This window comes from Dipodomys merriami, unplaced genomic scaffold (assembly GCF_024711535.1).
Source record: "Dipodomys merriami isolate MVZ:Mamm:240054 unplaced genomic scaffold, mDipMer1.0.p SCAF_28, whole genome shotgun sequence".
Taxonomy (NCBI): Eukaryota; Metazoa; Chordata; class Mammalia; order Rodentia; family Heteromyidae; genus Dipodomys; species Dipodomys merriami.
The window spans coordinates 19,223,230-19,345,125 of record NW_027204270.1 but is presented as its reverse complement, the minus strand read 5'-3'; the positions used below and the strand labels follow the sequence as shown (position 1 = coordinate 19,345,125).

The 121,896-nt window shown below is 47.1% G+C and overlaps 2 protein-coding genes across 10 annotated transcripts; one reads left to right on the top strand and one right to left on the bottom strand.

The window, feature by feature from the left end:
* Window positions 1-21,777: 21,777 nt before the first annotated feature.
* On the top strand, window positions 21,778-94,280 carry LOC138838405 (msx2-interacting protein-like). Of its 4 annotated transcripts, XR_011375597.1 has the most exons (16): window positions 21,778-22,597; window positions 34,331-34,651; window positions 39,029-39,505; window positions 71,514-71,674; window positions 72,866-73,066; window positions 75,610-75,761; window positions 77,361-77,486; window positions 77,859-77,972; window positions 79,570-79,683; window positions 82,154-82,254; window positions 82,986-91,092; window positions 91,517-92,014; window positions 92,119-92,313; window positions 92,592-92,750; window positions 93,098-93,925; window positions 94,058-94,280. XR_011375597.1 is itself a non-coding variant. In XM_070037871.1 (15 exons), exons 1-15 carry the CDS (start codon window positions 21,801-21,803, stop codon window positions 93,227-93,229), a joined length of 11,652 nt encoding a protein of 3,883 aa, XP_069893972.1. In that variant the 5' UTR covers window positions 21,778-21,800; the 3' UTR covers window positions 93,230-94,280. The 4 variants fall into 4 exon arrangements, 3 of the variants coding, with proteins under 3 accessions (XP_069893972.1, XP_069893971.1, XP_069893973.1); XM_070037871.1 differs by having other exon boundaries at window positions 71,517-71,674; window positions 93,098-94,280; XM_070037870.1 differs by having other exon boundaries at window positions 93,098-94,280.
* Window positions 94,281-95,861: 1,581 nt separating this feature from the next.
* Zbtb17 (zinc finger and BTB domain containing 17) lies at window positions 95,862-117,667 on the bottom strand. Of its 6 annotated transcripts, none has more exons than XM_070037864.1 (16): window positions 117,551-117,667; window positions 115,848-115,934; window positions 101,314-101,520; window positions 100,469-100,660; window positions 99,374-99,514; window positions 99,084-99,209; window positions 98,579-98,823; window positions 98,366-98,508; window positions 97,988-98,288; window positions 97,711-97,798; window positions 97,344-97,460; window positions 97,144-97,264; window positions 96,923-97,053; window positions 96,531-96,740; window positions 96,328-96,417; window positions 95,862-96,250 (listed from the first exon to the last, which is right to left on the bottom strand). In XM_070037864.1, exons 3-16 carry the CDS (start codon window positions 101,516-101,518, stop codon window positions 95,967-95,969), a joined length of 2,394 nt encoding a protein of 797 aa, XP_069893965.1. In that variant the 5' UTR covers window positions 101,519-101,520; window positions 115,848-115,934; window positions 117,551-117,667; the 3' UTR covers window positions 95,862-95,966. The 6 variants fall into 6 exon arrangements, with proteins under 6 accessions (XP_069893965.1, XP_069893967.1, XP_069893966.1 ...); XM_070037866.1 differs by having other exon boundaries at window positions 100,469-100,657; XM_070037865.1 differs by lacking the exon at window positions 117,551-117,667 and adding an exon at window positions 116,895-116,931.
* Window positions 117,668-121,896: the final 4,229 nt, after the last annotated feature.

Here is a 121,896-nt window from a genome sequence, read left to right as displayed (position 1 = left end):
GGTGTTTGAGGGAAGGGGAGCTATGCTTTGTGGGCATCACCCATGGTTGCTGCTGTTTGCTGAGGATGAGATCACATGGCTTTCTGCAAGCTGTAGAACTGGGCCACGGGACAGACATCCACTCAGATTCTCACGTCAGCTGGCACAGAGATATTTCACTGAGGATGCATAAATCCCCAGGGGCAAAATGATTAGCTCCATCATACACAAGCATACACAGGGGGAAAAAAAATCTAGTGGTTGCTAATTAGAAAAACACATTTTGTACTTCCGGTTTTACAAGGAAAGGGACTGAATTTGCATTACTTGGCACAGCACACATATCCTTGCCCTCCCTAAAGTTGGCATCTGAGATTTTTCTGGGAACTGGGTTTCCTCCCTCCTCCCTAATTAATCCTAAAAGGCCTGGTGCTAGGTAACAGCGGGAATGAGGCTGAAAACCTAATTAAGCATCTCTAGATTGCAACACTTCACAACACATATGGGAACCTCAATGAGTTCCTAATGTCCAATTCCTAAATTTAATCCTAAATTGTTCCGCTGAATCCTCTTAGATGACCTTGGCTAATTATGTAATGTGTTGGTCTCTAGTGATAATGAAAAAAATGTGAAAATGGTGCTAAGAGCCGATTCCTTTCTTGAAGATATGTCTCAGGACCAAACACAGGGCTTCTCTGAGGAATACAACCTCAGCAGAGTGCCATGCACTGGTGGCTTATGCCTATGATCCTAGCTACTCAGAAGGCTGAGATCTGAGGATCACAGTCTGAAGCCAGTACTGACAGGAAAGGCCATGACACTCTGTCTCCAATGAATCACCAAAAATCCAGAAGTAGAGCTGAAGCTCAATTGGTAGAGTGCCAGCGTTCTGCAAAAAAGCTAAGAAACAGCCCTCAGGCACTGAGTTCAAATCCCAGAACTTGCACAAAACAAAAGTTGCTTCTTTGAAAATGAGGGAGGAAGCTGGGCGCTGGTGGCTCACACCTGTAATCCTAGCTACTCAGGAGGCTGAGATCTGAGGATCGCAGTTCAAAGCCAGCCTGGACAGGAAAGACCGAGAGACTCCTATCTCCAATAAACCACTAGAAAACCAAAAGTGGAGCTGTAGCTCAAGTGGTAGAGTGCTAGCCTTGAGCTGAAGAGCTGAGGGACAGCACCCAGGCCCAGAGTTCAAGCCCCATGACCGACAGAAAAAAAAAAAAAAAGAAAAAAAAGAAAATGAGGGAGGATTATAATGGTTAAAAAGGGGGGAAAAATCCAGAGTAATATTTGTATGTTTTCAATTTCCTCAATATAATGGATACCACACTTTTTCACTCTTTGAAAAGAGACATAAAACTTTTTAAATTTTTAAATATTTTTCTTGGATCTCTCAAGGAGGTAGAACTTTCTTGAGACATTCTCCACCTACCAGCAGCAGATTCATCCGAATCAGAAATGTATTTTTTTTCCTTAGCAAGGCAAAATTTTATTTTTGTGCAGAAGTGTGCACCATTGGCAAGCAAGCACACCCAGAAAAGCATTTCAAGTCAGCTTGGGTGGCTCATGCCTGTAATCCTAGCTACTTAGGAGGCTCATATCTGAGGATCATGGTTCAAAAAGCTAGCCTGGGCAAGAAAGTCATGAGACTCTTTTTTTTTTTTTTTGGGTCCAGATGTGGGCCTGGGCGCTGTCCCTCAGCTCTTCAGCTCAAGTCTAGTGCTCTACCACTTGAGCCACAGCGCCACTTCTGGCTTTTTTCTTTTTGCTTATGTGGTGCTGAGGAATTGAGCCCAGGGCCTCAGGTATGCAAGACAAGCACTCTACCACTGAGCCACCTTCCTAGCCCGGAGACTCTTTTTTTTTTTTTGTACATTTTTATTTATTTATTTATTTATTTTTTGGGGGGTCCGGTCGTGTGGCCTGAACTCTGGGCCTGGGCACTGTCCCTCAGCTCTTCAGCTCAAGGCTAGTGCTCTACCACTTGAGCCATAGCGCCACTTCCAGCTTTTTTCTTCTTGCTTATGTGGTGCTAAGGAATCGAACCCAGTGCCTTGAGCATGCAAGGCAAGCTTTCTACCACTGAGCCAACTTCCCAGCCCCGGCCCGGAGACTCTTATCTCCAATTAAGCACTAGAAAATTGGAAGTGGAGCTGTGGCTCAAGTGGTAGAATGCTAGCCATAAGCTAAAGAGCTGAGGGACAGTGCCCAGGCCCAGAGTTCAAGCCCCATGAGTAGCCAAAAAAAAAAAAAAAAAAAAAAACAACCAAAAAACAAAAAGAGTCTTGGCTGGAAATGTAGCTTAGTTTACCTAGCATGTATGAAGTCCTGGGTTCTATTCTTCAGCACCATATAAACAGAAAAAGCCAGAAGTGGCCCTGTGGCTCAAATGGTAGAATGCTAGTCTTGAGCAAAAAGAAGCTCAGAGACAGTACCCAGGCCCTGAGTTCAATCCCCAGGATTGCCCCTTGCCCCCCACCTCCAAAAAAAGTTATCTCATGGACTTTTTTTGCCCAGAATGGCTTTAAACCTTGATCTTAGATCTCAGCCTCCTGAGTAGCTAGGATTACAGGTGTGAGCCTCCATGGCCCAGTGCTCACAGATTTTTTTTAAACTGAAGGTACTTTTTTTTTTGTTTTTTGTTTTTTTTTGTCAGTCGTGGGGCTTGACCTCTGGGCCTGGGCACTGTCCCTCAGCTCTTCAGCTCAATGCTAGTGCTCTACCACTTGAGCCACAGTGCCACTTCTGAGTGGTTTTCTGAGTCGTTTATTGGAGATAGGAGTCTCACGACTTTCCTGTCCTGGCTGGCTTTGAAATGTGATTCTCAGATCTCAGCCTCCTAAGTAACTAGGATTACAGGCCTGAGCTACTGGGCGCCCAGCTATGTACTTGTTTTTCAATATCACAAAGTCTCTGGCATCTTCTCCAATCTCCAATGCTGAACTTTCCTGAAGCTAATTTATTGAAAATGTTTTTAGTTCCCTGGAATCAAGCTTTTTCCCCACCAAGAGCTATTGTGGTCAAGGTCACTGACAACTCTCAACTCCCAGGCAATGACTTAATCTCTCAGCAGCATTCTACATGGGGTCATTGCTTGGCTTTCTTTTTTTTTCTTTTTTGACTCTGAACACCATCCTGGCTGGCCTTTCCTCTTACCAAACCTGTTGCTCCTTCTTGGCTCTTTCGCAAATTCCAGTCTCCTTATGACTTAGTATGACATGCCCCAGGGCTTCCTCAATTCTCTTTCCTTCAATCTCTACTTGGGTGATTCCCATCCCGTTTCTAGGCTTTTTATGTTACCTGTTGGTTGACACATCCCCCAAACACACTCACAGGTACAAAGTCTTGCACAGTACAAGATTGTTAGGTCAAATGAAGGACAATATAAAAGAAGGTACTGGGCGGGACGCCAGTGGCTCACGCCTGTAATCCTAGTTACTCAGGAGGCTGAGATCTGAGGATCAAAGTTCAAAGCCAGACTGGGCAAGAATGTCTGTGAGACTCTTTTTTTTTTTTTTTTTTTTTTGTCGGTCGTGGGGCTTGAACTCTGGGCCTGGGCGCTGTCCCTCAGCTCTTCAGCTCAAGGCGAGCGCTCTACCACTTGAGCTACAGCGCCACTTCCAGTTTTCTGGTGGTTTATTGGAGATAGGAGTCTCACGGTCTCTCCTGCCCGGGCTGGCTTTGAACCGCGATCCTCAGATCTCAGCCTCCTGAGTAGCTAGGATTACAGGCGTGAGCCACCAGCGCCCGGCTTGTCTGTGAGACTCTTATCTCCAATAAACCACCAGAAAACTGGAAGTGGTGCTGTAGCTCAAGTGGTAGAGCGCTAGCTGAGGGACAGCGCTCAGGCCCAGAGTTCAGGCCCATGACAGACGGAAAAAAAAAAAAAAGAAGGCACTGTTGATCTCATCTATGGACACTGTGGCCCAGAGTACAGCCTCACAACCGACTATTATCTCCAATAAACCACTAGAAAACTAGAAGTGGTGCTGTGGCTCAAGTGGTAGAGTGCTCGCCTTGAGCTGAAAAGCTGAGGGACAGCAAAGAGTTCAAGCCCCACGACCGACAAAAAAAAAAAAAAAAAAGAGGGTGAACCCAGTGATTCCAATCTAGAGTCCCTTGTAATCAAAGGAATCTGGATAAAAGTTTTGTAGGGGAATATTAGGACTTAGATCTTCAGTTTGGGCATGTGCTATTGGGATGTTTATGAGATATTCAGATGGGGACAGTTGGAGTACACTCCAAAGTTAGTTCTTTTTTTTTTTTGGGGTCCGGTCATGGGGCCTGAACTCGGCATGGGCGCTGTCCCTCAGCTCTTCAGCTCAAGGCTAGTGCTCTACCACTTGAGCCACAGCGTCACTTCCGGCTTTTTTCTTTTTGCTTAGGTGGTGCTGAGGAATGGAACCCAGGGCCTCTGGCATGCAAGGCATGCGCTCTACCACTGAGCCACCTTCCCAGCCCCTTCAAAGTTAGTTCTAAACATAAATATGTGTGTGTGTGAGAGATGTTAACAGAAAGTTAAAAATCAAAGCTGGCTGCCAGTGGTTCAAGTCTGTAATCCTAGCTACTGAGGAGGCTGAGATCTGAGAATCACAGTTAGAAGCCAGCACAAGCAGGAAAGCCCATGAGTGTCATCTTCAGTTAATCAGCAAAAAGCCAGAAGTGAAATGTACTTTTACCTGACTTAACTTTAACCCCTCTGCACATCATCTTTAACAATTAAAAAAGCCAGAGCTGGGAAAGTGGCTCAGTGGTAGAGTGCTTGCCTTGCATGCATGAGGCCCTGGGTTCGATTCCTCAGCACCACATAAGCAGAAAAAGCTGGAAGTGGCGCTGTGGCTCAAGTGGTAGAGCACTATCCTTGAGCTGAAGAGCTGAGGGACAGCGCCTAGGCCCAGAGTTCAGGCCCCATGACCGGCAAAAAAAAAAAAAAAAAACAATTTAAAAAGCCAGAATTGGGCTGTGGGGATGTGGTAGAGGGGTGTGGCTTAGTGGTAGAGTGCCTGCCTAGCATGCATGAAGCCCTGGGTTAGATTCCTCACTACCACAGAAACAGAAAAAGCCAGAAGTGGCTCTGTGGCTTAAGTGGTAGAGTGCTAGTGCCCAGGCCCTGAGTTCAAGCCCCAAGACTGGCAAAAACAACAAAAAACCTTCATGAGAACATAGTTGTGTCATTCAATCATGCATTCGAAGCAGCAGATTAGCATTCTAAGCAGCAGAAGTAGGATTAGCACATGGTTGATACTCAAAAATAGCTAAATAAATGCCTTAAAATCCTGTTAAAAGTCTTTGATGGCTTATGCAATGAAGCTACATAAACCATGATAGTATAATGATAAATGCTCAGGTTGTGTGTCATCTACCTGGTTGTCAGATGGAATTCTACTGTAGGGGGAGGACCATTTGGACTAAGAACAAACAAACACTGGGTGTCTTAGGAATATCTTTCTTATATAGATGTGTTCCACAAAGCTGCTGGCTGAGAGTATTTTTTCCTTGAACTTCAATGCTTCTGAGCATGGAAGCATTTTACAAGCAACTAAGCTGAATGGTTTGCCTCAAGAGGAAAATTCATTACAGCATGTCAGAGTGCAAACTACTGCCAAAAATATTCTGAAGGACTTCCCATATTACTAAGGTCTGGAAAAGACCTCAACTGCCCCTACCAAGAAGTTACTATTATTGCTATTGTTTTAAATTCCCTCTGAAACCAGAATTTGGCAAGGAAAACTGTCCTTTCCTAAAACAATGAATAGAGAAACCTAGGGTTTCTATTGTTCAAAAGAGAAATACACAAAATCTCACTGAATGCCCCCAAATAAATCTGAAGACATGAACCAAAAGGGGCCCAAGCACATGTGATTTCTATTCTGTATGATCTTTAGAAACTGGGTAACACTAAAGGTTTTGGTTAACACCTACCCTCTTTTAGGAAACACAAATTAATTCTGACACCTCCGTTTTAGAACAAGAAAGAAATCTAAAGGAACAATGAATTGGCTGTTCTGGAATTCACTAGTCCTGTCTGGCTGGACAAACTCAAATGAGATTTAGGACTACATATACAAAGGCCTTTTCACTCCTGATGCAGATCATGAGATTGTGGAGATTCAAAGTCTATTTATTTGAACATGGCTCTCTGAACAAAGTTCACCTGTTCAACAATGTTTGGGCTTTTAGGCTTAGGAAGCTGGAAAATGTTTTGAAGCCAATATTAGGATAGGAGGAGGAGGTTATCCCTGGATTTTTGTTCGCCTATTTGCTTTGCAAATATAAGCAACTGGTCATAAGGGAGGTAGGTGTCAATAGCGCAAAAACCTACTCAAGGAAAATACAAATTGGCACCACTTTTGTGCCCCCCCCAAAAAGGGTGGGCTGGGTGCCAGTGGCTTACCCCTGTAATCCTAGCTACTCAGGAGGCTGAGATCTGAGGATCACGGTTCAAAGCCAGCCCGGGCAGGAAAGTCTGTGAGACTTATCTCCAATAAACCACTAGAAAACAGGAAGTGGCACTGTGGCTCAAGTAGTAGAGCGCTAGCCTTGAGCTGAAGAGTGCAGGGACAGTGCCCAGGCCCAGAGTTCAAGCCCCACAACCGACAAAAAGAAAAAAAAAAAAAAGGCGGGGGAGGTATTTTTTTGTTAAGTGTAATGGTTAGTGTCATGACATAGTTTTTCTTTCTTTCTTTTTTTTTTTTTAAACCTGTCCTAGGCTTGAACTCAGGGTCTGAGTGTTGTCCCTGAGCTTCTGTGCTGAAGGCTAGCATTCTACCACTTGAACCACAGCACCACTTTTGGCTTTTTCTGAATAGTTTATTGAAGATAAAGTATCTCACAGACTTTTCTACCCAGGCTGGCTTTGAACCTAGATTCACAAATCTCAGCTAGATTACAGGGGGAACCCACTGGTGTCCAGCTATCCTGTTTTTTTTTTGGTCAGTTGTGGGGCTTGAACTCAAGAGCTTCGGTGTTGTCCCAAGCCTCTTTTGTGGTCAAGACTAGTGTTCTACCACTTAAGCCACAGTGCCACTTCTGATTTTTTTTTGGGGGGGGGGTCTGGTTGTGGGGCCTGAACTCTGGGCCTGGGCACTGTCCCTCAGCTCTTCAGCTCAAGGCTAGCGCTCTACCACTTGAGCCACAGCGCCACTTCCAGCTTTTTTGCTTATGTGGTGCTGAGGAATCGAACCCAGGGCCTCATGCATGCAAGGCAAGCACTCTACCACTGAGCCACCTTCCTAGCCCCCGGTTCTGATTTTTGAGTGGTTAATCAGAGTAAGAGTCTCATGGGGACTTTTTTGCCTGGGATGGCTTTGAACCATGATCCTCAGATTTCTGCCTCCTGAGTAGCTAAGATTATAGGTGTGAGCCACCAGTGCCTGGCTACATATTTTATTTAAAAAAACAAAACAAAACAAAACTAGGGCTGGGACGGTGGCTCAGTGGTAGAGAGCTTGCCTTGCAATGCATGAGGCCCGGGGTTCGATTCCTCAGCACCACATAAGCAGAAAAAGCCAGAAGTGGCCCTGTGACTCAAGTGGTAGAGCGCTTGCCTTGAGCTGAAGAGCTGAGGGACAGTGCCCAGGCCCAGAGTTCAGTCCCCACAACTGGCGAAAAAAAAAACAAAAAAAAAACAAAACTAGAATTAAACAGACCTATCTAGTCTGTACAAAGAAAATTTATCAACCTCTGAATTTCAAGTCCCAAACTTAGAACATATTCTTCCAGTTATTAAGATAATTTCCCTTTTCAATTGTTTTTAAACTTTATATGTACAGGCAAAAAAGAAATCCGCATTAAAAATACAAGAAATTACTGCGCAAGGAAGTACAGATGATCATTTCAAAAGGCTTATTGAATCTTAAGAACACAGTATAAAAATGTAAAGCACCAAGCAGTGTCCTACTCACAATGGAACTAAAAATAAAATCTGGGATAGAAAATGCTCTTCGCAGCATAGTCTTTCATTTGGCAGCAATCAATCCCGTCGGTTACCTCTCCAACAGTTTTTGACCTTTTCGTCTAATTGTGAGCTTTACCCTCCCATTACTGAAACAGCTAACGAATCCCTGTAATTATACAGGGAGTAAAATTCTCCCAAAAGCCTACTATGGATGACACACCAATAGACTTGAGCCAGGAAGGGCTGGGCTGGCTCCTTCACGAGCACGGCCTGTTGTGAAAGAAGAAACAAAACAACAACAACAAAAAAAACCCTAAACCAAAAAACAAAAAACAAAAAACAAAAAAAACCTTGCACAAAAGGCATGGAGATAAATTTAGCAACATTACTCTCGAATTTCCTGGCTTTGTTGATTCGAGGTCAACATGCTACCATTAAAAAAACACCGAGACTCACATTTAAATATTTCCCCTGAAACCGGAAAAAAAAATAGCTCTTTCAAGATGTGAAATGATGTTGCAAGGCATATTTCATTGTATCCGGTGTTAAACACTTATAAAGGATTTTTTAGAAAGGAATTAAAATGGGAACTGCTGTCAGCAGTCAGGAGAGATCCCAATCTATTGTTCAAGCTTATGGGTCCGATGTAATGGGCTACAAACCTTATCTGAAACTATTTGCGCAGTGCGTGCCGAGAGCCAGCCAATGAACGGCCAGCTCAGCTCACCAGACACTCCACCTTGTGTGTGTGTGTGTGTGTGTGTTTAAAGAAACCAACCACCCAGCTACAAGAGATTTCAGCACCTTTGTTAGGTCAAGCACCGTCTCTACCCAGATGATTATCTTCCACCGGGGATGGGGCGAGACGCCCCGATTTCCGAGGATTTGCAACTGAGTCCCGCACGCGCCCGGGTTCACACGCCGCAGGGTGCGCGCTCGCGCACGCGCACGCAGTGGCGGGGGTGGGGACGGGCCCGGAGGCCCGGGCGGAGAACAAAGGGGCCGCGCCTGGCCCCGCCCCCAGGCTCCGCGTGAAATGGCGGCCGCCGCGCCACAAAATGGCAGCCGGCCCGGCCCCCGGCGCGTGGGGGCGTGGGAGACGCGGGGCGCCCGGGGTCCCTCCCCGCGTCGCCACCGTGGCGCCCCGCTCCTTCCCACGCCCCGAAGCTGCCCTCTCCCAGGGGCGGGCGGAAGGGGCGGCAGCCCTTCTCCGGATCCCACAGCGGCAGACGCGGCAGGTGTGGGGGACGTTAACGCGGGTCCCCAGGGCGGGCGGCCCGGGCTCTCCCGCCGCCCGCTGCGGCCCCCGCGCCCTCCTCCTTGGCGCGAGGGTCCCGAGGAACCCGGCCATGGCTTTGATGGTTGGAGGCCGGGCGGTGTGTGTTGGATTTTTCGTTTTCTTCTCTCCGAACCGCTCCGCTTCCCTGCGATTCCCATCCCCCAAGCTTCCCTTTGGTCTCCTCCTTTCCAGAAACTTCTCAGGGAAACTCAGCAAAAAAGCCGCAGGCTCAGCCTTCGCCGCGTTCCTCCTGACGCATGCGCAGTGAGGCGGGCGGAGGAGCGAGGCGCGCGCAGGGTAGGAGGTAAAGAGTGTGAGAGTGGTGCGGGCGCGCGTGTCCTCCTGCGGGGGCAGTTCGCTCTCACAATGAAGGGAACAGGTTTTCCCCTCCCCCCTCCCCCCCCCCCAGCGGTCCGTCACTGCGCAGGCGCACTGAGGCAATTTCCCTAATCTTTGAGAGAAAGGGGGAGGGGCGGCCCGTGGCGCCTGGGCGGGGGCTCCGCGCGCCTGCGCACTGAGTCCTCCTGACCGCGCCGTTTTTGTGTGTGTTTTTGTTTTGTTTTGTTTCTCGGCGCTCGGCTCGGGTGGCGTCTTCGATTTGTAATGTGTCTGAGCAGCCAGTTTCTCCTGGACTCCTCGTTTACTTTACTCCCGCTGGCGGAAACCGCGGGGGGGGGGGTGTCGAGCTTTCCCTTTGTGCCCTCGGGGCTGAGCCGGGATGGAGTCTTGGCTGGCGCCCCTCCCACTCCGGCCCGCGCCATGTTTGCGCGCCTCGGGATTGGCTTCGGCGTCTGGAGAGTGGTGGGACCTCCTCTACGCTCGCGCAGCAGCCCCCGAGGCCGGGGAGGGGCCGGGCTGGCTCACACCTGGCACTGCCGAGAGTTCTCGTTCACCCAGCCGGGACTAGGGTGGCTTCGATGGGTGCCAGGCCGCGCCCGCCCCAGACAGTGGTCACCGCAGTGACCTGACCGCGTGGGGGGAGTTACGGTCAGGGCTGGCGGGGGAGGGGGTGTCTTGGAGGTAATTATTTTTGTATTATCTCGGGGCTTCAGTTCAACGGGCCTGGTTAAGTGCACAGTGCTTCTCCATTCACACACACACACTTATAAAGCATACGCCGACCCTGTGGTCCTGTAATCTGACCCAGAGTTTGAAATCCGAGGTTTCTCGCCTCCCCGAACCCCCTCCCATCACGCGCACACCGCCCCCCACAATAATTGCCTCGGTGGGCGATGGGTCGGTCCTCGTGGGAGCGACGGCTGTAAGAGGGCTGCGAGTGGGTGAAACCGGCACCCCGGCCGCCGCAGTCCGGGCTCCGAGGTTGCTGGCCGTGCTTGGGCCCCGCAGCCCCTGGGGCCGGGCGAACTGGCCGGCAGGTGCGTGTGCGCCTTGACCGCGGCCGCCGGGCGAGGTCAGCGGCTCGGGGCGGGGCCGCCCTGGGGCCCCGCGGAGGGAGGGAGCTCAGTGTCTCCCCGGTGGGAACGGCGGGGTGGTGCCCAGGCTCTACCCGAACTCTAGTTAAATCTGTCCAGAAGCTGTGGATTTCCACTGTTAAGTCACAGAATTCTGCTACTTAGGCTGTGATTTGAGGCTTGGAAAAGGCCAGGCCCAGTGTTCCTCCGATGGAAGACTCGGGTGTAGATTCGGTCTTGATATACAGCAGGGTTACTAGGTTCTTCCGATCGCTTCCCACAGTGAGGCGAACACCATGAGAAAGGAAAACAGCTTTATAGTTTAAAATAGACATATCGGGCTGGCTCAGTGGTATAGTGCTTGCCTTGCATGCATGAGGCCCTGGGTTCGATTCCTCAGCACCACATAAGCAAAAAGAAAAGAGCCGGAAGTAGCACTGTGGCTTAAGTGGTAGAGCGCTAGCCTTGAGCTGAAGAGCTGAGGGAGAGCACCCAGGCCCAGAGTTCATACAAAGGGCAAAAAATATTCTGGTTTAAAGCGTGTGTGTGTGTGTGTGTGTGTGTGTGTGTGTGTGTGTGTGTGTGTGTGTGTGTGTGTGTGTGTGTGTGTGTGTGTGTCCACACACGCATGCGCACCACTATTGAGGCCTGAACTCAAGGGTCTGAGCACTCACTACTGTCCATTAGCTTTTTCTTTTTTTCTGCTGGTCCTGGGACTTGACCTCAGGGCCTGGGCACTGTCCCTGAGCTTCTCTGTGCTTAAGGGTAGTGCTTTACTATTTGAGCCATAGCACCACTTCCTGCTTTTTCTGAATTTACTGGAGGAAAGAGTTTCATGGACTTTCCTGCCCAGGCTGGCTTTGAACTGTGATCCTCAGATCTCAGTCTTCTTAGTAGCTAGGATTACAGGCTGAGCCACTGGCCCTAGCCTTCAGGTGAGTTTTAGTTTTATTTATTTTTAAAAAATTTCATTGGGGCTGGGAAAGTGGCTCAGTGGTAGAGCGCTTGCCTTGCATGCCTGAGGCCCTGGGTTCGATTCCTCAGCACCACATAAGCAGAAAAAGCTGGAAGTGGTGCTGTGGCTCAAGTGGTAGAGCGCTAGCCTTGAGCTGAAGAGCTGAGGGACAGCTCCCAGGCCCAGAATTCAGGCCCCATGACCGGACCAAAAAAAAAAAAAAAAAACCAAGAAACAAAAAACAAAAAAAATTTTCATTGTTGGGGCTGGAAAGGTGGCTCAGTGGTAGAGTGCTTGCCTTGCATGAATGAGGCACTGGGTTCAATTCCTCAGCACCACATAAGCAGAAAAAGCTGGAAGTGGCACTGTAGCTCAAGTGGTAGAGCACTAGCCTTGAGCTGAAGAGCTGAGGTACAGTGCCCAGGCCCAGAGTTTAGGCCCCACGACTGACCAAAAAAAAAGAAAAAGAAAAAAAATTTCATTGTTGTTATAAAGGTGATATACAGAGTAGTTACGGTTACATAAGTCAGAGAGACTACATTTCTTTTTTTTTTTTTAATTTTCTTTTCTTTTCTTTTTTTTTTTTTTTTGTTGATTGTGGGGCTTGAATTGAGGGCCTGGGTGTTGTCCTGAGCTCCTTTGCTCAAGGCTAGCCTTCTACCACTTAGGCTATAATGCTACTTCCAAGAGTATATTTATTTTTGGACAAAGTCACCCTTTCCCTCACTGTCTCCCAGTCCTCCCACCCCATGCCCACTCACAAGTTGTACAGTTCATTTTCAACAGTGTCTAGTGAGTACCACTACTGTTATTTGTTCACTCTTGTACCTCCATTTCTGTGCCCCCACCTTACCCTCTCAAAGACAGATGAATGAACAAACAAGACAAAAAGAAAACAAAAGAGCAACAGAGGAAAAAAAAAACCTCTTTTCTATTTCCTGGAGTTAATTTCAATAAATATTATTTTATGTGATCAGTTGCACATAAACATTGTGCTTTTGTGTTCTCCTAAGTATATCCTCCTTTGGTCTCACTGTGTTTGAATGCCTAGAGTCCTGTGTAATTTATTATGTCCCAGTGTATTTTTAGATCTATCTTTCCCACATGAGAGAAAACATTTGCCATTTGTTTATTTAGTGCCAGTCCTGGGGCTTGAACTTAGGGCCTTGGTGCTGAGCCTGAGCTTTTGTGCTCAAGGCTAGTTAGTGCTTCACCACTTTAGGCACAGTTTTACTTGATGCTTTTTTGGGTAGTTAATTGAAGATCAGAGTCTCAAGGAGTTTCCTGCTGGGGCTGGCTTCAAACTGCAATCCTCAGATCTCAGTCTCTCCAGTAGCTAGGATTACAGGCATGAACCATGGGTGAATTTTTCAAAAAGTAAAGGTCATGTGCTTGGGTGAGTGTTTAACCTGTGGGTATAAGGAAAATATGCCACCTTTCAATCCAACTACTCTTTTAGCCGTTTACATTGACATCTTTAGCTATGACTCTTTATTGATTCTGACTTTTTAATTAGAAAAAGTATTTCAAGCCAGATGCCAGTGGCTCACACCTGTAATCCTAGCTATTGAGAAAGCTGAGATCTGAGGATCACAGTTCAAAGTTGGCCTAGTCAGAAAAGTCCAAGTCTTATCTCCAGTTAACCAGCAAAAAAGCTAGAACTACTGATGTGGCTCAAGTGGAGAGCACCAGCTACAAGTAGCAAAAGCCAAACAAGGGTGGGTGCCCCTGAATTCAGACCTCAGTACACACACACAGATAACACACATAATCACAAAATATTTAAAATATTTCAAATTACTCTTCAAAGAAAGTTTCCCAGCTGGGAGCTGGTGGCTCATGCCTGTAATCCTAGCTACTCAGGAGGCTGAGATTTGAAGATCATGGTTTGAAGCCAGCCTAGGCAGGGAAATCTGTGAGACTCATCTCTGATTAACCACTTGAAAACTAGAAGTGGTGCTGTAGCTCAAATGGTAAAGTGCTAGCCTTGCGCAAAAGAGCTCAGGGACAATGCCCAGCTCCCAGTTCAAGGCCCATTACTCCCCCACCCCCCCCCAAATAAAATTTCTATTTCCTGCCATATTTTCCAAATACCAACCAGATGGATCCCAGGACATTTGTATTATATAACATTAAAAAAAAAAATTCTGTTTAGGGGCTGGGAATGTGGTAGAGTGCTTGCCTAGCATGCTTGAGGCCCTGGGTTCAATTTCTTTTTTTTTTTTTTTTTTTTAAAGAATTATCGTGATTTTGTTTTTATTCTTTTTTATTTTTATTATTATTTTTTTTTTTGGTCGGCCGTGGGGCTTGAACTCTGGGCCTGGGCGCTGTCTCTCAGTTCTTCAGCTCAAGGCGAGCGCTCTACCACTTGAGCTACAGCGCCACTTCCCCTGGGTTCAATTTCTCAGTACTACATAAACAATAAGTAAAAGAAATGAGAAAACAATATAAAATCTGTCTATATGTTTTCTAGCAAAATATTGAAATTGAATGTGTGTGTGTGTGTGTGTGTGTGTGTGCGCGCGCGCACGTACTGGGTCTTAAACTCAGGGACTAGGTGTTATGTCTTTTTTTTTTTTGTCGGTCGTGGGGCTTGAACTCTGGGCCTGGGTGCTGTCCCTCAGCTCTTCAGCTCAAGGCGAGCGCTCTACCACTTGAGCTACAGCACCACTTCCGGTTTTTCTGGTGGTTTATTTGAGATAGGAGTCTCACGGTCTTTCCTGCCCGGGCTGGCTTTGAACCGAGATCCTCAGATCTCAGCCTCCTAAGTAGCTAGGATTACAGGCGTGAGCCACCAGCGCCCCGCTTAGGTGTTATGTCTTAACTTATGTCTTAACCAGCTCAAGGCTGGTACTCGACCACTTGAGCCACAGTTCCACTTCAGTCTTTTTTTTTTTTTTTTTTGAATTTGGTTAGTCATGGGGCTTGAATACAAGTCTTGGGCATTGTCCCTGAGCTCTTTTGCTCAAGGCTAGAGCTCTACCATTTTGAGCCAGAGCACCACTTGTGGTTTTCTTATGGTTAATTGAAGGTAAGAGTCATGGACTTTCCTTCCCTGGGCTGTCTTTGAACCTCAGTCCTCAGATCACAGCCTCCTGAGTAGCTAGGATTACAGACTGTGTCAGCATTTTGACTGCTGGGATTACAGGAGTTTAGTATCACAACATCTGGCAAAACTTAACTTTTTAAAGACTTAAGGGGAAGGAGGGACTGGAGTGAGGGAACAGAAGACACTGTACTCATTACCTGACTCATGTAATCCCTCTATACATCAACTTTATAAATAATAAATTAAGTTAAAAAAATAAGTTCACTTCAGCAGTTTTTCTCTGGGTTAAGAATGACAGAAGCCTGGTGATGGTGGCTCACAACTGTAATCCCAGCTACTCAGGAGGCTGAGATCTGAGGGCAGGAAAGTCCATGAGATTCATCTCAATTAACCACCAGAAAACTGGAAGTGGTGCTGTGGCTTAAGTGGTAGGGCACTAGCCTTGAGCTGAAAAACTGAGGGACAGTGCCCAGACCCAGAGTTCAAGCCCCATGACCAAAAAAAGAAAAGAATGGCAGAAACTTAGGAAACTGACTTCCTTTAAAAAAATCAGCAATTCTATTTTAATTTATGGAAAACTAAAAATAATATAGAATAAATTACTTAGCTTTCCTGGAGACCTAAATAGTAAAGAAGATGCTTATGAAGTACTAGCTTCCTGAAAGATCACTATTATCCTTTCAACCTTTTGCTGTTCAAGTAACATATGTATAGACAATTTTCCCAGCATGAATTTTCTTTTCTTTTTCTTTTTTTTTTTTTTTTCTTTTTTTTTTGGGTCTGGTCCTGGGGCCTGAACTCTGGGCCTGAGTGCTGTCCCTCAGCTCTTCAGCTCAAGGCTAGTGCTCTACCACTTGAACCACTTCCGGCTTTTTTCTTTTTGCTTATGTGGTGCTGGAGGAATTGAACCCAGGGCCTCAGGCATGCAAGGCAAACACTCTACCACTGAGCCAACTTCCCAGCCCCCCAGCACGTACTTTCAATATTGAATGTAGTAGTAGACTGTTCATTCTCACTATTGGCCCTCAGAGATAATAATACAGTGGCATTTGTCTTATCTTCTATGACTGTTACTGTTATTATTATTAGACAGAATTTCGTTATATAGGCCCAACTGGCCTGGCATTTGCTATGCAGGGTAAGTTGGCCTCAAACTTGAAATCCTCCTGATTCAGCTAGGATTACAGGTGTCCATCACCATATTTAGTTGTTATTTTCTTTTTTTCCTTCATTTAAAAAAATTGCTATTATAGGGGCTGGGAAGGTGGCTCAGTGGTAGAGCTCTTGCCTTGCATGCCTGAGGCCCTGGGTTCAATCCCTCAGCACCACATAAGCAAAAAGAAAAAACCCGAAGTGGCGCTGTGACTCAAGTGGTAGAGCACTAGCCTTGAGCTGAAGAGCTGAAGGACAGTGCCCAGGCCCAGAGTTCAGGCCCCACGACCGGACCCCCCTCCAAAAAAAAAAAAAAGAAAAAAATTGCTATTATAAAGATCATATAAAGAATGGTTTTGCCAGGTGCCAGTGGTTCATGCCTGTAATCGTAGGTACTCAGGAGGCTGAGATCTGAGAATCATGGTTCAAAGCCAGCCCCGGCAGGAAAGTCCATAAGACTCTTATCTCCAATAAACCACTAGAAAACTGGAAGTGGTACTGTAGCTCAGGTGGTAGAGTACCTGCCTTAAGCTGAAGAGCTGTGTGTGTGTGTGTGTGTGTGCACTGGTACTGGGGATTGAACTGAGACTATCCATGCTTGCCTTTTTCTTTCTTACTTTCTTTTTTTTTTTTTTTTTGCCGGTCGTGGGCCTGGGCGCGCGCTGTCCCTCACCTCTTCAGCTCAAGGCTAGTGCTCTACCACTTGAGCCACAGCATCACTTCCAGCTTTTTCTGCTTTTGTGGTGCTGAGGAATCGAACCCAGGGCCTCATAAATGCAAGGCAAGCACTCTACCACTGAGTCACCTTCCCAGCCCCCATGCTTGCCTTTTTCTAGGTGGTCTGCCACTTGAGACACACCTCAGACTCAGGGTTTTTACAGGTTAATTGCAAATGATACTCTTGGATTTGTCTGCCCCAAATAGCTTCAAACGTCAGTCCTCAGATTTCAGCTTTCTGAGTATCTATGATTATAGGGATGAGCCACCGAGGTCAATTTAATTAATATATTTGTTTTTTTTTTTTTTTTTTTTGTCGGTCGTGGGGCTTGAACTCTGGGCCTGGGCGCTGTCCCTCAGCTCTTCAGCTCAAGGCGAGCGCTCTACCACTTGAGCTACAGCGCCACTTCCGGTTTTCTGGTGGTTTATTGGAGATAGGAGTCTCACGGTCTCTCCTGCCCGGGCTGGCTTTGAACCGCGATCCTCAGATCTCAGCCTCCTGAGTAGCTAGGATTACAGGCGTGAGCCACCAGCGCCCGGCAGTTAATTAATATATTTGTATATGCCTTTTTGAAAAAATGTTTATATTTTGTGTATGCTTTCTCATGAAACAGCTGAATTTTAATACCCTTGAACCCAATTTGTAACTGAATTCTTGTAATGTATCTGGTAAATGTTTGTATAAATGGCAATATGAATTTATCTGCTCTAGTGACTAGGTTCACATTCAAAGCATGGATTTAAGGCTCAGATGCTTTCCCCATCTGAGCTTCCATTACGCATGACTGAACTCTTTGAGCATGTCTAGCATGCTAAATACAGCAGCTCCTCACAGTGTGAAAATAAGACTTGATTAAAAGCAAATCTATTTTAGTTCCTTTTGCAAATGGCTCTACTTTAATGTCACCTTCCTGAATTCCCTTTAATATTCAAATGAGGGAATTCTTTTTACCACACATTATAGATAAATCACAACCTCACTTTTCTGTTGCTGCTGTTTTTGAGGTACTGGGGATGAAATCCAAGGCCTTTCACACTAGGAAGCTCTCTGTCGCTGAGCTACAACCCCAGCCCCCACACTTTTTGTTCTTCAATGAGCATCAATTATTAATTGTTAAGATTATAAAAACAAACTCATCAGAGAATAACAGAGTAGGTTGCCTTTCTTCTCTTCCTTTGTTTTTCCTTTCTATTGAAAACATACAGGCATACATACAGGCTTATGCAGAAATTCTGCCCTTGTAAATATTGTAACAAGATTCTAAATGGAGTAAAGCTTTTCCAGTGTTTCTTGATGCATCGCCAACAAAAATGAAAAACTCTCACAAATCAAACACTTGTTGTGGAACTGTGCAAAGGGCATGAACTTATCAGAGTTGTTACCAAGAGCTTTTGCAATAGAAAAGGTCAGGAAAAAAAAAAAAAAGAATTGAGCAAATATCTACTCTGCTTTTTTTCCATAGAGAAACAGCACCAAGGTAACATAGCCCTTATGATAATCTAGGAAAAGTACATTCAAAAAAAATTAGTAGGGGCTGGGAAGGTGGGTCAGTGGTAGAGTGCTTGCCTTGCATGCATGAGGCCCTGAGTTTGATTCCTCAGCACCACATAAGCAAAAAGAAAAAAGCCGGAAGTGGCACTGTGGTTCAAGTGGTAGAGCACTAGCCTTGAGCTGAAGAGCTGAGGGACAGCGCATAGGCCCACAGTTCAGGCCCCACGACCGGACCAAAAAAAAAAAAAAAATTAGAAGCCCGGCGCCCGATGGCTATGCCTTTAATCCTAGCTACTCAGGAGGCTGAGATCTGAGGATTGCGGTTCAAAGTCAGCCGGAGCAGGAAAGTCTGTGAGACTCCTATCTCCAATAAACCACTTGAAAACCGGAAGTGGCACTGTAGCTCAACCGGTAGAGCACTCACCTTGAGCTGAGGAGCTGAGGGACAGTGCCTAAGCCCAGAGTTTAAGCCCCACGACCAAACAACAACAACAAAAAATTATGCTGTAGGGTGTGTATGGTGGTACAAGCAAGTAATCACAATATTTGGGAGGCTAAAGTAAGAATTATTTTTTCCAGATGCCCACCAGTGTTTGATGCCTGTAATCCTAGCTACAGCTAGGCTTCTTAGCCACTTTCAGCTTTTTAGTTACTTGGAGATAAAACTTTTACAGACTTTCCTGCCCAGGCTGGTTCTGAACCTTCATCCTCAGATTTTTGCCTTTTGGGTAGCTAGGATTATAGGTGTGAGCCACCAGTGCCCAGTCTTTTCTGGTTTTCATAGTGATACTTTCCCAGAGTTTTAACTTCTTTCTTTTTAGGCAGATTTTTTACTTGGTAACCCAGCTGGCCTCAAATGTTGGATTCTTCTGCATTAGACTCCTAATTGCTGCAATTATAGATATACACTGACATACTCAGCACCTATCTGGTTTTCAGTGAATAATGTACAATGTATTTTAAAGTGTTCCCTAAATTGTGGGCATTTGTAGTGAAATTGTTTCACAGGAAACACATGTCATTTCAGCATTTTCTAACTGCAGCCACAACATAGTAGTCTATAGTTCATGATGATACACACATTGTATCCTATGGTTTACCATAGCAGTTTGACAGAGAAATGGCCAAATGTAAATAGTCAAATTCCCTTCTTCCCTCCCTCCCTTTTTTGAAGGTGCTAGGACTTTAACTGAGGGTCTGAGCTACATCCCAATTTCCAATCCTACATCTTAATGTAGGTTAGTTTTCTTTCAGTTTTGCTAAGGAATCAATTCTAAATTAATTAATCAATTTATTTTCTGCCAGTCCTGGGGCTTGAACTCAGGGCCAAGCACTGTCCCTGAACTTTTATGCTCAAGGCTAGTGGTCTACTACTTGAGCCACAGCTCCACTTCCAGTTTTTAGGTAGTTAATTGTTGTTTTTGTTTTTTTGGTCCATCATGGGGCTTGAACTCTGGGCTTGGGCCCTGTCCCTGTGCTCTTCAGCTCAAGGTGAGCACTCTACCACTTGAGCTATAGCGCCACTTCCTAGGTGGTTAATTGGAGATAAGAGTCTCATGGACTTTTCTGCAGGAGGTTTGAACCAAAATTCTCAGATCTCAGCCTCCTGAGTAGCTAGGATTACAGGTATGAGCCTGTATATAATTTTTAAGATTCAAAGTTTCTAATCACTTAATGATTATTTTGCATGGAGACAAAAATCTCTTTGGAGGCATATACCATAAGTGAATTCAATTGTGAATGAGTTTCAGTATTGTTGTTTACAAATACTAATAGTACTTTCTTTTTTTCCTGTTTCCAATATTTGTTTTTCTGATTTTTGTCTCTGTCTCTTAGCTTCTGGATGAAAGAATGGCATGTGTTTAAATTCAAGCATGTTTTCAGTCTTTAAAATATTTTTCCTTCCTGTTTCTGCTTCTTATGAAGTTAAAACTTCAAACAATTTAAAAACATGTTCAACCAGGCATGGTGGCTCACACTTGTGCTTACATGTTCTCAGGAGTTGGAAATCCTGGAGGATTGAGGTTTGAGGCCAGGGGGTTATAACTGGGAATGGTGGTGCATACCTGTTATCCCAGTAATGCAGGAAGGAAGTCATAGGTAGGAGAATGGAGTTTTGAGACAAATCTCTGCAAAAGCAAAAACTTGACTCATTACTTGAAATTAACTGGGTTTGGGGCATGACTCAAGTGGTAGAGTGCCTGACTGCCAAGTGCAAGGCCCTGAGTTCAAACTGCAGTACAAAAATAACAACAAGAACAACAAAAATCCACCACCAGCAATGTTTTCTAGTAGAAATTATTGTAGCTTGGCTAGATGTGGTATTGTTAAGGCCTGTAATCCTGATGGGAGGGTTTGGAGGCAAGTCTGGACACTCAAAAAAAAAAAAGTGTAGTTTTATCTTTTTTTTTTTTTTTTTGGCCAGTCTGGGCTTGAATTTAGGGCCTGGGTATTGTCCCTGAGCCTCTTTGTGCTCAAGGCTAGCACGCTACAGCCTGAGCCATAGTGCCACATCATGCTTTTTCTGAATAGTTTATTGTAGGTAAAGAGTCTCATGGACTTTTCTGCCCGGGCTGACTTTGAACCGTCATCCTCAGATCTCAGCCTCCTGAATGGCTAGGATTACAGGTGTAAGACACAGGTGTGAGCCTGGTGCTGGCTTGTAGTTTGTTTTTAAGGGCACTGTGAGACCAGATATTTATGTGTTCTGTACCTCTATACCTTAAGTATTTCTTTATTATTTATGTGTATGAAAAATGTTAAGAAATGGGGGTGATGGTGCACTCCCAGCATTTGGGAGGCTGAGGCAGGTGAATCAAGACCACATTTCAAAAAACAAAAAACACAAACCCACAACAACAACCAAACAAAAACTGAATTGCTGACCGTCCTCATTAACTTGGTTCTTCTCCATTCTGTAGTTGCCTTAACTGTGAATTTTCTTCAAAGTCAAGGCGACAGGTTACTGCAAGCTGGTCATTATAGTAAAGTACAACTGAAGCTTTGTAAATTCCTAGACCTGGGGGGGGGGGGCGGCGGAGGAACAATCCACTCCTGTTAAAAACATAAGACACTAAATTACCCCGTGATTGGCGCAGCAGCCGCCTAACTGTCTCAGTTCAGTTCTGTTCCTTTTATACCGTAAGGATGAGCAAGGATATCTTGGCAAGACGTTTCACAAGGTCCTATATTAGAAAGTTGCTTAATGTTACAAGCCAATGATTCTTGGGAGGGATGGGTTTCCGAGGCGGTGGCTGCCGGGCTGGGCGGTGAGCCGGCAGCCTCGTCCTGACCACTTTCCCAAGCAGGCGGGGAAATCCAAGCGCCCGGAAACTGCCAGGCACTGGCTGCAGGGCGAGCAGGCGCAGGGGTTCCGCCTGGTCGGAGCCGCTTTAACCCACAAACGTGTCGGAACCAGCCCGGTTTTCTTTGTTCTTCCCCAGGCCTGAGCCTTGGGACGCATACCCGGCGGGGCTGCAGGCCGCCCCAGCGTCACGCGGCGCGTGTACGGGAGGACTGAACAACGCGGGAGGGCGGGCGGGCAGGCGGGGGCCTCCCGCAGGGCTGCGCGCCTGCGCACTGCGGCCGGGCGCGCGCGCTCCGCTTCCCGGCTCCGCGTTCCTCCTCCCCCGCCCGGCCCCGCGCGCCTGCGCGCCGCGGCTGGGAGGAACTCGGCGTCCCGGCCGCGAAGGGCGGTCGGACGCGCGCGCGCTCGCGAAGAGGGGGCGGCGGCCAGGCGGCGAGAGGCGGGCCGCGCGCGCCGGTGGGAAGCGTCCGGCCGCCACAGCGCCAGCTCCGTCGTAGTCGCGGCCGCCCGGGTCCCGCTCGCCCCTCCTCCCGCTCCCCCCGCCCGCCGCCGCCCGCGCGCATGCGCCGCCGGAGCGCGAGGGTCGGCTTCGGGTGTGTGGTGGCGGCAGAGCGGAGCTGCGAGGCCCGAGAGTCAGAACCTGGGGGAGAGGGATGGTCTCTGCACGGGGGGGAGCCGGAGGAGCCGCCGCCGCTGCCGACGCCACCGCCGCAGCCGCCGCCGCCGCCGCCCCGGCGCCCGCCTCCCGGCGCTGACGGCCGAGTACGAAGCCGGCGAGGGGGAGTCAGCCACCGCGGCCGCCGGCGCGCCGCCCAGCATGGTGCGGGAAACCAGGCACCTCTGGGTGGGCAACTTACCGGAGAACGTGCGGGAGGAGAAGATCATCGAACATTTCAAACGGTGAGTGACACGCGGCCCGGGGCCGCGCTCGCTCCGCGGGCGCCGCTGCCGCTCCGGCCCGTTGCCGGCCCCTCCCCGTGCGCGGAACTGGCGCGGCGATCCCGGCCGCCGACACCCTCGGGCGGTGCGGCCCCGCCAGGCTGTCCGGACCGTCGTCCCCTTGGCCCGCGTCGCGGCGTCGGGCCTCGGCGGAACCGGCCACCGACCGCCGCCTCCCAGCCTCGGAGGGAGGAGGCCGGCGCCAGCGTCCGCGGAGGAGCGGTGGGCGCCGCGCTCTCGCCGAGCTCGCCCGCGGGGTCGCGTCCTTGTTGTCCGCCGCTCCTTGGTCCGGAGCGGCCGGGCGGGGACCCGAGCACGCCGGACAGCCCGGCTCGACGCCGGGAGCCCCGATCCGCACCACTCCCGCGCCGGAGATGTCAGCCCTGGAGAGCGAGAGTCGTGCGGACGCCGAGGTCCCGGTGGGTAACACAGGGCAGGCGGTCCGGCCCCTGGCTCTGAGCCCGCTCACGGGGCACCCGAGGCAGAAGGCCCTGACCGAGTGGCGGACGCTCCGTCGGGTTTGGGGGTGGGGGACTCGTAGGGACGCACCGGGCCGGGAGTGGGGAGCTCTCGCCCTGCGTCCTCCCCGCACCCCACCCGGGAGCCTGGGGAGGCGGGGGGCTAGCGGAGCGCGGGACCGGTGGACGCGGTGGCCTTTGGAGACTGTGGGCTCCCGGAACACTGGAAAGTGCAAACCTTCCCGGGCGGCCGCTGGCGCCCGCCCCGGGTCCTGGGGCGAGCGGAACGGGCGCAAACGTCGCCCTGGCCACGGGTTACTTTTTTGGTCGTGGCTCGCGCTCGCCGAGCGAGCGGAGGAGGCCTCTGCGCACAGCCCCGCTCCCGGGGCCGGTGTGTCCACACGGGCACGCCAAGAAGGAACGCAGCCGTGCGCTTCTGCCGAGGCTCAAGAAAGATTCCACGTCGGGCTCGCTCTTCAGTTCCCCTCTCTGTCCGGAGAGCGGAGGAAATGATGGAACGTGCTCATTAGTGAGTCAACCAGGGAGGAAAACAGCGGCCTGGCTGAGGACGTGGAGCGCGGAGGCCGCCGGGCGCCTCCGTCCCCCGGGTGGAGAACCATTGCTTCTGTTGGCCGTCGCTGTTACCGAGACCCGGTCTTCGCCACGGAGCGCTCGTGTGCGCGTGCCCGCCCGCGTGTGAACAGGAGCCCGCACCGTGAGGCCATGCCTGACCGGCAGGCCGCCCGCAGGCCCGGGGGAGGGTGGGAGGTCCGCTGCTCCGGGCTCGCCTCGGAGCCGAAGGGGCACCGGGGGACGCCGGGGAGACCGCGGCGAGCCGATGGGAACTTTCCGTCTCGGTGGTGCTCCACCCCTTCCTCCTCCTCCCCTTCCTCCTCCCCCTTCCACCTCGTCAGTGTCTCGGCGGAAAAAAAAAAAAACTCAACAAAAAACACTGGGCTGCGGACGGTGGGAGCGGGAAGCCGCGGGATGTGCGCGCATTCTTCTGCTCGGGGGTGGGCCCGGCCGTCGGTCCGCACCGACGTGCTCGCACGTGCACTGCCGCAACGGGGTTAGGTGGCCGGACGTGTCACTTCGCCGTACGCAGGTTCGCGGGGCTCGGCCTGCCTCTGGCGGCAGCCTGACCCCCTGGCGCGACCAGGGCAGGGGTGAGGACACCGAGCCAGCCCGTTCCGAGCGGAGGGTTGCTGCGGTCCGGCTCGTGTGAATGACTCTAAAATGGCGGCCGGGACCCACTTTATGTGGGAATCGGCGGGGCGGCGCTCGGAATGCGCGGAGGGCGGGCGGGCGGCCGGCCGGCGAGCCGCATCCCGCGGGGAGCCCGAGGATCGCGGGGGCCTAGCTGGCACCTTGCTCTCCACTGCATTTAAAGGCAGACCTTACGTATCGCAGAACAAAAGCTACTCATAAAAGCTACTCATAAAAACAGGTTATTTTAAAACTCAGCAGACGTGTGTCCCTGCAACTCCTTTATCTTAAGAGTGATTTTTTTCTCTTTTAAACGAATATACTTTTATTTGAGTAGGTAGTGCATTTTTAGTGGGTTCAAAGAGCATAGAAAGGTTTACAACCAATAATCTCCCCATCACCCCTGATTCTGTTATCTCTCCCTTTCCCCACAAATAAGCTACTGTAGGTTTCCGCTTTCCTGCCTGTCTTCCCCTATAATAGAAATGTTGTTGCTGGTCCAACTTGGCGCTAAATGGACCAGCCTTTTATCCCCATTGTGGAATTTGCTTTACCAAAAAAAAAAAGTGAGTCTGCTACTGGGAGGAAAATCGAATTGAGTAATTTAAGTGAAAGGGATGTGAGGTAGTTGTATCAGAATGATGGCTCTGCAAAGAAAAATTAATGGTATTCACCTCTGGTGTCTTGTAGAAATCACAATGAGAAAAATCATGCAATACTTAGGTTAAAACTGAAGCTTAAGTGCCTCCTTCTGCCCTTTTCCCTAGCTAATTACAACATTAACTAATAACTGTTTTACAGGATTAAGAGGTGTACACTGGGAATACATTATATAAAACGTTTTCAAGATGAATGTTCTCTTAACAATGATTAGGCTTTTGCAGTATTTGGATTAAAAAGAAGGGGGGGGCAAACTAGACAGCTGACATTTTAAAGGGGGGGGGAAGGTCAGAGTCAATTTTTTGTCCAGTTTATATTTTGATCAGTGTCTTTGTTTGACAATACATTGAGAAGGATGCTGATTTGGCTTTTTCCCCTCAGTGCCAAAGGAAGACCAGAGCCTTAGAATATAATCAGAGTATTAAAAAAATTGGCTATGCCTTTTTACATAATAAAAAAATCTATTGTGTTCATTCTCTCCACAGCTTTCTAAATGCTGAAATAAAAAAAAATTAAAGGAAGACTTTCTGAATCGATTTTTAGTTAACAAAGATTCATTACGGGAGCACAATAAAGAAAGTCCTTTCCTTTGTATGTTAGCTGGATTGAAGGGGGAAGGAAGGAGTTACACAATTGGTTGTTGTCTTTCAGTTGTAAAAGAGAGGTGTGTGCAAAGGCGACACTTTGAATTAGAATGAGCAAATGAATGGAACCCTTTAAAGATTCAAAAATTCCTTTTATGTCTAAATTTCAGATTTTTCTCCCCACCCTCTTTTATGGACCAATCCAATAATATCCAGAGGATGATAGATTGCCCCTCATCAAAATTATTTTCAAAGAATAAAACCCACTTAAAAATGTATTTTGTTCATTTTAGTTGTTTTATCATAATGATTCTCTTGAGTTTAAAGACCTGGGATATACATTAGCATATATTCCAGAATCTTTGTCACATAATACAAAGAAGTTTCCTTGTTCCTTACAGTCAGTAGTTATTTATACCCATCATTAGAATATCATTAGAGACCAGACAGTTTCTATGAAACTGTTTTTAGTTTTGAATATGATTTTGAATATCAGTTCTCAGGCAGGATAGGCTTTTGAATATTTTAAAAAGTTACAAAAATTAGCAAAAATTACACAAAAATTCATTTATCTTGAGCTATATTAACATTAACACAGAATGCTTGAAATGCATTTTTGTCTTCTGAGTGGAATTCCTGTGGCAGACTGAGGGAAAATATACCAGTCATTGCAAAGAATGGTGGCATTTGACACGTAGAAGGTGCTTTTTCCCATTTACCTTTGTTGTAGGTTCTTGTTTGGTTGGGATTGTCTGGAATGCTTATAAGGAGAAGAGACTTGATCTATTGGATGTGTGCGTGCATGCGTGCCTGCGCTGGTCACTAGGGCTTTTCTGGCTAATTGTCTCAGACTTTTCTGCCCAGGCTGGGTTTGAACTGTGATCCTCAGATCTCAGCTTCCTAAGTAGCTAAGTGTGAGCTACCAGCATTCATCCGTACATCCATCCATCCATTTTATTCATTCATTCATTCATTCATTCATTCATTCATTCATTCATTCATTTTGGGTCTGGTCGTGGGGCCTGAACTCTGGGCCTGGGCGCTGTCCCTCAGCTCTTCAGCTCAAGGCTAGCGCTCTACCACTTGAACCACAGCACCACTTCTGGCTTTTTTCTTTTTGCTTATGTGGTGCTGAGGAATCGAACCCAGGGCCTCCTCATGCATGCAAGGCAAGCGCTCTACCACTGAGCCAACTTCCCAGCCCCCATCCATCCATTTTAAATCTACCTAGATGGTGGTAATGTGAGTGAAAGTTATTCTGTATGGGCTTCCAAGTCTCTCATTCCCCTTAGTTTGAAATCTGTAAATTAAAGAGAGTATTTAATTTGGACACAAATGTCTTTTGATATTATTTCTCTCTCCTTATCTGTTTCCTTCTCCTATATCCATCTTTTCCTCATTCTCTTCCTTTCTCCCTTCTCCCTTGAAAAAAAAACAAAGAAAAAAAACCTGAAACCTTGGCTTGTAATTTCCAATCTTTTAAAAAAAAAATCTTCCTTACCTATAAAAGGCTAATTTATTATTCACTTAGTAGCTATTTATGTTTTGAATGAAATTAGCATACTCTTACTATAGAAGCCAAATGTAAATGATTAAAAACCATGCAATTTTGGAGTGCTGTATAGCTGGTGACTAGTGTGGGAGTGTAGTGAAAAGATATCCAGATCCATAAAGTACCCTACTTCGGGGTGTTCATACTACAGTGTCCTTGTCTCAGTCAAGTTGGAACGTGCCAGTGTCTAAAATCACAGTGGAATGATTATAATATCCTTACTTAAATGTAGCGATTTTTGTTTCACATTTAATTACTTGTGATTTTATGTCCAGTATAGAGATGAATTTTATGTTTTACATTTTTTTGAGACAAAATCTTACCTGAAGCCCAGGCTGGCTTCAAACTTGCCATCCTGCTACCTCAGTCTCCATAGTGATAGGATTACAGGTGTGCATTGCCATATCTAGCTCATAGATTTTCACATTTCTAGATAGTATAGTGAGCTAAGTGCTGGCTTACTTTGTAATCTGATTTACTCAGAAGGCTGAGATCTGAAGATTGACATTTGAAGCCAGCCTAGGTGATAGCTCCAAATAATCAAAAAGCTAGATTGGAGTCATGACTCATGTGTAAAGCACCAATTATGAGAGGAAAAAGCTAAGTTAAAGAATGAGGTACCAGTACAAACACAAAGATAAATAAAAGTGAATGTCATAGACGCTTGATGCTTTTATTTAATGCATAAATAAAAGGCATGCTGCGCAACTGTGGCTCATGACAATAATCCTAACTACTCAGGAGGCTAAGATCGGTGGGTTGTGGTTCAAAGCCAGTCCAGGCTGGAAAGTTTATGAGACTTTTATCTCCAATTAACTACAAAAAAGAAAGCTGGAAGTGGAGATGTGGCTCAAGTGGTAGAGGACTAGCTTCTAGCAAAATAACTCAGCACCCAGGCCCAGAGTTTAAGCCCCTGTACCTGCACAACAACAGGCATATAACTCTACTAATTTGTATGTATAATAAATTTTTTTCCTTTTTTTTTTTTTTTTGGGTTCGGTCATGGGGCCTGAACTCTGGGCCTGGGTGCTGTCCCTCAGCTCTTCAGCTCAAGGCTAGCGCTCTACCACTTGAGCCACAGTGCCACTTCTGGCTTTTTTCTTTTTGCTTATATGGTGCTGAGGAATCGAACCCAGGGCCTCAGGCATGCAAGGCAAGCCACCTTCCCACCCCTAATTTTTTTTTTGTCAGTCGTGGGGCTTGACCTCTGGGCCTGGGTGCTGTTCCTACACTCTTCAGCTCAAGGCGAGCACTCTACCACTTGAGCAACAGCACCACTTCTGGTTTTCAAGTGGTTTATTGGAGATAAGAGTCTCACGGACTTTCCTGCCCTGGCTGGCTTTGAACTGCGATCCTTAGATCTCAGCTTCCTGAGTAGCTAGGATTACAGGCATGAGCTACCAGCACCCAGCTTAATTCCTTCCTTCCTTCCTTCCTTCCTTCCTTCCTTCCTTCCTTCCTTCCTTCCTTCCTTCCTTCCTTCCTTCCTTCTTTCCTTCCTTCGTCATGGGGCCTGAACTCAGGGCCTGGGTACTGTCCCTCAGCTCAAGGCTAGCACTCTACCATTTGAGCCACAGTGCCACTTCCGGCTTTTTCTGCTTATGTGGTGCTGAGGAATCAAACCCAGGGCCTCATGCATGCAAGGCAAGCACTCTACCAGTGAGCTACCTTCCCAGCCCCATGTATACTAATTTCTGTGTACTCCCTCTCTCCCTCTCCTTCTTTCCCTCCCCTCCCTCCCCCTCTGTCCCTCTGTCTTGTTTGTTTCCATCTCAGCCATCCTGAGTAGTTAGGTTTACAGATGTGAGCCATTGGCAATTAGCTCATTAAGTTTTCTGTTACCAGTCCTGGGGCTTGAACTCTGGGCCTGGGCACTGTCCCTGAGCTCCTTTTGTTCAAGGCTAGCACTCTACACCTTGAGCCACAATGCTACTTCTAGCCTTTTCTGTTTATGTGGTACTGAGGAATTGAACCCAGGACTTCATGCATACTAGGCAAGCACTCTATCACTAAGCCACAATCCCAGCTCCACCTCTGGCTTTTTCTGCGATTAATTAGAGATCAGAGTCTCATGGACTTTCCTGCCCTAGAGAGCTGGCTTCAAACTGTGATCCTCAGATCTCAGCTTCCTGAGTAGCTAGGATTACAGGTATGAGCCACTAGTGCCCAGCTTCATCACTAAGTTTTTATTTTAGGCATTACAAAGGTTATTTTGTATTTTTGTCCTTTGAAATGCCCTGCTTCTTCTAGAAAAAAATTTAGAAAAAAAATTTCTAGGTACTCAGTTTGGCTGTTTTTGCAGAGTTGAGTTCTAATCTTCCCGTTTCCATGTTTGTAAATATCTTCTCAGTGAAATCCTGACTCCCATTATTCATGATACATTTACTTCATTGCTCAGTCAATTGTGTGCCCCTTGGAACTAGTATCCCAACTGCTTTGCCTCCCACTCCTCTGCTACCTCTGGGGACATTGTCTCAATAGCTTCTGCATGGCTTCCCCTTCTTCTGTTCTTCCATGGAAACTAATGTGGGGAGGGGACCAACAAGGAAAGTAAAGGGAGGTGGGAGTGAGACTGTGTGTGTGTGTGTGTGTGTGTGTGTGTGTGTGTGTGTGTGTGTGTGTATGTATGTATGTATGTATGTATGTATGTATGTATGTATGTATATGTATGTGTGGTGCTAGGGATCAAACTCAACATGTTGTGCATGTCCCCAACCCATCAGATGTGGGAGTTAACTGGCTATGAGGGATTAGTTGCAAAACTTGAATGTGCTATTTTCATTAGTGAGGTGTAGTTCTGTTGTTTTGTTTCTAGAATGACTCAGGGAGGATTGTTGTCTTTAGTAGGAGAACTTATGTGCAAATGAAGTATGTGGCAATTCACACTATTGCTTATTAGTAGGTCAGTTGCAAAAGCTGGATTAAAATTGCTATTGCATTCCTATTGATAACCCAGACAATGAAGGTTGCTTGCAGGCTTTTCTGAAAAGGCGCACTGAGGAATTCACTGGGGTTTTAACATACTAATGGTTCCTGCTGTGTCCCCTTCCCCCTTTCTGGGGCATACCAGTGATTTTCAGGTTTGTTTGGCAGTTTTCTCCTGCCAGTACTGGGCTTGAACTTCTCCTGCCAGTCCTGGGCTTGAACTCAGGGCCAGACTATCATTTGAGCCACCTCCACTTCTGGCTTTTTGGTGGTTAATTGGAGTTGAGTCTCATAAACTTTATTGCCCCAGCTCCTCTTCAGATCTCAGTCTACTGAGTAGTGTACATTGGTAATTCTTAAATAAGTTTCTTATGGGGGGGGGCGGTTAATGAAACAGTATTAGAGTCTGGGTGAGATGGAGAACCTTTTCATCTATGGGTTATTGAAAATTGTAAATAAATTTCCTGAGGCTTCTGTTTTGTTCCTAGTATATATCAAGGGCTTAGAACGTCATCTTTTAAAGCCATGTAATTAATAACTGTTAAAATCACAACTGTAGTCTTTTCTCATAGCCTCATTTCCCACTTCCCACTTTGCTCTCAAATGTAAAATCTGAAATCATTGATATACTGAAATCACATTCTTCAGGGAACTGTTTTTCTTTTTTTCCCCCAGCCCTGGGGCTTGAACTCAGAGCCTGGGCACTGTCCCTGAGCTGCTTTCACCCAAGGCTAGCACTCTACACCTTGAGCCACAATGTCACTTCTAGCCTTTTTTGTTCATGTGGTACTGAGGAATTGAACCCAGGACTTCATGCATGTTAGGCAAGCATGCTACCATTAAGCCACAATCCCAGCCCTCTTCAGGGAGCTTCTAAGGACTTTAATACTTACTTTAAATATTGTCAAATGTTGTAAGGAGAGCAAACATTATTTTAGGCAGATTTTTATTATAAATTTAGGAGATATAGTCACTTTTTTGTTGATTGTGGGGCTTGAACTCTGGGTTTGGGTGCTGTCTCTGTGCTCTTCAGTTCAAGGTGAGTGGTCTACTACTTGAGCCACAGCATCATTTCCAGTGTTCTAGTGGTTTATTGGAGATAAGAGTCTTACGGACTTTCTTCCCCGTGCTGGCTTTGAACCATGATTTCAGACTCCTGAGTAGCTAGGATTACATGCTTGAGCTACCAGTGCCGGGCTAGTCATCCTTCTTTATCCAACCAACTATGGATAGAAAGTATTTGGGAAAAATTCCATCTGCAGTGAACATATACAAGTACTTTGCTTTAAAAAAATTTTTTTTTTTTTGGTTCTTGGAATCCAGGTCTGCTTGGATTCTGCTAAGCCTGTGTTCTTTTAGTAAGGTGTAACCCCAGGCTCCGACCCCAGTGCAACAGCTATATGCATTATAATAGATATTCTAAGTATTTAGAGATGGTTTAAGGTACTTGAAAAAGCTACACCGGAAGCTGAGGCAGGAAGTTTGATAGGAGGGTAGGCTAGTCTGGGAAATAGAATGAGACAGCTTTATAAAAAGGGAAGAGGGGACTGGGAAGGTGGCTCAGTGGTAGAGTGCTTACCTCCTCCCATGCATGAGGCCCTCGATTTGATTCCTCAGCACCACATAAGCAGAAAAAGCAGGAAGTGGCTCTGTGGCTCAAGTGGTAGGGCGCTAGCCTTGAGCTGAAGAGCTGAGGGACCCTGAGTTCAGCCCCCACGACCGACCAAAAAAAAAAAAAGGGAAGAGGCTGGAAATATAGTTTAGTGGAACAACACTTTTCTAGCACGTCCAAGCTCCTGGGTTTCTTGACTAGTACCACCATAAAGAAAAAGTATATGGGAAGATGTTCATGTAGTATATATATAAATACTTTGCCTGTCTATCTATAAACTTACCTACCTGTTGGTGTTTGAACAGGACCTTACACTTTCTTAGCTTGCTGCTTGGCTGGCACTCTATGTTCTGAACCACACCTTTAGTCTTACTTTTCTATTTTATATGAAAAACTTGAGTATCTGCCTTTTTTTTTTTTTTTTCTTTTTCATTTGTGTGTTGGTCCTGGGGCTTGAACTCTGGGCCTGGGCGCTGTCCCTGAGCTCTTCAGCTCAAGGCCAGTGCTCTAGCACTTGAACCACAGTGCCACTTTCGGTTTTCTTTTCTTTCTTTCTTTTTTTTTTGTCAGCCGTGGGGCTTGACCTCAGAGCTTTTGGGCACTATCCCTCAGCTCTTCAGCTCAAGGCGAGCGCTCTACCGCTTGAGCCACAGCGCCACTTCTGGTTTTCTAGTGCTTTAATGGAGATTATGTCTCATGGACTTTCCTGCCCAAGCTGGCTTTGAATCGTGATCCTCGGATCTCAGCCTCCTGAGCAGCTAGGATTTACAGGTGTGAGCCACCGGCACCCGGCTCCACTTGGCTCCACTTCAGGTTTTCTTAGTGGTTTATTGTAGATAAGAGTTTGCCAGATTTTTCTACCTGGGCTAGCTTTGAACCATGATCCTCAGATCTCAGCCTCCTGAGTAGCTGGGATTATAGATGTGAGCCACTAGGCCCGGCCAGCTTTATATTCTTATTTAAGAAAAACTTGCATTTTATTCTTAAAAATTACAAATGGGGTGGCTGGAAAAGTGGCTCAGGGTAGAGTGCTTGCCTTGCATGCATGAGGCGCTGGGTTTGATTCCTTAGCACCACATAGTGAGCAGAAAAGCCGGAAGTGGTCCTGTGGCTCAAGTGGTATGATCCTCAGATCTCAGCTTCCTGAGTAGGATAACAGATGTTAGCCACTGCTACTTGGCTCCAGCCCAAGATTTTAAAATTACTCTATTTTAGGTTTAATAACCTATTTTTAGAGTGTAAAAATTGCTTAACAATTGCTTAAAAAATAGTCATGCTTGAGTTATCCTCCCAGTCTTCCTAAAACTTGGAGATAAAGATTCTCTAGCTTTGGGCTGGGAAGGTGGCTCAGAGGTAGAGTATTTGCCTTACAAGCATGAGGCCCTGGGTTTGATTCCTCAACACCACATAAACAGAAAAAGCCGGAAGTGGCGCTGTGTCTCAATTGGTAGAGCAGTAGCCTTGAACTGAAGAGCTTAGGGACAGTACCTAGGCCCAGAGTTCAGAACCATTGACCGACAAAAAAAAAAAAGTCTCTAGCTTTGTCTGTGTGGGCTGCTTTGAACTATAATCCTCTGATTTCAGCCTCTCCTATAGCTAAGTAATTGGCCCTCAGCCTTTTTGAGATTCATTTCAGATAAGTGTTACAGAAAGGTCAAGGAGGGGCTGCAAGGTGGCTCAGTGGTAGAGTGCTTTCCTTGAATGCATGAGGTCCTGGGTTTGATTCCTCAGCACCACATAAGCAGAAAAAGCCGGAAGTGGGGCTGAGGCTCAAGTGGTAGAGCGCTAGTCTACAGTTGAAGAGCTGAGGGACAGCGCCCAGGCCTGGAGTTCAGGCCCCACAACTGACAAAAAAAAAAAAAAGGTTAAGGATAGTTTAGTAAATATTATGTTTAGGAAGTTAATGGGGCGCCAGTGGCTCATGCCTATAATCCTATGTATAATTCTAGTGATCTCAGGATCGCAGTTTGAAGCCAGCCTGGCCAGGAAAGTCCGAGAGACTTTTTTTTTTTTTTTTCTTTTGTGGTTGGGGGCTTGAACTCTGGGCCTGAACACTGTCCATCAGTTCTTCAGCTCAAGCCTAGCCACCTACCACTTGAGCCACCACACCACTTCTGGTTTTCTGAGTGGTTTATTGGAGCTAAGAGTCTCATGGAGTTTCCTGCCTGGGCTGGCTTTGAAATGTGATCCTCAGATCTCAGTCTCCTGAGCAGCTAGGATTAAAGGCGGGAGCCACGGATGCCCAGTTTCTTCCCCCGCCCCCTCCCCCTCCCCCCCAGCTAGGCTCTACCACTGAGCCACCTTTCCAGCCCCCCCTCCCCCCCAGAGTCTTTTATCTCCAACTAACCACCAAAAAGAAATGGAGCTGTGAGTCAAATGGTAAAAAACTAGCCTTGAAGCCTGGTGCTGGTAGCTCATGCCTGTAATCCTAACTACTTAGGAGGCTGAGATCTGAGGATAAAAAAGTCCGGAAGACTCTACCAATTAGACTCTACCAATTAACCACCAGACAAACTGTAAGTGATTTTGTGACTCAAAGTGGTAAAGTACTAGCCGTGAAGGAACAGCTTCCAGACACTGAGTTCAAGCCCCACAGCCACCAAAAAACAAAAACAAAAACGCAAAAAAACCCCAGAACTAGCCTTGAGCAAAGAAAGCCCAAGGAGAATGCCCAGGCCCTGAATTTAAGCCTGTGGACCCCCCCTCCAAAAGGAGAGTAATATAATACTGGGGTGCAAATATTTCTTCCAAAGGAAAATGGAAAACATACTTGTTAATAAGAACTATTTAAAGGGCTGGGAAGGTGGCTCAGTGGTAGAGCGCTTGCCTTGCATGCTCAAGGCCCTGGGTTCGATTCCTCAGCACCACATAAGCAAAAAGAAAAAAGCCGGAAGTGGCGCTGTGGCTCAAGTGGTAGAGCGCTAGCCTTGAGCTGAAGAGCTGAGGGACAGTGCCCAGGCCCAGAGTTCAGGCCCCACGACTGGAAAAAAAAAAAAAAAAAAAAAAAAAGAACTATTTAAAAAGTCATGTTGTAACCTTTCTCCCATATTTATATATAATATAAATTTTCTAAGAAATATTTTAAAAACATTTTGGAAAACAATTGATATGCAATAATAATATGTAGTAATAATGTTGACTTTATTTTTTTCCAGCTATGGCCGTGTGGAAAGTGTCAAAATTCTCCCCAAGAGGGGCTCTGAAGGAGGAGTGGCCGCCTTTGTGGATTTTGTGGACATTAAAAGTGCACAGAAAGCTCACAACTCAGTCAACAAAATGGGAGATAGAGACCTCCGCACGGATTACAATGAACCAGGCACTATTCCAAGTGCTGCTCGGGGATTGGATGATACAGTTTCCATAGCATCTCGTAGTAGAGAGGTTTCTGGGTTCAGAGGAGGTGGTGGAGGGCCTGCTTATGGCCCCCCACCATCACTTCATGCACGAGAAGGACGTTATGAGCGGAGACTTGATGGGTAAGTTCCAAGGTTTCTGTAGGCAGGTGTCTTGTATTTGATGTGGTGAGAACCAGAAACTCATATCTAGGGGCCCCAGATGGATTTAAAGTTTTGGGCATTCTCAATGTTTCCTATTTTGGGTTGGAAACAGAAGTGCTTTCTGTCCCAGTGGCTGGTGTCTTACGGAATCCTAGAGGATTATTTTCTTCAGTGGATTGGATTATCTACTCCTGAACTATAACATGATGGAAGATTTCCTGTGGCAGTATCATTTTTGGAGTTATTTGTCTTCTAGAATTAATTACTCCTTTTGGATATCAAGGCCTTCTGTGGATATATATATACCTTCTACCTGATGGAGCTATTTGGCTACAGGTTTCCTGGTCCTGCTATTTGGAATATTTCTGGAATATTAGAGCTGACAGATCCTTTTAGAAGTCAATACCTGCTTCTTGGTTTTCACTACATGAAGTCTACAAATTGGATTGTCGCGAAATAATCTAGCAGACCATAATGATTCAGCATTTGGATTCTACAAACAATACTTTAACATGGAAATATGTACTTGGATGAGGAAGAGCAAAGGCAGTGTTTGAGTTTTCCAATTTGGATCTACCCGAGTTCTGTGTTGGAATTATATTTCTTGGCTGAATGGGGGAAAGTTGAGACGATGGACATTCATTAATGCTGGAATATAGCTACTTTTTCCTACATGCTGGAATGTATGGGATGTCATGCTCTCAAGACTCCAATTAGCCCAGGGAAAGAGGATTACTATGTCATTCTTAAGCAAGTTGGGTCCAGAGAACTTTAGTATTGAACGCATGGTGATTATCAGTTGTGGATACAGCTGTTAAAACTGACTGGGTTGGATGGCTACAAAGGCAAACAATTGGCGAGCACTCATACTTTCTTCATCTGTTGGAATTTTAAAGGATATTTCCTTTTCTTGCCAGCTGCCTGATCAATACTTAGGGCTGGATATTTATGAATGTGGATCAATTTATAATGTCTACTATCTCAAGAAAGAAGTCTGGGGGTTTGAGAGTTACAGTTTGTTTGGGACTACTTGCTTCCAGTGGAATTATTTTGTCTGGTCACTAAGATTTTTTTTTTCTTGTGGTTCATCTAAATATCATTTTGACACCCTTGCCCATTAAGAAGGTGGATTACCCCTGTAAGAGGGGCCAAAATTGGGGAAGTTATGTTCACAATTCTCTCCCTAGATTTAATTGGGATTATAGGTCGTGTTTCCACAGTTGGAAAAGGTTGGTATGTCCTGACCTGTGTATTTAGTCCCTCTCCTAACCTAAGTCGAACTCTCTTTCCCCACTAACTCTAGAAATGTTTAGTACTAATAGATGAGTCAAAGAATAGCCATTAGATTCAGCTATACTAGCTCTTGTGCCTGCCTTCTGTACCTTCCTAATGGATAAGAATGTTGCATATTTACAGAATATTAGTAGTAGCAGTAATTCTAGAGCTTTTGCCTTTTTTTTGCTTTTGTTATACCATTAATAATGGCTTTCACTGATTAAACATTTCATAGGGTACTAAATGAATTATTTATGAAGTTTTCTCCTAAGTTTCAAAGGAAACCTTGTTAGACATTGAAGTATCCAAATTTCAGAATTATAGCAAAGAGTGAAGGAGAAAATCATTTGGGTATGATTTTTTTTTTTTAGGGGGTAGAGGGTTAGGTCAGTTGTTTGTTACAATAGCAGTAGAAAAAAAGAAAAATAGCCTAGTAAAGTGGGATTGTGGTGTAGTAAAGTGATGGGTGAAAAGAAATGTTACAGATTTCCCATTCTTGGAGAAGACTGGGAAAATAGTATTGCATTTTACAGAATTTTTCCATATACCTTTTGTTGGAGAGATTTAAATTCTTTATCCCAATTTCTTTTTAAAAGTGTTTTTCTTTTTTAGGGGTGGTATTGAGATTTGAAGCCCAGGCTTCATGCTTGCTAGACTCGTGCTCTCCTGTCTTGAGCTGCAGCTCCAGATCTTTTTGCTCTGGTTATTTTTGAGATAGAGTCTTGCCCAAACCTGTAACCTGGAACATGAGCCTACTATTTATGCTTCCTTTCATAGCAGAGGTTACAAATTTGTACCACCATGGCCTACCTTTTCTGTTGAGGTGGAATCTTACAAACTCTTCTTGCTAGGGCTGACCTGGAGCCTTTCTTCATGCATCTGGGATGACAGGTGTGAGCCACTGGCTTGATTCCCTTAATTCTTTTCTATAGAAGATTTATACAAGATGAAGTTGAATAAAAAAAAATCCAAGTGATTTATTTGTCTTTTAAGAAATCAGCTGGGTGCTGGTATCTTACTCCTGTAATCCTAGCTACTCAGGAGACTGAGATCTGAGGATTGGGGTTCAAAGCCAGCCTGGGCAGGAAACTCCATGAGACTCTTATCTCCAATTAAAAACCAGAAAACTGGAAGTGGCGGTGTGACTCAAGTTATAGAGTGTGCCTTGAGCTGAACAGCTACAGTGCCCAGGCCCAGAGTTCAAGCCCCATGACTGACCAAAAAAAAATAAAAAAATGCATGAACTGAATTCCAGTTCTGTGTAAAAATGGAGAACTTACAGTTTCTTATATAAATAGAATTAGTTTTTAACATTAGCACATAATTGCAAATGTTATTATAATGGAATAGTTTTTATTCTCCAAGATTGGTGGCCATTGATAGCCTAGTAAAAAAATTCTGAAGGATTGGGCATATGGCTCAGCAGTGGAGCGCTTGCCTAGCATGTGCGAGAGGGCCTGGGTTGGATCCCCAGCACTGGGAAGGTAGGATGTTGAGGGGTACTAATAAGTTAAATCATTGCTAAAAACTGTAGAGTTAATTTTTATCATATTAAGTATCTATATTAACATGTTGAATCATGACATTATAGATGGTTTAAAAATTACAAGGATAGCACAAGAAGATAACTTTTACTCTTAGGTCAATTTGCATAGAATAACACATAATAGCCAGTATTTTTTATCTCATGTGTTCTTAAGATTTTGTTTTTATTATTAAACATTATTTAGGCAATTTAAGCAGTCCAGTAATTAAGAAAAAATTAATCAAAGCAGTCTCAGCTGGGGATGCTGTGGCAGAAGTGCAAATTCAAGGCAGCTTAGGTTACAGAGCACAGCCCTGTCTCAAAACAAAACAAAGCCAGGTATTGGTGGCTCACATCTGTAATCCTAGCTGCTCAGGAGGCGGAGATCTGAGGATCAGTGTTCAAAGACAGCCCAGCCAGGAAACTCCATGAAACTCTTATCTCCAGTTAATCACCAGAAAACTGGAAGTGATTCTGTGGCTCAAGTGGTAGAGTGTTCACCTTGAACTGAAGAGCACCCAGGCTCAGAGTTCAAGCCCCATCACCACAAAATAAAACAAAAGTTACTGAAAGCTAGGCACCCTTGGCTCACACTTTGTAACCCTAGCTTCTCAAGAGGTGGAGATCTGAGAATTGTAGTTCAAAGCCAGCCCAGCTAGGAAAGCCCATTTGAGACTGTTCTCTACAATTAACCACCAAAAGCTGGAAGTGAAGCTGTGGTTTAACTGATAGAGGCTAGTTTTGAGCTTAAAAGGTCATGAACAGTAGATGCTCCTTGAGTTAAAGCCCCAGGAGTAGTGTGTGTGTGTGTGTGCGTGTGTGTGCGTGTGCGTGTGCGTGCGTGTATGTGTGCGTGCACGTGTGTGCGTGTGCGTGTGTGCGCGCGCGTGTGTGTGCTTGTACGTGTTTGCACACAGAAATGACTGAGGAAAAAGGAAAAAGTTGAACTTACAAATTTTTTATGGTTTTCTTTTGACATTTCTTTTATCTGTAGAATGTGCATTGCATCCAGCTTTCATGTCTTTTGTCTAAATGTAGTGTGCAAATATGGCTGAAAATATTTGCAAGTAAATACAGGTTCTATTTAGATAAGTATAAAAAACTTCTATTTTAAAAAAGATGGTATAGCTGGATATGGTTGTGCATGTCAGTATTTATAGTACTTTGGAGGCTGAGGAAGTAGGATCATGAGTTTATGGCCAGCCTGGACTACATAGCAAGAATCTGATATGAGAGAGAGAAAGAGAGAGATTTTGTTGTGTGCATATGTGTGTGTTTGTGTGTACAAGCCAGAAAATCTGTAATAAACATCTGAGCTGCAGAACATCACTCATGAAAGCCTGATATACAAGTAAAATAATGACCACTCAGCTATGAAAATAATTTTGGGGGTGAAGTATAAAATGTTAAGCTTGTTAGTATTTGCTTACTAAGGTTAATGCTGTTTAGAAAATAACTAGGTGCAAAGACAATTCTGAAGTGAATGTTTGCATGACTTGCTTTTAGTTTTACTTGCTCTATTCTGATTAAATATTTTTTCCCCCTCCTAAATGCAGGGCTTCAGATAACAGGGAGCGTGCTTATGAACATAGTGCCTATGGACACCATGAACGGGGGACGGGAGCATTTGATCGGACAAGACATTACGATCAGGATTACTATAGAGATCCTCGAGAGCGGACTTTACAACATGGGCTCTATTATACATCTCGGAGTCGAAGTCCAAACCGTTTTGATGCTCATGACCCCCGATATGAACCTAGGGCTCGGGAGCAGTTTACACTGCCCAGTGTGGTACACAGGGATATCTACAGGGATGATTTGACCCGGGAGGTACGAGGCAGAAGGCCAGAGCGGAATTACCAGCACAGCAGGAGTCGCTCACCACATTCATCCCAGTCTAGAAATCAGTCTCCTCAGAGACTGGCTAGCCAAGCGTCTAGACCCACCAGGTCCCCTAGCGGCAGCGGCTCTAGGAGTAGATCGTCTAGTAGTGACTCAATCAGCAGCAGCAGTAGTACCAGCAGTGACAGGTAGGTTTTTTTTCCTTATGTTCTAACAGATATACATTCTCAAATTCTCAGTGATCTGTGGTAATGGTTTTTAACAGTTATTATTTTTTTTAAAGTTGTTTTTAAAAAAGTAATCTTGGGATATATATGTATATTGGATAAAAAAAAACCTGAATAGCACTCAGCCAAGTAATTTGCAAATGCTGTTTCATCTTCTGTCGGGCAGGGAACCCCTTTTTTTTTTTTTTTTTGAAAAGGGCCACTGGGATATTTATTTATGATACCATTGGATATTTATGACATCATTTTGGACCATTCAAAATTGTCAATCCTGGCATACAGGCTCTGGGCAGCTGTGGAGAAACATGTATGTCTAACACATCATATACTAAGTGATTTCACAGGCCTTAATTCAACCTTTGGGCCAGACATTCCTTATCCTTAAGATGATAAACATTAAAATTGCCAAAAAGAAGAAAATGGTGACTTCAGCTGTGTGAGACAGATCTTTTTTTGTTTTGGTTGATCGTGGGGCTTGAACTCCGGGCCTGGGTGCTGTCTCTGAGCTCTTCAGCTCAAGGCCAGCACTCTACTACTTGAGCCACAGCACCACTTTCTGGTAGTGATAGAGTCTCATGGAGTTTCCTGCCCCGGCTGGCTTTAAACCACGGTCCTCAGCCTCCTAAGTAGCTAGGATTAGGATTATAAGCAGGAGCCACTGGTGCCTGGCTATGAGACATACTTAAACTGTTGAAGTTGTTAATTTTTTTTTTAGGTGTGTACTACCAATTTACTATTTTGGTTGAACATTGTAAAAGCTGTTTGGTTAAGTGTGTGTTGGTGAAATGTATTGTGGACACATTATCAGTGACTAAATGAATTTAGGTCATGTTTTAACAGGTATGGCAGCCAAATTTATAAATGCAAGTGGAAGATTTTCTTTAATTGCAAGTTGTGATGGCTGAGTCAACTTTTACTAGCTGGGAATTGTTTTTTTTTTTTAACAGGATTCTTCAGTTTATTAGGATTCTTTTTTAAAATTTTTATTGTGAAAATACTGTACAGAGGGGTTACAATTACATGGGCAAGGTAGTGAGTACATTTTTTATCAAGCATTGTAGCCTCCTCCTTTGTTTACCCTTCCCATCCCTTCCCAGCCTCCCCCCACCCCCCCACTCAAACCTTCCCCCCCACCCCCCCACCAAAGTTGTAAAGTTCTGGGAATTGTTTTTTAAACCCAGGAGTGTTCTAAAGATAAAAAATGAGAGAGTAATCATAAGGAAGAGACTACTTTTACTAACCTTGGGACAGTTTACTTATGTTCTTTTTTTTTTTTTGCCGGTTGTGGGTCTGAACTCTGGGCCTGGGTGCTGTCCCTCAGCTCTTCAGCTCAAGGCTAGCGCTCTACCACTTGAGCCACAGTGCCACTTGCGGCTTTTTCTGCATATGTGGTGCTGAGGAATTGAACCCAGGGCCTCATGCATGCAAGGCAAGCACTCTACTACTGAGCTACCTTCCCAGCCCTACTTACGTTCTTTGTGGCTTCATTTTCCCATCTTTTTTTTGGATCAGTGTGGGGCTTGAACTTAGAGACTGGGTGCTGTTCCTGAGCTTTTTTTTTTTTTTTTTTTGCTTAAGGCCAGCATTCTACCACTTTGAGGCACAGGGCCACTGCCAGCCTTTTCTGAGTAGTTTATTGGAGATAAGAGGCTCATGGAGCCTGTAATCCTAGCTACTCAGGAGGCTGAGATCTGAGGTTCGCTGTTCAAAGCCAGCCCGGGCAGGAACATCCATGAGACTCTTATCTCCAATAAACCACTAGAAAACCGGAAGTGATGCTGTGGCTCAGGTGGTAGAGCACTCACCTTGAACTGAAGAGCACAGGGACAGTGCCCAGGCCCAGAGTTCAAGCCCCATGACTGACAAAAAAAAAAGAGGCTCATGGATTTTCCTGCCCAAGCTGGCTTTGAACCACAATCCTCAGATCTTGGCCTATTGAGTAGCTAGGATTATAGGTGTGAGCTGCTGATGCCCTGGGAAAAGATCACGTCTTTTTTTTTTCTTTTTTCTCCTGTCAGTCCTGGGGTTTGAACTCAGGGTTTGGGCACTGTCCCTGAGCTCTTTTTGCTAAAGGTTAGTGCTCTACCACTTTGAGCCATAGCTCTGCTACTGGTTTGGGAGTAGTTAATTTAATTGGAGGTAAGAGTCTCACGGGCACTTTTCTGCCCAGGCTGGCTTCAAACCTTGATCTTTGGATCTCAGCCTCCTGAGTGGCTAGGATTACAGGTGTGAGCCACCAATACCTAGCTGACCAGCCTTATTTTATAAAATTGTTGTGAAGATTAAAATGAATCCTGAAAGTAAAGGTGCTTGTATTGATATCCAGTACATATTAAATAAATATTGCCCCTAATAATAAGTAACTATTATTCCTTACATGTTGCTTACACTCAGATGCTTATAATCTTTGGGCTTATCTATTTCCCTTTTTATTTATTTATTTATTTATTTATTTATTTATTTATTTATTTATTTATTTATTTATTTATTTATTTTATTTGTGAACATACTGTACAGAGGGGTTACAATTACATGGGCAGGATAATGCATACATTTCTTACCAAGCATTGCAGCCTCCTCCTTTGTTTACCCTTAACATCCCTTCCCAGCCTCCCCCCTTCTCCCCCACCCAATCCTCCCCCCCCCACACTGACGTTGTAAAGCTCATTTTTGACATGACAACTTGTACTTCTCATTGTTGCAACAGGTCCACCTTAATCTTTAAATGACTTGTTTTTCCCCATCTCCTCCACAAGTTATACTGACATCAAATATAGTGAAAGCGGGGGTTATACTGTGGGGGAGGGACATACAAAGCAACAAAGAAATAATCTTATAAATGCGTTAGAAACACATGCATGAAAGAAAAAAAAAACATTAAAATACATATCTAAGGGTTCATTTTCCTAACATCACATTCTATTTTCCTTTACTGTTTTTTTTTTTTTTTTTGGTCGGTCGTGGGGCTTGAACTCTGGGCCTGGGCACTGTCCCTCAGCTCTTCAGCTCAAGGCGAGCGCTCTACCACTTGAGCTACAGCGCCACTTCCGGTTTTCTGGTGGTTTATTGGAGATAGGAGTCTCGCGGTCTTTCCTGCCCGGGTTGGCTTTGAACCGCGATCCTCAGATCTCAGCCTCCTGAGTAGCTAGGATTACAGGCGTGAGCCACCAGCGCCCGGCTCCTTTACTGTTGATACTCAGTAGTCTTCAAATCCCAGATGCCCTAGTTTTAAATTTAGGTGATAGTGTTTTAAATTAACATGGTACACCTGCTTTGACCTGATTAAAAAGAACTAGATTATTTTCCTTTAAGTATTGCCTTCCTACTTTTAAGAAAATCAAATAATTATGTACTTCAATGGTTTTTTTTTTCTTTCTAAATTTTATAATTTAAAAGGAAACTTTTTTTTTCTCTCTCCACTCTTCCCTTGCTGGAAACATTTTTTTTTTTAAGCTCTTCTTGCTTAGATATAATTCAAATATTTGGGACCCCCCCCCCCCCCCCCCCCCCGTCAGTCCTGGCCTTGAACTCTCTGGGCCTGGGTGCTTGCTGTCCTTAAGCTCCTTTTGCTTAAGGATAGTACTCTGCCACTTGAGCTACAGCAATCCTCACATCTCAGCTTTCTGAGTAGCTCGGATTATAGGTGTGAGCCACCAGCTCCTGGCTAGGAATTTTTGAATACTAAAATGAGACAACTGGGCTGGAAAGGTGGCTCAGTGGTAGAGCGCTTGCCTTGCATGCCTGAGGCCCTGGGTTCGATTCCTTAGCACCACATAAGAAAAACGCCAGAAGTGGCGCTGTGGCTCAAGTGGTAGAGCACTAGCCTTGAGCTGAAGAGCTGAGGGACAGCGCCCAGGCCCAGAGTTCAGGCCCCACGACTGGACCAAAAAAAATAAAATAAAAAAAAAAATAAAATGAGACAACTGACTGGGAATGTGGCTTAGTGATACAGTGCTTGCCTAGCATGCATGAATCCCTGGGATCGATTGTTTAGTACCACACAAACAGAAAAAGCCAGAAATGGTGTGGTAGAGTGCTAGTCTTGAGCAAAAGAAGCTCAGGGACAGCGCAGAGGCCCTGAGTACAAGCCCCAGGACTGGCAAAAAAACCAAAATGAGACAAGTACTGAGGCTCTGGCACCAGTTTTGCTGCTCTGTAACATGAAGACCCTTAATTTCTTGGTTTCATCTGCTATACTGTCTGGTTAAAGGATTGAACTTCATTTAAATTTTATAAACCATTATAAAATGCTGTGTGTTTCACTTTTTCCTGCATAGAACTGTCTAAAATGCTCAGATTTTAGTCATTTTACTCAAACTTTACTCATGAAGGGACTGCTACTGCATTCTATTGGATTAAAACTTATTGAAAACAATAGCTTATAATAGTAGAGTTGAAGCCAGAGAAGAATTAATGATACTAAGCCTCGAAGATTTTGTACTTTGGAGGAGTTATGAATTATAGACTCAGAAATTTAAACCCAGAGATGAACTGATGCATTTGATGGTGCTAATCCATGTTTATATAAATAAAAGCAAGTCTATGCTTCTGAACATTTTCACTTTTTGCAGTTAACTGCTAGAAAGGCAGGATATATCAAGAAAATGTAACAGAGGACTAAATCATAATAAAAAAGTTGATGAGCCGGGCCCTGGTGGCTCATGCCTGTAATCCTAGCTACTCAGGAGGCTGAGAGCTGAGGATCGCGGTTCAAAGCCAGCCCGGACAGGAGAGACCGTGAGACTCCTATCTCCAATAAACCACCAGAAAACCGGAAGTGGCGCTGTAGCTCAAGTGGTAGAGTGCTCGCCTTGAGCTGAAGAGCTGAGGGACAGCACCCAGGCCCAGAGTTCAAGCCCCACAACCGACCAAAAAAAAAAAAAAAAGCTGATGACTGCAAAGGCTTGATTTACTTTTAAGTTATGGTATGGTAGCTTGGTTTATTTATACAATGAATAGGTAACCTTGACATTTAGAAGGCCTCTGATCAGCTGACAAGTTTAATTTGCCTGTACAGTGTTTCATATTTAAGTTATCATCAATACTTAAAACTTGTAGTTGCCGGAGCCAGTGGCTCTCTCCTTTAATCCTAGTTACTCAGGAGGCTTGGATCTGAGGATCATGGTTCAAAGCCAGCCGAGGCAGCAAAGTCCATGAAACTTTTTTGTTGTTGTTGGTCATGGGGCTTGAACTCAACCTGGGCCCTGTACCTGAGCTTTTTTGCTCAAGGGTAACACACTTTGAGCGATAGCTCCACTTCCAGTTTTTGAGTATTTAATTGGAGATTAGAATCTCATGGGGACTTTTCTGCCCGAGCTGGCTCTGAACTGTGATCCTCATATCTCAGCCTCTAAGTGGTAGGATTATTGACAAGAGCACCTGTGCCCGCCACAAAACTCTTTTATCTTCAGTTAATTACAAAAGGTGAAAGTGGAACTGTGTGGCTCAAGTGGTAGAGTGTTAGCCTTGGACAAAAAAAAAGGCTCAGGAACAGTGCCTAGACCCTGAGTTTAAGCCCTAGGATTGGCACAACAAAACAAAATGAAAACAAACAAAAACCAAAACAAAACCCTGAAGTTTTATTTAAAAGGCCAAATTTGGGATCCTTGTGTGTTTCTTCTCTTTGTTTGCATTGTTGTACTGTAACTGACAAGAAGGTAAGTGTTCTAAAATATACTGACTTGGGCTTAAAGGAAGAACCATCATTCCTTTTCTTTCTCCTGAGTCTGCAGAGATTATTCTTTCTGTTTGTGTTCAGTCTCTTTTCACAAGTTAGAGTTCACTAGATTATTGGAATTTTTTGGGGGTCAACTGGGGGGCTTGAACTCGGGGTGTGGGTGCTGTCCCTGAGATTTTTCAGTCTAGGCTAGTGTTCTACCACTTTGAGCCACAGTGCCACTTGTGGTTTTCTGGTCGTTAATTGGAGATAAGAGTCTCACAGACTTTCCTGCCAGGGCTGGCTATGAACTGAAGTTTGCTTTTTATTTTATTTTTTTATTTTTTCGTTACCTGAACCTTTTTCATTAGCTCATTGATTTCCTTCTAGTTTTACTTGTGACAAGGGTTACATAATGGCACTTTTGTATCTATATATAGAATGGTGGGAGAGCAGAAAGAGAATTATTTGGACTCCTGGGGGAGATCTGAGACTCTGAGGATGTATAGGACTTGAGAAGGTTTTTATTTCAGAGGGGTAATATTGTGGGCAAAAGCAACAACATAGAAGTAGGTAGAAGAATGTTTTGAGACCAGCAGGTAATTTAGAATAGTTTATGCTAATGATTTAGGATTTTATTCTTTACACAGAGATTTAGAATGGTCATAGCTGTTGAAGTCTGTCCTTCAGAAAGGCAACTTGTAGAGTTGGTGTTCAATGATAGAATACTTTGTCAAACCTGTGAGACCCTGGGTTTGATCCAGCAAACTCTGGAGGACAACTTGGATTGCCAAGAGTGCCTATTTGAGGTGGGTGGGACACATTGTGTTGGGTAAGTTTATGCTGGCTTTTTGGCTTTTAGCACTGTCCTGAATTTGACAGACTAGTAGTATAGTTCCTTTCTCAGAGTACTTGCCCAAAATCTACTGAAAGACTTAGATAATACTTAATAAACTGAAGGATAAAGCTGAATTGGTGCACATTTGGCCATTAAATAGAGATAGAAGCCGGACGCTGGTGGCTCACGCCTGTAATCCTAGCTACTCAGGAGGCTGAGATCTGAGGATCTTGGTTCAAAGCCAGCCCCGGCAGGAGAGACCGTGAGACTCCTATCTCCAATAAACCACCAGAAAACCGGAAGTGGCGCTGTAGCTCAAGTGGTAGGGCGCTCGCCTTGAGCTGAAGAGCTGAGGGACAGCGCCCAGGCCCAGAGTTCAAGCCCCATGACCGACCAAAAAAAAAAAAAAAATAGAGATAGAAGCAAGGGTGCCTAAGTACCCTGGTTTTTAGAGCCTATTTCGTGTCCCTGGTTTCATTCTTTTCATCTGATGCCTCTTTTCCTCTACAGTTATATTGAATGCAGAGTGCAATACCTTGAAATGTTATATAAACTCAGAATGTTCAATTTCCTTTTGGAAGAAATAAGCTCTTTTTTGTAATTTTCAAACTTTTACCATAGCAGAATTGTAACAGTTCTAAAATCTCATTAAAGTTGCTTAAAATTAATACTAGTCTGCTGGACAAAATATATCTAGGTTTCTTTTCTGTATCCATGACTGAAGAATTAACAGCCCTTCATCCTCTTAATTGTTGCTGCTTTGATGCAGTGCTTATCAAATGAGTAAACATGGATTAATGGTAGTCTAGTTGTGAAGTCCTTATAAATGACACACCTCCCATGTCTGCACAAGTATTCACAGAATTTAAGTGGTGAGAGAGAACTGGGGCTTCATGACAAACTTTCCTATGCACTGCTTTTGTGTTGCTGTAGGTCTCTCTTAATTAGTCAATTTTCCTTTCAAAAGTATACTGTAGGCTGGGTGCTGGTGGCTCATGTCTGTAATCCTTACTACTCAAGAGGCTGTGATCTGAGGAGTGCTGTTCGAAGCCAGACTGGAAAGTCTGTGAGACTCTCATCTTTAATTAACCACAGAAAAAGCCAGAAGTGGTACTGTGGCTCAAGTAGTAGAGTAGCCTTGAGCAAAAGGAGCTCAGGAATGGCACGTAGGCCCCCGAGTTCAAGCCCAGAAAAAGCCAGAAGTGGTACTGTGGCTCAAGTAGTAGAGTAGCCTTGAGCGAAAGGAGCTCAGGAACGGCACGTAGGCCCCCGAATTCAAGCCCAGAACCGGTCAAAAAAAGAAAAGAAAAGAAAAAAGGTAATTGGGCAGGTTGGGGGATCCCTGAATTTGGAATTGTAAAACACTATATATCTTTTCTCTAACCTGTAACTAATTATGAAATTAGGAAACAAACAGTATGTGGCCATGGCTGGCCTATAATTCTATCTATTCAAGATGCTGAGTTGTTTTTTTTTTTTTTGGGGGGGGGTCTGTTGTGGGGCTTGATCTCTGGGCCTGGGTGATGTCCCTCAGCTCTTCAGCTAAAGGCTAGTGCTCTACCACTTGAGCCACAGTGCCACTTCCAGTTTTCTGGTGGTTTATTGGAGATAAGTGTTTCATGGTCATTCCTGCTCTGGCTGACTCTGAACCGTGATCCTCAGATCTCAGTCTCCTGAGTAGCTAGGATTACAGGTGTGAGCCACCAGTGCCCAGCCCTCAACTCTTCATAGCTCAAGGCTAGTGCCCTTGCACTTTGAGCCAGAGTGCCACTTCTGGTTTTCTAATGGTTGGTTGGTGATAAGAATCTTAAGGACTTTCTTGCCCTGGCTGGCTTTGAACTGTGATTCTCAGGTCTGTGCCTCCTGAGTAGCTAGGATTACATGTGTGAGCCACTAGCACCCAGCTAATTTCCTTCTTATTCTTATTTTACTTTATGCATTAGAAACATTATTCTCAAAACTGTTGCCACATCTTCACCAGATTGCTAGAAAAGGTTCCTGTCACCTTTGTAGCTGGTTAGCTACAGATTCTGTAGCCTAAAGTTTATTGAATGAGTGCTGGAAAATGATGGAAGAGTGATAGGTAGCCAAGATCATCTTGGTCTCACTCCTCTCCTCTAGCAGTTTATTTCTCTTAAATCTCCTTGTAAGCTAAAATTTACTTTAGTTTACATTTGACCATTCATTTAATAAATCTCCCCGCCCCTTGTCCTGTTTTTTGCTGGTCCTCCTGAGGTTTGAGCTCAGGGCCTGGTGCTGTCCTTGAGCCCCTAGCTCTCTACCACTTGAGCCACAATGCCACTTCCTACTTTTTCTGAGTAGTTTATTGGAGGTAAGAGTCTCATAACTTTCCTATCTGGGCTGGCTTTGAACCACAATTCTCAGATCTCAGCTTCCTGAATAGCTAAGATTACAGGTGTGAGCCACCAATGCATGGCTTAAATGCCCTTTTTGTATACCAGGCTTATGAAATAAGATTGATCAGTACAGGTTGGAGGGAGCTCCCTAAGTAGAGCCAGTTTTTTTTTTTTTAATTTTTTGACATTACTATTATTTTTTGGCCAGTCCTGGGGCTTGAATTCAGGGCCTGGGCACTGTCCCTGAGCTTCTTTTGCTCAAGGCTAGCACTCTACCACTTGAGCCACAGCACCATTTCTGTCTTTTTCTATTTATATGGCACTGAGGAATTGAACCCAGGGCTTCATGCATGCTAGGCAAGCACTCTACCACTAAGCCACATTCCCAGTCTAGATATTTACATGTTTTTTTTTGGTCGGTTATGAGGCTTGAACTCAGCCTGGGCGCTGTCCCTCAGCTCTTCAGCTCAAGGCGAGCGCTCTACCACTTGAGCTACAGTGCCACTTCCAGTTTTCTAGTAGTTTATTGGAGATAGGAGTCTCACGGTCTTTCATGCCCGGGCTGGCTTTGAACCGCGATCCTCAGATCTCAGCCTCCTGAGTAGCTAGGATTACAGGCGTGAGCAACCGGCGCCTGGCTCCTCTTTGTCTTTCTTCTTCCTCCTCCTCCTTATTCCTCCTCCTCTTCTTTTATTTATTTTTTGGAAGAAGAAAGTAGTCCAGGCTGGCCTTGAACTCTCAATCTTCCTGCCTCAATCTCAGCAGGCTGAGTTTACAGGCATGTGCTTCTATATCTAGCCAGATGCTTTGCTATGTTAAGATGGAATTCATTATTGATGTATTACCATTCCATTAGAACAATCTAATTTTTGAAGCTTAGGTGGTAGCACCTGCCTATCAAGTGCAAGGCTCTGAATTGAAACTGCAGAACCACTCACCCTTGCCAAAAATAAAGGAATATTCCTTTTATTGAAACAAGTTAAAATATTTTTACTTCTGGTGGTATTATTTGCAGTGTATATACTTTAAGCCTTATAACAACCAATTTAAAAATCTTTTAGCTGAATATGGTTAAACTGTATACTTACTTATAGTAATTAGAATATTGACCGAGTTCTAGGATTTTTTGTTAGCTTGTTTTTTCTTCTTTCTCTCTCTCTCTCCCTCTCTCTCTCCCCCATTCCCCTTTCTCCCCCTCCGCCTTTCTCCCCCTTTCTCTCCCTTTCTCCTTTTCTCCCTTTCTTTCCCTGCACTCCCTGCACTCCTCAGCTCAAGGTGAGTGCTCTACCACTTGAGCTACAGCACCACTTCCGGTTTTCTAGTGGTTTATTGGAAATAAGAGTCTCAACAGACTTTCCTGCCCGGGCTGGCTTTGAACCATGATCCTCAGATCTCAGCCTCTTGAGTAGCTAGGATTATAGGCGTGAGCCTACAGCGCCTGGCTCCCTTACTCTCTCCCTTTCTTTCTCTCTTTCTTCTCCCACCCCCTTTTTTTTTGATTGGTCATGGGGCCTGAACTCTGGACCTAGGCGCTGTTCCTCAGCTCTTCAGCTCAAGGCTAGCACTCTACCACTTGAGCCACAGTGCCACTTCTGGCTTTTTCTGCTTATGTGGTGCTGAGGAATCAAACCCAGGGCCTCATGCATGCAAGGCAAGCACTCTACCACTGAGCCAACTTCCAGCCCTCCTTGAGCTCTTTTGCTTGAGGCTAGCGCCCTACCACTTTGAGCCACAGCACCACTTCCGGTTTTCTGGTGGTTAATTGGAGATAATAGTCTCATGAACTTTCCTGCCTAGGCTGACTTTGATCCTCAGATCCTCAGATCTCAGCCTCCTGGGTAGCTAGGGTTACATGTATGAGCCACCAGTGCTTAGCCAATTAATAGTTTTATTGACTGTGTAATTAGTGTTTTTTTCTAAAATAGTGCTAAATTCTTTTAAACATGATTTTAGAGGGAAAGTTGTTGGAGAAGAGATATTCTGGAGCAGCCAGAATATCTGTGATTGAAAACCAGTAGGTCTTGACTGCCCTAAAATGACTCTCCAAAATCAAGATTTGGTCTTTCCTGCATGATGCAATTTTAGAGCACAGAACAAGCTTTGGAGAATCCATTAAGAGGAAAATTTCTGATACATCAGTAGCAATCTGCAGGGGTCACCTAAGAGTTCTGTTGTGAAAATATTCCTTTTAAGTTTATTAGTTTTGTTACTACTCAACAAGCTACCCACAACCTTGTCTTTTGAGGTCATATTAGCTAGCCAAACCTTGCTTGTGCTAAATATGGAAAATGGAAAAATGTGTGCTTACTAATTGCTTTGGTGGACATAGGTCTATACTAAACAGGTTGGTTTCCTCTCTGCTTTTTCAGAATGTTGTTGAATACAGAATTTTGTAAGCTTAAAAAATTATTATTGTAGGTATGTTTGTCAGGGCCCACTTGGTGTGACTATATCTTTCAGGCTGACCCATATTTGCTCTGCTGTTAGAGAACTGAGAACTAGGTAGATGAAAATGGCAAGGAGAATCTCAGTGGGCATGTTAGTGCCCGAGTGTTGTAGAGAAGCTGAGAATTGCTTGTGATTTGAACCAGCCTAAACTGGAACCATCCAGTTTTGAGTTGGCTGCTGGCCACCTCCCAGAGGCTTCCTCATGTTTTTTTTTTTTTTTTTTTTTTTTTGCCAGGGATTGTCTGACTGTGCTCAACCTTGAGGAAGAGGGCCACTTCAGGGCTAGAGGGCTGTGGGGCTGGAGGGCAGGGCTGCCTCTGTGCCAGCTGTCTGGGTATGCTGTGGGAGGGAATGGAAGCTGCTGGGAACTGTGATTTTCACTGCTCTGTTCATCTATTAACCCTTTCTTTAACGTTAACTTTCTCTCTTCTGCCCCTTAAAAACTAAGGCTTGAAAATTTGTTTCTGCCCTGGCTCTGCTTTGCTATAGCACTGCAAGTCAAAGTATTTATTACTGAAGTTCCTAGGAACTTTGCTTTTAGTTAGGTTAGTTGTCTCTCCCCCTCCTTTCTGCTTGGGTTGTGCTATAGCTTGTTTTCTTTGTTAGGCTGAAGGAATGAAATTAGGTTGAGGGATAAAGCTATAACTTGATATTTTGTGGGTTTAGTCCTTATGTAAAATTTAATATTGCTTCAAAGATTAACATTAATACATTAATTCAAAAAATTAAAGTTCTAAAGAATGAGTCTTTTTTAAGTTAAAAAAAAAAGTTTATTGCTGGGCGCCAGTAGCTCACACCTGTAATCCTAGCTACTCAGGAGGCTGAGCTCTGAGGATCACAGTTCAAAGCCAGCCCAGGCAGGAAAGTCAGTGAGACTCTTATCTCCAATTAACCACCAGAAAACAAGAAGTGGTGCTATGGCTCAAGTGGTAGAGTGCTCACCTTCAGCTGAATTGCTAAGGGACAGTGCCCAGGCCCAGAGTTCAAGCCCCACAACCAACCAAAACAAAGTTTATTAGAAGAGAAATAGGATAATTTTAAAAATTCCAATCTAAATTGTATTATTTTACTTGGAAACAAAATATACATCATTTAAAAAAGCAGTATTATGCATAAGTGGCAAATTTTTAATACTCTGATTACTTTATAAAGTTTCTCTGAGGAATAAGGGAGTAGATGACTAAGCATGGCCTAATTTCTTATGAGAGTCACCATAACATTACCAAGACACATTATAGCCAAGCTACAAATAAAGGAACACATTTGTTTTTGTCATGTTGGGTGTCAGGTTTGGGCTGTATAGAAAATTCATGTGTCCAAAGCTTTGCGCTCATGTTCGGGAGTGAGATTGAAACCTGTATCAGGTATTTTTACTCAATCTTGTTCTGTTACCCCTTCTGGGTTGTGTTCACTTAGAACCTTTCTATGTTAATTTCAGAAACCCCAGTACAATTTTCTTGCATAAACTTTTATGAAGTAAGGAAAATGACATTGTCATTTAAAAAGGAACACTAATGTTTTCAGAAAATTAGAACTAGCCAAGATTTTTTGTGCATAATCTTTTTTTTTTTTTTTGGGTCCGGTCGTGGGGCCTGAACTCTGGGCCTGGGCACAGTCCCTCAGCTCTTCAGCTCAAGGCTAGTGCTCTACCACTTGAGCCACAGCACCACTTCCGGCTTTTTTCTTTTTTCTTATGTGATGCTGAGGAATCGAACCCAGGGCCTCATGCATGCAAGGCAAGCACTCTACCACTGAGCCACCTTCCCAGCCCATTGTGCATAATCTTTTAAATCTGTACTTTAAAATATAAACTGAACTGGGTGCAGTGGTTCATGCCTATAATCCCAGAGTTCAAGCCCCATGATTGACCCCCCCAAAAAAAAATTATATATAAACTGATTGGTATTACCTACAAAAAACTATTATACTTGCTTAGTAAATGATATATCAGGTAAGTTTACTTCTGACAGTAGGAAATTATTTTTCTAAAATACCTTTAATTTTTTTTTAATGGCAAACTAAACTCTCCAGATAGAAAGAATATTAAGTAAAATAGCTCTTAAAAATTATTTGGGCCTGGTCCCAGCAGGTCTACTGAATAAATCTACCCCTTACCTGAAAAAAAAAAAAATTATTTGGAGCTAATAGTGTTGGTGGCTTACACCTGTAATCCTAGCTACTCAAGAGGCTGAAATCTGAAGATAGCAGTTTGAAACCAGCCCGGGGAGAAAAGTCCTGGTGAGACACTTATCTCCAATTAACCACTCATAAGCTGGAAGTTGGGCTGGGAATGTGGCTTAGTGGTACATTGTTTGCCTAGCACGTATGAAGCCCAGGGTTCGATTCTTCAATACTACATAAACAGAAAAAGCCTGAAGTGGCTCAAGGATAGAGCCCTAGCTTTGAGCAAAAGAAGCTTAGGGAGAGTACCCAGATTCTGAGTTCAAACCCAGGACTGAAAAAACAAAACAAAAACCCAAGCCTGGAAGTGGCGCTGTGGCTCAAAGAACTATAGAGCATTAGGCTTGCGCACAAAGAGGTGCAGGGACCATGCCCTGCCCTGAGTTCAAGCCTCAGGACTGGCAAAAAAAAAGGGTAGAGTACTAACTAGCCTTGAGCACCAAGAGACTCAAGGACAGTACCTGGGCCCTGAGTTCAAGCCCCACAACTGACCACCCCCTCCTCCAATTAATTTGCAATCCAGGCACTTGGGTTCATGCCTGCAGTCTTAGTTACTCGGGAGGCTAAGATCTGAGGACTGTGGTTCCAAGGCAGCCTAGGTATAAAAGTCTTAGTTATTTAGGAGGCTAAGGTCTGAGGACTGTGGTTCCTAGGCAGCCTGGCCACAAAAGTCTGAGATTTTTTTTTTTTTTTTGATCGGTCGTGGGGCTTGAACTCTGGGCCTGGGCGCTGTCCCTCAGCTCTTCAGCTCAAGGCGAGCGCTCTACCACTTGAGCCACAGTGCCACTTCCGGTTTTCTGGTGGTTTATTGGAGATAGGAGTCTCATGGTCTCTCCTGCCCGGGCTGGCTTTGAACCATGATCCTCAGATCTCAGCCTCCTGAGTAGCTAGGATTACAGGTGTGAGCCACCAGCTCCCGGCTTAAGTCTGAGATTCTTATCTCCAATTAATCAGCAGAGAGACAGAAGTGGAGTTGTATAGCTTAAATGGTAGAACACTAGTCTTGAGCAAAATACTCAGGGACAGTCCAGGCCCTGAGTTCAGACCGCAGGACTGGCACACACAAAAAAACTTTTGCAAAGTAGTTTTCTCCTAAAAATCTCACTCATACTATGAATTTTTCTTTAGCATAGAAAACATGATTATAGGGGTCTGGGAAAGTGGCTCAGTTGTAAGAGTGCTTGCCTTGCATGCATAAGGCCCTGGGTTAGATTCCACAGCACCACATAAACAGAAAAAGCCATAAGTGGTGCTATAGCTCAAGTGGTATAGTGCTAGCCTTGAGCTGAAGAGCTGAGGGACAGCGATCAGGCCCAGAGTTCAAGCCTCACGACCAATTACCCTCCCCCCCCCCCAAAAAAAAAGGAAAAAAGAAAACATGATTAGAAATATGTGTTAAGGGCTAGAGCCATGAGTATTTGCTTAATGCAAGACCCCTGAGTTCAAACCCTAGTACTCCTTCCCCTCCCCCCAAAAAAAATGTTTGCTGAGGGCTGGGAACGTGGCTCAGTGGTAGAGCGCTTGCCTTGCATGCATGAGGCCCTGGGTTCAATTCCACAGCACCACATAAGAAAAAAGCCGGAAGTGGCGCTGTGGCTCAAGTGGTAGAGTGCTAGCCTTGAGCTGAAGAGCTGAGAGACAGCGCCCAGGCCCAGAGTTCAGGCCCCACGACTGAACCCCCCAAAAAAACAAAAAAAATAGATCTGGTTTCCTTAATAATTGTTTTGCTTTCTGTTAATACTATTAAATTTTAAAAAAATGGCAGTGGCAAATACCCTGGAGCTAAAATTACTTTCTCCCTTTTCTCTTTTCTCCTGCCCTCCTCTCCTACCCTTCCAACTCTTTTTTATTTTTTGTGAATGTCCTAGTGCTCTACCACTTGTGCCACTTCTGGCTTTTTTTTTTTTTTTTTTTTTTCTTTTGTGGTTGTGGGGCTTGAATTTTGTGCCTGAGCGCTGTCCCTCAGCTCTTCAATTCAAGGCTAGTGCTCTACCACTTGAGCCACAATGCCACTTCTGATTTTCTGAGTGGTTTATTGGAGATGAGTCTCACAGACTTTCCTGCCCCAGCTGGTTTTGAACCTTTATCCTCAGATCTCAGCCTCCTTAGTAGCTAGGATTACAGGCGTGAGCCACTTGTGACCGGTGACTTCCAGCTCTTTTGATGGTTAATTGGAGATCAGAGTCCCATGGGCTTTCCTGCTCATCGGCTATGAACTCCAGTCCTCAGATCTCAGCTTCCTGAGTAGCTAGGATTATGATCTGAGACTGCTGCTCTGCTTTTTACTTTTTTTTTTTTTTTTTGCCAGTCCTGGGGCACTGTCCCTGAGCTTCTTTTGCTCAAGGCTACCACTCTACCACTTGAGCCACAACACTACTTCCAGCTTTTTCTTTTTATGTGATACTGAGGAATTGAACCCAGGGCCTCATGCATGCAAGGCAAGCACTCTACCACTGAGCCACCTTCCCAACTCCTGCTTTTTACTTTTGAGGGTGGTGTCTTTCTTGGGTCTTGAGCTCAGGGCCTTGGCACTGTTCCTGAGCCTGCCTCCTACCCCATCTCAAGGCTAGTGCTTTATCACTAGTGCCACAGCTCCACTTTTTAAAATGGTTAATTGGAGATAAGAATCTCATAGAATTTCTTGCTTGGTCTAGCTGTAACCCATGATCCTCAAATCTCAGCCTCCTGAGTAGCTAGGATTTCAAGCATGAACCACCAGCACCCGGCTAGATGCTCTTTTTTTTGAAATAGTAATTCCCCTCTACATTTCTTCCTTCCTTTCCTTTCCTCCCTTCTTGCCCCCTCTCTTTTTCTCTCTTTTCTCTCTTTCTTTTTCCTTTTCTTTTTTAATTGTAAAATACTGTGTAGGGAGGTTACAATTACATGGGCAAGATAATGAGTACATTTCTTATCAAGCATTGTTGCCTCCCCCTGTGTTTCCCCTTCCCATCCCTTTCCATCCCCCCCCCTTTCTCTTTCTTTCTCTTTCTCCCTTTCTTTCAATTCTTTCTTTCTTTCTTTCTTTCTTTCTTTCTTTCTTTCTTTCTTTCTTTCTTTCTCTCTCTCTCTCTCTCTCTCTCTCTCTCTCTCTCTCTCTCTCTCTCTCTCTCTCCCTCCCTCCCTCCCTCCTTCCTTCCGTCCTTCCTTCCTTCTGCACCCCCTTTTTGTTTTTGCTGTGTTGCAGTGGAGAAGCTCAAGCCTAGGGTATTCTAGTGTGTCAGCAGGCAGTCTACCATCCAGCTATATTCTCAGGGTCTTGGTATGTAGCTCAGGCTGACCTGATCTTTGAGATCCCTGTGGTACCAGGATTGTAGATACAGACCACCATGCTGGGTGGGGTGTGTGTGGAGGAGGAGAGAACTTTAATGTGAAAGTTATTTTAAAGTAATAGCTAATATTTTCATAAGAGTTTTAAAATGTGTCTGTTAACATACGGTGGAGTTTTTAGAAAACAAAGTTAATAGACATGGGTTATTCCTAGACATGGTATATATACATAAATATGTATGTATGTATGTGCGTATGTGTTTGTATATAAAACTAGGATAGTTGTGTGATGGTTGCAGGAGTAGGGGAAGGACAGACACCTTTTGAATGTGCTGTGTGATGGTGCTTGGAGCCATTTTGGACTGTAGCTCTGTTTTATCACAGAAAGAATGGCAGGGAAGTTGTTTGCTGTGACTAGAGTTTGCTATGGGCTAGAGTTTCTTAATGAGTAATTTTTAGGTCTTTAAAAAACAAACCTGTGCCCCAAAGGTAGATGGCTTAGGCTACCTTGTGGGTAGGTACCTTTCAAATCTCTTGATTAGAAATGGAAAATGGCAATCTTTTCTCTCATTTTAGATGGGTTATGAGATGTGATTAGCAACAAAATTAAATTGGAAAAGGACAAAAACTGCAAAGTATATTTACTTACGAGTTTGATAAAGGCTACATGAATTGTATTATGTTGGAATTCCATTTGGGTACCTGTGCTATCTTGGTTTATACTTTTTGAAGCATTTTAGTTGCTTACAGAAGAAATATACCTGATTTTTACATAGTGTGCAAGAGAAGGAGCAAGTCTCACATGTTGTAATCGACAGTAAATTTCTTTTAATCTGTCTCTAGAATCCTTGGGATGCTCTAATACACTACCATGAAAGAAGGTTTTCTTGTTTTTCATGGTTGATGGGTTTTGCTTTGAATTGAGTAGCAGGTTTTCTGAATCTTAAGGGGCTGTCAGCCATAGGCCATGGTTCTTTGGAATTTAAACAAAGTATTTTAGGACCAAGGATTGTTTTGAAAAGTGGTAATGCCTAGGAAAATAATTTTCTACTTTACCTAGTTTGAAGTTTGTGCTTACCACAGTTTTTTTTTTTTTTTTTTGGTCGGTCGTGGGGCTTGAACTCTGGGCCTGGGCGCTGTCCCTCAGCTCTTCAGCTCAAGGCGAGCGCTCTACCACTTGAGCTACAGCGCCACTTCCGGTTTTCTGGTGGTTTTATTGGAGATAGGAGTCTGGCGGTCTCTCCTGCCCGGGCTAGCTTTGAACCGTGATCCTCAGATCTCAGCCTCCTGAGTAGCTAGGATTACAGGCGTGAGCCACCAGCGCCCGGCCTTACCACAGTTTTTATGTCAGAATCTGACCATAGTTGATCTTACATATTCTTCTTTCCTCTTCCTCTTCCTATTCCTCTTCCTCCTCCTCTTTCTCCTCCTTTTCTTCCTTTTTCTTTTCCTTTTGTTGGTTGTGGGGCCTGCACGCTGTCCCTGAGCCTCTTTTTGACCGAGGCTAGCACTCTACCACTTGAACCACAGTGCCACTCCTGGTTTTTGAGTGGTTTGTTGGCGATAAAGAGTCTGTCTCATGGGGACTTTTCTGCCTGGGATGGCTTTGAACTGTGATCCTCAGATCTCAGCCTCTTGAGTAGCAACAATTATAGGTGTGAGCCACCAGCATCTGGCTTGTATATAATTCTTAAAGCTAGCAATGGAATTTTAGTGCCCAGTAAAAAATACCTTTTTGAAAATGTCATGTGATTCATAGTACTAGATTAACAAAGCATAGCCTTTCCATTTTTTGCAGTTATTAGAATAGTTTATTCTGAAACTACTAAATTGTGCCCTCTTTCCCTCCCTTCTTCCCCCTACCCCCTCCCACCCACCCTCCCTCATTTTTTCTATGAGTGTGGATTCTAGGGCTTGAACTCTGGCTCTTGCTTGTGGTTTTTGCTCAAGGCCACCTCTCTACACTTGAGCTACATCTCTAGCTCCTTCATCCTCCTCTTTGCTGGTAACTGAGCCTTGAACTTAGGACTTCCCACTCACTTGACTTTGTTGCTCCACTGGTGCTCTTCCACTGAATCATACTTTTTGCTGGTGAATTGGATTTGGAGTCTCACTAGACTTTCCTGCCTAGGCTAGTGTTGAACTGTAATCCTCATCTATCAGCCTCCTGAGTAGGATTACAGGCATGAGCCACTATACTCAGCAGATTTTTTTTTTGTTTTTTGGTAGTATGGGGGTTTAAACTGAGAGCCTTCTGCTTTCTAAGTTCTACCACTTGAGCCACACACCCAACCACATCAGAAATTCATTCCTTTGTTGAATAATATTCCTTATCATTATCATCACTTATTATTATTATTTTGGCCTTTACTTTATTCTTACTATTTTAGCCAGGCACAGGTGGCTCTTTACAGGTGGCTCACCTGTAATCCTGTCTATTCAGGACGATCTGAGGATACTAGTTCAAAGCCAGCCCAGGCAGGGAAAATCCATGAAATGGAGCTGTGGCTCAAGATCACTAGCTTTGAGGGGAAAAAAAGCCAATAAAGCATAGGGAACTATTTATACTTTCTGGTATCATCATGCTCACTCTCCCCCCCTCCCCCCTTAAGATTGTGGGGTCTTAAGAGCAATTTTTCTCCAAGACTGTTTTAGAATTCTATCTTTCCAGTCTCAGGTGTCCAAAGCTCCTTTCCCCCCAATCTGGGTAGTTAGGTATGTGCTACCACACATAGCTTTTTGTCTTTTTTTTTTTTAATCAGTCATGGGGCTTAAACTGTGGGCCTGGGCGCTGTCCCTCAGCTCTTCAGCTAGCACTCTACCACTTGAGCTACAGCACTTCAGGTTTTCTGGTGTTTAATTGGAGATAGGAGTCTCACTGACTTTTCTGCCTGGGCTTTGAACTGCCATGTTCAGATCTCAGCCTCCTGCTGTAGCTGGAATTAAGGTGTGAACCACTGGCCCCCAGATTTTTGTACAGGTCTGGAGGACTTGAGCTCAAGGCCTAGGCACTGTCCCTGAGCTTTGTCCCTCAATGCCAGTATACTGCCGGTTAAGCCACAGGTCTACTTCCAGCATTTTGCTAGTCAGTTCGAAATAGTCTCACAGACTTTCCTGCCTAGGGGCTTTAAACTCCAGTCTTCAGATCTCAGCCTACTGAGTAGCTAGGATTTACAGGTATGAGCCACTGGTGCCTGACAAGAGATTACTTTTTAAGAGGGTATTGTGTGGCCCACCTGGCCTGGAAGTGCCAGAGCTCTTTCTTTGAGTGCTGGGTCATAGGTGTAGGTCACCATACCCTGCCCATCTCCTTAATCATTGCTGAGGTTGAACAGCTTTTCCTTTTCTTTTTTTGTCGTTGGTCGTGGGGCTTGAACTCTGGGCCTGGGCTCTGACCCTCAGCTCTTCAGCTCAAGGCAAGCATTCTACCACTTGAACCACCGCACCACTTCAATTTTCTGGTGGTTTACTGGAGGTAAGAGTTCACGGACTTTCCTGCCTGGGCTGGCTTTGAACCATGATCCTCAGATCTCAGCCTCCTGAATAGCTAGTATTACAGGTGTGAGCCACTGGTACACGGCGCTTTTCATTTTCTTTTTGGGCATTTATTTATCTCTAGAAATGTGTCTTTGGCTCATGTTTTATCTATGTATTTATTTGCTGGTCTTGGGGCTTGAACTCTGAGTCTGGGCACTTTTTCTTACCTTCTTTTGCACAAGGCTAATGCTTCACTGCTTGAGTCACAGTGCTACTTCCATTTTTTTCTGTGTAGTTTATTGGAGGTAAAAGTCTCCTGGACTTTACTGCCAACCCCACTCACACTCCTTGTTTTGGAATCACAATCCTCAGATCTCAGCCTTGTGAGTAGCTAGGATTACAGACGTGAGCCATCAGCACCTAGTTTGTTGTTGTTACATCATTATTTTTTAGGTAAATTTAACATGTCTCAGAAGGCCTAGGAAGGTGGCTCAGTGCTTGCCTTGTATGCATGAGGCTCTGGGTTCAATTCCTCAGCACCATATAAACAGAAAAAGCTGGAAATGAGGGCTGGGAAGGTGGCTCAGTGGTAGAGTGCTTGCCTTGCATGCCTGAGGCCCTGGGTTCGATTCCTCAGCACCACATAAGCAGAAAAAGCTGGAAGTGGTGCTGTGGCTCAGGTGGTAGAGCACTAGCCTTGAGCTGAAGGGCTGAGGGACAGTGTCCAGGCCCAGAGTTCAGGCACCATGACTGGCAAAAAGTAAAATAAAAAAAAAAACTTTCAAAATGTTTTTGTCTGCTAATACTTGGAATTTGTTATACACAGGATAAAGAACACAAACATTAAAAAAAAAAAACAACCCTTGTAGTTAGAAAAAAACTTAAAAAACTTGTATGTGGTTTAAAGATATAGCAGTTGGTTAGCACGTATATGGACCTGGTTTTATTTCCTTGCATCACAACAGAAGAGGGGGAACTATTTACATTTTACCTTTTATTTATTTATTTATTTTTTGGTCCAGTCGTGGGGCCTGAACTCTGGGCCTGGGCGCTGTCCCTCAGCTCTTCAGCTCAAGGCTAGCGCTCTACCACTTGAGCCAGAGCGCCACTTTCGGCTTTTTTCTTTTTTTGCTTATGTGGTGCTGAGGAATCAAACCCAGGGCCTCGAGCATGCAAGGCAAGCGCTCTACTACTGAGCCACCTTCCCAGCCCTACATTTTACCTTTTAATTCCAAATTCAAATGATGCCAGTTTGTTTTAGATCTCAGCCTCTTTAATCTAACTCTAGAAGTTGACATCTTCCTGGTCCCACCAGTAAGCTTACTTCATTTTTGTCTTAAAGTAGTTTTACAAAGGGGTTTGAATTTACCATGTCAGTTTGAGTACAATGCATCTTTTTTTTTTTTTTCCTGTTGGCCCTGGGGCTTGAACTTGGGGCCTGACTGCTGCCACTGAGCTCTTTGTTTGTTTCCCTCCCCTCCCCTCCCCTCCCTGCCCCTCCTCTCCACGCCCCTCCCCTCCCCTCTTTTTGGTCGGTGGGAGGGGCCTGAACTCAGGGCCTGGGCACTGTCCCTCAGCTCTTCAGCTCAAGGCTAGCGCTCTACCACTTGAGCCACAGCACCACTTCTGGCTTTTCTGAGTATTTGGTGCTGAGGAATTGAACCCAGGGCCTCATGAATGCAAGGCAAGTAATCTATCACTGAGCTGCCTTCCCAGCCACCTGAGCTCTTTTTGTTTAAAGTTAGTGCTCCACCACTTTTAGTTATAGTGCCACTTCCAGTTTTCTGGTGATTAATTGGAGATAAGTCTCATGGACTTTCCTGGTGGGGCTGGCTTCAAACCACAGTCCTCAGATCTAAGCCTCCCTGAGTAGCTAGGATTATAGGCATTAGCCATTGGCACCTGGCTTAATAATTTTAAGTATAATTTTATTGTTATTAAGGTATACAGAAGTGATACCATTTCATTTTAGTAATTTTTATGAAATAGTTAACCTAGAATTCTAGGCACAAGAGCAAATCCAGTGGTTCCCTATGTCCAGTTTGGTCATAGCTCCAGCCATACCAAATGAAGAGCTCAGTAATGTTTGGGTAGAGGAAGTTTATCAAACTACACAGCCTTGGGAAGAAAGTACTTTAACCCATTTGCAACCATCTTCAGGGTACAGACATAAGGTCCCCCCCCTTTGGTAGTACTGGTTCATGGCCTTTAACTCTGGACCTGGGTGCTTTCCTGAGGTTTTTTGCTCAAGGTTAGTGCTCTACCACTTTAGTCAGAGCTCTACTTCAAGCTTTTTCTGGTACTTAATTGGAGATAAGAGTCTCAAGGACTTACCTGTGGGACTGGCTTTAAACCGTGGTCCTCAGATCTCAGCCTCCTGAGTAGCACTAGGATTACTGGCTTGAGCCACCAGCACCTGGCCACACATAAGCTTTTGATTTACTAGAAAAAGGATTAGTGGCTGGGCATGAAAGCTATGCATTGTTATAGTCCCATTCACTGTGAGACCTGATTGATCATTACCTGTTATGGTTTTGGGAGAGGTTCCTGTATCTCATGTACCACTTTATCAGAGTAGTCTGGTCAGGATAAGCAAACCATTGTTGAGTGGTGTGATATCTGTCCCTGAGGCTCTGCTTTTTCCCTTTTGGACCATCCATCCTTATAAATACATTATTGATCATTGCTGTACTTCTGGGATTTCAAGGTGGTTTGCCATTCAAGGTGAATGGCTTATAGCACAGACATCCAAAAATGGAGGCAAAGATGCCTGTCCTTTCTCCTACTTTTAGTTAATGCCTAGGCTCAACTAAGGAGTCAGTGCTAATCAGAAAAAGCAACATAAGTATCTGTTATAACTATCCATTAATACCAAGAAAAGAAAAATTCTGTATTTGGATTACTGTGTGAAATTCACATTGACTTTCAAAAGAAGAGAAAGCAAAGCAATTCTGTTTGCCTGGGTTTCTCAACTATAGACACTGCTCACCTTTGAGACCAGAGAATTCTTTGTTGTGAGGACTGTCCTTTGTACTACAGGACATTAGACAAAATTCCTGGCTTCTCAAATACTAGATACTTACAAAATGCAGGCAACAACAGTTCTATTCCCAATGGGGTAGAGGATTTATAAATGAAATAAAATAGCCATCCAGACCCTGGTCTTTGTTAGACATTTTAATACCAGTGTGGCGCGGCCCACTCCCCCCCCCCCCCCCCCCCCCATTGCTTGGTCTACCTGCTGGTCTATATTAACAGCCTAAAGCCTTTTTGTCAATCAGGTCATTACTTTTTTTTTTTTTTTTTGGTCGGTCTGTCGTGGGGCTTGAACTCGGGACTTGGGCACTATCCCTGCACTCTTCACCTGAAGGCGAGCACTCTACCGCTTGAGCCATAGCACCACTTCTGGTTTTGTAGTGGTTTATTGGAGATAAGAGTCTCACAGACATTTTTTTTTTTTGGGTGGGGGGGTCCGGTCGTGGGGCCTGAACTCTGGGCCTGGGCACTGTCCCTCAGCTCTTCAGCTCAATGCTAGTGCTCTACCACTTGAGTCACAAGCCACTTTGGCGTTTTTCTTTTTGCTTATGTGGTGCTGAGGAATCAAACCCAGGGCCTCATGCATGCAAGGCAAGCGCTCTACCACTGAGCCACCTTCCCAGCCCTCTCACGGACTTGCTGCCCGGGCTGGCTTTGAATTGTGACCCTCAGATCTCAGCCTCCTGAGTAGCTAGGATTACAGGTGTGAGCCACCGGCGCCTGACTTAGGTCATACTTTTTTATGCCAGTCCTGGGGTTTGAATTCAGGGCCTAGGCACTGTTCCTGAGCTTTATTGCTCAAAGCTAGTGCTCTTACCACTTGACCTACTGGACTTTTTTGGAGGTTAATTGGAGATAAGAGTCTCATGGGCTTTCTTGCCCCCAGGCTGGATTTGAACTACTAGATCTCAGCCTCCTGAGTACCTAGGCGTGAGCCACGTCACCTGACTCAATCAGGTTATTGATGGGACTTAAAAAATTACTAATATCCTGCTGGGCGCTGGTGGCTCATGTCTGTAATCCTAGCTACTCAGGAGGCTGAGATCTGAGGATCGTGGTTCAAAGCCAGCCCAGGCAGGAGAGACCATGAGACTCTTATCTCCAATAAACCACCAGAAAACCAGAAGTGGCACTGTAGCTCAAGTTGTAGAGCGTTTGCCTTGAGCTGAAGAGCTGAGGGACAGTGTCCAGGCCCAGAGTTCAAGCCCCACGACAGACCAAAAAAAAAAAAAAAATTACTAATATCCTATGTTCTGTTTGCTACCAAGATTTTGGGGGGAGAGTATAGTGTTACTGGAGATTGAATCAAAGTCCTTGAGTATACATTTGATTCAGTGCATACCAGCATTCTATCACTGATCTGTAGCTCCATCTCAAGAATATGTATGTATCCTTGCTTGGTGCTGGTGGCTCATGCCTGTAATCCTAGTTATTGAGGAGGCTGAGGATGGAGGTTTGAAGCCAGTTTGGGCAAGAAAGTCTGTGAGACTCTTACCTCCAACAAACTACTCAGAAAAAGCCAGAAGTGGCACTGTGGTTCAAGTAGTAGAGCCCTAGCCTTGAGCACAAAGAGGCTCAGGGACAGTGCCTTGGCCCTGAGTTCAAGCCCTATGATCATTCCTCCTCAAAAAAAAAAAAATGTAAATATATCTTGAGCTTCCTGTCCTGACCTTGGGGAGTGGGAGGAAGGGCATTTGTAATCCTAGCACTTGAAAGGCTTCTACAGGAGGATCAGAAATTAAAGTGCAGCCTGGGCTGATAAGGGGAGGCACTGACACACACACACACACACACACACACACACACACACACACACACACACACACACACACACACACACACACACACACACACACACACACACACACACACACACACACACACACACACACACACACACACACACACACACACACACACACACACACACACACACACACACACACACACACTCTCTCTCTCTCTCTCTCTCTCTCTCTCTCTCTCTCTCTCTCTCTCTCCCTCTCCACACTCTCTCTCTCTCTCTCTCTCTCCACACACACACTCTCTCTCTCTCTCTCTCTCTCTCTCTCTCTCTCTCTCTCTCTCTCTCTCTCTCGTACACACACAAATCTGGTTGCTTTCATATTTGTTAATGAAAATCTTAGTCTTAGTAGTCATAATTGTAAGTTATTATTCTTAGCCAGGCACTGGTGGCTCACGGATGTGAGCCTAGCTACTCAGGAGGCTGAGATTTGAGGGTCTGAAAATAGCAGTTTGAAGCTAGCTGGCGCAGGAAAGTCTTTGAGACTCTTTGTTGTTATTGTTGTTGTTGGTCATGGGGCTTGAACTCTGGACCTGGGCACTGTCCCAGAGCTCTTCAGCTCTAGGTGAGCACTCAACCACTTCCAGCGCCACTTCCAGTTTTCTGGTGGTTAATTGGAGATAAAAGTCTCACAGACTTTGCTTTCCCTGGCTGGCTTTGAACCACTATCCTCAGATCTCAGCCTCCTGAGTAGAATTACAAGTGTTAGCCACTCGTGCCTGGCCTGAGATTCTTACCAATTAATCACCAAAAAGCTAGAAGTGGAGCTGTGGCTAAGTGCTAGCTTGAGCCAAAAAGCTCAGGGACCTGGCCCCGAGTTCAAGCCCCAGGACCAGCACACACAAAAAGTTATTCTTTTTTTTTTTTTTTTGTCGGTCGTGGGGCTTGAACTCTTGAGCCACAGCGCCACTTCCGGTTTTCTGGTAGTTTATTGGAGATAGGAGTCTCACGGTCTCTCCTGCCAGGGCTGGCTTTGAACCATGATCCTCAGATCTCAGCCTCCTGAGTAGCTAGGATTACAGGCGTGAGCCACCAGCACCCAGCAAGTTATTCTTCTAAGTAAATGTAAGAAATAATTTATCATTGTCCTATGAAATATATCTAGAAGTGTAACTAGATAATTTTTTTTTTTTTGTCGGCCGTGGGGCTTGAACTCTGGGCCTGGGCGCTGTCCCTCAGCTCTTCAGCTCAAGGCGAGCGCTCTACCACTTGAGCTACAGCGCCACTTCCGGTTTTCTGGTGGTTTATTGGAGATAGGAGTCTCACGGTCTCTCCTGCCCGGGCTGGCTTAGAACCGCGATCCTCAGATCTCAGCCTCCTGAGTAGCTAGGATTACAGGCGTGAGCCACCAGCGCCCGGCGTAACTAGATAATTTTTGTTTTGTTTTTTTCTGCTCTACCACTTGAGCCACAGCTCTACTTTGTATTACTCTCTCCTTGATAGGGCTTTCTGCACTTCCCAGGTTGGTCTCATGTGATCCCCATTTGTGATCCCCAGTGTCAACCTCTGTAGCAGCTGGGACTACAGGCAGACCAACTCCATGTGGCATAGAGTTTCTTTAAATTATGTTTCTTATAAAGTCCTTATCATTTAAAACCAACTCTTACTGGACATAGGTGGCTTAATGCCTGTATTCTTAGCTTCTTAGAAGCCTGAGATCTGAGGATCAGTTTAAAGAGCCTGGGCAGGAAAGTCCTTGAGACTTTTTTTTTTTTTTTTTTTTTTTTTGGGTCCGGTTGTAGGGCCTGAACTCTGGGCCTGGGCGCTGTCCCTTAGCTCTTGAGCTCAAGGTTAGTGCTCTACCACTTGAGCCACAGCACTACTTCCGGCTTTTTTCTTTTTTCTTATGTGGTGCTGAGGAATCGAACCCAGGGCCTCATGCATGCAAGGCAAGTGCTCTACCACTGAGCCACCTTCCCAGCCCCGTTGAGACTTTTAAAAAAATTTTTATTTATTTTTTATTGTGAAAATACTGTACAGAGGGGTTACAATTACATGGGCAAGATAGTGAGTACATTTCTTATTAAGCATTGTAGCCTCCTCTTTTGTTTCCCCTTCCCATCCCTTCCCAGCCTCTAACACCCCCCCCCCCAGACTTTTTTTTTTATTTCGTTGGTCATAAGCTTGAACTCAGGGCCTGAGTACTAGCCTTGAGTTCTGTTCAAGGCTAATGCTCTGCCCCTTGGAGCCACAGTGCCACTTACAGTTTTCAGGTGGTCTCATGGACTCAGATCTCAGCTTCCTAATAAGCGAGGATTAGGATTACAGGAGTGAGCTACTGGCACCCGGCTCTTGTGGCTTTGCTCATGCTAGTCAGGCAGTCTTCTACTAAGCTACATTCTTCAGTCCCTAGAAAGTTACCTTTTGGGGTTTGTACTCAGGTCCTTGTATTGGTACTTGCTAGTTAGGCCTGTCTACTACTGGAGCTGTCTATGACTGTCTACTATTGACTCAAGGTTTTTTATTTGCCTTACATTCATAGCTACTTAGCTCTTACTCCAAGTCTGTGTGTATGTGTGAGTGTATGCCTGCGTGCAGGTTCTGGGGCTTGTACCTAGGGCTGGGCGGTGCCCCTGAGCTTGAATCACTGCTCCACTTCTAGCTTTTTGGTGGTTAATTGGAGATAACAGTCTCATAGACTTTGATGCCTAGACTGGGTTTTGAATTATCTCAGCTTCCTTAGTAGCTGTGAGCTGCTGGAACCTAACTTTTTTTTTTTTTGGTCGGTCATGGGCCTTGAACTCTGGACCTGAGCGCTGTCCCTTAGCTCTTCAGCTTCAGCTCAAGACTAGCGCTTTACCACTTGAGCTACAGCACCACTTCTGGTTTTCTGGTGTTTTGGTTTTTTTTTTTTTTTTTTTTTTTTTTTGGGGGTCCGGTCATGGGGCCTGAACTCTGGGCCTGGGCGCTGTCCCTCAGCTCTTCAGCTCAAGGCTAGCACTCTGCCACTTGAGCAACAGCGCCACTTCTGGCTTTTTTCTTTTTGCTTATATGTGGTGCTGAGGAATCGAACCCAGGGCCTCAGGCAGGCAAGGCAAGTGCTCTACCACTGAGCCACCTTCCTAGCCCCTTTTCTGGTGGTTTATTAGAGATAAGAGTTTCAAGGACTTTCCTGCCCAGGCTGGCTTTGAACTGTGATCCTCAGATCTCAGCCTCCTGAGTAGCTAGGACTACACATGTGAGCCACTGGCAACTGGCTAGAACCTGACTTTTATCTCAAGTCTTTGTTTCCTTTGTTGGGTTGAGGATATAGCTAGAGCACTTGCCTAGCCTGCCTGAGGTTCTGGGTTAGATCCTCAGCACCAGAAAACAAAAGCAAAACAAAGTCAGCTTTAATTGTAGTTTAATTCCTTCCTTTTGGTTCTCTCTAACATAGCTTTATTTCCCTACATTTCAAAATGTAGAAAGTGAGTTTTTGTTGTTGTTGTTGTTGGTTGTGGTACTTGAACTGGGCCTGGGGGCGCTGTCCCTCAGCTCTTCAGTTCTAGGTGAGCACTCTACCACTTAATCCACAGCACCACTTCCAGTTTTCTGAGTGGTTTATTGGAGATAAGAGTCTCACAGAGTTTCCTGCCCAGGCTGGCCTTGAACCATGAACTAGGATTACAAGCAGAAAGTGAACTTTTTGGCAGTAACCTCGTAAAGTTTGCATCTTTAACATACGAGGGCTAAATTAATATGGGGGTAAATTCCTAGTTTTCTAAAAATAGCTTTAGTTTTATGTAAGAAAGAAACCACAGTATTTGTCTTTAATTTTTGAAAGAAAAACAAATAGCATCAGAGTTCTGTCCACTAAGACATGACTGATTTATCTGGATGTTTTAGTGGTTGTCTTGGATATGAAATTTGTAGTCTTAGTACAAATGACAAAAACTACCATGGGCCATTTCCTCTAGCTCATGTGGGTAAGATAGATTATTCCTGAGAGTTACTTGCTTGAGACAAGAGCTTGCCATCCTAGGGAGGAAAGTATGAAGCAACATTTCATAAAGATAGCAGTACCTGCTGTTAATCTGCTTGAAAATACTGTAAATAAACTAAAAATTGTAATAGTCTTGTACAGCCAGTACTAAGCAGAGAATTTTGTGTTTCTCACAGTTCTTAGATATATTAGACAAGATAAAAATGTATCCCTCTCAAGTTGGACTCTGGTGGCTCATGCCTGTAATCCTAGCTCCTCAGGAGGCTGAGGATCATGGTTTGAAGCCTTGGCAGGAAAGTCCCTAAGATTATTATTTTTAATTAACTACCAAAAACCTGGAAGTGGAGCTGTGGCTCAAGTGGTAGAGTGTTAGCCTTGAACAACAACAAAAACAAGCCTGAGTTCAAGCCCTAGGATCGGCGCGCACATATACACACACACAAACACACACACTCCCTCTTTTAATTTGGTTTTGTAGATAACCATTTATTCCCCCCCCCCCTTTTTTTTTTTGGTCAGTTGTGGGGCCTGAACTGTGGCCTGGGTGCCAGTTCTTCAGCTCAAGGCTAGCGCTCTACCACTTGAGCCACCGTCTCAGCTTTTTTTTTTTTAAAAACAGGCATAAGTCACACAGTGCACAGCTCTCAAGTCAATTATGTACTTTTTCATTAGAGCTTCAAACACTTAGAAACAAAATTACCTGAAAAATTATTTTGGGTATTTTATTTCCTAAAAATTAATTTACCAATGAGGTAGTCATCGTCGTCGTTGTGGTCGCTCTCCTCCTCCTCCTCCTCCTTTTCCTCTTCCTCTTCCTCCTTCTCTTCTTTCTCTTTCTTTCTCTTTCTCTTTCTCTTTCTCTTTTTCTTTTTCTCTTCCTCGCTGAACATCCTTAATGTGAGGGGGGTCAAGCATAAAATCCTAGCTACTTAGAAGGCTGGGATCAGGGAACAGTACGTAGTTTGAGGCTAGCCTGGCCATAAAAATAAAGCAAAAAGGGGTGAGGTGTGACTTATGTGGTAGAGTACTTGCTTAGCAAGCATAAGGCCCTGAGTTCAAACTTCATGCTGACAAAAAATAATTAGAAAAATCCAAAATTAGAAATGTTCAAAACATATGAAACTTTCTGAGCTTCAACATCACACTACTCTTATACTACTATAAAACTTTCATATGTAAAATTCATAAAAATACTGTACACAGTTACATGAATGTTAAGATACATATGAAATGTAAATGAATTTAAATGTTCAGACTGAAGTCCCATTCCAGAGATATCACATGAAAATCCTAGTGTTTCTGCTCGTAAGCATTTCAAATAAAGGGCCATTCAGGCTGGAGTAAGAACAGTGTCAATAATATTTTGAGTGCTTGGTGTATTCAAAACCCTATGGTAGTTGGGTGCCAGTGGCTTACATCTGTAATCTAGCTACTAAAGAGGCTGAGATCTGAGGACTACGGTTTAAACCCAGCCTGAGAGCAGGAAAGTCCTTGAGACTTTCCCCCCCTTCCCCCAGTCCTGGGGCTTGAACTCAGGGCCTGAGCACTGTCCCTGAGCCTCTTTTGATCAAGGCTAGCACTCTACCACTTGAGCAACCGCACCAATTCCAGCTTTTCCTGTTTATATGGGACTGAGGAATCGAACCCAGGGATTGATGCATGTTAGGCAAGCATTCTACCACTAAGCCACATTCCCAGTTCTCCCTGAGACTCTTATCTCCAATAAGCCACCAGAAAACTGGAAGTGGCACTGTGGCTCAAGTGGTAGAGCACTCGCCTTGAGCTGAAGACCTGAGGGACAGCCCCCAGGCTCAGAGTTCAAACCCCACAACTATATTTAGCCCTGTGGGATCAATACTGTTTTTATTATTTCTGTTTTACATCTGGGGCTGAGCCAAGATTTAAAACTAGATCTCTGGGGCTGGAGAGTTGGCTCAATGGTAGAGTGATTGCCTCGCATGCATGAGGCCCTGAGTTTGATTCCTCAATACCACATAAGCAGAAAAAAGCCTAAGTGGCCTGTGGCTCAAGTAAGTGGTAGGGCCCTAGCCTTGAGCTAAAGAGATGAGGGACAGTGTCCAGGCCCAGAGTTCAGCCCCCCCCCCTGACAAAAATAAATAAACAAAAAAAAACCCAGATCTCTGGATCTAGGTTTATAGCCATTGTTTTCTATTATTATCCTGTGAATTACATTCACTAATTTTCTCTCCATGTCTTTCTGTTGTATATCTCTTACATGTGTGCACACATATGTACACATACACATGTATACATTGAGATAGGATCCTGCCATGTAGCCCAAACTGGACTTGTTGGTCTTGAATATGTGCGTTCTCTTGCTGTTCAAGACCAGACCTCAGCTCTCACTGGGTCTTACTTCATTTGGAGAAAAAGTAGTCACTTTACTCATGGAAAACAATATTTGAGCCAGATGCCTCTGGCTCATGTCAGTAATCCTAGCTACTCAGGAGTCTGAGATCTGAGGATCACAGTTTAAAGCCAATCTCAGCAGAAAAGTCCATGAGATTCTTATCTCTAATGAAATACTCAGAAAAAGCAAGAAATGGCACTGTGGCTAGAGCACAAGTCTTGAGTACAAAGAGGCTCAGAGACAGTGCCCAGGCCCTGAATTCAAGCTCCAGGACCAGCCAAAAAACAAAACAAAAAACAATACTTGTCTTTTGGATGACATATGTTGTTGAGGAGAGAGAGAGAGAGAGCGAGAACGAGAGTGAGCGCACTCTGATTTCAGCATTTTTTTTCACTTACAGCTATGTTCTATTACTTCAGCATTCTCAGGCCAGTGTTTACTGTTGTACCACCTCTGAAGATTGAAAATGATAGGTGGAGTCAATGAAATCTCAGTCTTAAAGTTGTCTGTTAATTGCTGCTATTACTAACTTTAAGAAGTTTTCTATGTTACTCATTTTACTGTTCATTTTTGTACTCAAATTTGTGGGGTTTTGTTTTTGCCCATGTGTAGCAGTGATTCCAGCAGCAGTTCAAGTGATGACTCTCCAGCCCGATCCGTTCAGTCGGCAGCAGTCCCTGCACCCACTTCCCAGTTGCTTTCATCTCTCGAAAAAGATGAACCTCGTAAAAGTTTTGGGATCAAAGTTCAGAATCTGCCAGTACGCTCTACAGGTAAAATTTTATGTGACTTACACTCTTTTAGCTGCTATTGAGGAATGAGATAGACTTGTGTACACTATACAGTAAAAACAAGCATTCCTTTTGTGTCTTGTTAACATTTAAGATTGTTTAAGTGATGGGCTGGGAATGTGGAATAGTGGAAAGTGCTTGTCTAGCATGTATGAAACCCTGGGTTCAATTCCTCAGTACCACATAAACAGAAAAAGCCAGAAGTGGTGCTGTGGCTCAAGTGGTAGAATGCTAGAACAAAAGAAGTTTAGGGACAAGCCAGGTGCCCATGGCTTACGCCTATAATCCTAGCTACTCAGGAGGCTGAGATTGAGGATGATTCAAAGCCAGCCTGGGCAGGAAAGTCTGTGAGACTCTTATCTCTAATAAATCACTTGAAAATCGAAAGTGGCCCTGTAGCTCAAGTGGTAGAGTGCTCGCCTTGAGCTGAAGAGCCCAGGAACAACGCCCAAACCCAGAGTTCAAGCCACACAAACCACCCAAAAAAAAAAAAAAAGCTTAGCGACAGTGCCCAGTCCCTGACCTGAGTTCAAGCCCCAGGACTGGCAAAAAAGGGAAAAAACAAGTGATTATTATAAATGTAGTTTAATTTCTAGTTCGTTATCCTTGGACTATGTATGGAAATTGCATGGTAAATGGAATTTTGTGCATAATGTGTACATATACATACTTCCATATACCTACATATTAGATATGTAAACATGTTATTTACAAGTGTGTGGTATGATAGATGACATATAAAGAAAGCATGGATTGCTGGTGGCTGATGGCTCACACCTGTAATTTAGTCACTTTGGAAGCTATCAGCCCAGAAGTAATGTTTTAACAAAACTTAGAACAAATATCAAGGGAGAGTTGGGTGCTGATGGCTCTTGCTAATTCAAGCTATTCATTCAGGAGGCTGAGATCTGAGGATGGTGGTTTGAAGGTAGCCCAGGCAGGAAAGTTTGTGAGACTCTTATCTTTAATAAACTACTCTGAAAAAGCCAGAAGTAGTGCTGTGGCTCAACTGGTAGAACACGAGGCTTGACCAAAAAGGAGCTCAGGGACAGTGTTCAGGCCCAGAGTTCAAGCTCCAGGAATGCCAGAAACCAAACACCAGGCCAGAGATTTAGTTGCATATTTATTGAGTTGTATTACACTGGAAAAACTAACTTGTCTTTGGAAATTTAGATACAAGCCTTAAAGATGGCCTTTTCCATGAATTTAAGAAGTTTGGCAAGGTGACTTCAGTACAGATACATGGAACTTCAGAAGAGAGGTATGGACTGGTATTCTTTCGGCAGCAAGAGGACCAAGAAAAAGCACTAACTGCATCAAAAGGAAAGCTTTTCTTTGGAATGCAGATTGAAGTAACCGCATGGATAGGGCCAGGTAAGAGACAAGTTGAATTCCAATTACAATTTTTGTCTGCTTATGAGAGTATAGCGTTTTTATCCTGAGTATAGACACTTTGCTAGCTCTACTCATTGACATAATTCTATATCTTTGTTTTTAAAGAGTAGTATATTTATTGTTCACTTTAAAACATTATTGCGTTGGATGGGAAGGGTAGTAATTTTTCTGTTTCTATAATAGAAAAATGCTGATCTTTGTGAGTCTAAAGGTGGTACTTTAGAGGCTGGGAAGGTGGCTTAGTGGTTGAGTGCTTGCCTCCCATGCATGAGGCCCTGGGTTCCATTCCTCAGCACCACATAAGCAGAAAAAGCGGGAAGTGGTACTGTCTTTCTAGTGGTAGAGCGCTAGCCTTGAGTTGAAGAGCTGAGGGACAGCGCCCAGGCCCAGAATCCAGGCTCCATGACCACCACCACCAACAAAAAGGTGATACTTAAGACCATTTTTGGAAGCAGCTTCCTAGAAGGGTTGAATTTGTTTTATTTAGAATGACAGTAGAATCACCTTGAGTTAGGAAGCAGGTTACAGGCTAATCTGTTGTGAGGGATTCATTAGATAATTTTATTTCCATTATTACCAGCACAGATTGGATCCATTATTCTAGGTGATAGACCAGAAATATATTTCCAATACAGTTGGATCTATTAATGTAGGTGACACCGATATTTCTAGATGATCTTAAAATATGAGTAACAGAAGCTGGATTAAGTCTTACAGATAGTGCCCATTGAGTATTTTAAGGAATATTTTACTAGCTTGAAGCTGTAAGACTTAATATAAGAAGTCTCAGACTTCTTGTTTAAAAATGGACTCTGACCCTATATGAGCTAATGAAGTCAAAATTCAAAACATCCATTTGAGAGTATCTGATTTAAAGTGACATGTAAGTAAATTAATACAGATATTAAAATTCTGAAGTTACCTTGTGAATCTGATACAACACTTTTTCTTTTTTCTTTTCTTTATTTTTCTTTTTCTTTCTTTCTTTTTTTTTTTTTTTTTTTTCTTTTTGGTGCCGGTCCTGGGACTTGAACTTGGGGCCTGTTAGTTGTCTCTGAGCTCTTTTGAACTCAAGGCTACCCACAGGTACACTTCTGGCTTCAAACTCAGGCAGAATAGTTCATGAGACTCCTTCTTGCTTGATTATCACCACAGGTGTGATTAAAAAAAAACAAAACAAAAAACAAAACCATACCTACCTGGACAGAAATTGATACCCTTATCTCAAAAATGACCAGTAGAGCTGGGTACTGGTGGCTCATGCTTGTATTTCTAGCAACTCAGGAGGCTGAGATCTGTGAATCCCTGGTTCAAAGCCAACTGGGGCAGGAAAAGTCTGTGAGACTCTTATCGTCAGTTAACCAGTAAAAAGTCGGAAGTAGAACTGTGGCTTGAATGATAAGAGTGCTAGCCTTGGCATGAGAGTTGCTCAGGAATAGCACTCAGGTACAGAACCAGCACGCACACATAAAATAATTGGTAGAAAAAAGGGCTGGAGGCATGACTCAGTGGTTGAATTACTCCCTACTAAGTATGAGGCCCTGAGTTCAAACTCCAGTATTGCAAAATAAATAAATCAGTCAAAAATCAATAAAACTAAATGGGTAAGTATCATTTTCAGGCTGGGGTGTGGTTTAAATAGATACAGTGTTTCTCTAGGAAATGAAAGGCCTTGAGTTCAAGTTTAACACATTGAAATGTTATTCAATTTCAAGTTTATTTTCTTTAAAAAATTTTTAATTAGCATATATTAGTTATACAAGGGGGCTTTCATTATGACATACATACCTACAATCAATATGGAACCTGAGTATTGAACTCAGGGCCTCATGCTTGCTAGGCAAGTATGTTACCATTTGAGCCACCCTCAGACCCTTAAGTCCATTTTCTATGTTGAAATCTAGTAGGTTTCTTCAGCCTTTGTTTTCCTATTTCTCAGTTAATAAGGAAGCCATTGTGCTAATGGTGTTTACAGTTTTTCAGTTTGTGGGAGTGTTTGTTTAATCCCATTCTTTCTGAGCTCATGTTTTTGTTTTTTGGTCCGGTCGTGGGGCCTGAACTCTGGGCCTGGGCGCTGTCCCTCAGCTCTTCAGCTCAAGGCTAGCACTCTACCACTTGAGCCACAATGCCACTTCTGCTTTTTTCTTCTTATGTGGTGCTAAGGAATCGAACCCAGGGCCTCAAGCATGCAAGGCAAGCGCTCTACCACTGAGCCACCTTCCCAGCCCCTCACTTACTCTCTGAATCCAAGTTAGTGTGCTTGTGTGCTCTCTCTCACTTGTTCTCTCTCCCTCCGCCCCTCCCTCTCTTTCTCTCTCCCGCTCCCTCTCTCCTCTTCTATCTTCTATCTACTCTAGACAAGGTCTTGCAGTGTAGCCTAGGCTGACCTTTTGGCCTTGGGTACTGGGATTATAGTTGTGTGTACCATCACACCTGGTATGAGTTTGTAAGCAGATTTTACATATACGTAAGTATACCTTGCAGTTTCCTTCTCTGTTTACTCTTCCCCATGCCACTTGCAGAAACAGAAAGTGAAAATGAATTTCGCCCTTTGGATGAAAGGATAGATGAGTTTCACCCCAAAGCAACAAGGACTTTGTTCATTGGCAACCTTGAGAAGACCACCACGTACCATGACCTTCGCAACATCTTCCAGCGCTTTGGAGAAATTGTGGTATGTTGCTCTGATAACACAATTCTAGGTCTTTTTCATGAAATATAAAGCATAGGAAAGACATTTATTGCTGTAATAAATATTTTTCTCATTTGCTTTTTTTTGGTGCCAGTCCTGAAACTGACCCTGGGCTTTCCACACTCTGCTTGAGTGAAAAATGCCAAGGACTGGCGCTCAGGCCTTGAGTTCAAGCCTTAGGATGTACATATGTGTGTACATGTACACATATACACACACGAACACATGCATGCTACTGCTTGGGTAGTGTCCCTGAGCTGCTGCTGCTGCTGCTTTGTTGTTGTTGTCTGGTGAGGAAGCTGTCGCTGAGCTCTTTTGCTCAAGGCTAGTGTCCTACCACTGCTCACGCTTGCAGTTTTTGAGTGTTTACTTGGAGATAAGAGTCTCATGGATTTTTTTTTTTTTTTCCCTGCCTGGGCTGGCTTTGAACTGTGATTCTCAGCTCTCAGCCTCTTGAGTAGCTAGGATTATAGGTTCATGAGCCATCTGTGCCCGGCTAAGATTTCATGTTTTAACCCATGTTTTAAAAACATTTCTTATTTCTTTATTGGTAACATTTTTCTCAGTATGTCTTAAAAGGTCTTAATTCCTAAAGGGATTTTTTTTTTTTTTTGCCTGTTCAGGAGCTTGTACTCAGTGCCTTGACACTATCCCTGAGTTTGTACTCAGGGCTGGGCGTTATCCCTGTTTGCCCAAGACTAGCACTGTACCACTTGAGCCACAGCTTCAGGCTAGTACTCTTCCATCACTGACTTCTAGCTTTTTTAGTAGATTATTGGAGATAAGATTCTCACAGACTTTCCCATCTGGGGTGATTTGAACCATGATCCTTAGATCTCAGCTTCCTGAGTAGCTAGCATTATAGGAGTGAGCCAGTGGCACTCAGCTCCTAATAAAGGTTTCTGAAGGGAATTATTAGGATTTTTACTAATTGACTATGACTAATTTTCTTTTCCTTCCTTCCTTCCTTCCTTCCTTCCTTCCTTCCTTCCTTCCTTCCTTCCTTCCTTCCTTCCTTCCTTCCTTCCTTCCTTCCTTCCTTCCTTCCTTGCTTTCCTCCTCCTCCTCCTCCTCCTCCTTCCTTTTTTTTTTTTTTTTTTTTTGTCGGTCGTGGGGCTTGAACTCTGGGCCTGGGCACTGTCCCTGCACTCTTCAGCTCCAGGCGAGCACTCTACCACTTGAGCCACAGCACCGCTTCTGGTTTTCTAGTGGTTTATTGGAGATAAGAGTCTCATGGACTTTTCTGCCCGGGCTGGCTTTGAACCATGATCCTCATATCTCAGCCTCCTGAGTAGCTAGGATTACAGGTGTGAGCCACTGGTGCCTGGCTTGACTCTCTTTCTTAATTACCATAAATTCTCTAATTCTGGTATCATAGATTTAAGCTTGTAATTTTGAGTTGTAGTGCAGTTGCTCTTCTGCAGAAAGCTTTAGGTGGGATGGGTTTCATGGTTTGTGAACTAAGTGGTTATGGGGAACATAACTCTTTGGAGAAATAGGTACTCTGTATAGACGAGTTATTCTGGTTTTTTTCTTGTTAGCTTATTACTAAGTGATATTGATGCACTTTTTTTTTTAAAGGATATTGATATTAAGAAAGTAAATGGAGTACCTCAGTATGCATTCTTGCAATACTGTGATATCGCCAGTGTTTGCAAAGCTATTAAGAAGATGGATGGAGAATACCTTGGAAATAATCGCCTCAAGGTAAATGTATTTTTATGGTGCTGTTAAGATTTGCTTTGTTTTTAAGATCTGGAGATTTTGTGCCTTATCTGAATTTTTAAGGGTTAATAGTTTTAGATAACCACAAAGGAGATGCACTTCCTTGCATTTCATACCATCAGACTAGTGCGACTGATACATACTTAGGCAGGCAGGTGGCACTCTTGTTTCGTTTTAGTCAGGTTGTTCTCACTTAAGATGTTGATTTGGGGAGTTTAGGGTGTGGCTCAGTAAAATATGTGAGGCTCTGGGTACACACACACAGAGCTCAGTAGTACTGTGCACATTGGTAATTGATAAGATAGTTGAATAGTAATTGTAAGTCTACTAATAGATTTCTCTTTTTATATTCAGCTGGGTTTTGGAAAGAGCATGCCTACAAACTGTGTATGGCTAGATGGGCTTTCTTCAAATGTGTCAGATCAGTATTTAACACGACATTTCTGCCGATATGGGCCTGTGGTGAAGGTAGGTGGGGGGGGGGCTGTCATGTGGTCCTTATTTGCTCTGACTCCCTTGGTGTTCTTTCCTTTCAGTCACAGTTTCTAGTGCTGCCTTTTTCCTTCCATTTAGTAACTTGTGTCATATTTTGTCCATTCAGGCATTTGTGTCTGAGACTGGATTTAGAAAAGTATTTTGAAGGGCTGGAAGTACTCCTCTTTGATAGTGTTTGCCTAGCATGCACAAAACCTTGAGTTCAGTCCACAGCACTGTAGAAAGGAAACCGGAGGCGGGAAAGGAGGAAACTGTTTTGAACTAGCTGAGACTTTTGAAATTTATGAAACTGTTCCAAAGTTAAATAAAATGTTTTTTAGAGTTGTGTCCCCTATGTCTCCCCCCCCCCCCCCCCCAACTAGGTGGTGTCATTTGAGCTTTTTTGCTCTACCACTTGAGCTTCAGCTCCACAGCTGGTGTTGTTTTGGTAGTTAATTGGAGATAATGAGTCTTATGGACCCAATTGCCTAAGCTGACTTGGAATGGCAATCCTCATATCTCAGCCTTCTGAGTAACTAGGATTACAGGCATGAGTCACTCGCACCCATCTACATACTTACCTTCCCTCCCTCTCTCCCTCTCTCCCTCTCCCTCTCCCTCTCTCCCTCTCCCTCTCTCCCTCTCCCTCTCCCTCTCTCTCTCTCTCTCTCTCTCTCTCTCTCTCCCCCCCTCTTCCTTCCTTCCTTCCTTCCTTCCTTCTTTCCTTCCTTCCTTCCTTCCTTCCTTCCTTCCTTCCTTCCTTCCTTCCTTCCTTCCTTCCTTCCTTCCTTTTTTTCTTTTTTCTTTTTCTGTCAGTTGTGGGGCCTGAACTCTGCGCTTGGGCGCTGTCCCTCAGCTCTTCAGCTCAAAGCGAGCGCTCTACCACTTGGGCCATTTCTGGTAGTAGTTTATTGGAGATAAGAGTCTCACAGACTTTCCTGCCCAGGCTGGCTTTGAACCACAATCCTCAGATCTCAGCCTCTTGAGTAGCTAGGATTACAGGTGTGAGCCACTGGCACATGGCTTTTTTTTTTTTTTTTTTTTTAAGTGAAAAGTAGAAAATAGTCCAGTGGTAATGGCATGTCTATAATCCTAGCTACTGAGGACACTGAGGTCTGAAGATCCCTGTTCTAAGTCAGTCTGGGCTTACAGATCTGTGTGTCTCTTACCTCTTATCTCCAGTTATAACCAGCAATACAAATGGAGGCTCAAGTTAAATGTGTCTTAAGTGGTAGAGAACAGCCTTGGGAGAAAAAGCTAAACAAGAATGCAAAGGTCTTGAGTCAATCCTCCCAGTGTAAGCACATACAAGGAAGAAAAGAAAAGCAATTTACTTAAAGTATAATAGTCAATATGGAAATCAAAGTAAAATATAGGAAAAAATAAAGGTATAACATAGCTCAAGTCACGATATTCATGATTTGATGTGGTCACATTTTATTGTGTGTTTCATCAGGAAAAGCCTGGAAATGTGTTGGGCAAAATGTACATAATGAATTTTCTTGGCAGCATTCTTGGGACTTAGTGTATCATTGGGGCTGACACTAAGCCCAGTGGATGAGGATCTTTACTGGTTTTTGTTTTTTTACAGGTGGTATTTGACCGCTTAAAAGGCATGGCCCTGGTTCTCTACAATGAGATTGAGTATGCACAAGCAGCTGTAAAAGAGACCAAGGGGAGGAAAATCGGTGGGAATAAGATTAAGGTGTGCAGAATGATTTTAAGTAAATGCAAACAAAATTATCTTCAAACCTCACTCCATTAATAACTGGAATTTGTAGGCTGTCAGTGAAGAATGATTTATAGAACATGACTTACATGTCCTTGGTTTTAGGAGGATATTGAGGTTTTTGTGTTTGGCAATAGGCACAGGTACTTTTCATAATGTTCTCTAGTTCAAACAAGCATCTTCTCCCTCCCTTGGATACCTGACTTAGTGCAAGCCCACCTATAGGTTCTATCTCTGAGTATCTGCACACCTAGGGTATGGCGTCAGTGGTCAGCTTCTCTAAGGACCTGTCTTCCTCTTTACGTCTCAAGAGTGGGAAGACATTATAAGCACTATATGCTTAGTTTGTTTTGCTTACATGATAGTTAAGGTTGGAGGGAATCCATACTCTTTTTTTTTTTTTGGTCCGGTCGTGGGGCCTGAACTCTGGGCCTGGGTGATGTCCCTCAGCTCTTCCGCTCAAGGCTAGCACTCTACCACTTGAGCAACAGCGTCACTTCTGGTTTTTTCTTTTTGCTTATGTGGTACTGAGGAATCGAACCCAGGGCCTCATGCATGCAAGGCAAGTGCTCTACCACTGAGCCACCTTCCCAGCCCCATGGAATCAATACTCTTAATAATTGATAGTTAGATTGAAATAAAATGGTAAAGATACTGTTAGATAAATAGGTACCATATGCTTTAGTGACTGAGGTCTGCCTGTTTGAATAAAGTTTAAACGTTCTCCCTTTTTCTCTTGGAATTGTTCTCTCAATTTTGTATATATGTATTTGTCAGTCGTGGGCCTTGAACTCTGGGCCTGAGCGCTGTCCCTCAGCTCTTCAGCTCAAGGCTAGCGCTCTACCACTTGAGCTACAGCTCCACTTCCAGTTTTCTGGTGGTTTATTGGAGATAAAAGTTTCACAGACTTTTCCTTTTCCTGCCTGGACTGGCTTTGAGCAGAGATCCTCAGATCTCAGCTTCCTGAGTAGCTAGGATTACAGGTGTGAGCCACCAGTGCCCGGCTTCATTTTTTTTTTTTTTTTTGTTGGTCGCGGGGCTTGAACTCTGGGCTTGGGCTCTGTCCCTGCGCTCTTCAGCTCAAGGTGAGCGCTCTACCTCTTGAGCTACAGCGCCACTTCTCCCGGCTTCAATTTTGTGATAATAAAGATCACTTGACTTAATGGATGCAGTTATTTAATTGCCTATCAAGAATCCTGACATTTGGGGCTGCGAAGTTGGCTCAGTGGTAGAGCGCTTGCCTTGCATGCCTGAGGCCCTGGGTTCGATTCCTCAGCACCACATAAGCAAAAAGAAAAAAAGCCGGAAGTGGCGCTGTGGCTCAAGTGGTAGAGCACTAATCTTGAGCTGAAGAGCTGAGAGACAGCGCCCAGGCCCAGAGTTCAGGCCCCACGACCGGACCCAAAAAAAAAAAAAAAAAAAAAAAAAAGAATCCTGACATTTGTTTCCGTTTTCCATTTTACTTTTTATTTTCTTTCTTTTTGTGCCCATTCTGGGGCATGAATTCAGGGTGATGTCCCTGAGGTTTTTTTGTTTGTTTGTTTGTTTGTTTGTTTTGTTTTGTTTTTTTCCCTCAAGGCTAGCACTCTGCTGCTTGAGTGACAGCTTCGTTTCTGGCTTTTTGCTGGTTGATTGGAGATAACAGTCTTAGAGACTTTCCTGCCCAGCTGGCTTTGAACCTCTACCTTCAGATTTCAGTCTCCTTAATAGCTAGGATTACAGGTGTGAGTTACTAGTGTTCAATATTTTTTTAAAGTAGTACTGGGGTTTGAACTCAAGACCTGGAGCTTGCAAGGCTGGTTCTCTACCACCTGAGCCATGCCTGTACCCTTCTGTTTTTTGTTATTTATTTTTATTACTACTAATTTCTTTTTGAGAAAAGATTAAAAAAAATTAAAAAGGCCAGTGCTAGTGGCTCATGCCTATAATCCTAGCTACTCAGAAGTCTAAGATCTGAAGGTCTGCAGTTTGAAGCCAGCCCATCAGGAAAGTCTGTGAGACTCTTAACTTCCAATAAACTACTAATTGAGCTGTGGCTGAAGTGGTAGAGCACTAACCTTGAGCAGAAAAGCTCAGGAACAATACCCAAGCCCTGAGTTCAAACCAAGGACCAGCACCAAAAAAAAAAATTTAATTAAAATAAAAAGCCAACTCTGGCCTTGAACTTATTATTCTCCTGTTCCAGCCTCCAGAAAGCTGATGTTACTTGACCTTTCCAGTCTTTGGATGGTGCTCTTAAATTACATTTGTCAGGATTTCTGTACAATTTGAAACATTTCAAGTTAACAAAATTTAGTTTCTGTTAGTGTTTCATTTGAAGTAAATTGCTGTTTTCTGAGTTCAACAGGGATATAATGTGAAAAATTTTCAAGTTTGATAATACTTTTTCATAATTAAAATCTGAAATTTAGGTTACCTATTTCTTTCTTTCTTTTTTTTTTTTGAGGTTGATTTTGCGAATCGGGAAAGTCAGCTGGCATTTTATCACTGCATGGAGAAGTCAGGCCAAGATATCAGAGACTTTTATGAAATGTTAACAGAAAGAAGGTATTGTTACTTCATTGTGTATTAATTGTTTCCAGTACTGGGAATCAACCCAGTGCCTTGTGCATGCTAGACTAGCACTGTACCTATAAGCTACATCCCCAGCCTAAGAAGATAATAAATTTTAAACACAGGTATAATTTTGTGAATGCAGTTTTCATGTGGCTTACAAGGGTGTTAGGATACTGTTTTGATTTCTCATTGAATTCTCCTATAACTTGAAAGTGTTACTGTTTTGTCAGAGTTAGGTTCCATTAATTTCCAGGACAATTCAGTGGTTCTTTTATTTATCCCTGTCCATTGGCCTTTAGCTCCTAAAGCGAGGAGGGTAAAATTTGTTAGGGCAGTGTCACTATACAGGGGCTTAAACTCAAGTCTGTCTGGAGTTCTACCACACATCTACTTCTGGCCTTTTGCCAGAATTGGGGATAAGGAGTGTTGTGGAATTTTCTGTCCTGACTAGTTTTGAATTGTGATCACACATCTCACCCTCCTGAGTAGCTATGATTACAGGTATGAACCACTGGCACTCAACTTTCTATTTCAATTGTTGAGATTTAATTTCCAAAATTCTTTATAAAAATGGACTAGCCAAACTTCAGTGCTCAGAGCTACATGGGGTTAGGAGCGGAGAGCTGGTACAGTTTAACAAGTGATTAATTGACACCAGAGTTTAAAACATAGAACTCTCTGATCTCAAACATCTAACGTTAGGTATAATCTCTTTTTGGCAGAGAGGAACGAAGGGGATCCTATGACTATAACCAAGATCGGACGTATTACGAGAGTGTTCGGACTCCAGGTACATATCCCGAGGACTCCCGGAGGGACTACCCAGCCCGAGGAAGAGAATTTTATTCAGAGTGGGAAACATACCAAGGAGACTACTATGAGTCCCGCTACTACGATGATCCTCGAGAATACAGGGATTACAGAAGCGATCCCTATGAACAGGACATTCGGGAATATAGTTACAGGCAAAGAGAACGAGAGAGAGAGCGTGAAAGATTTGACTCTGAGCGGGACAGAGACCATGAGAGAAGGCCCATTGAGCGAAGTCAGAGTCCTGTGCACTTGCGACATCCACAGAGTCCTGGAGTATCTCCCTCGCAGTCAGAGAGGTTGCCGAGTGACTCAGAGAGGAGGCTGTATAGCCGGTCCTCAGAGCGGAGTGGCAGCTGCAGCTCACTCTCCCCCCCACGGTACGATAAACTGGACAAGTCTCGTTTGGAGCGCTATACAAAAAATGAAAAGACAGATAAAGAGCGAATTTTCGATGCTGAGAGAATGGAAAGAGAGAGGCGCTTAACACGGAAGGAGAAAGTGGAAAAGGACAAACCTGACAAACAGAGACGAAAAGGAAAACTTCATTCCCCTAGTTCTCAGTCTTCAGAAACTGACCAGGAGAATGAGCGCGAACAGAGCCCTGAGAAGTCAAGGAGTTCTAGTAAACTGAGCAGAGAGAAAACTGACAAAGAAGGAGTGGGGAAAAACCGCCTGGAGCTAATGCCTTGTGTGGTTTTGACTCGAGTAAAAGAGAAAGAAGGGAAGGTCATTGACCACACTCCACTGGAAAAGCTGAAAGCCAGGCTTGATACCGACTCCGCCAAGTCTTCTGTTCTGGAACAGAAAGTTCAGGCCTCCCAGACAGAGCCTGCAAAATCTGACTCTAAAGCAGAACCTGCTAGAGGAAAAGTGGTGAGGGAAAAGGTGCTTAGCCACATGGAGGTAGCAGATAAGGAAGGCAGGCCTAAGCCCAGGAAGCCTCTCAGGCCAGAGCAGACCCCTGAGGGTCTGAGTGCTGTGGACCTGGAGAAGCTGGAAGCCAGGAAAAGGCGATTTGCAGATTCCAGTTTGAAAGCAGAAAGGCAAAAACCAGAAGTCAAGAAAAGCAGTCCTGACATGGAAGATGCTCGTGTACTTTTAAAAAAGCAAGCTGACTTGTCATCGAGAGATGTCATCCTGCTGCGGGAGGGGGAGTCTGAAAGGAAGCCTGGGCGAAAAGAAATTCTTAAAAGAGAATCTAAAAAAATCAAACTGGACAGACTTAACACCGCTCCCAGCCCTAAAGACTGTCAGGAGCTTGCTAGTATCTCTGTTGGGTCTGGCTCAAGGCCCAGCTCAGACCTGCAAGCAAGACTGGGAGAACCAGGGGGTGAATCTGTGGAAAATCAAGAATCTCAGTCAAAAAAAGCCACCCCCTCCAAACCACAGCTCAAACAGCTGCAGCTCTCAGATGATCAGGGACCGGAGAGAGAGGATGGCAGGAAAAACTGTTGCAGTCTTCGTGAAGAAACATCTGAACGCAAACCAGGCCAAGAGAAACCACATGTGGTAAATACTGAAGAAAAAATTGGCATTGACATTGATCACACACAGAGTTACCGCAAACAAATGGAGCAGAGTCGTAGAAAACAGCAGATGGAAATGGAAATGGCCAAGTCTGAAAAGTTCGGCAGTCCTAAAAAAGACATTGACGAATATGAAAAGCGTAGCCTTGTTCACGAGGTGGGCAAACCCCCTCAGGATGTCACCGATGACTCACCCCCCAGCAAAAAGAAAAGGATGGATCATGTTGATTTTGATATATGCACCAAAAGAGAGAGGAATTACAGAAGTTCACGCCAAGTCAGTGAGGATTCTGAAAGGACTGGCTGTTCTCCCAGCCTCCGCCATAGTTCCTTCCATGAAGATGATGACCCCCTCGGCTCTCCTAGGCCTACAGCAGTAAAAGGGTCTCCTAAAGCAGATGAAAAAGGTCTCCCCTATTCTAATGTAACAGTGAGAGAAGAGTCCTTAAAATTTAATCCTTATGACTCTAGCCGGAGAGAACAGATGGCAGACATGGCCAGAATAAAGCTGTCTGTCTTGAATTCTGAAGATGAGTTAAATCGTTGGGACTCTCAAATGAAACAAGAAGCCAGCAGATTTGATGTGAGTTTTCCAAACAGCATCATTAAGAGAGATAGCCTACGGAAGAGATGTGTGCGTGATCTGGAGCCTGGGGAGGTGCCTTCTGATTCGGACGAAGATGGCGAGCACAAATCCCACTCGCCCCGCGCTGCTGCAGTGTATGAGAATTCCCGGTTGTCTTTTTTATTGAGAGACAGAGAAGACAAACCACGTGATCGGGAAGAAAGACTTTCTGGTTCTTTAGAAAGGAACAAGTTTTATTCTTTTGCACTGGATAAGACAATCACGCCAGACACTAAAGCTTTGCTTGAACGAGCGAAATCTCTCTCTTCATCCCGAGAAGAAAATTGGTCTTTTCTGGACTGGGATTCCCGATTTGCTAATTTTCGAAACAACAAAGATAAAGAAAAGGTTGACTCTGCTCCAAGGCCTATTCCATCTTGGTACATGAAAAAGAAAAAGATCAGGACTGACTCAGAAGGGAAAATGGATGATAAAAAAGATGATCATAAGGAGGAGGAGCAGGAAAGACAGGAACTGTTTGCCTCTCGTTTTTTACACAGCTCCATCTTTGAACAGGACTCCAAGCGGCTGCAGCATCTAGAGAGGAAGGATGAAGACTCTGACCTCCCTCCTGGGAGGTCCTATGGGAGGCAGGTATCTGACGGACCACACACCACAAGCGAGTCAGTTCAGGAGCCGGTCGTTCTCTTCCACAGCAAATTCATGGAGCTCACAAGAATGCAACAGAAAGAAAAAGAGAAAGACCAAAAACCCAAAGAGGTTGAGAAGCAGGACAATACAGAGAACCATCCCAAGACCCCAGAATCTGCTGTGGAGAACAAAGAGTCGGAGCTGAAAACCCTACTCCCAGCCAGGCTTCCCAGTGTCCCAGCTGTAACTGCAGAAACAGCATCATCCATGCCCGAGAAGACCAGTGAGCGGGTAGCCGAGGCATCTCCAGTGCCTCTGGAAGAGAAGCCTGTGGAGCCAGCTGCTGTTCCCGAAGAGATAAAACCAGGAGCTGAGCTGGCACCTGTTTCTGGGGAACAGCTCGAACAAGTAGATGTGCCCCCACGAGCAGACAGTGGCCACGAGGCTCCCGTGGCACCTCTCACTGTGGAAGATACCTCACCTATGGACCCCCCGCCAAGTATGGACGCCAAGCCTCCCACTCCAGGGCCCTCACTTTCCCAGGTGGAAAGCAATATGGATCCAGAGCCTGAGAGTCCCCAACTGCCTTCCAAACCGAGCCAGAAGACTGAGGACGCTGAAGAGCCGAAAGCAGAAAGGCTAGACATAGCTTCGAGCATTGACCCTGGAATCAATCAGAAGGCTGAAGTTGCTCCTGAGGCTCAGCCTCAAGCTTCTGAGGATGCAGAGATTGATCCTCCCATTGCTGCAAAAGATAAGAAGCCAAACAAAAGTAAGCGCTCCAAGACGCCAGTTCAGGCAACTGCAGCAAGCATCGTGGAGAAGCCAGTCACGAGGAAGAGTGAGAGGATTGACCGGGAAAAGCTAAAACGGTCCAGTTCTCCGCGGGGAGAAGCACAGAAGCTTCTAGAACTGAAGATGGAGGCAGAGAAGATTACAAGGACTGCTTCTAAACACTCTTCTGGAGACACGGAGCACCCTGAACCAAGTCTTCCAGTCAGCCGAACGAGGCGTCGGAATGTCAGGAGTGTTTATGCAACTATGAGTGACCACGAAAGCCGCTCTCCAGCCAAAGAGCCCACAGAGCAGCTGAGAGTGACCAGGAAGAGATTAGAGAGAGAGCTTCAGGAGGCTGCGGTAGTTCCCGCCACCCCTCGGAGAGGACGGCCTCCAAAAACACGCCGGCGAGCCGAAGAGGATGATGAAGCTGAGACTAAAGAGCCTGCAGAAACACCCAGACCAGCTGAGGGGTGGAGGTCCCCGCGGGCTCAGAAAGCAGCTGGTGGCCATCAAGGGAAAAGGGGGAGAAATGAGCCTAAAGTTGAAGCAGAGCGAGCAGAGGCTGCTGCTGAGGCGCGGCACCAGGTAAACGTGAAAGAGGGCAACACCAGATCCAAGGGGGATAAAGAGGAAGCAGGAAGTGACCCGAAACGAGACAGAAAGGAAATGGTCACCAACAAACATGTGCCTGACTTTGAAGCCATGGAAAAAAGGCCAGTCCCAGAAAAAAACTCCAAATCAAAGAGAGGAAGATCTCGAAACGCACGCGGTGCGGTGGACAGAGCTGCGCATCTGAGAAGTGTGGCAGTGGCCGCCAGTCCCAGTGTGGCCCTTGCAGGGGGGCCAGGGCAGGCAGTGGACAGGGAAGCTGGGATTGTGGCAGTCTCCCCAGAGAAAAGCGAGAGTCCCCAAAAGGAGAGTCGTTCCTCATCCCAGTTGAAAACCACTCCAGTGGATCCCGACAGGGAATCGGGGAGAGAGGATCTGTCTGCCCCCCGGCTGTCTGCAGAGGTGGCTCAGTTGGCCAAGCAGATGGAGCTGGAACGGATGGAGTTGGAGCGGGCTGTGGAGAATATCGCAAAGCTTGCTGACACGGCCCCCCGTGGTACTTATAAGGCAGCAGCTGTGGGAGCTGTGGGTCCTACTACGGAGGACAGGGACAAACCCGCCCCTCAGGCCAGTGAAACAGAACTGGCTGCGGCCATTGGTTCCATCATCAGTGACATCAGTGACTCCCCTGCCCCGCCCCCTTTCCCTGCGGACTCTCAGACAGATCTGCAGTCCCCAGGGGAAGCCACAGAGCCTGAGACCCACCAGGCCGTGTCTGGAATCGTAGAGGCTGCTTTGGAGTCTTCTAGACCTGCAGTCAGTGCCCCTGTCCCCTCAGCAGGTGCCAAGGAGGCTGGGGGAGATGGCAGTGACACCTCTCGCCTGCCCCGGCAGGCCAGAGGGTCCAGAGAAGGAGCAGTCGCTCTTGTCCGCAAAGACAAAGGGCGCCAAAAGACTACAAGGTCCCGCCGTAGACGAAATACAAACAAGAAGGCCAGCGCTGCAGCCGAGCCTCCCAGCGCTGCAGCCGACCCCCCTGCCACCGTAGAGACAGAGACTGACCAGGCTCAGGGCGAGAGCCCCACTGTGAATGAGGAGACCACGATCCAACCCCCAGACTCACCGCAGGAAGACACACAGGCTGAAAAGCCCCAAACTACCCCTCCTCAGGCCTGTGCTTCTGACCCGACCAAGACTCCACCCACAGAGGGTTTGCCTGAAGACAGCAATGCTGAAGAGAAGACGCCCCCCAAAGTACCCACATCCCCGGCCCTCCCCTCCCTGTCCCAGCCAGCGCTGGCTGATGACGAGGCCCAGGCCAGGTTCAAGGTACATTCAATCATTGAAAGTGACCCTGTGACCCCACCCAGTGATTCGAGCCTACCCCTGCCCATACTTCCTTCTGTGACTGTAGCTAAGCTTGCTGCCCCTGTCCCCTCCGGGGCTGTCCCACACCAGAGCCCCCCAACGAAGCTAACAGAGTGGATCACCAGGCAGGAGGAGCCGCGGCCTCAGTCCACCCCGTCTCCAGCTCTTCCCCCAGACACAAAGGCCTCTGATGTGGATACCAGCTCCAGTACGCTGAGGAAGATCCTTATGGACCCTAAATACGTGTCTGCCACAGGCATCACGTCCACCAGCGTCACCACAGCTATCCCGGAGCCTGTGAGCGCCGCCCCTGCGCTGCACACGGCACTGCCCCCTCCAGTGGAAGCGAAGAAGCCTCCCGTAGAAGAAAGCCCCGTGGTTCCAGCCACGCAAGCCGCCGACACGCAGGCCTTGCAGCTCCCCGTGACCTCGGACAAGGAGAAGGTGGCTCCAGTCATCGCCCCCAAAATCACATCTGTGATTAGCCGGATGCCTGTCAGCATTGATTTGGAGAACTCACAGAAGATAACTTTGGCAAAACCAGCACCTCAGACCCTGACAGGCCTGGTGAGTGCCCTGACGGGCCTGGTCAATGTCTCCCTGGTCCCTGTGAACGCCCTCAAGGGCCCTGTGAAGGGCTCGGTGGCCACGCTGAAGGGGCTGGTGAGCACCCCTGCGGGGCCCGTGAATGTCCTCAAGGGGCCCGTGAACGTCCTCACCGGGCCTGTGAACGTCCTCACCACGCCGGTGAATGCCACGGTGGGCACGGTGAACACTGCCGCGGGGGCAGCGACAGTCACAGCCGCCACGGTTGCCTCCGGGGGCGTGACTGCCGCAACGGGCACGACCACTGTGACCACCGTGACGACCATGACAGGCGCCGCCGCCGCCGCCGCCGCCGCCCCGGTGGCGAAAAGCAAGCAGAGGTCAGGCAGCAGCGAGAACAACCGCTTCCACCCCGGGGCCATGTCTGTGATCGATGACCGGCCCGCAGACACGGGCTCCGGGCCGGGGCTGCGTGTGAACACTTCGGAAGGGGTTGTGTTGCTCAGTTACTCCGGGCAGAAGACTGAGGGCCCACAGAGAATCAGCGCCAAGATCAGCCAGATCCCTGCAGCCAGTGCCGTGGATATCGAATTCCAGCAGTCCGTGTCCAAGTCCCAGGCGAAGGCCGATTGTGTCACACCTTCGCAGCCCACGCCCAAAGGCCCTCAGGCCCCTTCTGGCTTTGCCAACGTGGCCACCCATTCCACCCTGGTGTTGACGGCGCAGACCTACAACGCGTCCCCTGTCATTTCATCCGTGAAGGCCGACCGTCCGACCCTGGAGAAGCCCGAGCCCATTCACCTCTCTGTGTCCACGCCCGTTACCCAGGGTGGCACAGTGAAGGTTCTCACGCAGGGCATCAACACGTCCCCGGTGCTGGTGCACAACCAGCTGGTCCTCACCCCAAGCATAGTCACCGCCAACAAGAAGCTCGCTGACCCCGTCACTCTCAAGATAGAGACCAAGGTCCTTCAGCCAGCTAACCTGGGCTCCACACTCGCCCCCCACCATCCCCCAGCTCTGCCCAGCAAGCTCCCGACGGAAGTGAACCATGTCACCTCAGGACCTAGCACCCCGGCAGAGCGGGCGGTCTCCCACTTGGCAGCCACCAAGCCAGAGGCCCACTCTCCTCGACCCAGCGGGCCCACGCCGTCCTTCCCGAGGGCAGGCCACCCCAGCAGCACCGCGTCCACCGCGCTCTCCACCAACGCCACGGTCATGCTGGCTGCAGGAATCCCCGTGCCTCAGTTTATCTCCAGTATCCACCCTGAGCAGTCCGTCATCATGCCACCCCACAGTATCACCCAGACTGTGTCCCTTGGCCACTTGTCCCAGGGCGAGGTGAGAATGAACACACCCACATTGCCTAGCATCACCTACAGCATCCGCCCAGAGACCCTTCACCCTCCTCGGGCCCCCCTGCAGCCCCAGCAGATAGAGGTCAGGGCCCCGCCCCGGGCTGGCACACCCCAGCCGGCCCCTGCCAGCGTTCCCGCCCTGACCTCCCAACACCCGCCTGAGGAGGAGGTGCACTACCTCCCCGTCGCCCGAGCCGCAGCCCCCGTGCAGTCCGAGGTGCTGGTCATGCAGTCTGAGTACCGCCTGCACCCATACACCGTGCCCCGCGACGTGAGGATCATGGTGCACCCACATGTGACTGCGGTCAGCGAGCAGCCCAGGGCCACCGAGGGTGTGGTGAAGGTGCCCCCTGCCAGCAAGGCCCCCCAGCAGCCAGCCAAGGAAGCTGCCAAGACATCAGATGCCAAAGCAGCCCCGGCCCCCACCTCAGCTCCTCATGGCGAGGCCCGCATCCTCACCGTCACCCCCAGCAACCAGCTCCAGGGGCTGCCTCTCACCCCACCGGTGGTTGTGACCCATGGGGTGCAGATCGTGCACTCCAGCGGAGAGCTCTTCCAAGAATACCGGTATGGCGACATCCGCACCTACCACGCTCCAGCCCAGCTCTCTCACACCCAGTTTCCCGTGGCCTCCTCCATCGGCCTGCCCTCCCGGACCAAGACTCCGGCCCAGGTGAGCAAGGCAGTCTCAACTTTCTCTGTGCGTGCACTCGGGCATCCCCCATGGCATTGAGGTGGAGATAACAGGAAGTCAAGATGGTGGGCGAGGTGCGGGCGAGCCACACAGGCCCTCCAAAGGGGCTTCCTATCCGCAGTGGTGGTCGCGTGTGAGAGGGTCAGATCGTGACAGAGCGAGCTTTGGCTGTGGGGAGGAGCTTCGTGGGAGTGCCTGGCCCAGTGGATCCTGCCTGTGGAGTCAAGAGGGAGGTAGTAGGCAAGCAGCTGGCCAGAAGCCACGCTGCTGGCTCATGCTCGCTCCCTCCCGGGCACACAGAGGAGCCTTTTCCCGGGTCCCGGGGGGGGGGGGTTCTTGGTTGGGTTGGTGGCAGGGCTTGGTGGCTGACACTGACTGTCCCTCTCTGCCTTCCCACCTCTAGGGACCCCCGGAAGGTGAGCCCTTGCAATCCATACCTTCCGCACAGCCTGCCTCACCCATGTCATCAGCACAGCCTGTCCCGCCTCTGCCCTCCTGCCAGCCCGCGCCACTCAGCCAGCCTGGCCAGCCACCCAGCAGCAAGAAGCCGCAGGTCTCCCAGGAGGCAAAGGGGACCCAGACTGGAGGAGCAGAGCAGCCTCGCCTCCCGGCTGTCCCTGCAAGCAGGCCTTCAGAGCCCCATGCTCAGCTTCAGCGGGCACAGGCAGAAACAGGCCCGGCGTCTCACCCTTCCCCTGTGTCTGTCACCATGAAGCCTGACCTCCCGGCCCTGCCCCCTCAGGCTGCCCCAAAGCAGCCGTTGTTTATCCCCACAACTTCAGGCCCCAGCACCCCACCAGGACTGGCTCTGCCGCACACTGAAACCCAGCCAGCCCCTAACCAAGATTCTTCTCCGCACCTGACTTCCCAGAGACCTGTGGACATGGTCCAGCTTCTGAAGGTAAGTGTGGCCGCCGCTGCCCTGCCACCCTTAGTTTGCAGCCTGGGTCCGGCGCTGTCCAGTGTGGCCACCGGCTCACTTGTGCACTCTTTTCCCTTGAGCAGAAGTATCCCATTGTGTGGCAGGGCTTGCTGGCCCTCAAGAACGACACAGCTGCTGTGCAGCTCCACTTTGTCTCTGGCAACAACGTCCTGGCCCATCGCTCGCTGCCCCTCTCCGAAGGAGGCCCCCCGCTGAGGATTGCCCAGAGGATGCGGCTGGAGGCATCACAGCTAGAAGGGGTTGCTCGAAGGATGACAGTAAGGCGCCGGGCCCCAGGGAAACACTGCTCCCTTCCCCCCCCACTGCCACCCTGTCTCCTGACATTCTCCAAGTGGATAGTAACAGACATGTCTCTACCGTGGGGGTGGGGGTGCGGGTGGGATACGTGGAGACGCCAAGCAAGGCCATTTGCTTTGAGCAATTAGGTGAGCTTATGACACCATATCCTAGATGAAGGGTGCGGCGGACTTGACACTGGGTTGGACATGTGCTCCTGTTTGGCTAGGAGACCCCTGACCACTGGCCTCTGTCCCAGGTGGAGACAGATTACTGTCTACTGCTAGCACTGCCCTGTGGTCGTGACCAAGAGGACGTGGTGAGCCAGACAGAGTCCCTCAAGGCTGCCTTCATCACCTACCTGCAAGCCAAGCAGGCAGCAGGGATCATCAACGTTCCCAACCCTGGCTCCAATCAGGTTGGTCCTCTGGGCCTGTGGCCCCTCACCCCAGGTGTGTGTTCAGAGGGAGGGGTGGTCTTGGCCTGCCAGGCTAAGCTCTCAGGAGGCGAGGGAGGGGCCTGTGCCTGAGAGAAGCCAGCGAACTGACAGGACTGTCCTGAGCTTGCTGCGGAAGTGATAGCTGGACCAGGTGCCTGGGAGTAAGATGGCAGGCACTGGCTGGGTTCCGCCTGTGGGGGTGATCCAGGGTGGGCAGCTGGTCTGGCTTGCCCTGGTGCTCTGCCTCTCTAGGACTTGTCAGAACCACCTGGAGTTGGGGAGGGTGATGTGAAGGCCAGGAGTCCCACTCCTTTCTCCTTCTCCAGCCTGCTTACGTGCTGCAGATCTTCCCACCATGTGAGTTCTCTGAGAGTCACCTGTCCCGCCTGGCTCCTGACCTCCTTGCCAGCATCTCCAACATCTCCCCCCACCTGATGATTGTCATCGCTTCCGTGTGAGGCATCGAGTGGTCATCACCCGAGGTATCTTCCCGAGGCCCTGCTGCAGAAATTGCACCCAACACCGGACAGGACAGCCCAGCAGGCGAGGGGAAGCTGCTGATGGGGACAGACTGCTGCCCGACGCCAGCTTCCTGCACTCGCCCACCACTCAGCTCCAAGGGACAGACCTCTGGGCGGAGGTGCTGCTACTTTGTATGTTTACACGACACTTTCACCCAGGACAGACCACCGATGGATGGACAGACTTGCAGACTCCTAGGGGCTGGGTTTCTGTCTCCTCTTTTGGGAGAAAAGGAACAGAGCAATGGAACGAATTTTTTTTTTTTTTTTGTTTTTTGTTTTTTGTTTTGGGCTTTTTGGGTTTTTTTTGGTTTTTTTTTTTAAGAAACAAGAGAACTGCCTTTGCACTAAATTAGTGACTTGGATTTTTTTGCACAGTGAAGATAGGCTGTGACACTGGACACTTGGTGTACATGAACACACATCACGGACTTTTAATGCTGGAACCTTGGGGGTCAAGGAACATTTCATTGGGATTTTTTTGCCCCACCTCCTCCCCTCCCTGCTCATTGGATGTGTTACCTTTCCTAATTCTCCTGCCGCCACCACCTTTGACTCACGAGGATGTACAGTTTACAATCAAACGAGCAAACAGAAGGATTTCCTTTCTTGGTGGGACATGCAGAACTTGGGGTGTGTATATATAAATATATAATATATATAAATATATATAATACTGACTTAAAAATCAATTTCCCCGACATACATTTTTTTTAATCTGTGCCAAAAATGTGTTTTCAAAGAAAATCTTATTTTCATACTCAGACTTTGTACCGTCACTCATTGTCTCAGTGCGCTTCGCCGCAGCCCGGGTCTTCCTGCCACGTGGAAGTGTCTGTCACCCAGCATCTGTACAGGACCGGCCAGTCCCTCCTCCTGCGACCCGGACCGCCCCCAGACCTCCTAACACTATTAATTTATGAAACTGTTTTCCTCAGCGCAGTTTTGTTTTGTGTGTCCATTGGATTACAAACTTTATTAAAAAATACAAAACACCTCAAGTGTGAATGAGTGTGATCCTGGCCGGAGTGGGAACAGCAGGGTCCCTGGCTTAAAATAGAAACATAGCCCTCACCCAGCTTTGCTTTTTGTGTGTGTGTGTGTGTGTGTGTCAGTCGTGGGGCTTGAACTCTGGGCCTGGACGCTGTCCCTCAGCTCTGCCACTTGAGTTACAGTGCCACTTCTGGTTTTCTGGTGGTTTATTAGAGATAGGAATCTCACAGTCTTTCCTGCCCGGGCTGGCTTTGAACCGTGATCCTCAGATCTCAGCCTCCTGAGTAGCTAGGATTACAGGCGTGAGCCACTGGCACCCGGCTTCAGCTTTGCTTTCTTTGCCCTGCCCCAAGTCTGTAAACAGGGGCCTCCTCCCCAAAGAGCATTTTACCAATACACGAGGATTTTGTCATGAGTGCTGAACTCAGGAAATATTTTTCATTGTAGCAGCGTGGGTACCGGTGACATTTCTGTCCTTGCTGGTCCCCAGGCAATGTGGAAGGCACTTCAGGCAGGTCTCGATACAGAAACACATGCACATACCCAGCAAACTCGGAGCCTAAGGGTTCCCTTCCTTTGTCTGCTAGTAGGGTGCCAGTGGTTCCCATGTAGACAGGAGGGTGGAGGGGGCTCGCTCTAGGTTCCCTTGCAGTTCAGTTGTGAAACCAGGATTCAGGAACATCTTCACTACGCTTAGCGGGGCAAAAACAGGCCTGCACACTTTTACCTGTGAAAGAAGGGTCCCAGCTGCTAGGACAAGCTGTGGGGAGGAGGTAGAGGCAGGAACTCCAGGCTTGGAGGGAAGGGGGGGGGTCGGGGAACAGCCTTGCTTACTATGAACCCACCAAAAACTCCACTTTGCTCCTTTGGTCCCTCCAGGGACAGCCTGGTGATGGGTTCAGAACCCACCAGGGCAAATAAATGCTTCTAAAAGACTACTGGCAGCACCTGAGCTGGCGGCTCATGTCTGTAATCTCATCTACTTAAGAGGCTGACAGGTGAAGGCAGTGGTTCTAAGCCAGGCTGGGTAGAAAAGTCTTGTGAGACTCTTGTCCAATTAACCACTGAAAAGCTCTTGGGGTAGAGCATTAGCCTTGAATGAAAAAGCTAAGGGAGCTTGTGAGGCCCTGAGTTCAAGTCCCATTTTGGGCACATGTATGTACACTTGCACGCGCACACACACGGCATTGGCTTGGCCTCTGCTCCAGCAGGGTGGCTGGTGAACTAAGCACAAAGCTGCAACACTGCTCCGGGTGGCGTGTTGGGGTTGGGCCTGGCATAAACCCAGAAGTGGCCAAAGAGGGTAAAGCCACTGAGACCTTGGGGCTGGGTTCTTGGGGCAGCCAGCAGGGAGGGGTGCAGGTTACAACACTGCTGAGGAGAGCACAGGCTTGGGGTACTGGGACCAGGTTCTTCCCACACCCCAACCTGGGCCACATTTGGATTCCAGGGCCCCAGTCCCATTCTGCAGGAGGAACAGACAGCAGGGCTTCCCTAGATCGGCACCAGGGTGGTGCAGTCCTTCCGTGGCTCCAGCAGGCAACCCTCCCACCCCCCACAGGACCTAAAAGCAGCATTAGAAAATAATCAAATTTATTCTCTAGGGAAGGGGGGAGGGGCACCCATCTCAGTTCGAGGGGGCCATCCATCCTTAAATAAACTCAGGAGAAGGGCTACCGGCTCACTCAGCAGGTGGTGGGCATTCAGAAGCTGCAGGTGGGGTCTCTGCCAGTGCGGGCTGGCCCTCGGCCCCATCCCGAGGGCGGAAGACCAGGTCCCCAGCCTGCAACACCTGCCCGGCCGGCCAGGTGCTGCCTGGCCCGTACTGCTGGTAGAAGTCCGCATCGGTCTGGAACATGACCAGTGCCTGGGCCGTGTGGATCCGAACATGCTGAGCCAGGCTGTTGGCATCCAGAAATTTGTCCCCACAGGAGTCACAGGCATAGAGGATGTGGGTGTTGGGGTCTGTGGAGGCGAGGCTGCAGTAAGTGTGGGAAAGGCTCTGGGTCCACCAGCGTCCGCTCCCCGGGTGCCCTCCTCACCTTCCTCCTGCACTTGCTTCACCGCCTTGCTGATCTCCGCTTTAAGAACTTCCGTCTCGTCAGCCGTCACCGCGGCCCCCACTGGCACCACTGAGGGCAGAGTCAGCAGGGCCTGAGGCAGCAGCCACAGGCAGGCACGCCCACCCGCCCACCGCTGCACCTGCGGTCCGCCGCCCCGGCCCCCTCCTGCCAGCAGCCCGCACCTGTGAGCTGAGTGACCGCGGTTGCGGCCAGTGCCTCCGTGGCCAGCGTGACCATGTCATCCACAGTGACCACGCTGACCTCGCCACCCTCTTCTGGCTCCAGGATTTTGATGCCCGCCTTGCCCTGGTGCACCGTCTTCACGTGGGAGCGCAGGTTGTCCACGCGGTTGAACCCTCGGCCGCACTTGTCACAGAGGTAAGGCTTCTCTCCTGCCTCGGGGAGGGGCATTGGGGGGGCTGTGGGAGGCCTCTAACCTGCACAGCCCCAGCGCCCCAGCTTTCCCGCAAGACACCAGGGCAGCCAGATGCTCCTGAAGCTCAGAGGCCCTGGCTGGTCTGAATCCAACTGCTCCCAAGGGTCCTGTGATGAAGGGCCAGCACCTAATGCTCACCAGTGTGGATGATGATGTGCTTGGACAGGTCTCCCACGTTCACAAAGGCCTTGCTGCACACGCTGCATTTGTGCGGGCGGATGTTGTCATGATGCCGGATGTGATTGGCCAACTGGCTGGACTGGACAAATCTGCAAGACAAGGGTTCACGCTGGTTGGCCTAGTGGGGAGCAGGGCCTGGGCCCCTGGCGCCAGGGTTAGGGGAGCAGGGTAGGGAGCACCTCTTGCCGCAGCGCTCGCAGACGTAGGGCTTCTCCCCTGTGTGCTGACGCACGTGGGCAATGAGAGAGCTGGCCTGGGTGAAGGCTTTGCCACAGATGACGCACTGGCACGGCTTCTCTCCTGGGGAGGAGCAGGGGAGTGCGTTGGCACCCGCCTCTGCCCCTCTTGCTCGCTCCCCCCCTTGTCTCTGGCCACCCACCCGTGTGGATCCGGACATGCCGCTGCAGCGCGCCGGGGTCTGCGAACTGCCGCTGGCAGTGGATGCACACATACGGCTTCTCCCCGCTGTGGATCCGCAGGTGCCGCTTGAGGTTCCCTGTGGCCAGGCGAGAATGAGGGTGTGGTGGGGGCGAGGGCGTGGCAAGGGTGGTGAGAACTCGGTGAGGGCTGGCTGGGGGAGAGGGAGGGCGTGGTGGGGGAGAATGAGTGTCTGTACAGGTGTGTAGAGGGAAGGATGTGGTGGGGGCGGGGCGTGGAGAGAACGATGAGCAGACCAGAGCGAGGTAAGGTGAGGGTGGAGGCGTGGGGCTCGCGCAGGTAGGGCGAGGGGTAGGAGCGGGCCCTACCTGAGGTGGTGAACTGCTTCCCGCACTCCCGGCACTTGAGGGGCCCGTCAGCGATGTGGATCTTCAGGTGTGCCTTAAGGTTCCCCACCTGCGCCAGGTAGGGGCTCAGAAGGCCCCACGGAGCGTGGCCTAGGACTCCCGGCCCCTCCCACCGATGATGCCAATCGGGAATGGGGCCGGGCGCCACCTCTGCCCAGGACCACCCGCGGCCCTCCCCGCTCGCTGCCGAGGCCTGGCCTGCAGGCCTCGGGGAGGCACGGACGCGCGCACCCCGCACCTGGTTGAACTTCTTGTCGCAGTGCGGGCACTTGTGCTCCTTGTCCGTGTCGTGCGTTTCCAGGTGGCGCATCTTGGACGTGGGGTCGGAGAAGGAGCGGCCGCAGTAGTCGCACTGGTACGGCTTCTCCCCGCTGTGCACCAGCTGGTGGCGCTTGAGGTTGCCGGACGTGGTGAAGAGCTTGCCGCAGTCGCCGCAGCGGTAGCGGGCCTCGCCCGAGTGCCGCTTCTTGTGCAGGTTCAGCAGGCTGATGAGCCGGTAGCTCTTGCCGCACTCCTCGCAGCCGTAGGGCTTCAGGGGGCTGCGGGGACGAGGGCGGCAGGGGCTTGCGGGTGCGCGGCGGCAGGGGGGCCCGGGGCGGGGCCGGCGCCGGCCTACCTGTGCGTCTTCTCGTGCGCCTTGCAGGCGGCGGGGTCCGAGAAGGCCTTGCTGCACTCGCGGCACGAGAAGGGCTTCTCGCCGGTGTGGATGCGGATGTGCCGCTTGAAGTTGCCGGTGTGCGTGAACTCCTTCCCGCAGTCCTGCGGGGCGAGGGCGCGTGAGGGGTGGCGGGGCCCCGGGGGAGGGGGCGCCGCCCACCCCGGCCCGCACCTCGCACTTGTGGATGACGGAGCCGTAGGCCTTGGACTCCGTGCGGTCCCCGTAGGTGCCCGAGCGCAGGCTCCGGGGCTCGGCGCCCAGCTCCTGCCCCGAGTCCGTGCCCGCCGAGCCCTCGGTGTCCTCCGGGCCCTCGCCGTTCTCCAGCGGCGGCCGCGCTCCCTGCAGCTGCACCGCGCCGGGCGCGGGCCCCTCCTCCGCGCGCTCTTCCCCTTTGCTGGCCGGCTCCACCTCCATTTCTACAAGACAGGGGCACAGCACCCCTGGGGCCGGCCCGGCCTGCGGCTCCTCTCCCAGCAGGGAGACCAGGGACACCCCTGCTTGGGGCCGGCCGGGGCTGGGCACAGGACTCCCTCGGTGGGTGCACAGCACGGGGCTGTGCAGGAACCCGGCCCCGGGGTTTAACCTCGACACTGAATTCAAGACTGACGCCTACTGAGGCCGGGGGCAGCGCTGCGTGGGCCGGTGGAGGGGGGGGGGCTGGCCAGGAAGGGGGCACCTTGCTCGGAGCTCTCCGACAAGGCGGCCTCAGCTTCTGCGGCCGCCATGCTGCTCGTGGGGCCGGGCTTGAGCTCCACAGGACGGGGTCCCCGGGGGACATCAGCCTTCTCCGTCTGCTCCGCACCTGGAGGGGCACCAGACGCTGCATGGACCCGGTGTCCAGCTAGTGCACACCGCACAACAAATGCTGGCTCTGTCGGTGGCTGTGAATTGCTAAGTGGAGGGGCCCATGCCACCTCCTGCCCTGCGGGCCCTCCTTCCCAGGCCTGACCTCCTGGCACAACTCACCGCTGGCTGCACTCTTGGCCTGGCCACCCCGCTCCTCTTTGGGCTCCCTGCCTAGGCCTGTGGGCACACTGCTCCTCGCTTGGTCCAGCCTGCTCAGTGCAGCAGCTGCAGCTTTCTCCTCTTTGGCTCTCTTATCTGCTCCTGGAGATGGAACAGGACAGACCTGCCATTGCCCATCACGCCCACTGCCTGGGGGGGATGGGATATATGTGTGGGGTGGCCCAGAACCTGCTAGCTCTTCTGGGTCCTCCTGGGCCTACAGCTAAGAAGTGGTTTGTTTTGTTTCCATGCCCACTGTAGCTGGCCCTGGGAATTCAGCCATGGCAGCTCATGCTTCTGTGGGGCTGAAGAGCAGCCGGGGACAGAGACAGACTCACAGGGGCCACAGGGGCACTGACAGGGGTCAGGGCCTGGAAGGGAGGCCATGGTCCTCTGAAGGGGCACTGGTGTAGCCACACAGGCATCTGAGGGCATTCCTCAGATGTCAAGGGGAGGAAGGAAGCTCGGGGAAGACAGTCTGGGAGGGTTTAGGAGTGAGTCCTGCCACGTGCTCTGGCAGTGACTCAGGCATGGCTCCCATCTTCTGCTGCCCGGAGTTGGAAAAGGGGCAGGGCCAAGGACTCTTCCAAATTGTGACTGTGGCATTCTTCACTATCACCCCAAGGCAAAGACAGGGCAGGAAACTAAGACCCAGGGAGGTGACCTGGAGGCATCAAAAGCCAGGTTTCAGACTGAGCTCAGCTCAAGTGGTAGAGGGCCTGCCAGGCTAGCAAGCACAAGACCCTGAGTTCAAACCCCAGCACTGCAAAAATATGCAAATAAGGGGCTGGGAAGGTGGCTCAGTGGTAAAGCGCTTGCCTTGCATGCCTGAGGCCCTGGGTTCGATTCCTCAGCACCACATAACCAAAAGAAAAAAACCGGAAGTGGCGCTGTGGCTCAAGTGGTAGAGCGCTAGCCTTGAGCTGAAGAGCTGAGGGACAGCGCCCAGACCCAGAGTTCAGGCCCCACGACCCGACCCCCCCCCAAAAAAATGCAAATAACTAGGAAGCTAGGTTCCTGGGCCACCTCTCAGGAACAGCCTGCCAGTAATTTTACCTTCCATGGCTGAAGACTCTGCATTTTCCCCAGGGCTGCTGGCTGGCTCGGCGAGTGACTTGAGTGCATGGCAGGCTGTGATGATGTCCTGCATCTGGAGGAAGCTGGCCACGGCCAGCACATCATCCACATTTTCTGGGCTCAGGCTCAGCTTGGCTGTGTACATGAACTCCAGAACCTGACCCAAGCCTGCTGAGGACAGCATGGCCGTCACAGACCCACCTCAGGGGCCCTCCGCTCAATGGCAGGGTCAAAGGGTTCTAGAAAGCTGAGCGGCAGGCTTCCACCAGTGTTGCTAACTCCCCCCAGCCATACCACCTGTCCCCCCTTCCCACCTTAGCAACCCAACACTGCACTTCACTGGACAATGCTCCAACCCACCACCAGCTTCCTCAAACTCTGCCACCACCTCTAGTTGACCTTCTCACAGTGTTTCTCATCATTCTAGGTTGGAGCCCCGATCCAGGACCAGAGTTGCCAGGTCAGCCCCAGCCCAGGCTGCCCTGTCATAGCCACCTATCACCACTCCTGGTTAGCCCGCAATAGTGGCTCCAGGGCTGCTAACTGGGCCAGCCCATTCTGTCTTCCTGATGAGACTTGTGCCCTGTTAGCTGTGGCCTAGAGCTTACCATGAGCCCAGCTGCCAGTTCTCCTCTTACCACTCCATTCCCAGTTAAACCAAAAGATGGCAGGAACTTGGTACCCACAGGCTCAGAGCCTGAGGCTTGTGTGCGAGGCCTGGGACACCTGTAGGCCTGCAGATGCTGCCCCCGGAGGGCCTTGCACATCCCAGGCCGGCCACAGCTTCTGGCCTCCACAATTTTTCCCTGGCCCCGACGGGGTACCTGCCGCGTTACTGATGTCTAGGTGTACCACGTCCTTCTGGTCCACGAAGAGCATCTTGAAGTACTCGCTGCAGGCTGCCAGCACTGCTTTGTGGGCCTTAAAGTCAACACCATCCACCACGAAGGTGCAGTCACACAGAAGCCCCAGCTGCCGCTGCTGGTTCAGCTGCTCCAGGACATACTGGCTGTGCTGAGGGAAGTCCATGGCTGTAAGAGCCACAGCGCCTCTATGAGCATGGGACAGGCACCTGCTGACCCATCTGCTAACCCCAGTCCCCAGGTGACACACACAGGGGAAGGGGGGAAGAATGAAACAAAGGAGGGGCATTTCCACCAACGGAGGGCAGAGAACTACCAATAGCTGCAGCAAGCCAACATGAAACAATGGCTCTTAGAATCCTTGGGTTACTGAACAGAGGAAGTTCCCCAAATCAAAAAGTACTGAGGAAGCTAGGTGCCAGTGTCTCACACCTGTACTCCTAGCCACTCAGGAGGCTGAGATCTGAGGATCATGGTTTGAAGGCAATCTGGGCAGGAAAATCTCTAAGACTCATCGCCAGTTAATTACCATAAAGCTGGAAATAGAACTGTGACTTAAGTGGTAAAACATTAGCTTTGAGCAAAAAACTCAGGGACAGTGTCCAGGCCCTGAGTTCAAGCCTCAGGATGAGTACACACGTACACATACACGTACACGTACACACACACATGCACACACATACATACTGAGGGACCAACATAACAATAGCCACTATTGTATCTTGCCAGGTACTGTGATGTTAAAGAATCAAAAGAGCAAAGAGACAAACACCATATAATCTTTTTTTTGGGGGGTCAGTCATGGGGCTTGAACTCTGGGCATGGGTGCTGTCTCTGACCTCTTCAAGGCTAGCACTCTACACTTGAGCCACAGAGCCACTTCTGGTTTTTCTGGTGGTTAATTGCAGATAAGAGTCTCACGGACTTTCCTGGCTGGGCTGGCTTAGAACTGTGATCCTCAGATCTCAGCCTTCTGAGTAGCTAGGATTACAGGCATAAGCCACTGGTGCCCAACTTTACCATATAATCTTAACCATAAAGGGCAAATGTAACACTGGATACACTTAGCTTTCAGATGACCTATTTTGCTTGTTTTTCTCATTCTTTCATGGACAAGTGACAGATCTGTTCAGGAAGGTGTCAATGTGGCTCTTGGATCACCAGATCATTCTGAACAGTCCCTGACCCATGGCTCCCATGGCCCGTGCAAATTCCTGTGTCCAAAGAAAGCAAGACCATGCGATAAGGATTTTTTTTTTTTTTTTGTCAGTCATGGGGCTTGAACTCTGGGCCTGGGTGCTGTCCCTGAGCTCTTCAGCTCAAGGCAAGTGCTCTACCACTAGAGCCACAGCACCACTTCCGGTTTTCTGGTGGTGTATTGGAAATAAGAGTCTCATGGAGTTTCCTGCCCAGGCTGGCTTTGAACCGCAATCCTCAGATCTCAGCCTCCTGAGCAGCTAGGATTACAGGCGTGAGCCCCCTCCCCTCCCCCGGCTGAGATAAGGATCTTTCTCTCAGGGGCTCAGGGAATGACATAAAGCTGGGGAATGTTCTGTCTCCAGAAACTTCTGATCTGGTGAATCTGCCAGGAGGCACAGCAACTCCAATCCTGATCCCAAGAGCTACTGGCCTGGCAGTTTCTCTGCCAAGCTCCTCACCTAAGGCCTGGACATCCCAAACTGTTGAGCATGCTCAGAAGAGTCCCCATGCTGAATTAGGAGCTATAGAGACCATGACCATAAGTATCTAGAGCAGCAGTCCTGCCCACACAGCACCTCTGCAGTCTGTCTCAAGCTAGGCAGGAAACAAGTTCCTTTCCTTCTAGAAAGAATCAACTCTGGAATGTTTCAAAATAAAAGCCAGTACCCACTGCCTGAGAACACACCACCAAGCAGAGGGGCAGCTATGGCACCTGAACCAGGGTCTGTGCAGTAGTGGGGCTTCTCTACCAGTGGCTCCTGGCCAGGTGTGAACCTCTCCTCTGCAGACAGCTCTGCCACAGCTGCCCTGGGCTGCTCCTGGACAGGGGAGAGGGACACTGTAGGATGTTCTGTCACAGGTGGCTGCAGCCCAGGCTGCTCCAGCTCCATCAGCTGGCCAGGATGAGTTACTGGCCTGTGCCCAAAGCCACTGTGAGTGTATGGCTAGCTAGGGTGAGCGGGTGGGAGTCAGGCCCTCATGTCAGCACAGGCCAGCTCTGCAGGATGTCCAGGCCTTCTCCTTGTGGTGGACTTTTCAAAAGTGGAGGTCGACACCAGTAATTTTAGCACTTGGAAAGTAGAAGAAGGAGAGCTTGAAACCTCTGTCTAACCACCCCCTCCCAAGATGGGAACCACCAAGACACCCAGCCCTGTTGGCACGGTCCTCTGTGCCCAGTAGCTGTTCCATCTTATTTAGTTATTGCAGTGCTAGAGATTAAATCCAGGGCCTCATGAATGCTAGCTAAGCATTCAATCATTGAGCTATCTCCTCAGCTCTACTACTTGTAAAAATCAAGTTCTCTCCATTAGATAAACTCAGCCCCTTCTGACACTCTACATTCTGATAATTATCCTCTAGTGGATAGTGCCCACCCTGCCTTGGGAGCCTCCACCTCCTACGCAATCCTGCCGACTCAGAGCTGGAAGAAACGTTTTCAGTTGTCTGCAGCTTTTATAAAAAGAAGGTTCCCTCCCTCCCTCCCTTCTTTCTTTCTTGTTTGGTATTTTTTAGACGGGTCTTGCTATTTAGGGCCAAGTGACTTCAAACTCAAGATGATCCTGCCCTCACTTCCTCAGGGTTGGAATTGTTAGTGTGTACAACCACACCTGGTTCCAGAGGCTCATGAAGATCATTGAGAGTAAAATAAGAGCTTCCCTTTTGAAAGGCAAAACTGGAACACGAGGTACATAAGCATAGCCGAGCATTTTCCACTTCCCCCAGGCTGAAGTTAGTGTGTTGCCCTGTCTTCCTACCAGTGTAGTAAGCGCACTGTCAGGAGGAAGTACTTCTAAGTCTCCCTTGCAGGTATTATAAACCCAAGAATCAATTCTGTGTGTTTGGGGGAGAGGGCAGGTGGGTGGTAATACTAGTACTAGGGCTTGTGCTCTTGCTTGGCTTTTCTTTCCCACTCAAGGCTGGCACTCCACTCGAGCCACACTGCCACTTCCGTCTTTTTGGTGGTTCATCAGAGATAAAGAGACTCTTGGGTTTATCTGCTCAAGATGGCTTTAAACCATGGCCCTCAGATCTCAGCCTTCTGAGTAGCTAGGACTATAGGCATGAGCCACCAGTGCCCAGCAGGACTCTATTCTTGAGTAGTTACAGATCAAGAGGTAGGGATCTTGGTGGGTTTTTTTTGCCAGTCATGGGGCCTGAACTCTGGGCCTGGGCGCTGTCCCTCAGCTCTTCAACTCAAGGCTAGCACTCTACCACTTGAGCCACAGTACCACATCGGGCCTTTTCTGCTTATGTGGTGCTGAGGAATCGAACCCAGGGCCTCATGCATGCAAGGCAAGCACTCTACCACTGAATTCACCTTCCCAGCCCCAGATCTTGGTCTTTTTGAGTATGACTAACTTGATGTCAAAATATTCCCTTGATCCTTATAAAATGATAGCTTTACTTGTGATTTTTTTTGGGGGGGGGGTCCAGTTGTGGGGCGTGAACTCTGGGCCTGGGCACTGTCCCTCAGCTCTTCAGCTCAAGGCTAGTGCTCTACCACTTGAGCCACAGCACCACTTCCAGCTTTTTTTTCTTTTTGCTTATGTGGTGCTGAGGAATCGAACCCAGGGCCTCATGCATGCAAGGCAAGCACTCTACCACTGAGCCACCTTCCCAGCCCTTTACTTGTGATATTTAATTGAGCAAATAATAGACAAAAGTCACTCAGAAATGAATTTCTGTTCTATTAATCACACCATCTGTATATGCTATATATGCTATATTTGAATGTCTGTGCATTCCACAACTCATGTGGAAATTTAATTGCCAATGTAACAATATGAAGAGACAGGACCTTGCTGGGTATGAGGTACATGCCTGTTATCCCAGTACTCAGGAACCTAAGTCAGGAGGATCACAAGTTCAAGGCTAGCTTGGACTACATAGGAAGACATTGCCCCAAAAAGTGGTGGGGGTGGGAGAGGGGAAGAGGTGGGAACCTGCAAAGGATTAGCTCTTGCACATAGCAGGATGGGAGAGGGCTCCTGAAAGAAAGATAGAGTTCAGTACCCCATGCTGTCTTGCTCTTCTGATTTCTGTCATACAGGGACATGACATAAAGTCCCTCACTGGATGCCAACACTTTGATGTTGAATCTACCAGCCTCCAGAATTATGAGGAATTATTTTTCTTTATAAATTACCCACTTTATGGTATTCTGTTATAGCAACACACACACACAAAAACAGGCCGAACCCCCCCCCCCCAAACCTCAGAACAATATGCATTTGAGAAATGATTCCATGCACATATGTGGGAAATTTCCCAGGTACAGAGAAGAACAGCAGGGTGACACAGCTACACAAGTTATTGTACTGCCCTCTGTAGTTCCACAGCCCATAAATTATCAAGTACAAAGACCAGCGATTTCACAAGCAGCTAATGAGTGCCTCCATGTGTGTGTCTGAGGTACTGCATCGGAGCTGGGAGCTGGGAAAAGACAGGTCTTAAATCAATATAATAAATGTTGTCAGGTATTAAGTACTGTGGAAGCAGAGGTGAGGCTATTTAATAATCAAAGAAAGGAATATGCGGAGAACTTCTCTGAGGAGGTTGCCTTAAGCAAGACCTGAATGAAGTGCCAGAGTGAGCCATGACACTATTAAGCCCAGGGACCATTATGGACACAAAAAGAGCCTGCCCTTGGCAGTCTAACCTTGGCCGAGGGGTGGGTATGTTGGAGAGGGATAGGTAGGCAGGCAGGCAGGAAGAGGAGCTGAAGCTGGTTATAGCAGAGGCTGAGCTTTCTCAGGGCCTGAGTGACACTGTTTTGGCGTTTCTTCTGAATGCCTTGGCTCTGAGAGTTGAGAATGGAACAGAGAACTTTCAAAGGGCCCTTGCAGTGTAAGAGAGACTGCCAAGGACAAGAGCAGACAGCAAACGGGCCACTGCAGAGGGGATTAAGGGGTACAGTGGCCACACCTTGGTGGCAAATGCAGCGCTCAGATTAGGGAGATGGTTTGGCTGGTCAAGAAGCCAAGGACCCTGCTCAAAGTTCTGGCCTGAGAAGCTGGCCTGGGGGTGGCGCTGCACCCCAGAGGAGGAGTAATGGGGGAGGGGGGACTATGTGGGGATCTTTCAGGGAACAAGGAGCTCTGTTCAGGGCAGCTAAGGCTGAGATGGTGATTAAGGGTATGGATAACTGGACGAAGAAAAGAGAGTCCACAGTGGACAGAAAGTGCTGCTCCAATACTGGCAGAGTGGAACTAGAACCTTCTCTATCACAAGTTTGAGATCATACCATTAACAAAAGGGGAAGTGAGCCAGAGGCTCCAGATTGAGTTCCTGAGGCAGCGTAGTGGTGGCTCAAAGCCTGAGGAGGGAAGTGGGAGAAGGATCTCGTGTTAGGGGAGAGAGATAACTGAGGGGCAAGTGCCACCCAGAAGGACATAGGCACCTGCCATGTCTAAACACATGTGAGCATGTTAGGGGAGGGGTGGAAGGAAGAAAAAGGAAAAAATACTCAAGCAAAGGCAGGAAGGACAGTGAAACAGGAAGGCGTGGGCTGTGGAGGAGTGCACAGTGCAGGCTGGGGACCGGTGAAGCCAGGTGAGAGCAGCTGCAGTGTGGAGGAAGACTGAGGAAAATAGCTAGGGGTCAAAGGTGGAGACCAAGTTAACAAGCATGCTGGGAAGTCTCACGGCAAATAGACCCTTGGGACATGAAAAGTGGAACAATGCCACCCTGCTGGCACTGGGAGGGTTTAGCTGGTATCCACAATCCAATGTACCTTGTCGTTATTGTTTATACATTTCAAGACAAAGTCTCACAATGTCAGCTGGATTCAAATCTGTACTGCTCTTGCCTTGGCTGCCTGAGAACTGGGATCACATTATGTGCTACTACTACCCCTAGATCCCATCACACTTTTCTGGGTCCCTGAGCAACTTGATCAAGGACCCTGCTATGAAATACCATAACATTCTTGAAGGTTTTGAGTGTGTCTTCGAGGGTGTTCAGAGTCTCCTAGCATACACTGGCTGTGCAGGACCACAGTGCAGCTGAGGCACAGAGCTGACTCACTTTGGGAGCAGACACCCACATCTTTGGGGCATAAGAAAGTCATAATGGGACTTCCCCCAAGAGGATGAGGGCAGAGAGGATGGGCACAATTCTCAATGATTTCCTGTTCATTACTTGTAAATATTCTCCATTAAAAAATTAAAACAGAGCCGGGCGCTGGTGGCTCACGCCTGTAATCCTAGCTACTCAGGAGGCTGAGATCTGAGGATCGCGGTTCAAAGCCAGCCCGGGCAGGAGAGACCGTGAGACTCCTATCTCCAATAAACCACCAGAAAACTGGAAGTGGCGCTGTAGCTCAAGTGGTAGAGCGCTCGCCTTGAGCTGAAGAGCTGAGGGACAGCGCCCAGGCCCAGAGTTCAAGCCCCACGACCGACAAAAAAAAAAAAAAATTAAAACAGAGGAACCAAAGAGAGGGAGGGAGGGGAGAAGGAGGGAGAAAGGGAAGGAAGGAGGGAGAGAAAGAGAACCAACAGAGTCAGAGATCCAAATCCTTATTTCTATTCATATCTATCTGCCATAAAACCTTTAACACATTTTCAAAAGACCTAGTGAGTAAAAATTTCTTAACAGGAAAAGGTTTTCCTGAGAGAAAACAATGGTAATCTGGTCAGAGAATGTGTCATGCAAGGAAAGTCTATGAGCAGAAATCCCTTACAAGGACTTCCCCAGAGTAACAGGTAGTACTCTCCTGGTAGGCACAGAAATGCTGGAGTCCACTGCCCTCCACAGATAACTCTGGGACCAGCCATAGCCTCCAGGCCCAGAACCCAGCAGAGCTAACTGAGGATCAAGGACAGGGGTGCGCAGATCTCTGACCTGGTAGGTTTCTCCAGCATAAAGCTGCCATAAACCTGTGCATGTAACCCTTTGTTAGCTATAATATGTCTGGAGAAAAGGGAGAAAAGGGGCCCTGCCACCCAACCTCATCCAACTGATCCTCTGAACAGAGATGCACAGCTGGGCACCAGTGGCTTATGCCTGTAGTCCTAGCTAATTAGGAGGCTGACATCTAAAGATGGAGATTTGAAGTTAGCCAGAGCAATAAAGTCTGCAAGACTCTTATCTCCTTCCAATTAACCAGCAAAAAGCCAGAAGTGCAGCTACAGCTCAAGTGGTAGAATGTTAACCTTGAGCAAAAAAGCTCAGGGACAGCACCCAGGCCCTAAGTTCAAGCCCCAAGACTGGCACACACATGCACGCACATAAACATAAACACATACATACACAACCCCACATAGGTAAAGATGTAAAAAAAAAAAAAAAAACCTCACCAACAACCTAGCATCCCATCAGATGGTTTCAACCAGCTAGAAAAGTCAGGAAAAGACCAGTGCTCACTCCACTTCTGGTAATACAGTTCAAAGCCTGGGTGCTTAACAATGCCAGGTGCCTTGGCCTCCTTTCTACAAAGGAGCAGAAAGGCTTCACTGAGAAAGAGACAGGTGTTACACTCCCACAAAGCTAGTGACAGGGCATGCAATCCCAAAGCAGAACTAGTTGTTCCAAGTCTCTCCTGAAGACTGAGAATCCAGGCTGAAGGCCAGTGGCTCACACCTGTTACCCCAGAGGCCAAGACAGATCTAGCACTGCACGGAGGAGGGAGAAAGCTTCCCTGAGAGCTGTAACCATGAGCTGGCCCCCAGATGCACTCTGGCCCAGATCAATTGATTACCTTCAGGCAGATGCAATGTGACCCAGAAGGAAAGCATGAGTGACAAGAAGGAATGAGGAGTGAGGGAAGTAAGGAAACCCAAACACACATGGAGCCAATGATGCTTTGGAAAACTTCTCAAAGAACTAAAATACACATCTGCAGATTCAAAGCAAAGGAGGGAGTGAAGATTTAAAGGATGTAACCCAAGCCTGCGAGCCTAGTGCTCAGGAGGATAAGGGTGAGTTCCAGACCAGCCTGGGCTCAACAGTGAGACCCTGTCTCAAAAACATTGAATGTTTCACAGTCTTTCACTGTTGGATTGTATGGTGTAAAGACAATCATTAAAACTGCCCTTTTGGGACTAGGAGTATGGCTTAGTGGTAGAGTGCTTGCCTAGCACGCATAAAGTCCTATGTTTGATTCCTCAGTACTACATAAACAGAAAAAGCCCCGAAGTGGCCCTGTGGCTCAAGTAGCCTTGAGCAAAAGAAGCTCAGGGAAAGTGCCCAAGACTGAAAAAAAAATTCAGAGCAATTCTAATAAACATCTCAACAGTACTTATGGCATTTTATAAGTATGCTCTAAAAAGGAGACAGGTGGGCTGGGGGTAGAACTCAAGTGACAGAACGCTTGCCTAGCATGTGAGGGGCCATGTATTTGATACCCAGTATTGCAATTAATTAAGTGATCAATCAATTGATAAAATGAACATGAATGAACAAAAAGGGAGGCAAAGCCTTACCAGACAAGAGCTATTAGGAAAACTGTATTAATGAAGTCACCATGGCACTGACACAAAGACACAAATAGGCTCACAGCTGTAAACCCTTGATACTGATGGTTGCTGGTTAGGTGACAGATCAGATCCATGTGAAGAGATATTGGTGGGATTTTTTGTTGGTTGTTTTGATCATTGGTACAAACCATTTTTTAAAAATATTTGGCCAGCCCTGGGGCTTGAACTTGGGGCCTGGGTGCTATCCCCTCTCTGTGCTCAAGGCTGGCGCTCTACCCCTTACTTGAGTCACAGCACCACTACTGGCTTTTTCTGAGTAGTTTACTGGAGATAAGAGTCACATATATGTGACTCTTATCTCCAATAGAGTCAAGAGTCACATGCCCCAGCTGGCTTAGAACTGAACCTTGATCCTCAGATCTCAGCCTCCTGAGTAGCTGGGATTATAGGTGTAAACCACCAGCACCTGGCTTTTTTTTAAAAAAGAAAAAAAGAAATCAGTCCTTTATCTTACACCATACATAAAATAATTATGAATGGATTAAAAGATTTGAGGTAAAAGATAAAATAAGAAAATGTTCACAAGACAATATACATATACATATAGGGAAGAAGTTCTGAACTTCTTTTGCTCAAGACTAGCACTCTACTCTTTGAGCCACAGCACCACTTCCAGCTTTTTTCTGTTTATATGGTGCTGAGGAACCAAACCCAGGGCTTCATGTATGCTAGGCAAGCAATCTACCACTGAGACACCTTCCCAGCTCTGGGAAGAAGTTCTTAAGGTGCCACCTATAAAATAAAAATAATTGATAAATTAAATTAAAATTTAGATTTCCTGGGGCTGGGAATGTGGCCTAAAGTGGTGCTGTGGCTCAAGTGATAGAGTGCTAGCCTTGAGCAAAAGAAGCTCAGAGACAGCGCCCAGGCCGAGTCCAAGCCCCATGACAGGCACAAAAAAATTTAGAATTCCTGGAGGGTGGGGGAGGAGGGTACAGAAATTGACCGAAAAAGTGCAACACCAGTGCTCATTGGACAGTGATGAAAGTGAACTATATAACTCATGGGTGGAGGAACTGGGAGAGAGTGAGGGAAGGGAAGACATTATATAAAAGGAAATATACTCATAACCTGACTCATAACCTGACTCATATAACTGTAATCCCTCTGTATATCATCTTTAAAATAACAATACACTTTTTAAAAAAACGATAATTTCTTTTAAAGCCTAAAACCCTAAAGGAAAATAGACCAAAAGTTGGAAATAAATAGTTGCCATATATTCTGTACAAAAGTCAGTCTCCAAAATAAAAAACCAACAAAAGCCTAGTGTCAGTGGCTCACACCTGTAACCCTAGCTACTCAGAATGCTGAGATCTGAGCATTGTGATTTAAAGCCAGCCCGGGCAGGAAAGTCCAGGAGACTTTTATCCTCATTCAACCACCTAAACGCCAGAAGTAGAGCTGTAACTCAAGTGGTAGAGTGATAGCCTTGACGAAAAAAAGAAAAGCTCAAGGTCAGGGCCCAGGCCCTGAGTTCAAGCCCCACAAAAAACAAAAATGAGTTAAAACAACAACAACAACCAAGATAAGCTACTCTCATCAATGCAGTAAAAATTTTAATAACTTTTCAGTATGTGACACAGACAGAATTGTTTGTTGGCTGATGTATAATCTCTTGAAACAATGTGCATTTGGTCAGATACCCTGTGACTCAGTTCACCCCAGGTATGTACCCTGAAACCACATATGCACCCCAGTATGGCAGCACAGTCTGTAAACAATCCAAATGGCCACCAAGATGATAGGGACATTTCCATCAGTGAAAATGAAGCAGATGTGGACTAGCTCAAGAACAAAAGCAAAAAAATCGAAGTCACTACAGAACACAGTATTACATTTATATTAAGTTCAAAAACTACAGCCAGAGCTGGACACAGGTGGCTTAGGCCTTATAATCTCAGTTACTCCGAAAGCTGAGATACGAGGATCACTGTTGAAAGCCAGCCCAGACAGGAAGATCCATGAGACTTATCTCCAATTAACCAGCAAAAAGCTGGAAGTGGAGGTGTGGCTCAAGTGGTAAAGCATCAGCCTTGATTAAGGAGAAACATCAAGGCCTCTAGTTCAAACAACAGTTCAAACACACACACACAAAGTGTACAAAGTAAAAGACACATAGTTTAGCAACACAGCTGTAGCAAAACTACTCCAAGGAAAGAAAGAGAAGGACAGGTGAAGGAAAGCTCATGATGTCAGGGTGATGGATGGCCTGCAGGTCAGGGTAGCATTTTTATAAGCTGGGTGGTGGGGAGATGGGGGGCATGTCTGCTTGTTCTTCCTTCTGAAGATTATTCTGCATGGAAACTGGAGAGCAAGGGCAGCTTATGGAGCAACAGGGGACTGGAAAGGCCTACTGCAGTGTCCTCTCTGCTCTCTGCCTTCTGAGCTAGTGAGACCCAGCTCCCCCCAGGCTGGGCAGTAAGCCTGGAGCAGAGCCTTCACCTAGGACAGAACAATGACCCTTACTGACAGTTCTAGCACAGGAAGTAGACTCTAACCCCAGACCTTTCAGGACTAGAAGCTGGCATATGCCCAATGTGACCATGAGCCCCCCAGGACAGCTTTTTGGCCTGTCTCCCTGTCTGCTGGATTCCCACGGCTGGGCCTCTGTCCCTGTTGTGATCTGGATGGAAAAAGAGATTCCCAACTCTCACCTTGCACTTTGCTGCTTCCTTACTAAGCTTGAGAACCACGTTTGTCTCCCATGCAGAACAAGAGTAAGCCCTGGTTTTTCCCATGTCAAGACCGACAGGATCGAGGTCAGCTTTAATGGCCCTGGGATGGTTAAGCTTGCTACAGACACTCACTGGGATCGTGCCAAGCACATGCTGACATGCCACACACACACAAGCCCCGTATGCTCAGATCACTACATACCAACAGTTTTACTCTTGGGTTGATCGCTACAATTTTCAGAACAATGTGTCTGTGTCAAAACACACCTAGACCTTTAGGTTTTAAGGGTTGGAGCTCCCTGCTGTGAGGAACAACACCCAACACCAGGTCACCTTGACACACAAAGTTTGAGGAAAAAAAGAAAAGGTCAGGGTCAGTGCCCAAGCCCTGAGTTCAAGCCCCAAGACTGGCACAAAAAACAAAAACAAAAACACAAAAAAACCCGAATATGAGTTACTCTCATCAGTACAGTGAAAATTTAACAACTGTTTTCAGTATGTGACACAGACAGAACTGTTTGTTGGTTGAAGTATAAACTGAAGATTCTCTAACTGTTTGGAACGGGCCACCTGGTCTTTTCCAAGCGCCCAGAACTACTGCAGCATCAGCTGGTCAGGCTCCCAGGTGGCCTCACACTCTTAGCCTTGATGGTGTTTCTGCATGGCATGTGGTTATCTATGTGGCTAGGAGCACCTTGTTCCTGGGACCCAATCTTTTTTTTTTTTTTTGTCGGTCGTGGGGCTTGAACTCTGGGCCTAGGCGCTGTCCCTCAGCTCTTCAGCTCAAGGCGAGCGCTCTACCACTTGAGCTACAGCATCACTTCCGGTTTTTTTCTGGTGGCTTATTGGAGATAGGAGTTTCACGGTCTTTCCTGCCCAAGCTGGCTTTGAACCGAGATCCTCAGATCTCAGCCTCCTGAGTAGCTAGGATTACAGGCGTGAGCCACCAGCGCCTGGCTTCTGGGACCCAATCTTATGCAGGACTGTGCTCCTGACAAAGCCTCGTGTGACACACAGCAGACACAGTCCACACTGCATGTATGAACAAGCCTGAGCCCTCTAATCCAAGCATTGTAAACCTGCTAAAAGCCACAGCAGCCTGACATGCAGAGATAGAAGCCTGGCCGTGAGAAGCGGGTGACACTGAGTGAGTGAATCTGTATGTCCATCCGTCCATCCATATTCCCTCCCTCCCTTACCAGTTCAGTGGACTTCCCGTCAGGTCCAGCCCACCTCAGTGATCCCATCTCTCAGCTGGTTTTTCTTCCAGCACTGAAGAGACATGACTCATTTTCTGGGTACATACCAGAGGCAATAACTAGCTTATGTTTGGTGACCACGCAATACAAAAATATGTCTCTTTAAACTTTCAAACCTTAAAAGGAATGAGCATGTACTCCCTACTATCTTTCCCTTTTTTGCCACATGGAATTCATACATGATGGCAGGACCTGGAACAGCCATCTTGGACCGTGAAATAGATGCCTGGGTTTGAGCAAGAGCCATGTGATTAAAGAAGTACTGTTTCCAGCTAGGCCTCATGGTAAAGTGACCTGCTTTACCAGTATTGGACTGTATACTTCTACACTGTTAGAGGAGGGTGAATAAAACTACTATTTTATTTCAGCTATAATATTTGTGACTGCTTATTGGAGCATTTTATTTAATTTATTTGCAGTTCTGGGGATCACACCGAGGGCCTTGTACAAGAGCTCTACTACTGAACCATGGCTTGTGCCTGTAATCTTGCCTACCGAGGAGACTGAGATCTGAGAATTGAGGTTCAAAGCCAGACCTGGCTGGTTCTTATCTCCAATTAACCAACAAAGAACTGGAAGTGAAACTGTGGCTCATGCAGTAGAGCACCAGACCAGAGCAAAAAAAGCTAAGTGGAGTGTCAGACCCTTAGTTCAAACCCAAGTACAGGTATATGTACATGTGTACACACACACACACGTACACACGCACGTACACACGCACGCACGTACACACACACACACACACACACACACACACACACACACACACACACACACACACACACGAGTTCTTTCACGGAGCTATACCCCATCCTGGTTAGAGCATTTTATTTATTTTTGTCAGTTATGGGGCTTGAACTCAGGGGCCTGGGTGCTGTCCCTGAGGTTTTAAGTGCTCAAGGCTAGTGCTCTACCACTTTAAGCTACAGCTCCACTTCTGGTTATCTGGGATGAGTCTCACTAAGAATCTGATAGACTTTCTTGTCTGGGTTGGTTTTGAACTATGATCCTAAGATCTGAGCATCCTGATACCTAGGATTTTAAGCCTGAACCCCTAGCCCCCAGCTGGTTAGAGCATTTCAGATTGCACCAAACAAAGAGATGTGAGCAGGCACAGTAAATAATCCACTGTGTGGGGAGGAGGTAGAAGTAGTACCAAGTAGTATCAACAATCTCCCAATCTAATTGTAATGAGGACGTCATTAGTGATTCTCCCTCCCCCCTGACCCCTCTACCCCCAACCCCCAGTCCTGGAGCTTGAACTCAGGGCTGGGGCATTGTCCCAGAGCATCTTTTCTGCTCAAGGCTTTGTACTCTACACTTATGGCTTTTTCTGTGTATGTGGTACTGAGGAATCGAACCCAGGGCTTCATGCATGCCAGGCAAGCACTCTACCACTAAGCCACATTCCAAGCCCGTCATTAGTGATTTTAAAGAAAAAGCTAACTTGAACTTGAAAGGATTATTTGAGGCTGGGTGTGATATCCCAAGCCTATAATCCTTTCCACTCCAGAGGCATAGACAGGAGGTCGGCCCAGGCAAACTTTAGTGACACCTATCTCAAAAAGAAGCCAAGCATGGTGGTGTATGCCTGTACTTCTAGCTACTTGGGAAGTAGAGGTAGGACTATGGCTGGAGGCCAGCCTGGGCAAAGTTAGAGAGTCTCTCTGAAAAAACAAACTAAAATGCAGAAGGGCTAGGACTCAAGTGTCAGAGTGCTTTTTAACTAGTGTGACTTAGTTCAATCCTCAATACTGAAAAAGAGGGTGGAAGAAGACAAGTGAGGGGAGGAGGAGGAGAAGAAAAGGTTACTGGAATGCTACTGAGTCTAGAGGATGACAAAACTCACTTCAATGTTCCACTCTTAAGTGTTACAGACATACCTCAGACTTCCAAATCGCCCGGGCTATTCTTCTCTGACAGTTTGTCTGCAGAAACTCCAGCTTGGCTCCCTTCCTCCAGCTCATTACCTGAATCAAAGATACCCAAGTAAAAACTCTGGTGAGAACTTTGCAAGGGTCCTGCTTGCTTCCTAAGAGCTTTTTCATTCACAGGCAAATGCAGAGTATCTGGCATAGAGTCTGGCACAAAGTTAAATGCTCAATACATGCTAGACTGGATTATCATTGGCCTGCTGCATGACAACTTGCCACACAGGGGATACAAGGAGAAAAACTCAGTCTCAGTCCCAACACTGGAACTCAAGCCTGATGAAGGACAAGGCACAATGTCGATCAGCAAAAATCACAAAGCTGAACTAGCCTGGTGCTGGTGGCTCACACTCATAATCCTAGCTACTCTGGAGGCTGAGATCTGAGGATTGAGGTTCCAAACCAGCCTGGGCAGGAAAGTCTGTGAGCCTCTTATGTCCAATTAACCACCAGAAAACTGGAAGTGGAGCTGTGGCTCTAAGTGGTAGAACACTAACCTGGAGCAAAACTAGCTCAGGGACAAGCAGAGTTCAAGCCCCACAAAGAGATGACCAAAAAAAAAAGTCCCACTGACTTTCTTGCTCTGGCTTGTAGCCTCAATTCTCAGATTTCAGCTTCTTCAGTAAGTAGGATTACAGGCATGAGCCACCTGCATCCAGCTAAGCATTCTTTAGGTATCAGTCTTCTAGGGAAGAGAAGTCTCTGCATTCACCTAGAGATTGAGCGAGATCTATCTAGTTTGTGTTTCCAGAGCCTGGACAGTCCATTTAGCCCAGTGGGGACCTTTATGTCTCCTGCCCTGGGTGGTAGTGGTGGTATTGATCATTTAAGTTGGCAACAGTACACAGCCTTCTCTAGGCAGCCCTAAGTGTTGTGGGCATTTTCCACCTATGACCTCAGTTTATCCTCAACCCTCTCAGGAGGCAGATTTGTTATCATCTGCGCTGTTTTTGCGGGGGGTGGGAGGGGGAGCGGTACTGGAGTTTGAAATCTGGTTACCATGCTTGCTTGGCCGGGGCTCTACTGCTTGAGCCACACCTCCGGTCCTAAGGGTCCCGAGTCGCGAGCGAGCGAGCGGGCTAGCGTGGAGTGCTGGCTTGGAGACGGGGCAGGGAGGCGGGAAGCGGGCTCGCTCTGACCCCGGCACCGCGCCGGCCTCACTTCTTCCCCGCCGCGGCACCGAGCAGGACCCGCGGCGACAAGAGCGAGCGAATGAATGAAGCACCGCACCCGGGAGCCGCGCCGCACCTCCGGGGCCCGGGCGGCCCGCGCCCGCCCCGCGGCGCCCCCGGCGGCCCGGCCCGGCGCCCCCTCGCGGCGGCGGAGCGCCCACCCGCCGCGGCGCGCGGGGTCAGGGGGCGGTGACAGCCCGCGGCGGGGGCGGAGGGGCGGCCCGCCGAGGTGTCACCGGCCCGGGAGGCGACGCGAGCGCCCCGCGCCGCGCCGAGGGCCCGGCCCCGCCGCCCGCTCCCGGCCCGGCCGCCCCGCCGCCGCCCGGCCGGCCCGCGGCGCCCCCGGGCCCCGGTTCCGGTCCCGTTCCACCTCCCTCCCCTCCCCCACACAACCGTCCACGGCGTCCCGTCGCGCCCCATCCTCCGGCGCCTCAGTCCCGGCCCCCGCGACTCCGCCGGACCGCGGAGCTGGCCGACCCTCACCTGCCATGTCCCGAACCCGGCCGCAGAGGAAGGTGCATCAGGGCCGCGAGAAGGCCGGCGACAGCACTTCAGAGCAGACAAAGGGCGCCGCCATGTTAGAGTCGGGCGGAACCGACCTCGCCGGCTTCCCAGCTGCGACTTCCGGCGCATGCGCAGAGCTCGCGCCCGGCGTGCCACAGCAGATTGGCGCATGCGCTTGGCTATCCAAAAGTTCAACCTTCTAGGCTGGGGGCGTGGCCCAAGTGGTGGAGCGCCTACCCAGGGAGAGCGTGGTCCTGAGTTCAAACCGCAGACCCGCCAAAGAGGGGGAAAGTTCTACAATTCAGTACTTCTATTCTTAGAATTGTCCCGTTATAATCCCGCCTCGGTTTCCTGTCCCAACTAGAACAGTAACTGCTTCCACGTGTTTGTTCAATGCTTACCATGGCCTGGCCCAGCCCGAGTTCATTGCGTACTTGGTCATATTTACACCAATCGTTAAATAATCTTTACCCTAGAGTGTGTGTGTGTGCGTGTGCGTGTGCGTGTGTGTGTCCGTGTGCGTGTGTGTTGGTCCTGGGGCTTGAACTCAGGGCCTGGGCACTCTTCTATAGCTTTATTCCACTCAAGACTGGTGCTTTACCCCCTGAGCCAAACTCCACTACTGAATTTTTGGTGGTTCTGGAGATAAGAGTCTCTTGGGTTTGTCCACCTGAGCTAGCTTGGAACCAAGATCCTCAGGTCCTCAGTAGCTAAAATTCCAGGTGGGAGCACCACACCTGGCTTTGAAGATCTTTTTTGGAGTCAACGATTTCACTGCATTTCTGATTCTATTATTCTTTCTCCATTCCTGGAATTCTTCTAGAAACAAGAACTTGCCTCATCAGCTAGGCTTATATGCTTACCTAGAAATTCAGTTCATTGAGGGAAAATAAGGCAAAGTTGTTTTGTTTTTTTAAAATAACTTTCTCAGTCTTCACCGTGAAAGAATGAATTTGTTGGGATAAAGTTCCCATATCAAATCACTCATTTTTTTTTTTCCAGTGCCAGTCCTGGGCCTTGAACTCAGGACCCTGGGTACTGTCCTTTAGCTTTTTTGCTCAAGGTGCTCTACCACTTGGGCTATGGGCTCCACTTCCAGCTTTTTGGTCTTTAATTGGAGATAAGAATCTCAGACTTTCCTGCCTGGGCTGGAAACCTTACTTGGAACCGCAGTCCTCTATCCTCATATCTCAGCCTCCTGAGTACCTAGGATTATAGATATGAGCTACTGGGGTCCCAGAATCCTTTCTGGCAGTTTTAAGGACATCTATTGTCTCCCTTTTCCAGCTTCTAGCAGCATTTGCTTTGTCTTGCCTCTCTGTGATAGTTTGATGTTTGGGTTTTGGTCATGATACCCTAAAGGTTAAAGCTCTTAACCTTTTGGCTTTGATTCTGAGCACAGGTTAGAAATCAGTTCAGAGCAGTCTTTTGCTATAATATTAAGAACAAGTTAGGCCTCAGAAATAAAGAATCTCTCTCTCTCTCTCTCTCTCTCTCTCTCTCTCTCTCTCTCTCTCTCTCTCTCTGAACCTTTTTCCTGCCCTTTTTTTTCTCTCTAAGGCAGGCTGTAGACGCTACAATTCTCCTCTAAAGTGAGCCATACAAATTAAGAGCATATCTTAGACTTTTCCCCTATCTTTCTGCCTTAGACATGACCATAATTTTCTTCTTTTTCTTTTGTGTGCTGGGGATGGACCCCAGGGCCCTGTGAGGTTTAGGCCAGCTGTCCATATGGAGCTACACCCCTGCTCTGACAGCAGATCAAACACTGCCCCAGGTGAGGCCCTTCCCTGAACTTGTTACTGGTATCCAGTAGGAAGGAATGCTGTCTAGACAGGCTTTGCTGGATTGTTCTGCTGACCCAGATCACACTCATATTGTACAGTCACATTTTCCCCTGGCTATCGATGCTATGTGTGAAGACTCCATAAAACCCCAAAAGGATGGCCCAGAAAGCTATGGAAAGCACATGGCACTGGCACGGGAGCTCCTCAACTCCCCGTGGGCCTCCCTGTTCCTCTCTTTACCTGTATCCATGTAACATCCTTTATACTAAACCAGAAAACTTGTCTTTCCCTGAGTACATTAGTTGAACCCAAGGAGAGGTATGGGAGCCCTAATTGATGCTGGTTGTTCAGAACTGCAGATAAAACCAATGAGCACTTTCCACTGGCATCTGGGGGTGAGGGTGGGGAGGGGCGTGCTGGGGACTGAGCCTTCCACCCATGGGTCTACAGCAACCCACAGGGAAGAATTGGAACTGAACCCAATGGTGGGTGGGGTTTGTCCAAAGTGCCACAGTGACCTGTTTTGTTGTCACAGCAATGCAGACCAGCACAGATCAAGACCACTTTTCAGAGAGGATAAAGTTTATTGCTAAGGACCCAACCAGGATAGTGCCAGAAAGAAGTTCAGATACCGAGGAAGGGGAAAACCTGGGTGTAACCCTGGGTTATACACAAAATAGGCATTAATCAAATATACAAAAAGTCAGGCAGAAGACATCAACTTGTGAAAGGTAGGCAATCCCTTTCTAATTGTGCAGAAATTATGCCATCCTGTCACTGTCCCTTCTGAATTGTTATTTAGAATGATGCCTTGTGGAGTTCCTACTATCCATTCAGATGGCCCCGCCTAGGCCACCCAACTCGCATTCCACATTCCCACCTGGCCACTTTTTGGCAACTGATGGGGGTTGGGGGGTGGGAGCCCAGGATGCTACCTTCCAGCAACTGGGTGCGGTAATGTGCCTTTGCCTAGAGAGGTCACTGTCTACTTCATTGTGACAACAGAGATGGAGAAATGGAGTTTGACTTTGGCTTTTGCCTCTGTGACAGAATCTCCAAAGCTAACTAACAATGGCAGGGTGAATCCTCACTTCTGGTCTTTCTGGCTCCCCCACCCCACCCCCATGCCCCCATACTTGGCCTTGTCTTTTTTGCTCACTATAGATACACAGCCCCTAGACATTGTTGAGATGAGGCCAGTAAGTTGTAAGCAGAAAGCCCGATGGCCAGAATTATCTTTGAAATAGTCCATCTGAGCTGAGCATGGTGATGCACCCTGTTATCACAGTTACTCAGAAAACTGAGGCAGGAGCATTCAAGGCCAGCGCGGACTATTGTAGCAAGATCCTCTGGCTACAGAATAGGAGGCAGGGGAGGAAGACTAGGAATCTGAGCCTTTGCCCAGGCTTGGATTTGGCAAGGGGGAAAGTGTAGTATGGAGGCCCATCAGGAATAGAGCTCCCTGACCTCTTCCCCACTGCCTGAGAGCCCAGGACCGAATCACCCAACACTACAAGGGCAGATCTGCCTGCACACCTAGCTTCCCACCAGCAGGTGGTGTCATCTCATCAGCCAGGAGGGCACCAGGGCCAGGTATAGCCGGGGAAGAGATGCTGGAGTGGGCCAGAACCGTGAGGCCCAGCCCAGTGGGTGGCCTGTGTTCTCAGAAGCCATGTTTCATTCTAACCCACACCCCTTTCATGTGGAATAGTGGATATTTATGCCAGATGTAGCAACACTTTAGAACTTAGTGGTGAGGATTCACCACTAAGTGAAGCTTCATAGATACTTATGGGAACTGTCACCCTGACACCTTTTTATGTGTGTCAGTCCTGGGGCTTGAACTATGGGTCTGAGTGCTGTCCTTCAGCTCTTCAGCTCAACAATAGTGCTCTACCACTTGATCCACAGCGCCACTTCCGGCTTTTTCTGCTTATGTGATGCTGAGGAATCAAACCCAAGGCCTCATGCATGCATAGCAAGCACTGTACCACTGAGCTACCTTTGCAGCCCTCTCTAAGCTTGTTTTAATGCTCAAAGCTAGTGATATGCCACTTGAACCACACCTCCACTTCCAGTTTTTTGGTAGTTTATTGGAAATAAAAGCCTCACAGGCTTTCCTACCCAGGCTGGCTTTGAACCACCATTCTCAGATCTCAGCCTCCCAAGTGGCTAGGATTACAGGCATGAGCCACCAGCACCCAGCTTTGTCTAGACACCTATATGGGCCACACACCACTTCACTCCAGTCTTCGGAGTGGATATGATTTTAGTTACCGTTCTAAAGATGAGAAACTGGGGCACAGAGAGGCTAAACACTTTGCCCATGAACAAAGAAGCAGAGCCCAAAACAGACTTGGTGGTGCTATAATCCCAGTGCTAGGGAGACCGAGGTAGGAGGATTACAGTTCAAGGCCAAACTGAGCTATATTACTCCACCACAGATGAATGTATTAAGAAGATGGACTAGCCCAGTGACAGTGGCCCACACCTGTAATCCTAGCTACTCAGGAGGCTGAGATCTGAGGATTATGGTTT

Bases quoted from the DNA above. Each gene is read 5' to 3' on its own strand.
- LOC138838405 (XM_070037870.1), top strand. From the start codon at position 21,801: ATGCGCCGCCGGAGCGCGAGGGTCGGCTTCGGGTGTGTGGTGGCGGCA. The intron at 79,684-82,153 runs GTGTGCAGAATG...TTTTTTTTTGAG, and splicing joins TCGGTGGGAATAAGATTAAG to GTTGATTTTGCGAATCGGGA. The intron at 92,751-93,097 runs GTTGGTCCTCTG...CTCCTTCTCCAG, and splicing joins CCAACCCTGGCTCCAATCAG to CCTGCTTACGTGCTGCAGAT.
- Zbtb17 (XM_070037864.1), bottom strand. From the start codon at position 101,518: ATGGACTTCCCTCAGCACAGCCAGTATGTCCTGGAGCAGCTGAACCAG. The intron at 99,515-100,468 runs GTAAAATTACTG...TTCCATCTCCAG, and splicing joins AGAGTCTTCAGCCATGGAAG to GAGCAGATAAGAGAGCCAAA. The intron at 97,265-97,343 runs GTGGGTGGCCAG...GCTCCTCCCCAG, and splicing joins GCATGTCCGGATCCACACGG to GAGAGAAGCCGTGCCAGTGC.